At 42.7% G+C, this 119054-nt stretch overlaps 5 protein-coding genes across 10 annotated transcripts; all 5 read left to right on the plus strand.

Annotated features, from left to right (window-relative positions):
* The first annotated feature begins 2099 nt into the window (after positions 1–2099).
* On the plus strand, positions 2100–13058 carry AMPD1 (adenosine monophosphate deaminase 1). 2 transcript variants are annotated; one of them, XM_082778504.1, is made up of 16 exons: positions 2905–3079; positions 3578–3743; positions 4867–5029; positions 5258–5477; positions 5993–6122; positions 6394–6588; positions 6823–6954; positions 7052–7215; positions 7344–7470; positions 7933–8096; positions 8443–8563; positions 9015–9188; positions 9361–9471; positions 9607–9758; positions 12112–12207; positions 12919–13052. In XM_082778504.1, exons 1-15 carry the CDS (start codon positions 2907–2909, stop codon positions 12128–12130), a joined length of 2211 nt encoding a protein of 736 aa, XP_082634630.1. In that variant the 5' UTR covers positions 2905–2906; the 3' UTR covers positions 12131–12207; positions 12919–13052. The 2 variants fall into 2 exon arrangements, with proteins under 2 accessions (XP_082634629.1, XP_082634630.1); XM_082778503.1 differs by lacking the exon at positions 12112–12207 and having other exon boundaries at positions 2100–3079; positions 12919–13058.
* DENND2C (DENN domain containing 2C) lies at positions 13041–29524 on the plus strand. The gene is made up of 18 exons (XM_082778498.1): positions 13041–13881; positions 14423–14571; positions 15140–15252; positions 15621–15788; positions 18418–18511; positions 19257–19301; positions 20612–20799; positions 22855–22964; positions 23403–23472; positions 23820–23897; positions 24579–24719; positions 25094–25242; positions 25648–25825; positions 26147–26188; positions 27171–27276; positions 28007–28246; positions 28778–28864; positions 29392–29524. The coding sequence occupies exons 1-18, from the start codon at positions 13073–13075 to the stop codon at positions 29421–29423; spliced, it is 2799 nt and encodes a 932-aa protein (XP_082634624.1). The 5' UTR covers positions 13041–13072; the 3' UTR covers positions 29424–29524.
* A 113-nt stretch (positions 29525–29637) lies between these two features.
* On the plus strand, positions 29638–33335 carry BCAS2 (BCAS2 pre-mRNA processing factor). Its single transcript, XM_082778307.1, has 7 exons — positions 29638–29756; positions 29842–29934; positions 30005–30075; positions 30162–30323; positions 31375–31425; positions 32490–32570; positions 33133–33335. The coding sequence occupies exons 1-7, from the start codon at positions 29664–29666 to the stop codon at positions 33257–33259; spliced, it is 678 nt and encodes a 225-aa protein (XP_082634433.1). The 5' UTR covers positions 29638–29663; the 3' UTR covers positions 33260–33335.
* A 235-nt stretch (positions 33336–33570) lies between these two features.
* Positions 33571–69626, plus strand: TRIM33 (tripartite motif containing 33). Of its 5 annotated transcripts, XR_014319001.1 has the most exons (21): positions 33573–34114; positions 43655–43773; positions 43880–44027; positions 46174–46306; positions 49157–49273; positions 49530–49644; positions 50821–50967; positions 51474–51591; positions 53647–53891; positions 54119–54283; positions 55150–55350; positions 57167–57299; positions 58333–58396; positions 58712–58871; positions 59948–60294; positions 60817–60940; positions 61913–61987; positions 62562–62714; positions 64338–64388; positions 64471–65101; positions 66811–69626. XR_014319001.1 is itself a non-coding variant. In XM_082778273.1 (20 exons), the coding sequence occupies exons 1-20, from the start codon at positions 33658–33660 to the stop codon at positions 64681–64683; spliced, it is 3285 nt and encodes a 1094-aa protein (XP_082634399.1). In that variant the 5' UTR covers positions 33573–33657; the 3' UTR covers positions 64684–65299. The 5 variants fall into 5 exon arrangements, 4 of the variants coding, with proteins under 4 accessions (XP_082634402.1, XP_082634401.1, XP_082634399.1 ...); XM_082778273.1 differs by lacking the exon at positions 66811–69626 and having other exon boundaries at positions 64471–65299; XM_082778276.1 differs by lacking the exons at positions 54119–54283; positions 66811–69626 and having other exon boundaries at positions 33571–34114; positions 64471–65299.
* Positions 69627–79829: 10203 nt separating this feature from the next.
* On the plus strand, positions 79830–115697 carry SYT6 (synaptotagmin 6). Its single transcript, XM_082778676.1, has 7 exons — positions 79830–80078; positions 100272–100608; positions 102459–103017; positions 108136–108256; positions 109541–109712; positions 110377–110527; positions 115464–115697. The coding sequence occupies exons 1-7, from the start codon at positions 79925–79927 to the stop codon at positions 115533–115535; spliced, it is 1566 nt and encodes a 521-aa protein (XP_082634802.1). The 5' UTR covers positions 79830–79924; the 3' UTR covers positions 115536–115697.
* The last annotated feature ends 3357 nt before the right edge of the window (positions 115698–119054 follow it).

Here is a 119054-nt window from a genome sequence, read left to right on the forward strand (position 1 = left end):
TGCTGCAGTCTCCAGGGAGTGGGAAACCTCCTGGGTATCAGGAGTACAGCTGGTCAGGCCTTGCAGAGCAGCACACAAGGGCATGTGACTGCCATTACAGAGCCCTGAAGAACATAAGCATCTAGTACGTCCGATAAGAAAGAGCATGTTTAGAATTGCAGTGCTCTGTTGTGTGACAGATATGTCCTGGTAAGTGAAGCTGGTATTAAAGCCGTGCCCTGAAACATCAGTGGGAGTTTGTTGACCTTCATGAGTGTATTTTTCATCCACTAAAGAAATGAAAGGTCAAACTAGGCATTTCTGGGATACTTACTTTGCAAACGAATACATGGAGTTCAAATACCAGGACTGGATGCATTTGAACTGCAAGTGCAGGCTGGACTTCGGAAAGTCAGCAGCTGGAGGCAGTGATGCCAGAACCCAGGTCTGAATTTTCTGGGTCATATGGAAAGGGCATGAGCAGCACCCTCAAAATGTCAATGCCACCCTGTAAGACCAGGAGTGAAAAATCTATGGAGCTGCAGTGTCTCAGCTGTCTGATCCTGTTGGTGAATAAGTGGAGATGTGACTCTAAGTGACAGGAGAATGAAAGAGAAACATGTTTGAAATCATTATCCATCCTGATCTTCATAAAGGGTGGTGGGTCACTGCCAAAAAAAAAAGTAGATAGCAAAGCAACCCTGGCACTGAGTCACTAAAACATTTGCTCTTTTGTTCAGGTAGGAGAATGCTGTTTTGCCCTCTTAAGTTGTTTCTATGCTCTTCTGCATCCCTGTCCCTGAACAGAGGTGTGGGGTAGACCTTCCAGGGCAGCTGGGTCCTATTGGATGGCTAGATATCTGGTAGTTGCTTGTAATGTTGACTGAGATGATTTACGTTCTAGAAAATATTCTTCCCCTTGGACAGCTGCAGGGAAACCCAGAGCTTCCTGTAAGGCAGAAGCCAGATCTGAACTCTGTAAAGGAGCCTCAGCTGGATGGCATTCGCAGTGTGGTTCATCTATGCACAAAGTGCTGAAGCTGTTATCACAGCACAGTGAATGCTGAAATTACATCCTTGTAGTGTAAAAAGTGACAAGTACTGTTCTTTCTTTTGTAAGTGGAAGGCTTTGCCTAAACTTGCACTTCACCATTCCCTTTTAAATCACTGATTTGATGATTAGGCAAAAAGGTTTAAATTTTTAAGGGCTGATCACATCTGTTTTTGTTTTGTTTTTGTTTCGTCTCAAACAGCAGAAGAGAAAGGTGAGTATTGCTGGTTTTCTTTTTTACATGTAAATGCACTGCTGTGTTACTGTCTAGACATGATCACTGGAAACAAACAGAAGTTACATGATCATGGTGAACTTTTAGCAGTTCAAGAAGATGCTATTTCTCAGCAGTGCCTGTTGTGCCCTTCACTGTTTCATGGAATAGTTTGGAACTTCTGGTCCCTTGGTACATGAAGCTGCTTTTTGGTAAATACTGTCCTAGCACCCCCAAGCTCCTGTTTAGAGGACTGCTTTCCTCTGTGGCAGGAGGAGAAACGCTCTGCAACTTCCCTTGCGCCTATTCACACTTTTTTTTTTTTTTTTTCCTAAACAGAGATCCAGCCTAAATTAACTTTTTTTGAATGCATCCTGCTCCTAGTGGATTTGATCCATAAGGGAACAGATTCAGTGTTTCACCTCCTTTACTCAGGATGAATCCCAGAGCATGATGTCCCTACCCTTGTCTTCCTACTTTGTTTGCTAAGGCCACATGTGTCAACACCAACCATTTATTACTGAAATCTTGGTTTTGTGATGTTGCACTGCTGAGAAATGGACCTAGTGCCAAAATTTGCCCACGTGTTTACAGCTCAGCACAAACCCCTTTGCCTTAACATATAGTAGCAGGAAAGGAAGCCACTGTTACATTTCCCAACTAACCTACTGCTAGGACTTTGGACCTGTAAACTCAGGAGTATGCTGTTGTGTTCCCCCACAAGACCCTGTGGGAGCAGAAGTTGGATAGGTTCAATGCTGAAAATCTCTTTTAGGTGTAGCGTATTTCTGTCGTGCATGTCAGCCCTTTCTGCTTTGGTCCTCACCTGCTGACCATGATGTCTTGTTGGACATGTCAGTGGTGTGGTCCTGTGTGCCCTTCTTTCAGCATCGATCTTCACTGTGCTTCATGCTGAGCTGCCAGTGAAACCTGCTCAGCAGTGTCCACATGCTGCTGTGCAAGTGTGCGCTTTGAGATGTTCCCAGAAGAGCCCTTGGGTTCTTGTTTTACGGTATTTTGCTGGCAGTAGAAAGGCTTTTAACAACCCTCTTCAGCTCCCTAAAACTCCAACCAACCTGGTGTCCATGGGGACTTTTCATAGAGCCATGTTATCTGGCACCTTTGCAGGATGCTGAATGTGATGGGTTGAGAGGGGCCTAGGCCACACGTTGTTACCCTAGCTAGGAGCTATTCAGCTGCCTTGTGATGGTAGAAACTATTTTGGCTGCTAGCTTTGTCCATCTCCATGTCCACCTCTGTCTTCATCCTGCCTGGATGCCTTGTGGAACAAGTAGGCCTTCCTGGAGTTATAAGGGCTCTGCCAGCCCTTCCCTCTTCCCCCAGTGCATAGTCTCCTAAGTGGCCTTCCCAAGGGTTTGCTTCTTTCTCAGCCTTTTTGTGCTACTCTCAGACTGTGGGTTGTGTTTAGCTTTTCCGGTGTGCTGCGGATGTCTAGGTGTGTCTCTGGTCCACAATGTGTGGGACAGGCCCTGTAAGCTTGTTGAAAAGTCTGGAGGGTGCTCAGGGTCTTCCAGGTGGGGTGGAGGTGTGTTAGGGAGATGAGAACCGAGCTCTAAGCTGATGGCAAGGAGCACCCTCCTGTTCGGGTGGCTGGGAGCCAGGTGCCCGTGTGACCCTGTGTCCTGCTTTCTCCTTTCAGAGATGGATGAGGCAATGCGCTCCTTTGCAGAGAAGGTCTTTGCCTCTGAGGTGAAAGATGAGGCGATCAGGCAAGAGATCTCTCCTTTTGATGTGGAAGAGATCTGCCCCATCTCGCGCCAGGAGATGAGAACACACATGATGCTTCAGGAGAGTTCCTCCGCGCCAGAAAAACGGTGAGAGACAACCAGGGTAGTATGGGAGAGGGAGAGGAGCAGTGTCTGCTCATCCCCAGCCAGAACTGGAAGAAAGCAGGGGGATCATAAATCAAGGTCTGTGAAAACAGTTCACCACACCCAAAATGGGTTACTTCCTCGGTAATCCCAGAGCATCTGTCAGGTGCTTCAGGGTTTCCTTTCCAAGTGTTCCCACTGATGGACAGAAAGACACCCTTGGCCTGTTACCTCAGCACTAGCACCGCAATGGCCACAGCTCTGCTGGAGAGCTGGGAGACCATTCTCCGGAAAGGCGCAACCTCCAAAGACCGCGTGTGCTTTTGAAAGTCTGTGGCCACTTAGAGTGCGGTGGCTTCTAATCTTGGCAGTGTCTGTCTAAGGTGCTCAGAAAGCACCAGTGAGATGGTTGATGTGCACAGCTGGAACATGACTGGTAAGTGCCCCTGACCTGTGTGTGACCAGTCAGGGCTGATTGCCTGAGGCTTTCTTCCCTGGCAGGAGGAAGCGCATGCTCCGCCTGAAGACGATTGCACTGGCACTCCCTGTTGCTCAGAAGTCTATAACCAGGCTGTCCACTATTGATGAGGTCATCTCCACCTCCCCCCTGTACCAGACGGTGCCTGACTTCCAGAGGGTACAGATCACAGGGGATTATGCCTCTGGGGTAGGTACTTGCATGGCTATTCAACTTCCCCATGCTGGTTATCACCTCACCTAGTCCTTGCCTGGCCCTCGTGAGTGCCAATTGTCACAGGAGCCTTCACTAGGTGCAGTGGGGACAGTCTGTGTCTTCCAGCTCTATTTGTGTCTCATAGGCATCTAATGGTGTCCTGCTGCATCCCTGGAGGATCTTGAGCTGAACTTCCTAAGGAGTCTCTGGGGATGCTGCATGCTGCCCATGAGTTCCTCTGTACAGTGGGGGAGGGCACGGAAGGGTAGGAGATGCTCATTCTGCTGCAGCCTGCTCCAGCTTGCACACAGCTACGCCTCTCTGAGACCTGTGCACATAGGGCAGAATCACAGACCGGTTGAAGTTGCAAAGGATCTCCAGAGGTCATCTTGTCCAACCCTCCTGCTCAAGCAGGGTCACCTGGAACTTGTTGGACAGCACTGTTAGCACAGCTTGGCCTAATTCCCCCTTCTCCTCCTCCTTTCTTCCACAGCCTCCTATTGTGTTTGTGCTGCTTAAGAGGTGCTGATGGCAGATTGCCCCCTCTTGGGCTGGGGCAGGGTGCTCAGCTTGGAGTTGATGGCACAGGAGCCATTAGGGGAAGCTGAAACTCCATCCATGCAGAGGCACATTCCTTCTGCCATGACTGTGCCTAGCTGCAACTGCTGCTTGGTATTCTGTCTTGCTGCTCCAGTCTGACCAATCTTAAATGTCCAGAACACTTGTCTGTGCAGTAAATCACAAATTCTTGGCATATTGGCTGAGTGTAAGTTGTTGGTCATGCTTCAGTTTTCAGCCGGGGCTCCAAGAATAGCTTCCAGCGTTCTGCCCAGGCCTGGCTTCTATTTCAGTGCCAGCTAGAGCTTGAGCTGAGGAATGTAAGCGGAGATGACAGCTGAAACTCATTTGTTCTGGCATGAGGAACTTCTCTTTGCCATGTCCAAAACTTCGCCCATTATCCCTTCTTTGTCCTGCACAGGCAGAGCAGTGGGGGGGAGGGGATGATTGTAACTTGCTGTAAATGTAGCTGTGCTCATTGCATTTTGATGCTCCAGGGTCTCTCACAAGCAGCTGGGTTCCTGTTGTGTGGTTGCATTCAACAAAAGCTCTCTTGCAGGTGACAGTTGAAGATTTTGAAGTTGTCTGCAAAGGCCTGTACCGTGCCTTGTGCATTCGGGAGAAATACATGCAGAAGTCTGTGCAGAGATTCCCCAGGACCCCATCTCAGTACCTGCGTGCTATTGAAGGTGATGTCTGGAGGGCAACTGACGCGGGCCCAGGTACGTTTAGGCACCTGCAGGGTTTTGCTCTCTTGCTTCAGCTTGGGACAGACGGATGTCAGAAAAGGGTTGTGAAGTGCTCCATGGGGAGATTGCTTACCCAGGCTGCTGATTCTGTGTCACAGTACTGGGGCTATTCCTGCCCCATGCTGGGGGTGGAGGAGCGTGGCAGGATTGTGGGGTTTTGGCCAGCAGCCTGCGTCCTATGGTATTCTCCCCTCGGTCCAGTGTTCACCCCGCCAGTGAAGGATGGACAAGATCCCTTTGAAACTGGAAATCTCGGTGAGGACCTGGGATACCATGTCGAGATGAAGGATGGGGTAGTTTACATCTATGGCGACAAGGCGGCAGTTGGAAGAAAGGAGCCAAAGGACCTGCCCTACCCCTGCCTGGAGCACTTTGTTGATGACATGAACTTCCTCTTGGCTCTGATCGCACAGGGGCCTGTGTAAGTGCCTAGCCTAGCGCGGCTGCATGCAGCCAAACAGCTACTGCTCCATCAGACAGAAGGAGAACCAGGGAAAAGCTAGAGTTGCCCCTTCCTCTCCCTGAAAGGAGGGAGGAACCCACTGATGCCAGCCCAGTGGCTGGAAGCCTGAACGGGAAACTTCTGCCAGACCTAGACCTCTATGGCAGAGGCCCCAGGGGAGCAGTTGAGGGATGGCCAGCCTCAGGATCCCACCGGGCCACATGCACAGCCTGCTGGCTACCAAAGCATCTTTGGCCCTTGTCAGCAATGTTGGCTGGGGTCTTGAGCAAAGTCAGTATTCAGGGCTTGGAGATACCCACTGCGGGTGTGTTCATACCTGGCAAGACCTTCCTGCAGAGCTCTGTGGTACGGCCAGAAGCACCGCAGGGAGGCAGGCTAGAGCAACATGAGTTCATCCACGTCAGGCGAAAGCTCCGTCCCAGTGCGTTTGTCTGGCTGTGCCCAGTCACTGTTCTGCCCTTTGGTTTTACCAGGAAGACCTATGCTCATCGGCGCCTGAAATTCCTCTCATCCAAGTTCCAGGTGCACGAAATGCTAAATGAGATGGAGGAGATGAAAGAGCTGAAGAACAACCCCCACCGTGATTTCTACAACTGCCGGAAGGTAAATGGCAAGGCTCACAGCCCTAGTGACCCTGCAGCTGAGCTGTCGTGGTACCTGCCCCTCCCTGAGACATGCAGATATTAGAGTCAAGGTTTGGGACACCTGCATTGCTCCTGCTAATGGGATGGGACTGACACGGCTGCTTTTGGCCTGTGCCATGGCTGGGCTGAGCCACACAATTTGGTCTCACTTAAGGGGTTTGTTAGTCTCCCCGTGGTTGTACCCAAGAATCCCATCCTGAAGCTGGATAGCTGTCCCTCTACCTTCTCAGGTGGACACGCACATCCATGCTGCAGCCTGCATGAACCAGAAACACCTTCTGCGTTTTATCAAGAAATCTTACCGTGTGGATGCTGACCGCGTAGTTTATGATTCCAAGGGCAAACAGCTCACCCTGCAACAGCTTTTCCAGCAGCTCAATCTGCACCCGTATGACCTGACAGTGGATTCCCTGGACGTCCATGCAGTAAGTGGTTGGGCACTTATTGTAGAACTATTCTTACATCATTCTCATCCACCCCCACAGGCATAGCTTTTCCCTCTCTACGTGTACTCCCATGGCACACTGCACACATTGGTGTTTGTGGTAGGGTTTAGCAGCTCCTAGCTTTCTGGGTTCTTTAGATCAGTCCCTGCCCAGCTGGTATGCTTGGACCCAGCATGTGTTTGCAGGATGCAGCCCTAATCACCTCTACTTCAGGGGCGGCAGACATTTCAGCGCTTTGACAAGTTCAATGCCAAGTACAACCCTGTGGGTGCCAGCGAGCTGCGTGATCTCTATCTGAAGACGGAAAATGCTATCAATGGCGAGTACTTTGCTACCATCATCAAGGTAGGAATACAGGGGAGGAGAAAGCACTTCATCTGTAGGGCTGCTGTGCCTAGGGGATGGAAGATCCCCATGCACTGTCTCTTCTCTTGGTTCTCAGGAGGTTGGCTCTGACCTGGAGGATGCCAAGTACCAGTATGCAGAGCCTCGCCTCTCAATCTATGGGCGATCCGCTGAGGAGTGGCACAAGCTAGCCAGCTGGTTCAACAGGCATCGGGTCTATTCCCCCAATATGAAATGGATGATCCAAGTACCTAGGATTTAGTATGTGCTGTGGTTCTGAGAGCACTGTGCCTTATAGTGTGCTGTAACTTACTCTTTTACTTGAAGGGATTATGGGAAGAGCAGGCCATGTTCCTCTGCTAGTGGTTAATCCCTGTCTCTGTCCACAGTGATGTGTTCAGATCTCAGAAATTCCTCCCACACTTTGGGAAGATGTTGGAAAATATCTTTGTTCCTGTGTTTGAGGCAACTGTCAATCCTCAAACCCACAAGGAGCTGAGTGTCTTTCTACGCCATGTGAGTGTTACCTGATGATGTTGTCAGGGTGTGGTGAGCTGTGATGTTCCTGTTTGTGCACAAGAAATAGGGCATTGGCTTTGCCTGACATGAAACATGTCATCAGTGGGTTTGCAGCTCTTCTGCCACATTCTGGGAAAGGATGTATGCCCAGAAGTGCTGGAAGGAAGAGGTCAGGCTCCCTGGGCTGGGCTGCTGGGGGACTGTAAGAAATGCTGTCCACTTACCTCCTGGAGAAGTGGTTTAATGTGAGCTTTCTTTCTACCCCTTGATAGAGCTAAGGGGTTTATGAGGAGTAAGGTCTGCAACCTCACTCCTCAGTTCTGCTCCTGGGTAGGGCAGGGGTGTGGGTTACAGCCAAGCTATGGCAAGCTGCAGTGGGGCAGGTTGAGGCAGCCTGCCTGGGCACGATGAAGTAGGGAGCTTTGAGATACAGCTTTTTTTTGTTACTTTGCCAAGCAGATCACTGGATTTGACAGCGTGGATGATGAATCCAAGCACAGCGGACATATGTTCTCCACTAAAAGTCCAAAACCAGAGCAGTGGACTTCTGAGAAGAACCCATCCTATACCTACTATATATACTATATGTATGCCAACATCCTGGTGCTTAACAACCTACGCAGGTGAGGCCCAGGATCTGCTAAGAGACCTACCCGATGGACTGGCAGAAGGTGGCAGAGGCCCTCCTTGCTCTGCCACCAGCATAGTTTGGAGCTTCATGTCTCAGAGCAATTTCCAAACACTCCTCAGTAGCAAATGTGATGGACTAGGGTGTAAAAACATTAGGATTGCAGAGATGTGTTCATTGCATGCACAGCGAAGAAAGAACAAGTAATGTGCTGTTAGGTCAAGTTGGGTTATTGTGGGACACACTGGCAGGGGCTGAGCTGGACCTGAAGTCAAGGGATATTGCAGCACATGCCACCTAACCCTGTTTACCTGCTCTGAGTCCTCCTTCCGTGTGCTTAGGCAGCGTGGTATGAACACGTTCCTCTTCCGTCCACACTGTGGGGAAGCTGGGGCCATCACACATCTGCTTGCAGCCTTCATGACAGCAGACAACATCTCCCATGGTCTCAACCTCAAGAAGGTGAGTGGAATAGGCTGCCACAGAACAGCCCAGGAGTGGCAGAGGAGAACGTGTTCACAGCTGATCCTCTGCTTTCAACTGACAGAAGACAGCCTGGCTCCAGGCAGATATTGCACGATTCCCTGGGTTTTCCCAGGTGTGTTTGGGGGTGCGGTTGTGAAATGTATTTACATTTCCCAAGGATTCAGCATTACAGACCTATAATTGGATAAATCTGTATCTTTGGAATCAGTTGAGGTCTAAAATCATCCAGATTTCAACTCTATTGGTCTCTCATGCTCCCTGTGAGCCCTGGAGGGCTGCTAGCTTGCCTACATGTCCTTTTGCGCGACTCAAGCACCGTGCATCCAACCCTTGGCTGAGGAGCTGGGTTGATCTGAGGTGTGAGCCTGAAGAGGTGGAGGTCACAGCAGCTTTATCCATAACCTGACAACTCTGCTCTCCTTTGCAGAGCCCAGTGTTGCAGTATCTATACTTCCTTGCCCAAATTCCCATTGCTATGTCCCCGCTCAGCAACAACAGCCTCTTCCTGGAATACGCTAAGAATCCACTGCCTGACTTCCACCAGAAGGGCCTCATGGTGTCCCTTTCTACAGATGACCCCATGCAGTTTCATTTTACCAAGGTACTGTGTCAGCTCAGCACCTCTCCCTGTCTGAACAGGGGCAGGAGTGCAGGGGCCCAGCTTGTCAGTGGAGCCAGCGATGTTTGCGGAGGGCCTGGCCTCAGGGGCTCTCTGGGCCGGCCGGGCCGCGCAGGCAGAAGCAGCTGGCCTCTAACACCGCCTCTGGCTGCAGGAGCCCTTGATGGAGGAGTACGCCATCGCTGCCCAGGTCTTCAAGCTCAGCACCTGCGACATGTGCGAGATCGCCAGGAACAGCGTCCTGCAGTGCGGGCTGTCCCACCAGGTGGGTGCCCCCGGGGGGGGGGGCGGGCTGGGCCGCAGGGCGCTGGGGGCCGGGCCCCGCGGCGGCTGCCGGGGCTTCCCCCGGGGTCTGCGAGCGGGGGCCGCCGCCAGCGGTGCCCGGCCTCGTGCCCGGCAGGAGAAGGCCAAGTTCCTGGGGGAGAGCTACCAGGAGGAGGGGCCGCAAGGCAACGACATCCGGAAGACAAACGTGGCTCAGATCCGCATGGCCTACCGCTACGAGACCTGGTGCTACGAGCTCAACCTCATCGCCGAGGGCCTCAAGGCCGAGTAGGAGCACGGACGGGCGGCGGGGCCTCGGGGCCGGGCCCTTGCGGACTGCGGCGGGACCTGGGGCGGGGGGGGCTCAGCGGCAGCCGCCGGGCATTAAACGGCGTCAGCCAGAGCTGGAACGGCCTCAGGGGAGCGGGGCGGGGAGAGGGGCGGGGAGCGGGGCGGGCCGGGGCTGCCGCGCCCCTCAGCGCGGGGCTGCGGGCTCCGGACGGGCGGGTGCGTGCGGGGCCGGCGGGCGGCGCGGGGCTGGACGGGGCTCGCCCCGCACCGCGCGGGGACCCGGCCGCGGAGGCGGGCAGGGGCCGTGGTGCCCGGCCGGGGCCTCGCCGCGCTGCGCGGGGCGGGGGCGGGGGGGGGGGCAGCGAACGAGCGGGAGCCGAGCCCGGCGGGGAGGCGGCCGGGCCTGCCCCGGCACTCACAGAGCGTCCCTGCGGGGCTCGGCCGCGGCCCGAAGCGGTCGGGCGGCGCCGGCGCCTCCGCTCCTCCGCCTCGCCGAGGGACCCCAGCGGCCGTCGGGGCCCCTCTCGGCCGCGCCGTCCGCGCAGCGCCGGGCTCCGCCCGCTGCCGGGCCGCCCCCCCCCCACACACCCCGGCCGAGCGCCGCCCGAGCCGGCGCCGTGAGCGCGGCTGCGCCGGGGGGAGCGCCCGGGGGGGAGCTCGCGGAGCGCCCGGCCCCTGCCCGGAACAGGCGGGGGGCGGGGAGCAGCCGCCGGGCGAGCCGGGGCCGTGTTCGGGGGGGCCGGGAAGGGAGGGCCCCGGGGGGCCGGGCCGATGGAGGCGCGGGGCCCGCAGCCCCGCCGCGTCCCCGCGCTTCTCTGCAGCGGCCGAGCGGCCGTCCCGTCGGGGGAATTGCCCGCCGTCTGAGCCTTTAGAAAATAAAAATTCCCGCAGCGATAATCCTGTGGTGAGAGAAGAAAGGGGCCCAAAAAGGCTCCTGGGCGGCCCGTCCTAAAAAATACGTCCCTGGCTGCGTGTCCCGGTTTGTCACGGGGGGGTAAACGCAGAGAACGTGCGGGGGTGCCGGGCGTGTGCTGGGGGGCATTGATCGGGGCTGCGCCTCACACAGCGCTGCTGCCTGGGGCGGCTGGAGGAGCTGCCCCGGAGCGCGGAGCCCTGGTGCTGTGCGCGGGTCTCCGTCCCCGTCCGGACGCGGCTCCCGAGGCTCCGTGGCTCTGGTGCCCTGGGGACGCGGTGCCCGGCCGCGTGTCCGGGAGGTTTCCCCGCGCTGTCCTCAGCCCGCGCCCTCCGAGCGTCGCAGCGCAGCTGCTGCCGTGCCGCTGGGATGTTCCCAAAGCGATGAGCGGCGGCCCCGGCCCCGGGCAGCTCACCTGCGGTGGCCTTTGTAAGGCGAAGGTGTTTGTGGCTTTAGGGTGGTATCAGCGGGGGGGAGATAGGTACCCGGACCTGAGAGCCGGAGGGAGTCACTCTGCCGACAGAATCTCACTTCTGAGAGCTGCACCGAGACATTGCAGCAGGATCACTCGTGTTTGGGTTTAATTTTCTCTCTGTCCCCCCTTGGTTCTGAGTTCTTACATGAAGCTGCACTGTTTCTGGGGCACATAGGCAGTCTGTGGTGTCGTGTCCCAGACAACTCCAGTTTCCAGTATTGCGAACCTGAGTGTTTAGCTACCATGTCAGGTTAAAAAAAAAAAAGCAAGCCTTTAAAAAAGTAGTGCGGGTTGCCTGTATGTCCTCTTCCTCTGCTGCGGAAGCCTTCACAGCTTATATGTTTAAACTTTTTTTTTTTTTTTTTTTTTTTTTAGCATGGGTAGAAACTTACTTTAAAGAACTGGAATTTCATCTGTTCAGAAAAACAGTGGAAACTGAGAGTCAGGCATGTCTTTCTTGCCTATATAAAAGTCTTAGGACCCATGACAGTGGTCAGACTTAATCTCCTTTGGCCACATAGTTAAGATTAGCATCACACTTGCTGTGTTTGGCATCTGTGCTGTACATTGCCAGGTATTTGATAAGATGGGACTCCATTCCATGGCACGATATGCAGAAGCTTCAAATAAGTTAATAACTTAAGTTGCTTTGAACGGAGGTGGAAATGACTAAGCATGCCACATTCCTGAAGCATTACTTATTTTGATATGAAATCGGCTTGTTTGGTACTGCCCACATCGTTCAGGCATCAGCGTGACAGTTTTGTTCAGAAACGCTTCGGGTTTGTTCTGGAGCTGAACAGAATGAGAGTAGCTGAGAACTCTGGAAGGGATCCTTGCTGCCATGCTGACTGCCCCCTCATCCCCCCAGGACAGCTGTAGCCTTTTGAAGAGCAGAAGCTGTCTTGTGCTTGGCTACCAACACCAGAAACTTAGTGACAAGGCGATCTGTTGTCTCTTAGGTGGTTTAGAACTGCATAAAAGGTGCAGAAGATTGCTTCAGAACTTGCCAAATCAGTGATTTGCTTGTTCTCGCGCCTGTTGTACAGCAGGATAAGGTAAGGTGGTGTGTTAGTGTCTTTGTTTAGCTAATTACCTGCCAGCATAATTATAGTGAGGGGGTTTGCAGGGAACCAGTAGCACCAGCAGCTGGTGGGCTTGACTTTGGCATTTATTCTTGGACAGTGCTGGCACCATTCTTTCCTTGAACGTTTGGTTTCAGGAAACTGGATTGTCTTGAGACTGTGTGGAAAATGTGTAGCACCCTCTCTGGCTTTCTGAGTTGGAAAAAGAGTAAGGGCTGCCTATCACGTGGTGTGAATGTGCCTTTATTCCTCCGCTTTGGATAAAGAGGTGGAAGCTATCTTCAGACAGCATGGATCTGAGAGGCACTCTTGGGGAGAAATGTGTGATACTTCTGGCGTGTTTTGTTTAGAAATGATTTCATGTCCCTTTGTCCGTGGCGAAGGGACATGAAATCATTTAATTTCCTTGAGTTTGGTCCCTGGGCATCCCCAGCTGTGTTTTGTTCCTGTTGCAATGTTCTGTTTGATTTTTAAGCCACTGAGACCTCTAGTTCCTTCTGTTAGCCCTCCCTGATGTGTGCTACAGAAGCAGGCTTTGTGGGATGTGTGCTGTGAAAGTCTGTCTTGAACGTGTGTTTTGGGGAGGAATGTTTATCAGCAATTGGCCAGAGTGCAGCTGAGAGCTTCTGGTGATGTGTGTGGCTGGAGCGTAGCTGATGGTGGTTTTCTTCTTTTTGTCCTCAGGTTGTTATAACAGGCAGTCCCTGCAGCTCTGATATCGGGGTTCCTGGAGACCGCTGGGTGCTTTGGAGTCTCATGCCAGCTTGGTACATGCAGGGCACAGGTGAACCCGAGCAAGGCTGGAGATGGGGTGTTTGTAAGCAGGTCAGCACTTACCATGCACCCAACAGGGACTGCTGATGGTAGCTTCTCCCGCTCTGCTGTGCAGACCCTCTCCCGGAGCCACTGCCGCAACATCAAACAGAAGATCTCCCAGTGGGAAGGGAGGACACGAGGGTGCTCCAGCAAAGAGAAAGAGCACCTGAAGGACTTTGGAGTAAAATACGATCCAGGCTGTGATGTTCTATCCAAAGTGAAGCCAGAACATACAGAGAAGGGCAGAAAGGCTGGGTCTAAAGATCCAAAGAACTTGGGCTTGGACTTCAGGGAAAATGCGGGGAGCTGCTTGCAGACTGATGACCGTGATGACCTCAAGTCCTCTGCATGCAGCCTAGCTTCCCAAGCCCAGGAGAATGGAGAGTGGCAAGCAGGCTTCCTGGACCCGGGGGCAGTGCCTTCCCCAGGCAGCTTCTATGCCTTGCAGGGGCTGTGGAGGAGAACAGATGCCTTTCTGCCTGGCAAAGCCCCACCAGTTCCCTTGGACCTGGAGAGGAAGCAAGGGAGCTGTGGCTCCACAGGAAGAGAACTTAGAGCTGAAGAAGTGGACTTGTTCTGTAGAGCAGAGAGGAGCATGAAGGACATTTATTCAGCGGCTGTGGGGCAAGAAGAGGAGCCAGCTGCTGTCCCACCACCTAAGCCGCGTAGGACTTTCCGCTATCTTGCAGAAAAGAGTGCAAGTGGCTACAGCAATGCTAGTGCTACCAAGGAAGCTTCACTGCAAAAGAAGCATGGAGGAGACTCAGTGTCATCTTCCAACAATCTTGAGAAGACAACAGCCAGCAGGAGTATCAGAGGAAGAAGCCAGAGGTACGTTGATTCATCTCTTCTGTATGAAACGCGTTTCCTTAAATCAGTTTCTAGATGGGTGTGGTGGTTTTACTCAGGTGGGCAGCCGAGTTCTATCACGGCCGGTTTCTCTCACTCCCCCTCCTCAAAGAGGAAGGGGGAGAAAATACAACATAAAGAGCTCAAGGTTTGAGATAAGGATGATTTAATTAAAGGGAAAAGGGAGAGGGAAAAAAAAAAAAAAAGCAAAGGCTGTGTGGAAGCACAGAGAGAAGAAAAAAAAAAAAGCAGTTACTCTCTACTTCCCATCAATGGGCAATGTTCGGCCACGTCCTGGGAAGCAGGGCCTCAATACGCGTCATTGTTGTTCCTGAGGACAGATGCTTCCACTACGAGAGCCCCCTCCTACTCCTTCCCCTTTCCTACCTTTTATTGCTGAGTCCAGAGTGGAGCATCCATGTGCTTGATATCCCCAAGGAGGATCAATCTGTGCAGACTGGAGACTACAACTCACGGGTACATGCATTTGTCTTTAGAAGATGTTTTGCTGGTTTTCCTCTAGGAAATCCTTTGAGTTTGAGGATATCCACGGCTTCTGCAACTGGACAGCAGCCACCAGCTCCCACAAACTTCGAGAAGAGACAAATGGCACTGCAGGATCCAGGCTCATCTACACACAGTCAGAAGACAATATCTATGAGGACATTATCTGTATGTGCCCGTGCTTCTGGGGGATTCGCTCACCTTATTTGGGGGTAGCTAAGCAGCTGAGGAGGGAGGAATTAAGAGGAGAATGCATTGAGGACCTGTCTAGCTCTGTGACTTTTATAATCTTCCCCATCTGGATTCCTTGTTGATGTTAATAGCTATCTGCCTGTGAATAACTGTGCAGAGTAACTGTCTGTGTCTGGTTTCAGATGTCATGGAAGGTTGCTAGAAATGGCCTGTGTTAAACAGATTTCTTTATTAGCTCTTCACACCCCCTGCTTGAGCGCTGCATAGAGATCTGTGTGAACACTGGCAAAATCAGCTTCTTTGCGACAGAGCTACTTTCTCTGCAGTGTTGGAAGTGTTCCATTTTGTTGAGTCTATGTACAGCTTGCCAAGTTGATGGTAATGGGTTAGAAGGATCTTTGTGTGTTAGAAACCTAATCCATCTCAAAACACATCTCTCTTCAAACCCTGTTCAAACTTGGCAGACAACTGCACAGACTTGTCCTAATCATTTCCCTTGCAAGAAATCAGAACTTTGTCTTCCTCCATAAATCCTCTGTCCCAGGTCCTACAAAAGAGAACCCCTACGAAGATACCAGAGTGATGCCTTTACCCCTGTGGAAGATCCCATCTGTCTGGAAGTTACCACCCTCCCGAAGCACTAGGAGGGCTCCCAAGGTAGGGTGAGGGGATTAAACTGTCACATTTGGAGAGCCGTCCTCACAAGGGGCCCATTTTGTGCTCCTCCCCTGCTCTAATTCCCCAGTGATATGTAACTGTTTTTCCTATCCATTTATTTTTGTTTTTAATGTAAATGGTAATGAATAGTCATGGCAGTAACAATTGATAAAGCTGTTAAGGAGCAAAAGAATAGGAACAAGAGGGTGTTTAGGAGATATTTCAGTGTACAGGATGGGGGTGGGAGGGAGAGCTTGGTAGAGCAGGACATTGCAGAAAATTTATAATTTGTAATCTCTTATTTGACTCTGAACTTGGACCAAAGCTTAATACCATGCTTAACCATCACTTTCGATATTATTTTCTAGCTTCCCCCAAAACCTTCCTTCTTGAGTCGCAAAACTCTTGAGCTGCAGCCCTCCCTAACAAATTTGCAAGGAAAAACGGTGAAGGACACAACATTGCCTGTCACATTGACTGAGTGGAAGCTGTTCCGAGCAGCAGAGGCTGCTAGCAGGAGAAAGAACTTGCCCTGGGTAAGATTTAAACTTGAAACATTACTTCTTGCATTGCATTTGAAACTCTTGCTGCTTTGTCTAGCACCTCTACATGCTTCGTAAGCAGTCATGGAGCTGTGTGTCATGACCCCCTTGAACCATTTCCCATCCAAGTAGTAGGGCAGATACTGGGAGATCAAAAAACAGAGGTTCTAGCTAGGCCAGTGGTAGTTTTGTTGGCCAATAATTTGCAAATGGGATAATGAGTCAACGAGATCGGTGCTGTATGTGAATGTCAGCTGTCCGTAGTGCTTTGTCCTTTAAGCCTTGTTCCCAATGCTTCCATGAAGTGTGATGATGCTGGTTTTGTGGTGCAGGAATGCAGGGAAACTCTGAGCTAAAGGGCCAGCCCTGTACAATTCTGTTTGAGTGTACTTTGCTCCCCGTGACTTTGCAGACTGACCCGCAGTGTTCTCCCTGAAGGAACTGAGTTATTAGGCAGCTGGCAGTGAGGTGCTGCTGTAGGGAGATGGCTGGGTCCTTGGTTATTTGTCATACTGGCTTGTGGTTCTTGATTTCCACTGGGAACATACTTTTGTAGCCTTTTCATATTCTAAAGGTGAAGAGCAGCTTATTAGGGATAAGCCCATTTCACAAAGCCTTCCAGCAGTTCTCCCCTCTGCTGATTCTGGTTGCTCCCTTCTGCCTGCGTGCCAGAGATGGATATGCTTCTGAGGCCAGAGTGAAAAAAGCCTGTAATCCATTTTTGCACTAGAGGATTAGGATTGGTTGTAATTCTTATTTGATATGCTAGTAATCTTTCAAGATTCTGGTATTAGTTACCAGCATGTAGAACGTGCTATAGAAGGACAGCTGCAGCTACTGCTGTGTGCTATATGTGTGGCACTTGGTGCACAGGACTCAAATTCCAGTTGTGGTAATGGCAAAAACTTACTTATGTCATGGGAAAATCATTTAACTTCTGCAAATCATTATTTCTTGAGCATATACACCCAATTTGCACAAGAGTGTGAGGTAGAGTTGGACAGGTGCAAAGTACTTGTCAAATGTTAAGTGTTTTAGAATAGCAAGGAACTTTTTTGCATGTGTTTTGTAAACAAACGGTAGGCTTGGAAAGTCAGGAAGGAGTTGGCATTGGCAAGATTATAAAAATGCTGTGATGAACAGTATCTTTCTTTTGGAGGGGGAAAATATAACATTCACTAAAGCAAACCTACTTCAAAAATCTGGTAACAATTTACATGCAGGAAGCATACTTTGCTGTCAGGAAATTGAGCCAAGATTGCTCAAGAGATCGAGAAAAGGATTGGAGTCTAAAAAGAACTTTCTTATTGCTTAAGAAATGTATAGGTGCCTCAAACACACCCAGTATCTTTCTCTGATGACTCAATTGTACAAAAATCAGAAGAGAAATTGAAAATCTTTACCCCCCTTTACCACCCAGTGTAATTTAGAGGAGGCAGATTTTGGAAGAGAAGCACTGCCTCCCGCTGTGTGCTGTTTTCTTCCTTTCAGCCTCATGTCTGTCTAGTGCAGAACACTGCACTAGAACATAGATCTGAAAGAAAGAACCTAAGTATAGCTTGCTGAACTGGGGATAAAGGCTAGAGCTGAAAAACAGGTTCCTTGCTGAACATCTTCCATTTTTTATGCAGTATTTGTGGTGACAAATGACTGTACCACACCCTGCTATGTTCAGTAGGAACATTTAATGAATCCTTCATTTGGGACAAGAATGAACTTGACTTGCAGTCTACATTTTAAGTAATTCCTTCACAATGAAGTGATAGCAGTCTTTGACGTTCAGAATCGATGAGCCAAATTCAGCACTGCATAACTAGCAGGTGAGGATAGGAGTCCAGAGGAACCCATGTTACAGAAAACATTAGGACTTTGGTTTTAAGGCCTTTGTGACTAATGAAACCAGGGTTAGTAGCACTGACCTGGAGTGACAAATGCTGACACTTCCTCAGTTTCTGTAGCTTAGTCTCTTTTGGAGTGTGTTTGTTTCCCCAAATTTTTCTTCCAGTGGATTAGGTCTGTGGCATAGGCCCATTGTTCAGTCCTACTGTCTTTGTTCACCTGTGCAAAATGAAAGTACATAATCCATTCATTTTAGTAACCTACCCTAACATACAACTGCAGCAGCAAATAAACAAAACAAACAGACATTTAAAAAAGCTGCACTGGGAGAGCTTTGCTTTTCCCTGGTCTTGGAAAGAACTGGGGTGCTTGAGAGCATGTGAAGTTCAGAGTCCTTCATGATGGGGGGTTTTTAAGATACATTTGCAAGTACCTCTGCAAAAGAAACTGAGGTCTGATGCCAGACAATTTGCCACTTCTCATGTCTGTTTAGTAAGCAAAATATGACAATTTCCAGATTGTATGTACAGTTCTGTGTCCACTTTGAGTCGCGCTAACAGTAATCTCTCTCTTGCAGCAGAAACTGTGCTTGTTCATTATCCAGTAAGTTGTGCTAAAAGTACTCTAGCAAATGATCTCTGAGCCAGGGTTCCTGGCAGGACTTCAGCAGCCTTTCCTAAGTATTGTGGCGCTTCATGATAGCTCTATTGGTCTTCAGTCCTGTTGGCACCTGGACCCTTTTCTGGACCCCGATATTAACCTCTGCTTCTGCTTTGGATTTCAGTTGGTACTAAGAATACAGGAGATCTTCGATTCTAAGCGTGGAAAGAAGAGGGTGAAGTTGCTCAGTCCTGCTGGGAGAGTGACTCCAACAAAAGGTATGGGAGGTCTCCAGCACCATTCTCTTTGCTACAGACTTGTTGAGTGGCACAATTCTTGTAGGTCCTGGGGTACTCTTAACAGGCCCGGCATCACCACCTCCTGCAGCTCGTGCTGGACTGACTCAACAGTGCTGGACCCTGTGTCTTCCAACTGAAATTCCTGGACTTTCAGCACCATTAGGACTGGGAACACTTTACTAACATAAGTTTAACACTTAGGAGTGGAAGATTTTCATGTAGTCTGTGCCTGAAGAGCTGGAGTAGTGGTTAAAAGTACTTCTTCAAAGAAACAGGGAAAACAAAAAGTCCCTGCAAAACTGCTTGGCCCAAGAACTCTCTGAGAGCTCCACTCTTCTCTTTTGTGCCTCTAAATTGGTATTATTGTTGCCTTCTGAATTACTAGCAGTGGTATGATTTTTATTTATCGTATGTTCTGTTCAGCAACTCTGGTAACTTTTATAGCAGCATCAAATCACCACTTGGTTTCTGTTCTTTGCCGGTGTTTGGCTGATCTACATACAGCTTACTGGAAACAGTGACTTCAATCAACTCTACTTCCTGAAATTTACTGTTTTAGCATGTTTGTAAGTAGCAGTTGTTCTTTGCTGATGCCTTGAGCAGGATAGATGAGCAGACCTGAGTAATGTTGATCTGATGAGTCTAAAGTTTTCTCTTTCCCAGGTTAGGGTGTTGCCCATCTTCCTTCTCCATGGCTAATAAGCGAAAACTATTTGTGTTTCAGGTGAAACCAGTGGGAATGAAAGTGATACGGAAAATCAGCCAAAAAGTGAGTGAATCACAGGGGCTGGTCCTGTCCCCATAGCTCTACACATTTGGCTAAGCTTCTAATGAGATAGGCACACTGACTTATCGTGGCTTCTGCCAAGACAGAGAAAGGGCACATCTGAGAGGTAGTGTGGCCAAGGCTGGGAGCTGTTGCCTTGATAAATCAACTTCTATTTCTTCCACTTCTCCTGAGCCTTTCAGGTTTAATGCCATTAATCTGCTAATGGCTAGCAGTAGATTTATTTTTTGGGGTTGGTAGAATCACACTTATTAAAATATCTGTTGCAGTAAATTGTCTACAGATCACCGTTATTGATAACACTTGAGTTTATTTTCCCACTATTTCCTTCCCTTGGCTCTATTTTATATTTAAAGTATTGTGAAATGCACTTTTCTGTGGGAAGAAGTCACTTGGTTGTTTGTCTGGTACCTTATTCCCAAGTTTGATCATAGGCCTAAACTGCAGACTTGAAATAACTACTGGTGTGTGAGGAACCAAACTGGTTTTCTGGTTACTGGTTTCTATTGCCTGTAAGGTTTGAATGTGAAGTGGTAATGGTTTGCCAGCAGCCATGATAAGGGACTTTGTCACATCTAGTGAAAAGGGCCAGTGTAATTGTTTGGGGTGTTTCATTTACTTAGCAGAAAGCATTGAAAAGGCCTTAATGTGGAGCTGATAATGAAGTTTCACCTTTTTATGTTGAGGAGAGTAATAGAGAGTGAAAACTGTCTGCAGAAATACAGTGTCTGTCACTATCTGATACAGGAATTGCTTTAAGTGTCCATAATGTGCTAGGGTGCCAGGGCCACAGGAATTTCTTACATCAGAGTGTTACCTGTGCATGTGAGTCAGTCGAGACATCTCAGCCTGGAAGCTTGGTCTGTCTCTCTCAAATGGCCGTGCTGCTTTATGGGCTAGCTGCCTGAAGCTTGGCAACTACCGAATTGATGGTGCTGAGCTTTTCATGGCCTTTTCTTGTTGTTACTACCGTGTGATGTTCTGAGATGCATAGCCAAAAAAAAAACAAAAAAAAAACAACAAAGACAGGACAGGTGGAGAATGTTTGTTATCAGGCAGAAGAGATTTGCAGAGTTGCTGCAATGCCATTGGTCCTGTAGCTGGAACAGCTGTGCACTTGACAAGTTGACACAGGAGTCCAAGGCCAATAGCGTGTAGCAGTTCTGTGACATTAGGCGAATGCACCCATTTATTTTCCTTTTCCTAAAGGTGATGGTGATTCCTATTCTGTGAACTGTAGGTGTCTGGCAGTAATGGTCACAGAATTGTTTTGGATTTGTTCCCTTCTTCAGGTCGACACAGGGGCCAGCTACTGGTGCAATCAGCCTCCAAGAGGAACCCACACTACCAGACACTGGAGAGAGATTTGATAGAGTTTCAGGAGCAGCAGCTGTTTGAGCTGTTTGTAGTGGTGTCACTGCACAAGAAGGCATCTGAGATAAAATACACACCACAAATCATACAGCAGTTTCCCAACAAGGTAAGAGCCGAGGGGAAACCTCCTCTTGAAACACACACACCCAGCAGCTGTTTATCTTTCCTCCCAGTGTGTGTCCGTTCCTAAACTCTATACCAGTGAAGCTGGGCCGATGGTTAGGGTACAGGTTTGGGATATGAAGCACCTTGCTTTGTTGCAAATGTATTGATTATTGTTGGACATTCATTTGAGTATCTTTCTCAATTCTCTATCGATGGGGTGCTTACAAAAACACTGGCCTTTATTCTGGTATGGATACCACTATTGTGGCAGATTGCTTTGTTTCCTTGTCTGTGGGACCTTGATGTGCCTTATATCTCTTTAACAAACTTTGACAACTAATACAGATGCAACTGCTTCTTGACTGTCCGACTATGTAAAGATCAGCTTTTAGGCACTATACTATGATTAGCTACAGTATAGTGGGTAGGACTGTCTGGAAGTTGGGGCATATGGCAAATCTGTTTGAAGAGCTCAGAGCTGAGAGAATATAAAACCCGAGAGCTGGAAGACTGTTGAGAGGTCTTTTTAAACTGAAAATAATTGCCTCTGAGGCAGTTAATGAAAATAAATCTGTTCCGGCTAGCAAGTGTGCTTTTACCTGCATGCTTAATTCCCATTGGGTGTTACAGGTTTGTCTTTTGTTGGAACTAGGAAGGTTCATACTGTTTTTGTCTGGAAATACCATAAAGCCATACTATATTGTGCTACACTGCCAAGGCAGCCTGCAGGAGAGAAAAGGGAGTGCTGTGCTTTGTCCCCAAAGCTGGCATGACCTCATCCAGGTAGTTTGTGATTTATAAACAACGAGTAAAGCAGTTGGACTGATGATGTGCAGGGCTAGAAGCCCAGGGTTTTTATGCTTGCTTACACTGTTTTGGAAAACAAAATAAAACAAAACAAAAACAAACAAACATTACAAGGACATGTCTAGTAACCTCCAAAACTGGAGGTGAATTATGGAAATTAAACTATTGTGAACTAGAACTTTTGAAACAAAGTTTCCTTCTGTCTGTCATTTGGGCTTAACCAAATGGGAGACGAAGTCGGCGTGTGTGATTCTGAATTATGACTCAGTGTACACATTAGCGTGAAGTGAAGAGGATGATATGTTGATGTTTTCTTCTGTGGTTCCAGCTGGAACTGAATGTTCAGTTGTCAGAATCTAGGCTTGTATCTGCTGGCCTTCCACTGAAAAGAGATCAGAACTAGTAATTCTAGCTGTGCTACCAGGAGTAATCCAGTGATTATTAAGAAATCTGAATGTTATCCAAACCTCATTCATGTTATGTTGTCCAACAGCATAAGTGTTTTGTATGCAAATAACTTGAGTGTCGGATGTGAAAATGTTTTAAATTCACAAAATTAGTAAGGGACCATGGCCAGAAAGAGAGTACACAGTCTTAATTGATGGGTAAAACTGAATGCCCATAAACATCTGCCGAAAGTGCGAACTTCAGGGTGTTAGAAGGAAGAAAGGAATGCAACCAGATTTGGCTTTTCCCTGGTGCAACCTCTCAGACTATTCAACACTTCTGGGAAGGGCACTACATTGTTCTTTCCCTGTTGTCTTAGCAGACAAACAGACCCAACTGTACTATGTGGCTGTTTAATGGCTTTTATATATTCACTGAAAATAATAATAATGATAAAAATTAGGGTTTATGTATCTGCTGCTCAAATTTTGGTAGGTGACTTCATTGGAACAGTTTATTGTGTTGGGATTTTGCAGGACGTGTTATCCCATAGTTATGCAGCAGTGATTATGGAGGTATTTTCATTTACAGATACGTCTTCTGTAACCTTGGTCATGGCTCTAAATCTTACTCAGTTCTTACCACATCCAGCTGGATAATTTTAAAAAAGTCCAATTAGCAGTTAAGTTGCAAGAGGGAAGTAGGTACGTGTTATAGTCAGGATGTGTTCTCCTATACTTGTGGATTAGCTATCTGATGGTTCAGCATTTGGAAATGTCAGGAAGATGCTGTCCCCCGTTGTTTTAAATGCTGCAGCTGTGTACCGCACTTCAGTTACTTTAAATGTATGTTACCCCTCCAGCCTGAACATCCCTTCAGACAGTCAAAGGATACTGAAGAGAGGCTAAAGGTCATTCCCAAATTCTGCTTTCCAGATCCTAAAGACTGGTTTCCTGCATCACAACTTACAAGGTAAAGACTTGTTGCATACTGATGTCTGAAGTGGATAATGCTGAAAGCTCAGATATTTGCAAGTTCCCAGGACCAGAAGAACTGCAGACAAAGCCAGCTAAAATGGGAAAGGCTGAGTCCCTAAGTCCAGTGAAGGGGAAAAGTGAGATACAGAAGTGGACTCAGAAGTGCCATGTCTGCCTGAGCATCATCTTTTTATTATAAGAAGGAAGTTTGTAATATCTGTTTAAGGCCTAGCTTGATGAGTCCACAGTCTGCAGGTGCTTTTACAGCTGAAGAGAGCCTGGTGTAGCTTGGCTACCTGCAGCAGGGGGGTCTTTGACATGACTAGAAGGAGGGATGGCATATAGTTTGTGTGGTGCACATATGAGTTTGTTTGTCCGTCTTTTGTCTGAACTGCATAGTCAATTTAACTGTGACTGTTCTTCGTTTCCCCAGTGAAACGTTTTCTTTTGTGTTGACGGGTGAGGATGGCAGCCGCTGGTTTGGGTACTGCAAGAAGCTCCTGGTAAGCATTTGTGTATTGGATGTAGTGTAAAGAATGCACTGATAAATGCACAGTCAAGGGCAGATTGTGAATTGGCAGTAATTTCCCACGTAGGTTCTGTGGCTCCTGTGCTGCTGAGGTTACTAGTCATTTAATTGCATAAGGGATGGACCATGATGATGCCTGGTAATACAGTGAACTGGGTTCCGGGTGTGAAAGCTCCTAGAACTAGTAATTGCTCAGGAATTCCGAGTCAGAATTGTAGAGGGAATTATAGCAGAAAGAATACTGTGAATCAAATAGATTGTAGGTGTTAGGTTCTTTATTGTATCCATGTTATCAACATAGCCATTCTTATTGCCTTTCAGCCAGAAGGGAAGGGGAAGCGCCTTCCTGAGGTATACTGCATTGTCAGCCGCCTAGGCTGCTTCAACCTCTTCTCCAAGGTGAGATGGGGACTTACTTCATGTCAGACAAGAGTCTCTGACAACCTGCAAGCACCAAGAAGTAACTGGATGCTTCTGTCCAGTCTAGAATTGTTCAGTAATTGCAGTAAATCCCAGCAGTGTGGTGCTTCCTTGCCGTTTTTGTACTTTGACGGGGCAAATAAAATCATACTGGGGCTGGGACTTGTCAGCTGATATACTGACAACAACTTCTTCAGCAAATTATTGTCATGAAGTGGTTTCTAATACCTGGTATTACTGATGGTGCTTCCTTCATCCTCTTCCATGCCTTGGAAATGTAAAATCAGTTTGGGGGTGGGGGGGAAAGCTCAGCTTGTTTTTCATAGCACAAAAAGGAGAGTAGATAAAGGAGGTAAACCCTAGAGAAAGCTCTTGCAAGTAAAGAGCAGCTATTGCAGGAGTGTACAGGGGCAAGTTGATGATGAAAGCTGATTTCTAATAATTGGAGCACTTGAGATTGAGATTGGAGGTATCTGTTACTATTTGATTGTTCAAACATTTGAGAGGAGCTTACATGAGAATCATACGCAAGGGGGAAAGAGGGCTGTTAGTGTGTTGGACCCTTCAGGTGTAGCAGTGGAATGGCATACTTGAACATAGGCCTGTATCTCCGCTGGTTCACAAGCAGGCATTGAAACTGTCTGATTTATTTTCTTGCAGATTTTAGATGAAGTGGAGAAGAGGCGGGAGATGTCCCCAGCTCTAGTACACCCATTTATGCGTAGTGTAATGGAGGCACCTTTCCCTGCTCCCGGGCGCACCATTGCTGTAAAGAGCTTCCTGCCAGGAGCAGGAAACGAGGTAACTGCATTCAGGACTGCCTTTCATGTGTTGTCTGGTGTCTTGGGGCCATTGTGGAGTTTTGCAGTTTGCACTGTAGAGTGACGCTGTCTGCAAATCTTCATTCTGATGATAATTTCCTAAAATCTGACTGGAGCTTGTCACAGAAACTAGCTTCCTGTTGAACCACACTGCAATAGAAGTGATTCACTGCTTTTTTTTAAAGGAACTGATTGAGAGTCCTTTGTAATACTCTGACTTGGCTGTTGAGGTGACATGGGTTCAACCTGTGAGAATCCATCATTTCTACTTTCTGGTCAGGTCCCCCCTCATGCATTTGAACTCTGTGCTGTGGCTCTCACACCCAGCACTCTGCATCTCTGCTGTTCTCCCAGGTTATGGAACTCTGCCGTCCTTCAGATTCTCGACTTGAACATGTTGATTTTGAATGCCTGTTTAAATGCCTAAGCGTCTCTCACGTGATACGGGTCTTTGCCTCTCTCCTGCTGGAAAGGAGGGTGATCTTTGTTGCTGACAATTTAAGGTAAAATAATGAGACTGAGTAACTAGTTCTTCCTGAGAGATACTGCTTTTTCTTCTGTTTAGGTCTGTTTCATGTGCAAGGTTGTCTGACTTACTGTAAATAATTTCATTTTAAAGCTTTTTAAAAGCTTTTTTTTTTGTAGACTCTCCACAAAATGTTTGCTTAAAATTTAGAGAATGCACGAGGAAATAAGTGAACGTGTCCTTTACCTCTTAGGTCTGGGTTGATGCTATTCCTAGCTCCCCACGACTGATTTCAGAAGTGGATGCATGGGGTTTCTGTTGATGCATAAACAATATATCTAAATTACATTTTTTCTGAGCATTTCTAACCTATGTCTGTAGCTGAGCACTGAAAGACACATTGACAATACACTCTGTGCTTCTCTTACCTTTTTTTTTTTAGCACCCTGTCTAAATGTGGCCATGCTGCAGTTGCAATACTTTATCCCTTCACTTGGCAACACACGTACATACCAGTCCTACCAACTTCTATGATTGATATTGTGTGCTCTCCGACCCCATTCTTAATCGGCATTCTCTCCTGCTCGTTACCACAGCTCCAGGACCTGCCTGTAGAAGAGGTGAGAACTGGTTGAAGCACAGTGGAGGGACAATTTCAGTGGTATTAGGCTGACCTCACTGGAGGAATCTCTGTGGATTCTGTCTTTAATATATAAGTCTTAAACCTTTCTGAGACAGTTTGTGACTTGTGAGATACATGTCAGGGTGTTCCATTGCTATTAAAGATACAAAAATATTGACTATTCTTATAGGCAGGCTGGAGTTATGTGAAACTTGTGGTTTGTGTGTGACATCCCCTACCACTGGAGACAAAAAATAAAGGAAGAAATGGCAGCATATGAAGTTAAAAAAGTTAATGTGTTTTGTACATCTTTTCCCAGGTTCTGATTGTTGATCTTTGCACTGACAGGTTTTTGCAAGAGGTGAGTGAAATAACAGCACTAATCACCAATGGTTATGCGCCAAGAAAAGGCACCAACGAAAGGAGGTGTTAGCAAGACATCAACAAAAGCTGGTTTTCATATGTAGACTCCAGTGGTTGAAGAAATCTCTTGTGTTCCCTTTTGATCACTAGAGAAGGAAACAAACTTACAACATCTTTGTTGTAAGATTGAGGTTTCATGAGATACAGAGAGAGCATGGAAGCCAAAGCTGCTGCTTACCTGAGCTGGATTTAGAAACAGATACTTAGTTGGTTCATTAAGTGAAGAGGACCACCAGGATTCTTTTCTGCTTTCTGTCTGTCTTTCTGTGGACTTGTTCTCTACAGGGCTTTCTCCTCTCTCCTCTAGTTGGGGTATTTGTTTTCTTTGTTCTCCAGGAGTGATAGTCTGAGACAAATAATTACAGTTCACTTGCGATTCTCTGCTGGCCCCAAACTTTACCTAATGTGCTGGAGGTGCCTTCTACATCACTAGACAAGTCACTATAAACTTACTGGAGTATTACTAGTTCAGGAGGATATTTGCATCTCCTTTCCTTTGCCTTACTGTTCTGTTTTGCGTTGCAGCCTGCAACTGGAGAAAGGTATTAAAGGATTGTTTTCTCACTAGAATGTTGAAACTTGTCATATTTTTCAACAAACTTTTGTTGTTCTATCACAGTTTGTTTTATCGCTGGTCTAATGAGCATGACTCCATGTAGATGGTATGGTATACATTGTTCTGTATTGGTCATTTATGTATTGATTCTACATAGTCAGAAGGCACCGAGCAAATGTTTTTCGTGTCTCTGACAACAAGACAAATGTATTGTCTCCACAGAGATCTATCATAGCATATATCATAGGGCAACTTCCCTCTAATTGTTTTAGGCATGTTATGAGTATTTCTTATCAGTTCATGAAGAGAGGTTTCTGTCGAACAGATATAACAGAAAAGCTTTAATGGCCACTTTTCTGTTTAGGTATCAGATGAAGATGAGATCCTGCCTCATAAACTGCAGGCTGCACTTGTACAAATCCTGGAGGAACGAAATGAAATCTTGTCACATGAGCAGAGCTGCATACAAGGTAGGTTTATGGAAAAATGTTTTCACATCTTCAATTCTCTTCAGCTTCCATGTTGTTGCCATAAAAGTGTGCAAGTGGAAATAAGCATTAGGAAACCCATTTTATAAAGCTATTTTCCTGTGACCTTGCTGAGAACATCTTTATTTTGTATGTGTTAGAAAGAAGTCTGCTGTCCTAATTGTTCCTCTTTTTATGATCAGTATATGTAGAGCTCTTGTTTTGCTTAGGCCAAGTGCATCATTTCCCACGCAAAGTTTTCTGTAATTTTCCTGAAGTGGCAGAGAGCAAGTGTTTCTTGAACTCGGAGCAGGTTTCTGTACTTTAGAGGATAATGTGACATTATTTTCAAAGTTGATCTTTCTTATAATGCTTCAAATAAATTAATGTGTAAAATCTGTAAATCTATCTAATTTGTAAAATAATTAGATTGTTACGAGTTTACTGCTTATTAGATACTAGATACTTAACAGGGGAAAAGAAACTATGAATGCTTTCACTCTACTGATAAAGTTTCAAAATGGAACCTGTGCCAGCAGACAGTTGACATGGGAGAGAAATCTTAATATTTGAGCCAAGGGCTGCTCTGATATTGAACACTCATATGAAATTTCATAGTCTGAGACAGCCAGCCGAAAAAGCAACTGCTGCCCTTCTTTTAAAGAGGATTGTCCAAAGTGGTGAATGCAGAGTGAAATTTCTCCTCTGCTGAACTCTTTTGTCCTATTCACAGGTGACATGCCTCTTAACTCCTTGGTCTCTGAAGCTTTTGTGCAGTTCTTTGTGGAGATTGTTGGTCACTACTCCCTGCACATGAACATCACAGAAAAAGGGGAGCGGGTGTTCCAGCGGGAACTATTCCGTAAATCCCACGTGTCACGCAGTGTGCGTCATTTCCTGCACTTCTTCATGGAAACGCAGATGTTTGCAGGGTTCATACAGGATCGAGAACTAAGTAAGAATGTGGTCAAAGGTGAGGTTTGATTTTAACTTCTTGTTTTACAAACTCACTTTCAAAGTATAATGTCATGTAACAGGACGAGGCCTTGGGCAACCTAATCTGTTAAGTGGCATTCACCCCTGCCTGTGCCAGGGGGGTTGGAATGTGATGGGCTTTAAGGTCCCTTCCAATCCAAGCCATTCTATGATTTTATAACTTTTACTCTTAAAAAAGCCTTTTGTCCTTGCAGGTTTTCCCATTGGCATATGTAATAAAAGCCAATTTAGTGGCTAATGGTGGTGGTAGAGGGACAGTTGGACCAGATAGCCTTGGAGGTCTTTTCCAACCTTAACGATTATGATTCCAATAGCTCCATGCCCTTCTAATTACTCAGAGTTCATCTTCTTAAGCAAAGAATTTTTTTCTGCCTCTCTTTTGTGGTCTTGATCCTGTAACTTACATTACATGCATGATTTCCGTTTTGTAATATTGTCATTGATGATACGAGACGCCATGTGCTGAGAGACAGAATACACTGACTGGCTGCACGCTATTTTTCTTCAGGCCTTTTTGAGGTCCGTGCCTTAGAGTATTTGGAGAGTGTTACGGAGACTGAACCAACTGGAATGAACAAAATCCTTCGCAGTCTTGGTAAAGACATAGCTTTGTTTTTTGTCCTTGTTCTTTTAAATAAGTGTAGCTATTGAACAAGTCACAGAACGTTAGGGATTGGAAGGGACCTTGGAAGATCATCTAGTGCAGTCCCCCTGCCGGAGCAAGAACACGTCCAGGCGGGTTTGGGAGGTGCCCACCCGCTGGGCAGCCCGTGCCGTGTTCTGTCACCTGCAGTAACCCTATGCAGGTCGGCTGGACGCGTTGGTTACCTCCTGTCCTTGCGTTCCTCCTGTCTTTAATTGCCTCTGCAGGGGCCACAAAACACCGTTGTAAGGCTTTTATTTCTAAGCTTCGGCAGCCCTAGGTGAGGTGTGCGGACATCCTCAGCCCTCGGGGCTGTCTGACCGCGCAGCCTGGCCTTGCCTGGGGCTCCCCTCGGAGCGTGCTTTAGGCGGGCGCGTTCCTGCCGGCAGCGGCGGCCTCGCGGAGTTCGTGCCTCAGGCGGCCCCCGACGCGCCTGCAGCCCTAACAGCGGCTTCGTTCTCTTTGTGTCCCCTCTGCAGGCAGCAAAATGAAGTTTCTCCAGAAGAAATGACTTCGCGCTGCTGCGGGACAGCAGAGCGGGGCCGGACTCCTCGCGTTTGGCTCTAATAGCAGCCGTGCCGCCAGCCCGCAGTGTCCGAGCCTCTCTGCGGGAAGGGGCGGGAAGGGGCGGGAAGGGGCGGGGCGGGCGCCGTCCGGGGGCGGGGCGGGCCCGGCGCGCAGGCGCCGCGGGGCGGAGGCGCGGGGTTGGCGCAGGCGCGGGGCCGGGCCGGGCCGGGCGGGCGGGCGGGCGATGGCGGGGCCGGGGCTGGTGGCGGGCGAGGTGGTGGTGGACGCGCTGCCGTACTTCGACCAGGGCTACGAGGCGCCGGGCGTCCGCGAGGCGGTGAGTGCGGGCCGGGACGGGGCCGGGGCCGGGGCCGGGGCCGGGGCCGCGGCCGCGCTCCTGCCTGACGCCCCGCGTGCGCTAGGCTGCGGCGCTGGTGGAGGAGGAGACGCGGCGGTACCGGCCCACCAAGAACTACCTCAGCTACCTGCCGGCGCAGGACTACAGCGCCTTCGAGGTGAGCGGCCCCGGCCCCGGCCCCGGCCCGCGGCGCCGCCCCGCGCCCCTCACCGCCGCTCTCCCCGCAGACCGAGATCATGAGGAACGAGTTCGAGCGTCTGGCGGCCCGGCAGCCCCTGGAGCTGCTCAGCATGAAGAGGTGAGGGGCTGGGGGGGGGGGGGGGGGGGGGGGGCCGCGGGGGGCGGCTGGCGGCCGGGGCTGAGCGGGCGGGCGCTGTGTTCCAGGTACGAGCTGCCGGCCCCGTCCTCCGGCCAGAAGAACGACATCACGGCCTGGCAGGAGTGCGTCAACAACTCCATGGCACAGCTGGAGCACCAGGCCGTCCGCATCGAGAACCTGGAGTTGATGTCTCAGCACGGCTGCAACGCTTGGAAGGTGTACAACGAGTAAGGCGCTCCCCGACCTGCTGAGCCTGGCCGAAGGGCTGGCTCTCAGTTGTCGTGTTTTCCGTGCAAGGCCGGTGGGAATCTTTAGGATGCATCCTGGAATAACGGAGTCCCTCTGAGAGAGCTGCGTGTGGAAGAAAGGAATGCTAATCTGAAAGAAAAGGAGTTTTCTCTGTGGCCAAGAAGTACCCTGTGATTCCATAAATCTCAATCCTGATTTTTTTCAAGTTACAGTTTTGGTGGCAGACAATTGGTAATGGGCTTTAACTACGGATAACTAATGGGAATAACGAGTCCCCATGAAATGGTAATTCAGCAGCTGAAAATAAAAGTGACGTGCTGCTGATCTTCCTCACCCTGCAGCCATTTAGTAATAAAGTTGTAAAAGCTATGAAGAGTTCTAGAAAGTGTGGTTGCAGGAATCTCCAGAGCTATTTCAGGCAGAGAACGTAAATGTCTGCTTTTAAGAAGGGTTAGCTTCACTTTTAAGTAATGGTATAGACAAAAGGAATGTGAAGCTTACCTTTTGTGAGAAGGCAAAGGGTTGTTTACCTTAGGAGAAGGGCATTAGGTAGAGAATCTTTTAAGTTACGTATCAGGAAGAGAAAGGAACTGCTTCTATTCTAACAGTTTGATATGGGGGGGGGGGGAAAGCTGGTTACTGGTAAGTTTACAATGAGAATTAAAAGACAGACAATAAGTTAACGAGATGTTTCCATACAATTCTGCCGATAATAGTGCAAACTAACAGTGAAAAACATGAAAATAAAAAGTGATTGACTAATGGATGTAGTTTTATGATATTGTCTGATGGCAAGGGTTGAAAGTAGTGATTAGTGAAGGTTTACATCTTAAAACTGCACGTATTATGATTTGAATGTCTTTGTATCGTTCCCTTCAGGAGTGAAGAGCACAGACTGGTGAGGCCAAGTCTTATACTTGCCTTTAGTGACGTGCTGCCTGTTTAAAGAGTTAAATGGCAGGTTGGGTAAATGGGGCTGATCTAACAATTACATGTTTTGCTAATGCTTTGCTTGCATTCTGCTATTAGGCATCTGGTTCATATGATAGAACAAGCCCAGAAAGAGCTTCAGAAGTTGAGGTGAGTCATTGGTTTTCATAGTCTCATACTGAGGTTGGAAGGAATGTGGAACGATATCCCCCCCCCCCCCCCGTGTACTTGTGTATCAGCTGCTACAATGGTCAAGGGAAAAAAGATCCACCCCTTCCCCAGACTATGACATTTATAATACCTGTTGCACTCAAAGTAGGTATGGTTTGATTTGATTCTGTCTGAACATGTGCTCTGAAGAAAATGAATTCTGGTAGGATCCTCTTAGAAATGCAGTTGTGTTTTCGTTGCTGATATGCTTTTAACGCGCGGTTGTCTCAGGGCATGCTGGCTGATATTGAGTTAGTCCTGTCATTTTTAAAGTGAATGCTTTAACAAGTTTACAGAGGTGAAATAGTCAAAGATGGTGGTTGTATATTGAAGTGATGTACCTTCATAACTTTGTCTGGACAGGATGCGATGGACTTAGTAAGTAAAGCTTTCAGATATGCGTAAATTACCATCATTTGCAACCTGAAGATAGGGCTGTATACCGGTAGAAGGTGGGGTTGTATAGCCAAGTCTTATTTTTTATTGGTGTTTGGGTTATCTGTGATTAGTGTCTTAGAATCATCATGGAAAAGGAGCTCAAGTTGGGAAAGTTAAAGGAGCACCGTGGTGTTGTGTAAGGAGGCTAACAGCAAAAGTAACTTGGTCTCTAGGTAGTTCCAAGTATTCTTTCTGTACTTCCCCATCGATTCACTGAACAACTAAATTTTTTTAATGGTTAGCAGATCCGCTTTTCTGACTTCTTTCAGAACAAAACTGATTTTCTGTTCCCTGCATTGTGCCAATAGTGGTAGACTTGAATGTTTGAAGTTTTGGTTGTAGTGGGATGGATTTCTTTTGTGTATTTTTTTTTGTTGTTTTTTTAACTTACATCAGGGTTCTGGATGCTGGTACTGTATGGTGGTTAGGACGTTGACTGCACAAGTGCTTTCTGGTAGTACTTCTAGAGCACTGTATTTCAAGCAGCAGATATTACAAATTTTAAAGAAATGAGGCAAAAAAAAACAACAACTAACCAAAACAAAAAAATGTATTTTTTCTTCCAGGAAAAACATCCAAGATCTGAATTGGCAGCGAAAGAACATGCAGCTCACAGCTGGGGCTAAGCTACGAGAAATGGAATCTACGTGAGTATCTCGATTTTTTTCTGTTAAATCTTCCATGGATTATATCTCCTGTGTGAAATTCCTTCATGCAGAGCATCAGTTATCTTTCAGTACTATCCTAAGAAGCTATCATGTGAACAGTGTTGCTTTTCGTAAGAAGCTATCATGTGAACAGTGTTGCTTTGCACAGGGTTTTAAAAGGTGCCTAATTCAGTTACTGATTACAGTTACTGTGGCTGGGTGAAACTGTGGCAGATGCAAGGAGAGCTTATTGGCTGCTTGAAATTGTGTAAAACGTTTTTCTTAAACTTTTCCATATCTAAATATGGAAAATCTGGTTTTGAGCCTTTTTTTCTTATAATCTAGTAAATGAAATATTTTATAGTAAGGCTCAATGGGGTTGAAATCCCGCCTTTTGTCACTGTGTTTGTTCCAATGGCCGTTGATTTCTCACGTGCTGAGCAAAACGCTGCGGTATTTGGTGTCGTCCCGAGCACTTCCCGTCCTGTTCCTTTGGTTTTCAGACAGGACCGTTACACTCCACGTAGCACTGAAAGCCTTCTTCTCCTCTGCTCCCTTCCAGGTGGGTGTCTCTCGTCAGCAAAAACTACGAGATCGAACGGACGATTGTGCAGCTGGAAAACGAGATCTCGCAGATCAAGCAGCAGCAGGGGGAAGCCAACAAGGAGAACATCCAGCAGGACTTCTGAGGGCGCAGCCCGCTCCCGGGGCCGCTTCCTCTTTCTGTATTTCCCCTTCTGCCCCCAATAAACCTCCTTCTGTTCCGTTCCGTTCCGTTCCCTGCGGCCCCGGGGGGGGGGGGGGAGGCTCCGCTGGGCTCCGCCGGGCTCCGCCCCGTCCTGCCGGCGATTGGCTGAGCTCCCGCCGCTGCGGGCCAATGGCGGCTCGCTCGGCAGCGCGATGACAGGTGCGCGCGCCGCCCCGGCCGGCCCCGCGTCACGGCCCGCCTCCCCCTCACCCCCCCCCGCGGAGCCGTCTCGGCCGCGCCTGCGCCAGCCTAGGCCCCGCCTCCCCGCCGGGGAGCGCGCACGGCGCGTGGTGACGCCGCGCGTGCGCGGAGCGGGGAGCTGGGTTCAAAGGAGGAAACATGGCGGAAAACAAAGGAGGCGGCGGCGGCGGCGACGGGGCTGCCGAGGCCGGGCCGGGCGGCGGCGGCGGCCCGGAGCCCGTGGCCGCGTCCCCCTCCGGCGCCGCCCCGCCCGCGCCCGCCGCCGCGCCCCCCGAGGAGCGGGACAGCCCGGGCGCGGCGGCGGCGGCGGCGGCGGAGCGCGCTCTCGGGGAGGCCGAGGCCGAGGCGGCGGCGGGGCCCGGTGCGGTCCCGGGGCCCGGCCCCAGCCCCGTGCCCCCGCTGACGCCGGCGGCGCCCGGGCCCTTCTCGCTGCTGGACACCTGCGCCGTGTGCGCGCAGAGCCTGCAGAGCCGGCGCGAGGCCGAGCCCAAGCTGCTGCCCTGCCTGCACTCCTTCTGCCGCCGCTGCCTGCCCGAGCCCGAGCGCCAGCTCAGCGTGCCCGCGCCCGGCGGCGCCAACGGCGACATCCAGCAAGGTGAGCGCGGGGCCTCCCCCCCGCCCCCCTCCCAGGGGAGCCGCTCGCGGCCCCGGCCCCGCGCGGAGGGCGCCTTCGCCGCGGCTGCGGCTCCGGGGGCTGGGGCCCGCGGCGTCCCGGGGGCCGTGACGCCCGGGGGCCGTCCCGCGGCGCTCGTCGCGGGTGGCGGCTGAGACTTGGGAGCCGGCCTGCCCGCCCCGGCAGCGTAACGCGAATCGCGGCGCGTGTTCGTGCGCCTGGCTGCGGCTTTCGGGGCTGCTGCCGCAGAGGCGCGTCTTTGAGGAGGTGCTCAAGTGTTCGGGGCTGCAGCGCTAGAAAAAATCCGTCGGAGTGAGCTCCAGTTCGGCGTTGTCACGGTATTACGTGTGCTGCTGTCCTGCCTGCGTGCCCGGTTTCCTGTGCCGGTGGGCTCGCCGTGTGTGTGCTGTCCAGCCGTGAGTAACTTTGGCGCGGTGGAAGAAGTGTGGATTGCACCTTCCAGGTGCTTTTGTTGAAATCGTAGCTTGAATCTTGTATCGTTCTAGTTCACATGTTCAGGAATGCAGTGGAAAAGCTTCTGGAGCTTTTAGTGGAGTGACTTGTGTGCTGTGGCCTACAGACCATGCCAGAGCTCTGGCGAATGGCTTTTCAGCTCTTAACTGGGCCCTGTGGTCACTAGGACCTTGTTTGGTGACAGCTTCCTGCTTTTAGCAAGGACTGGAGTCTTTCCTGTGTTGCGCAGTGATCTGTTCACGGGAGGCTCTCAAGTAATAAACCTGGCTTTCTAGTGACTCTTTCCTCCAAGCTGTTCAGAAGCAGTTCATCTAGGATATGGGTCTGAGAAGGTCCTGTGCTTTCTCTTTTATAAGGCTTTGAGTGTAGTTTATAAATACGGTAACTAAAGCACTCAGTTGGTCTTGCGATCCTTCTTGTTAAATTCCAGAGTTTATATTCTGTGTGACATGCATTAACGAGAGGTATAGAACTTGTCAATTTAGGTTTATTATACTAGTAATTAGGAGGATGATTGGAGTACATCTGTTAGGGTACAAGTGCAGGAAGAACATGAAGTATGCATGACGTAGGATGTCAGTTCTCATTGTGTATTTTAAGAATGCTCGATTGCAATGCTTTGGTGAAATAAGGCTTAATGTCTTGGTCAAAAACTTACAGATGACGAGAGCGAGGTGTGCGTAGGATCCGTGCCAGCAGAGATGTGTATGTGCCGTCTGTTGTGGTACGTGAGCGCATGGACATACCTATTAGTGCAGCAGGTCACTAGAGAACGAAACGCTGATTAACCAGAACTGCTGAGGTGCGGTTCTGTCAACGTCTCTCTCCACATATTGTAAATGGGATCAACTGAATGGCACACAAAATGCTCATCAGTAAATCAGGTTAAAAAAAAAAAAAAGGTATTCTCAACGTACGGAGAAGTACCGTGCTGCTTAGTCATGCAGGTTCATTCCCTGTTGGCATAGATTGTGTTAGTCATGAATCCTGGTGTTACTTCCACTTCTGTAGTTTCCTTAACTGTGAGCAGATGTTTTTTCATGGAGGAAGAATTAATGGAAGGTAGTGCCCGTAGCTGTACCTGGAGTAGGTTGTATGTAACTGCAGGCTATCCCTGCTGGATTATATGCTGTACGTGCATCTACACTTTCCTGCTCTTTTTTTTTTCAGCGTGTCTACTCCTAGTTAAGAGAGCTATAAATGCAATGGAAAAGTACTGCATTTTGCTTTTGATATTTTTCTCGTGGTTTTCTTAGTTTCAGATTTTGCTCCCTAAGAATTGTCAAGCGCTTCAAATAGTAAATATGTGTATTATTGGTTAGTAACTGAGGGAGCTGCTTACTGGGAGTTGAGTGCAAGTTGGGTACCCACAGAGTAGTTCTCTGACAACAGCGTGGCACTGCTCTGAGAGAAAATTGTACGAGTGCTTGGAGGCAGTGGTTGCTGGTGGTCTGTATTGGCACCTCCTCTACCCTGTTGTCACTCCTTTGAGTCACTCTTATTCGCTAGCAAATACAGAAGAATGGTCTTAGTTCCTGAAAGTTTAGAAACGCTGACCAAACGTAAAAACAACTATCCAGAGTTGTGCCTTGCTGCGTTAATAAAGATGTAACTGGTAGGTTCGTGTCTCTTGCACTGGTAAAGGAGAATCTGTGCTGTTTATGTTGAAAGAAATCAGAAGGCTTTGTGTTTATGTATTTTTATGTTAGGTATTTAACACACAAAATTGTGTCTTGTAGTCAGTTACTTTGTAAGTTGTCAACGTGCATTTTGTTTGGTGAGTAGATGATTTCTCAATGCCTGGTGTTTCAGCTGTCCAACTGTACTGTTCTTTCAGGTTGAATAGAAGCCTACAATAAAATGCCTTGTCTTTGTGTTACAGTATTCTGAAATATGCTTATTTTTAAGATAAAGATTTCAGAGGGTTAAAGGTACTGCAAAACAGTTTATGCACCCGCAGCTGCTGCTTTTCGTGGGAATATAGGTTGTTTAGAGTTTTTACTGAGGTATTTACAATCTTTCTTAAGAAGATTATCTCACTACAGGGAATGTGTGTTTCTCCCAGTTCCTTGTGAATATCGCAATCTGGCAAGCCTGTGTTAGGCTGAAAACCTGAAATGGAGCTACAAGATGCTTTCAGAGACCCTAGGAAAACATAGAAAATGGGTAATGTGAACGTATGTATAGTTTGAGGAACAATACATTTAATTGTGCTATGGAATACATAGCACAAATTGTTCTGAGATGATGAATTCAACTCCCGTACCCAGGGTTTGTGTATTTAGAAACAGTGTATTAAATGACACCTTAAATTATGAAATAACTATTTTTTGCCTTTAGAAGGAGAAGATAAAAATGATGCTACATCCACACGAATATCACTTAAGTTTGGTAGTAATCTTGTTCTCAGTAAGGAAAGTTGAAAATCAGGACCTGAAATAGACTGTTTAAACTATGCAAACATGGGTCATCTTGGCTTCAGGGACTGTCAGTACTCATCGCCTGACCTCTCAGGGCTCTTCAGCTTTCCTGTGCTTATGAGCGAGAGCCATCAGTGTGTTCTGGAGCCCAGCGAAGGCTGAATCCTGGAAGAATTTCTATTCATGTCCTGAAAATCTTGGTATGAATTAAATTTCAATCTCAATTAGTAAAGTATTTTAAGATAAAATCTGTTGTTTGAGGACATTCTAGGGTGGTTTTTGTTTTGGTTTGTTTTTATAATATTATAGTTGTCTGCAACTCTTATAAATTTATATTCCTTATTAAATATTATGTGTTAGTTCCACGCATGTGTAGTAATGATATAAGCAAGCATTGTTTGCATTAAAAAAAAAAATAAAAAGGGAGTTAGAAGTGGAACTTGAAAGCAGTTAAACTTTTTATATTCAGACAAATGGCAGTCTGATGGTGTCTTTCGCTTTACCTGTGCGGTTATTTTCTGTGTCAAATCTGTGAAACTAGAACAGGGGCTTTGATGTGTGGCTATTCCAGAACGTGTATTTGAACATTTAAATTTCTGGCAGAAGTGAGTATTTTGCATGTGCAGTAACCACTATTGATGCTGTCAGCCAATAAATGAAACCTGGCAGCAATTCATTCCTCAGAGGACCGCGCACATGCCAAGTTTGAGCTTAAAACGGAAGTTTGAGTTGTTAGATTGCACAAGTGCTTGCAAATATTTCCTGAACTGTGAAGCTTTAACATCGCTATAACAAGGTAAATATCTGAAAGGATTTGGGAGTTACTTATAGTTACTTAATGCTTTTGTGTTGGGAACCAGCCTGATACCTGTCAACCAAAATAAAAACTGTGTTTAAAAGCAGGTGTCTGGAATGATGCTGTTCTCTCAAATAATAGTAAGGGTTGTGGAAGATTGGTGACTTGGCTGTCTGTGGATGTTTTGATAAAGCCTTAGGTTAGCTCTAACCGATGCAGTAACTATCAACAGGAAACCTAATCTGTTTGTTTCTTTAAAATTGACGTTCTTGAAGGAACAGGGAATCAGAGCAGGTGGTCAGGGATCTGCAGGTGTCTTGCTCAGCCTCTTGCCAAGCACAGGCGCAGTTAGAGGAGGGTTGGTTAGGGCCTTGTCCACGTGAACTGTGACCGTCTACGAGGACGGTGATTTTATGGCTTCTCTGATGCGTTATGGCCATCCTTGTTGTAATACGTCAAACATTAAGGTGACACACGTTCTCCCTTTCCTCACTTGTACCTGTTACTCCTTCCACTGCACGCCTCCGGGAGGAGCTTGGCTCTGCCCCTGTGAGCCCCGCTCCCTGAAGTCAGGAAGCTGCAGGCAGCGGCGAGGTCCCTGGCACGGTGTGAGCAAAGCCGTTTGCTCCAGCCGTAACCTGTACGTGCTGGGTTCCAGCCTTGATCACCTTGGCTGCCGCTGCTGGGCTTGACCCTGGTCTGTGAGTGTGTGTGCTGTACTGGGAAGTCACAAACTGGACCCAGTACCAGTTGTGGTCTCCCAAAGCGCTCAGCAGGGGAAAGGATCACTGCCTGGGCCTGTTGGCTGTATGGCTGATGCAGCCCATGATGCTCTTGGCCTCTTTTCTTGCAAGGACATGCTGTTCACTTCAGTCAACTTGTTGTCCACAGGTACTTAAAACATTATATTTTTGTGTATTAGAGTAAAATCAAACATAATTTTTATATTTAGGCTATGGATTTGCTTGAATATTGTGAAAGTACTAAAGGATTGAAAAAGATTTTCATCTTACAGACCAGAACTTATGCGGAAGGAGCTGGATGTTAATTAAAGATACGAATTTTAGTATGTAAGTAGGGATGTTTAGGAATGCAAGTGTTTAGGCTCAATTTCTGGATAATCAGGAAGAGAGATACTTTGAATTTGATTTTGAACTGCTGGAAAGACTCTGCAGGTTAGCACACCCATGGAAGGGATCCAGCAATGAATGGTGCAACTGAAGTGCAAAGTACTTCTGTAGCACCTTATCCTTTGATTGTGGATGTTTTCACTTGGGAGTTACGTTACGTCTGGTTGCATTTGTTCTGTGAGTATCTTCACAAATGCTGACTCATTAAAAGCAAAGATAGGAGGCATTTTATGTGAATATGCCATTTGTGTTTCTTCAGCATCAGTGTTATTCCTAAATGAATACACTTTGTTGGCTGTGCCATGGGGTCACTGTGGTGATCACATGTGAGTGCTGCTTTTTGTGATAAAAGTCCCCAGTTTCACCCATACCTGGGTTGACCTGAGGGGAAGCAGTTGCATCACATGCTGTTGCTGAAGTGCGTCTCAGACTCCTGACTTATGCTCTAATATTTGTCTCTTGCTCATCAGCTGCTCCCTTGGTCAAAGTTCTTGGCTCCTGAAACCGTCCCCCTTCTTGTTTTGGACGGTCTTAAACACTCGGTGAGACGTCCTGCGTGCCAGTGCTCTGTTCAGAAGCGTGTGCTGGTGGCACAGGTACGAGTGCATGGGGTTATCACACCTTCGCTGATGGGTAAAAACTGCTATCATTTACTTATCTTTCAAAAAATGACAATTAAGTACCCTTAATCAACGAGGAAAAAGAGACCTGTAAATGTCTGCCTAAGTAGGTGTCTGATGGCTTGGTGTTGGATTACTCTTACATGATTTACTTGGTATTGCATGCGTTCTTCCAGTCTTACCTGTTGTGATTTGCTGCTGTTTGGCTTCACGTGTTCATGTACAAAGTGACTAAGCTGCATCCTCTTCTGTTTGGAGGAGAAAAGGTGGGAAATCTCCTCAGGAACATGCTTAAAAGAAACAATGACATTCTGTTGAAAATAACCTGGTGGCCCTGCGCTGCACGGTGCGAGTGGTGATCTCCTTGCTGCCAGCAGTGCCCTTTGTCCTGTTGCCCGAAGGCTGTCGTGGAATTACAACTCGAGGGGTTTTGCTTCCCATTGTTGCTTCTTTTCTGTAAGGTTTACAAGGCATTTGGTTAAGCTGTTGTGTGTTCGCTTTAAGTTGATCACAGTGCATACGGATCCTTGAGTTCGGAAGCCTCTGGTAACAGTAAGCTCAGTTGCTGTAGCCAGGATCAGGTTTTCAGAGAGCAGACAAGTGGTCGTGGCTAGCTGTGGCTGTGTCCCCCCTCCTGGCTTCCCCTTTGCTGCCTGCCAGCCCCATGGTGCTGGAGGCTGCCGGCTGGCGTCCCTCCGGCCTTTGTAAAGAGACCTGGGGAGGGGGCAAGGGGAACGGGCGAGGGGAGCGCAGGGCGCAGGTCTGGCCAGGAGTCCTGAGCTGATGCTGCCAGCTCAGAGAGCCTTGCCTTGTCTGCACGTGGTCTCTGAAGCACCTAAGGAACACCCAGGAGGGAATTTCTGGAGGTGTGGGGTTAGGAGCAAACGTGATTTAGAAAATTCCATCTTTTATTCCTTCTTGTGCAAAAGCAGTAGAGCACGTACTGTTAGTGGGCAGAACAGGCCTAGCAAAGCTGTGCTGGGGACGGATCAGCCGATTTCAGCGTGTTAGAAGTGCTCAGAGTAAGAATTCCACAACATCAGGCTGGAGTGGGCATAACATCCAAAGGCTTGACATAAGCTTTCACTAGAAAAAGTTTTTTCTAGTTTGCTCCTACGAGATAGGAAGCATAGGGAATCAAGCCTTTTCACCTCCATCTCTGTGAAAATGTGTGTATTAGGACTAAAAATGTTTTTCAATATTAAATTCCTAATTTAAATTGACACAGAAAAATCAAGTAGTAAGTTCTCCTATAGTATAACTAGGAAGATATGTTAATATTATTTTTTATTTAACATAAGAATTTTCGTGGGTTGTAGCCTGGTCTATCTACTTGTTTACATAAATATTTGAGCCTTAGCTTGTCCCAAAATATATTCTCATAACATTTTTATCATTAACTTTGTTAGCTCACAAATTATCTTATGTTTTGACATAGATAAGGATTTCTCCCCATTTCTCTTTTCTGTAAATGCTGTTTCATCGTTATTTTCCCTGTTTTTCCTTCTTCCCTCAAAATTAGAGTTGTCTGTATTTTTTCAGCGGTGCAGTTTGGTTTCTAGTACTAATGATGCATTAATTTGGTTTATATTAGATTAAAAGATTGGGATACGTCAAGTGAGTATGAGTTGTACAAAAGCTCGTGTAATATTAGAAAGCTATCAATATAATAATTAATATAATGACATAATAGTAATTGAGATGTGAAAATGAAGTCATATGCTGAATGAGAATGATGAGGCCTTTTCGGAGGATTGTGATTTTCATCTCCTTTGAGAGATGGTTAATGCTGAATAAGGAACACAATCATCAAATGAACGATGTGCATTACAGGCATCCTATTGCTGCAAGGCTGCCGTGAGCTCCTCACATGCAAGTATGCCTTTACCCAAATAGGATTCTATTTACTAAGCAGTCTCTTGTGTCTAGGGATTATTGTAGTTAAGGTGAAAATAAATGTCACTGTGGGAAAGCAAGCATCTTCTTGAATACACTTCTCTAATCGTATTTCAATAGAACCTTGCACGCGACTTCTATTTAGGACTCAGATCTGCGTGCTCCAACCTCAGCAAGCAGGGGTCTTGTGGATTTGCCTCCAAACCTCTTTGTCTCCCTCTGCCAGGTGCAAAGTGCTGGCAGCACCTTGAATCAATGGGTTTGAATGTATGGGGGCAAAAAGCAGGGGTGTGGCTGTGAGTACAGCGTGTGCAAACAGCTCTTCCCCCTGTCCTTTGGGACAGAAGCAGTGGACAGGGTGGAAGTACCATGGTCAGAATCCAGCCAGTGAGTTGTCAGATGGATCTCTCACTTCTGGCAATGAAAGCCTTCAGTGATTGTCTAGTTCAAAAAAGAAAACAAAGCCCACCTTAGGGAAGTGCTTTGCATCTGTAGAACTTGACTTATGCTTCGTAGAGACTAGAGATCTTGGGCTTCATTTTTTTTTCTGCAGTATTTCCTGTGATTAAACCACAAGAACACTAAAAGTCAGCTTTAGCTGTGGTCTGGTTTAGATGGAATGGTTTTAATGGTAAATGTTTGAAAGTTTTGTTCTGTAAGTACATCTGCGTACAATCTGATAAGTGGCTTTCATACAGTGTTCACTGAAATAATCTTCTTTCAGGAGTAAGAAAATCTCAAGATTCTGCATGTGGGTGAGACTTCATTGTGTATGTGGAAGCTCTTGTACGTGGAGGGACTGATGCTGGTTTTCACATCTCGCTCTTGAAGAGTGTGTGGTTTGATGAGATAGGGAATTCTTAGTTGGATTGTTGCTCTGCAAGAAATCATTTGTGTTCTGAAGAGATCATTGTTAATTTTAACACTTGGAAAAATAATAATTAACTACTAATATAATTAATCTTCCTGAAATAAGATCCAATGTTATAACTGCATATCCACAAAGGAGTTTTACATCATTTAATTACACTTACTTTTCAAAGCATCACATGTCCCATTGTACAAAAATCCTCAAACACTTTGAAAGCATCTCCTTGAAAAAGGTATTCCCAATGAACGTGTAGGAACTTGGTTTGAGACTGGATGACGTTTCTGGGAAGGAAGAGATAACTGCCACCTTAGTGCTACGTAAGTGTTCAAACATTAAATGGAGGTGGTACCTAGAACACCTCTAAATGTTAACTTGGTTCCTGCAGTAACTTCTTTGAAGTTCAGCTGAGGATTTAGAACTGTGATTTAACAAGTATGGAGGAAAACAAAGTAGACCTTTGAAGAGTACCAGAAAGGAACTAGTTGTCTTGATACCTAGTGTTCAAACTGTGTGTGTGTGTACATTTGTATGGATATATGCAAATTGGTTGGGTGTTGCCAAAAGGCAGGTGCAGTTGGCCCAAGAAAACTTTTTGGTAGAAACTTACACGTTTATTTGCTATTATTTCTGCCTTCCCTGCAGAATGTTGCTTGAAAAAATCCTGAAACTTTCATATAGGGCATAATGCCATATCTGCCTCCCCAGCCTGGTGGAAATGGGCTGTTAGAAAATATCCTCTGGTGTATCAGGGAGACTATTGTGACACTGTAGTACTTTGTAGATGTTTTCTTGAATGTCACTGAAGTCATACCTCATGATGTGGGCACACTTCTCTTAGTGCTTATTTTGAGACAAATTGGACAATAGATGGTTACAAAAAGTAACAAAGGGATGTCTTGAGTATCACAGGAAAAAAAAAAAAAAGGTTAGGAAAAACAAATTGTTTTCCCAGAAGCAAGGTGTGGTGATTTTCTTGGTTATATTTTTTTGGTCTTGTTTGTTTGTGAAAATCTGTTGCATGATGTATAAATTATCAAAACTTAGTTTCTTCTGAACAGGTGTGTGTGTGGTGCTAGGGTTTTCTTGTTTGTTTTAGTTTTGAGATGTTTCATTTTGTTTTGATTTGTTTGTGAAATCTGTTATACATGAGTAACAACATGTTTTTTAAGGGTAAAATCAATTTTGGAATCTGTGTTTACCCAAGTGAAAGAAGCAGTCTGAGGGTGTTGTGTTCATTCTCGCCGTCTTTTAAATTTGGGCTTGATGGTTTTCCCATTCATTTTCTTAAAACTAGGAAATATTTTCTGTGTTGCAGTTGGTGTAATCAGATGTCCGATATGCCGCCAAGAATGCAGACAGATAGATCTGGTGGATAACTACTTTGTAAAAGACACATCAGAAACACCAAGCAGCTCTGATGAGAAATCAGAACAGGTATAACACTTTCCTGCTTGCCAGAATTCACGTGCTATTTTTGTTCCTGTGTTACGTTAATGCTTTATAAGAAAATTATGGTAACTGACTTTAATTCCCCTTGTAGGTGTGCACAAGCTGTGAAGATAATGCTAGTGCTGTAGGATTTTGTGTGGAATGTGGGGAATGGTTGTGCAAGACCTGCATAGAAGCTCATCAGCGAGTAAAATTTACTAAAGATCATATGATCAGAAAAAAAGAGGATGTATCTTCAGGTGAGTGTTTTGGTATCACTGTAGGAAAAATATTTTTTCTTTGGCGCATGTGAAGAAAGAGAGGGAGGATTATTTAGATACCCACCAGCTGCCTGGCTTTCCTGAAAGACTCGGGAAAAAAAGCTGCCAGTGCAAAACTAGTAGTTCTAAAAGTAAAGGAAAAATAAATTTTAAACTGAAATGGCTTATTTGCTAATACTTTATACCGTTTGATGTTCTTTATAGAAACTATGCTAAGCACAGAAGAAATGTAATAAGACTGTCATATTTAGAAAGGATTTTGATCAGGTCTTAATGATCCTTTTACTTAATAGAATAAATAACTAAACGGAGTGGTTGGAATCTGGAGAGCACTGACATCATGCTAGTCATATCCACTGGCCAAGGAAATGAAATTATCCATTTTGCTGTACTTTGTTATAAGGAGCTATTTTAATTCACCCAGCGGAAAAGTATATACAGATAAGCTTACATTCGTATTCAGTATAATGGTACGGTTACATTGATATTGCTGTGTAAATGTGGAATTTTAATTCATTTTTAGGTTTTATCTCTTGGTTAGCAGAAATTAACAGACATAGTGGGTAGGCTGCTTGTTTAAGCATGCAACTTTATTAGGAGATTTTAATTCCTAAATTATCATTTGACTATATAATTTGCAACTGACTGAAATACTGTGGAAAACATTCTCAAAACAGATGAAAGGTTGCTCCCCCTTTTTGTAAAGGGGATAGGTTCAGATTTATTCTCTCTCTTCAGCTAAAATAAATACGATCTTCATGATTGTTCTTCATGATTGGGCCATTTCAAAGGAGTAATACTGCATTGCTTTCTGTCACTGCTTTTGGGAAAATTGTATTATTAGTTAGAAATTTTTAGTTCCTGAGCTTAGTTCCTGTGGATGACAACCTTGTTTCACTCGCTCTCTCAAATAAACTTAATTTTTGGAGAGGCTTCTCTGTATGTCTTGCTGGGTATTGTTTCATATTACATTTAAATGTATTAACCCTAATAAGCAATAACCAATTAACATAAAATCAAATGACAGGGTGCTACAAAGGATTACTGACTTCTTTCATTAGGGTTGTCATATTGTGACTGTCAAGGTGATAATATAGCCCCTTTTATGCTTCTGTAACCTGAGTGAGGAGGTGCCCCAAAATAACTGTTCCAATGTAGTAAGCTTCCTACTAGAAATTCGTGTTGATGTTTATGGAGATTGAATGTGGCAAAAATGTAACCTTCCTTTAGCATACAGCCATCTCTAGAAACTGTTGGTTGTGGGGAAAGGCTATTCATTACTTGCTCAGCAAAGCTTTTTCCCTTGCTTGTCAGACTGTATGGTATGCCTTGGGGACTTCAAAATTCAGTTAAGGAGCGTCAGCTTTAGATTCATGAGCTTTCTTCCTTTACAGCAATTTGCGTGATATAACAAGCTTCAAAAATGTTTGAGACTACAAGGAAGACATTTGTGTTTACTTGTTTTAAACCTTACCTGATCTATCTTCCAAAAGCTGCTTTCATCTGGGTCAAGCTCAAAAAAGCTATAGAAAACCATGTATTTTAGTAAATTCATGACTGTTTTTTGGACAATAAGTTCTATGTGATTAAGTAGATAAGTTACTCGGTTTAGTTGGAGTTTAAGTAACTCTAAGACTGGTTAATAATGTCGCCTTGCATTTATCACTTCAGTTGCATATGACTTAATGAGCTTTATAAAGATTTTGAAGTGATAATATAGAAGACCTATGGGTGTTTGATAGTATAAAAGTTTGAGAGGTTTGGTCCATCCTTTAGAGTGTCAAAGTGGATATTGCATGCAATTTAATCTTTAAATGTGTACGCAAGCCAAATGATTGTGTACAAACAGGCCTTGTGTGCTTACAGGTGGCAGTGTCTTTTTGAATATTTTTGGTAGGGAAAGAAATTCCTTCTTCCATCTCAGTACAACAGAAGTGAGAACAGCTATAAAACACTGGCACTGTAAATATTTTAGTGAAAACATTCACAGGAACTTTAGAACAGGTCTGTCGTTGTCTTTGAATTCTTGGTTGTTACTTACTTAGCTTGGAAGTTAGTAGTTTTGCACTTCATATTGTCTTAAGTTTTGTTTTAAAATGCAAAAATGGTTTGTTTCTAAAAACAGAGGCCGTGGGAGCATCTGGTCAACGTCCTGTTTTCTGTCCTGTCCACAAACAAGAGCAGTTAAAACTTTTCTGTGAAACATGTGACAGGCTGACATGCAGAGACTGTCAGTTACTGGAACACAAAGAACACAGGTACTCACATTACCATGTCTTGTTTCCTGTGGTGTGCTTTCTTAGAGGAAGAAATGACATTGGTTTCAAACAGTGTTTCTAAATACTGTTGTATGTACTCTCTGTCAGATTGAAATGATCCCGTGCAGAGGAGAACCTGTGTGCAGTGCTGAAAACTTTTAAGTGATCGATTAGCTGAGCAATGTCAGGTGTCTTAGGACTGGACTCGAAACAACATCCTCTGAGGTGATTTGGTGTGATTAAGCTGTTACCTAGCCTGCCATTCACCAGTCACTATGTTCAGGACGCAAGTAAAACACTTAAATAGGTGTTAGAGCCCTGAACACCTGGTGCTATAAAAAAGCAAAAATGATACAGTGAGTCACAGATGTGGTAATTTTTTGAAAGGCTGTATTTTATTATGTGGTAGTCATTCAATTTAGGGTGAGTTTTGTAAAGGGAAGGAATACATTTTGCAGCATAGATTAATGTATTTTTCTAATACAGAGGGGGGAAAATGGAAGAAAAATGGCTTTAGTTGGTTTAAAGTTGCCTCATTCCAACAAAAAAGAAAGTATGGGTTTTGTCTCAGGAGCTTGCTTTTTTCTTGCTGCTAGAAAAAAGTTTGAACCTCTCTTATGATGCTTTACAATTTACTTCTCTTTAGCAACTCATATGTTTGAAAAAGCACTTGGCAGTGATATAATAGAAAACCAGGGGAGGAAGTACATATCAGCAACTTGCAGCACTGCTTTATATAGGTGCTCTACAAGTAACACTTCTCTAAAGGTGCTTGACATTATGATGCAGTACAGAATTTACCATTTTTATTTTTTTTTTTTTACTGGAGCAGTGATTAATCTCGTAGGCTGCGAGAGCAGCCTAATGGAGAATTTTCACCTTTAAAATTAGTACCATTTAGAATATTAAATTCAAATATTCCTACTATGTTCTTTCGTAGGCTTCATCATAAATATTCTGAAGGCACTCCTGTCTAGAAAGTGCGGTCTCCTAGGATTTGTTAACTAACATTTTCTAGTTTCTTTGCAACCCTGCCTTGTGCTTGATGCTAACTGATTAATAATCCATAAATGGATTTTAATTTTTTTGTACTTATTAATTCTTTCAATAAGAGAAGATAATGCTTTGCTATTAACATGCTTTGTTGTAGAAGAATATTCTTTTAAAAACTTTTATCTGAATTACAGGTAATTAGGGTGGCTGCTTCTGTCTTGAAGTAAAACCGCTTTTTATGAAGTTCACCAAATCACTGAGGGAAAACCATGCCAAGTGGAAACAATGATTGATTTTAATCTTCTATTTACTTCTTATTTGACATCCTACTAGTTTGCAACAAATGAGGATGTTGAATCACTGTTTCAGTAGCAACATGGCACAGTGATCAGAATTTCAAGTGAAAGAATTGCTGGTGATGCAGAAAGCTGACAAGCTTTCAGCAGCCTAATGGAGTGGGATTCATCTCTAGTGTAGGTAGTTTTTAGTTTGCATACTTTGGAAGCTTAGATGTAAGCTTCTAACATTGAAACTGAGGAATGTAAACTCATTGTTCAACCCTGTCCCTTGCTGCTACAAACAAAATGAACAGGAGCACAGCTGTGTCTTCTCTAAAGAGAAGTCACAAGACTTCTCTAAAGTTTCCTCTGCTTAAGGCTCTGTTATCATAACTGTGAGCTGTTTGGAACTGAGAAACAGTGTTACTAGAAATTTGATCATATATTCAGTCTTTTCCCGTTATATTAGATTGTAATGTTATAGATTTTGATACTACTTTTTAATAAATTTTGATTTAAAATAAAATTGCAACTTTCATTTCAATGGTTGTTGCAAAGAAAGCACAGGTTACTTCTGCGCAACGTATGAGATGCTTCACTTTTATTGTAGGAGTTTTCTGCCCATTTAAATGTTGAGATTTACTATAGTGAAGAAGGGAAGACATCTGTCTGTTACTAAATTATACTTGAACATGAAGTTTACTGTACAGACAAGAATTGGCAAATAACTGGTAGGAATCCTGGCTACTGGGGGGAATCTTGATAGTTACACAGTTGACAAGAAAGAATTGAAACTCTTGGAGCTGCTTAATTCCCCCCTGTCATTTTCAACCTAGCCATTTTGTTTCTGTTGCATTGTTAATTCATCTTGTGATGTGTGTTAGGAAAACGTGTTTTCATGAATTTCTCATGTTGTAGCTACTTGCACTGTTTTAAGGTAAAATAATACCTTAAAGAAGCACCCTGGAATCAGTAGCTGTTTGGTTGTGCATGGAAGTGAACAAAATGTTCCTCACTTGGAAGTACCTTTTACAAAAAAAAGATTTTAATAGGATTTTATTTTTTTTTTCAAATTAAACTACTTTAGTCAAATTTGAGCAGTATAATCTCAAGTGAAAAACCTTTCTTGGGATCGGATTTTTTTTTTGTATAAATGTACGCTTATTTTTTGGCTGTTTTTGTTTAATGAAAGAATATAACTTTAAAGCTATTACTGCATTTTCCTCATCTACTGTTTCCAAAATCATTTGTCAGACTCTAAAGATTCTGATACCTCTCTTAGCTGGTCTTCCATAGCTTGATATCTTGTGGAAATGATGCGGTGTGTTGCCTCCATGTGTAGATGAAATTAAGAAGTGACCCACAGAGATCCAGTCTTCTGGACATTAACAGAAGATTTTATTGGTACTGAAACATTTTGCAAATTGATCTGGATACATGCAATTTGCTTTTTTTCTAATTTCAGTCATATTTTTTTCAAAATTTGCATGGGAGCTAATAGCTTTACATCTAAATTAGGAATCCTTGTCTTCAGCACATTGCTCCTTGGTAACTGAGATCTTCTTTTGCATGTGAAAAGGTATCAGTTTCTAGAAGAAGCTTTCCAGAACCAGAAGGGTGCAATCGAGAACCTGTTGGCCAAACTTCTTGAGAAGAAGAATTATGTAAATTTTGCAGCTGCCCAAGTTCAGAACAGGTAAATAATCCAAAATGATTAACTGTAACTATTACATTGTAATGTTTTCTGCCTATGGCGAAGATTTTCTGGCTTCACTGAGAATTCAGTGAATTTCTGCAGAATATGATTGGATTACATAAAGGTTATGATTATCTGCTGAGCCAAGTGCAGGTGAGATGCTAGTTTTCTTTGAAACATTGTGGGAAGATGGCTGTGGTGGTTAGTAGCAGGAGGCATAGTATAAAGTGCCTGACAATGCATTTCTCTTTTTTAGGATAAAAGAAGTAAATGAAACTAACAAACGAGTAGAACAGGAAATCAAGGTGGCCATATTCACGCTCATCAATGAAATCAATAAAAAGGGAAAATCTCTCTTACAGCACCTTGAGGTACAGTCAATAATAAAAGTAATAGTGTTGATTCATTGTTCCCAATCCCCTGTTGAGAACTCTCATTCCATATTTGAAAACTGTTTGGTGTGAGCGCAGGTTTTACAATACTAATATTGCCTGTGAATGATGTGTTCTTGGAAGTTTATGGAAGTTGAACGGAAGTGAAATTCCCAGCTAGCGTATTTTGAATAAATAATGGTATTATCTGACCTATTCAAATCTCTGAAAATTTAACTTATGATTATATTTCTATGAATTTTGAAGAGAGGATGTACATCATAAGTATTTAGTTTATAGCATAATGCTTGTCTGCCATGATGTGACTGAAAAAATCTAAGATCAAATTAATGAGAATAGATTTATTTTGGTTAAGGAACTGTTATTTGGCAATGAAATTGAGTTTTCCTGGAATAAAAGAGGATTTGATCAGGAGTGAAGTAAATAATTTATACAAGTAATTATGTGAGAATTTTTGCTTTTCTTGTTTTCCTAATATTTGTTACAGCCTAGAAAAATCCCTTTGGGAACTTTATTTTTTGTGAGGTTGTAATAGCTGCTTGATCATGTACTGTTAAATCTGAAGATTTGGTGCTGCCACCCAGACTTTTTCCATGAGATTTTCAGCTGGCAGATTATCAAAGGTTGAGTATTTCTCAGAAGTGAGGCTGCTAAGTTTATCTGCTGTGTTGAGGAGGTATTAAATGGCATTCTTCTGGTTGGGATAGGGGCCTGGTGTTCAGAGTGCCTGGCCACCTCTGTTGCTGTCTCTTTCTGCAGCTCTTGTGGTGGCAACTGCAGGAATGCCAGGGCATCACCCAGTACTGAGCTGGCACTTGCTGGGTCCTAGTCTGGGTCACTCCCCTGTCATGCTGCCATGACCCTGGCGATATGAGGAAGAGGGAACTGATCTCATTTTATTAGTTGAAACTTTCTTGGGATAAAGCAGAGGTTCTTACTTGAGCCCACTCTTTTCCCTGCATTTTGATACGTATAGGAAGAATGATAGATTGAAATAATAGAGAATTATTACCTGATGGTTTTAGCTACTCTGAATATAAGCTTTAGTATAAGCTTATTTGCTTGTGACATTTTTCTGTTATGCTGGGAGGACTGTAATAGTGGTTTATCTTAATCTGGAGTCTTCATCGTAATAAAGTTTTTATCTCTTCATAGAATGTAACAAAGGAGAGGCAGATGAAGTTAATACAACAACAGAATGACATCACCGGTCTTTCGCGACAAGTGAAGCACGTGATGAACTTTACTAATTGGGCTATTGCAAGTGGCAGCAGTACTGCTTTACTGTACAGTAAACGACTGGTAAGGAAACATCCTTCAACTTGTACGGTACAGAGAATGCTTACTCAAAAGAAGTATCATGTAGCTTCACTAGATTATATCCAAGGAAGAGAAAATGACTTGTTTGAACATCATTTAAAAAAAACAAAAAGAACACTCCCATAACAATGGAATATATTTCCCCAATTGTACAACATGTTTCATGTGTAAATTAAGGACATAACAGTTTTATTGTAGGAGTGAGGTAAAGCTCTGTAAAGGCACCTCAGTGTTTCACTTGAGTCATTGCAGAAACTATGTAAAAGTACTTTTCATAATCCTTTGGATACTGTTAAAAAAAAAAAAAAATTAGTTGTATGGTTTATGGTTTTTGTGGTAAACTGAGTGTCTTTTTTAGGCTACTAACAAAACACATGACTGGTCCTTGTTGGTGACTGAGAAGTCTAAACTTGCTGGGCAAGGGCACTCTTAACATTCTCAGTCTTTATTTTGTTGTAATCAACAGTCTTGTTTTTGCTTTCCATTAGATAACGTTCCAGTTACGTCATATTTTAAAGGCACGTTGCGATCCTGTCCCAGCTGCCAATGGAGCAATACGGTTCCATTGTGACCCTACATTCTGGGCAAAGAATGTTGTCAATTTAGGTGAGAAAATTCTGACTGTTTACTCTCTGTTACTTGAAAAACTATATTGAGCTAGAGGTGCTCATCAAATATGAATGAGTTGGAGTGCAATGCATCTCTTAATGCAGAAGAGCAAAACTCTATTGATGTTATCCGTATCGTTATCCATATAGTCCTGATTACCCTCCTTGTCTTGCTCTCTCCTATTACCAAAGCTGCTTCTACAGCATTTTTGGTTCCCAATAGGAATGGTTCTAGAAATGGCCCTTTTCCATCCTCTTTTTAAGGTTGTTCTAATGGTTACAGTGCAATATGCTTGTGCTAAATGAGTGCTTCAGTTTCTGAAAGGAGCATTTTTGGAAGTAAATAGAATCAGTTTTGCCAATGTGAGCTTCATATTTATCTGCATGTGGGTTATGTACAAATGTGTTGGAAGTTGTGTGAACAAACATAATTAGAAGGACAGTTGATAGGGTCTTGAGTACCAAGCCAGTCCATGTTATTGCTGGAAAGGTAAGTGAATTCAGAAGCAATGTTTAATTAGTTTTGTGTTCTAAGATTTCTGACACAATTATAAAGGTAAAGAAAAAAAGAAAGCTTTAAAATGAGAAATGGCTTCTGTTCATGTGTGCATGCAGTGCTGTTTCTTGCAGTTCCCACAGCAGTAAGTTACAGCACCATAGCTGTAACTTTTTGTATATTTGGTAGTTTTTCTCAGTATACCTGTTTATTCCCTCTTTTCCCTAAAGCATTAGCTGCCTTGGGAATGTGTAATATTTTTGATGAGAGGGAGGAGCTTGGAGGGATTGTTCTGCACGAGCGCTTAGTGACAGCTGGGATCACTGAACATGCAGTTATGATTACTGCACATAGCTGACTGCTGTTAGATGCAGTAATACATGTGCTCTTGTGACAATGTAAGGTACTTAATATGTTAGCCTCTTTATTATTCACTTACCCTGCAGCAATTTAATATCAGTTTGTTTTTTTCATATGAATCCCACTATTATTTATACTTTTCAGAGAACAGGTTTTGAATGAAAGAAAAGGTGAACTAGAGTGGGGAGAGTACAGTGAGACAGAAGTATTTATTGGCATCTGTTTTCTGTTCCTAGTATTCTAGTAGAAAATTTGATTAAAATATCACCTTTTTGATACTTTACTGATGCTTTTGTGTGTATTCACTTTTTGCTCTAAGTCCACTAGCCAGATTTGCTGTTTCTGTCCTTAGTCGAGGAGGTTTATGTTCACAATAAACTTTTCATCATGTCAATAATGTTTTAAAATTGATGCTGTTCCTTTGTGGCCAGTTGCTCAAGCAATTTTTGAGTGTTGTTAGTCTTGGGGATTAATCAAGAAGGAAAAAGCAGTGCTTTCAAGAACAGAGCATCAAATGTTTGGCTAGAAACCAGGCAGAAAAAAAAAGCTTATATAGGAAGTAGTATAGAAACTACCTACCTTGTTAAAAAGCTACATGCGGGTTCCAATGAGTATACGTTCAAAGTCAAAAATCATAATTTTGCCCTTGCCTTTTAAAAATGGGATTAGACATATGTAGAGGCAATATGGTCCATCCAACTGTATCAAGGCAGTACCCGGTTTTAGCAGTATTTTGTGTTATGCTGGTAGTATATCCTCTTCTTAGAGTCATGCAGTGACGGGACACTCTTCTCCCTTGATATCGTTTCCCAGTCTTTGCTTCCATACTTACGGAAACTTTATGCTGAATGTGTTGCTGTTTTTTTTTTTTTTTTTAAGATTATGTCTCTTGTCTTGTGTGATTGTGGTGAACATGAAGAACAGTCATGTCTGTTTATGAAGCTTTGCAATTACAGTTCTTTCAGTCTTTCCTCACATGTCATATTTTTAGTTCTGTAACTTGTTCTCTGGGTTTTCTTTTTGCTTCTCTCTCGTGTATGGTTATGGAGACTTAATAAGAAAATTCAAACTTAAACTGCCTTGTTACTGCAGCTGTCAAAAATCATTTAGAAACTTCTGACTATTCTGCGTTTATTGACCTTTGAATGATAATGGAGATCGGACTGTTCACTACTTCTATTTTGTTTTATTCCTTAGGTAACCTTGTTATTGAAAATAAACCAACTCCTAGTTACACTCCCAATGTAGTGGTTGGACAAGCTCCTCCAGGAACAAATCATGTCAACAAAACTCCAGGACAAATTAACCTAGCACAGCTTCGACTTCAGCATATGCAGCAACAGGTGTACGCACAAAAACATCAGCAACTGCAGCAGATGAGGATGGGACAGCCATCTGGGTCAGTTCCCAGACAGACAGGTCCTCAAATCTTACAGCAGCAGGCAAGTTTCTTGTATGCTGTTATTTCACGTTAGACCATAATACCAAGACTTTCGAAACAAATCAGTTTGTAAACATGAAAATCTTTTGAAATTTGACATGCTTTAAATATGAGAGCTATTGGCTTTTCTTGGTGTTATGTATCTAGTAAACCTACTTCTGTGGAAAGAGATTGGCTTCTTTTTTCCATGTTAAAAGCAAAAATTTTAAAAAACAAAAACCCTTGCAGCCTCCCAGGTTGATCAGCATGCAGACCATGCAGAGGGGTAACATGAACTGTGGGGCTTTCCAAGCACATCAGATGAGAATGGCTCAGAATGCTGCTCGTATACCAGGAATACCACGCCACAATGGACCACAATACTCCATGATGCAACCTCACCTTCAAAGACAAGTATATCCTGTGTACACGCTTCATTTGTGCCATTGTGCCAAACTTTCATTACAATAGATGATACCTCCAGCTTTAAATGTGTTTATCTGTAACACAACTCACAGCTACACACATTTATATGCTTTGCCATGTTGCATACTGTACTGTGATGTTTTTGCTGCTGAATGTAAGAAAACGTAAACGTGAAAAAGTAAATGAATTTTCGTTCTGTCACTAAAATGTATTGCATTTTAGTTCAGGGAAACAAAACATTTCCATTTTTCGCTTTTCAGTGGCATTCAGTTTCTGGGTTTCTTAAAGAATAGTCAGCAATAGTGAAATTGAATGTGATGTAATTTAGAGTTTTTTAATGAAACCAGTATCTAAAGTGTTTTTAAATTCAAACCTGAAGCACGATGCCAAGCTCTGCATATCATTAAAAACAAAAATTATTGCCAATGTTAACATGACTGGAAAACCAAAATGACTTTTTCAAACTTGGAGCATATACTCTTTTGTACATAGACATGTGGACTCTAAAGTTGTCTTTGGATGAAGTCATTGCTTTAAGAAAATATTACTGTATATGAAAATAATTTGATATAAGATCACGAAAAATCTGTACTGTGTATTTAAATATCTAGCCATATAAAGTTTTGTGTGTGTGTTTTTTGTTTTTTTTTTTTTCCTTTCCAAGTAAATATATACAGCAGTTGCTTTGCATTCAGTGCTATCGGGTTATGTTGATAGAATGTGGATTTATATCCCTCCCCTACCCACCATTTTTGTTGAGGACTATCATATAATGTACATGTTGCAATTTTACTTGCAGAATGGCTATACAATTTGTCTTTAATGCAGTGGTGGTCTCTTCTCTTTTCCTACAGCATTCTAACCCTGGACATGCGGGGCCATTTCCAGTTGTTTCTGTGCACAACAACACTATTAATCCAACTAGTCCCACTACTGCAACAATGGCAACTGCAAACCGTGGTCCAACAAGTCCGTCTGTTACAGCAATTGAACTCATTCCTTCTGTAACAAATCCGGAGAATTTACCTTCCCTGCCAGATATCCCACCCATCCAGGTCAGTGGAGAAGACCAGGCAATTAGGCTGTAGGTGAAGCAATGACCTGCCTTACTTTCTGTATCTTTTTTATTTGTTTATCAGTATTTGTGGAATTGTTTAGTTATCATTTAGAGTAGAAGAATTAAAATCTCCAGCCCTGGCCATGGGCATGCATCTATCTTAATTATGTAGGGCTGACCTGCTTGGCCTGTGATGGGTAGTATTTAATGGCTCTTTTACAGTAAAATTGTTACTTAGATTAGTGAATTCCAAGTACTGTGTTTGCTCCCTTTCTTCCGCAGGTCTGTCATATGGGAAGATACCACTAGAATAGTTGAACAGTTTTGTATGTTGAATGCTCTGAATGGTGATTTACTCAGTATTAAAGTTGCCTGTCACTGATTTGTGATGTGGAGAGTTCCTAAATGTTACAATCAAATGCAGGAAGTACTGCAAATAGGTGTCCTACTCCTCTGCTCTCTCTTCATGTTTCCCCTGTACCCCACTAGGGTGGCTGTAATTAGTTCCTTGTATTTTTAAGAGGCCAGCATTGGCATTAACTTTGTATGCTAGAAGATGCAGTGGGACACTTAGACTGGCCTCAGTGATTGATCCTGAACTGTGGTTGTAGTGTCTGCCTGGAAATTCAGTGTGTGACAGCTGCTGCCTCTGTAGTTTTCACTTTACCAGCACAGTAGATTGGTACTCACTGACTTGGAAGTGCAGTGTGCCTCATGCTCTTTTCACAGAGAGATACTGGGTAGTACTGCACCCAAGGTGAGGTAGATGTTGATTAAGTCAAGTTAATTTGAAGAGGTCAGAAGCATAATGTTATCTACAGGTGGAGTCAGAAAGTAAAAGCAGTAAGTTTTCTGCAGGAGTGTTTTGTAGGCCAGGTGAGAGGAAGATGGCTTAATTTCGGGAATGTGATGTTTATATTGAAATTCCAAGTTCCAACACTGTCGTGCCCACATAAAACACAGGATGCTTGATCACATTACGGGGCACAATCACCTTAGAAACAAAACTAAAATTTTATCAAAGCAGCTGGTCTTCTGTAATACCAACAACAATTTTGTAACTTAATCTAAAAGAGTTGTGTTCAAGGGTTATTCTTTTTTTGATGAAGCTGCAGGTAATTTGCTAACGTAAGAAGAGCAAACAGAAAGGATCACATCTCTGAATGTGATTGATCTATAGTCCTGAAGCTCTCTTTAGTCATTAGAATAAAACACAACTATAACTGGTTATGGTTATAACACGACTGGTTATGACCAATTCATATGAAGACATTATTCAGAATTATGCTGTCATCTATTTGGTGTTTTTACGTAGTCAAAGTAACAGGGTACCTGTTTCCTTGTTTCCAGTAGATACTAAAATTGATGTAAAAAGGGAATGGTGGGGAGAGATTACACATCATGCTAAGGAAGAAAAACAAGTTTATGGTTTCCCTTAATATCTTAATTATGGAATAACTCTTGCAAAATTAGTAATCTGTTAGTTTGTGTGACTAATGCACTGAACATCTGGGAACCAAACAAGTCTGGAATAGCCCAAAGTAAGTGCAGCCTATGACCATGCTGGAATAATTCAAACAATCATAAGCTTTTCAAAATCTTACGTTAAGCTTCTGACTGGGGGGTTCTATATTTTTTGAAAGATTGATCTCTGTATAGAAATGATTAAAAAAAAAAAAAGTGTTGATACCCTGAGTCCTTGAGGAAATACTGAATAATTCTGTTGAAGATAATGATCACAGTGTAAAGATGTGAAACTATTAACAAACTTTAATTAGGCTTCTCTGACTCAGACTCTTGTTTTTGTTTTCTAGCTTGAAGATGCTGGTTCAAGTAGTTTGGATAACCTTTTAAGTAGATATATCACAGGCAGCCACCTACCCCCGCAACCTACAAGTACAATGAATCCCTCCCCAGGGCCTTCAGCTCTATCTCCAGGGTCATCAGGTAAATGCGATAGGTATTTCTAGTGATTCTAGAAAGCAATGGGTATTTCCAGAATTTAAGAAAATAAATATGAAAACAACCTACTACTTCATGCCACAAAAAAAAAGTGATATTTTGTTAGTTTAAAAAATATTTTGCTCAGAAATAAGTCCTGGAAACTTAAATTTTATGCTCCTTCAGAAATATCTTTCTAGTAACAAACTGCCAGCATATGAAGGCAGTATTCCAGGTATGCGTACAGACTGATCTATCTGTGCTATATTTTTTGTCTTACATTACTGCAATCCATTTTTTGTGCATGTAGTTCAGTTATGGATATTATGGATGTAGTTCAGTTATTGCCTCCAAGTGATGACTACTCAGACCATTTAAATAAGTTTGCTGAATATCAGCAAATAGCTTTATTAGTCACAGAAGTACCTATACTTAACAGTCATCTAAACAAGGTCATTGTAAGTACAGCTCAGTTGAGAATAGAACTCTTGTTATGCACATGAACAAGTTAAGTCACCAATACATAATGCTGAGTTACAGAAACATTGCAAATGTCCATTCCCATGAGTTAAGAGGCAGTTTTCAGTCATTTGATAGGCATGTTTCCATTAATCTTCCCTCTTCAAGATTATTGGAAGATTTTATGAATGATTGGTTGCAGCAATGGAACTTGTATTTCTCAACGCCTGCATGCAAAACTCTCTGTTTTTTGAGTTTTTCTGTTTTTTTTTGTCTGCATTTCTTGATATTATTGGTGGGTGTCAATGGATAAAATTTGAGAACTTAATCATCTGTGGCCTATAGCACTGCTTGGAATAGGTGAAATAATTAGGACAACATTAACAGTGTGTTGTCTAGCACACTGCATTAAATATAAGCACAGACCTTTGTTTTGATCAAATGACTGAGAGGGCAGCTGAGTCGTTTGAATTATTAGGATATTCCAGCAGCACTTCTGGCATTAATGAATACCAATTATTTTTTTTTATCGCAGAATGTAATTTTGTACTAAGTTAAGTTCTACATTTTTTCTTTTCAGGCTTATCCAACTCCCACACTCCTGTGAGGCCACCTAGTACCTCCAGCACAGGTAGCAGAGGAAGGTATGTCATGTCAGTGCTGTGAGGCTGAAAAATCAGACATGAAGAATTAAAAAAAAAAAAAAAAAAAAAAAAAAAAAAAAAAAAAAAAAGAAATCGGCAAGAAGTCAAATAGGGATTTGTGATCCAGTAATTGAAGAATGCTTAAAGGAAGGAGTGTTTTATTTTTTTCCTTTAATACAATTCTCTGCTGTCTCATAACATGAGCTTTTACTCTTGTAAAAGTTGCTATGTGCTTTGCCTTTGAAATCTTTTAAGAAACGTTAACTTAAATGTCTTTGTTATAATGAATTTTCCTCTTATTTATGTGCTTTCTAGCTGTGGCTCCTCGGGCAGAACAGCTGAGAAAACTAGTGTTAACTTCAAGTCTGACCAAGTGAAAGTCAAGCAAGAACCAGGGACAGAGGAAGAGATATGCAGTTTCTCAGGAACAGTAAAACAGGAGAAAACAGAGGATGGCAGAAGGAGTGCTTGCATGGTAAAGTTAGTTTTTGAAATGGTATTTTATGGTATTCCTAACAAACATGTAGAATTCTGAAATCATAAAGCAATTTTACTCTTAAGCATTGTATTCTGTTAACAGCCCAGAAGACTGAGAGGTATTTTGCTCTCTGGCAGTATGTCTGAACTTTAAGTGTGGGCAAGCTTAAGTGGTGAGCTGTTTTTGTAGCACTACTAAGGCTCTTTATTAGGGATTTTTGACTTAAGTACCAATAAGCTGGCATCAGGACTTGCATAATTGCTTGCTGGCTTATGTTGAACAGAAAAACATTAAATAATGGCAGATGATTTGGACAGGACTGGACCTAGTGATGTGGATGCAAAAGAAGCAGTCCTTCCAAGTTTCATGTAGTTTGGTAGGTAGTTCTCATTGAAAGTACTTCAGTAGAAAAGTTAGGACTTAATAGGTTTGGCGTTTGTTTATGTGTTTTTTTTTTTATCCACTGATACCATGCACTGCCAGACATGGGATAGAGTGCCATGTAAGATTTATCTTTAGCTATTGAAATGAAATACCCCCAGCAAGTGTGTAGGGTGTTTGCTGCTTTTAATCTTTAATAAAATCAGCAAGTAAGCCATTGTTAGTACAAGTTCCTGGGCATTCATATGTATGTAATTATAGAGAAGTCTTCCAATCAGTCAAGAGTTCTTATGTCAAAATAAATAAAACATTTCCGCAAATGAATATTTCAATGTTTCCCAGCTACGCTTCCTTTTAATAAGATTGTGTAGTGGCAGCAGGGTGAAGGATTTGAGGATTTTTCCTAATGAAAGTGGAGATATATATTTTTAACAATTTATTGGTATGTTAGGATTGAAAGTCTATTATGCCATATTTTAGTAGGAATAAATCTTGTCCTTGAAAGGATGGACTTAAGAAAAATTAGTTTTCAATACTGTATGCAACTCTGCTCTTCAGAATGATTTGCCACTTATTTTGGGAAATGCATATAGTACTTTTTAAATGGTGACTGATGTTTAGCTTGCAATATAAGAAGAAAGATTCCCTTGTTAAACTGACTCTTAGATTTTCATGTGCTACTTTCATTTCAGCTTAGCAGTCCTGAGAGCAGCTTGACACCACCACTATCCACTAACTTGCATCTGGAGAGTGAATTGGAAGCATTAGGAAGTTTCGAAAACCATGTAAAAACTGAACCAGGAGATTTAAGTGAAAGTTGCAAGCAGTCTGGACATAGCCTTCTAAATGGAAAATCCCCAGTGCGGAGTCTAATGCATCGATCAGCTAGAATTGGAGGAGAAGGCAATAATAAAGATGATGATCCAAATGAAGACTGGTGTGCAGTATGCCAAAATGGAGGGGATCTATTATGTTGTGAAAAGTGCCCAAAAGTGTTTCATCTAACTTGTCATGTACCAACACTCCTCAGCTTTCCAAGGTACCAGAAACAGTGTATTGGTTCCTGAGAACACCTCTGTGGTCTCATTCAAATGGTAGATTTCAACATCAGAACATCAACTGATATTTTGGTATTCCTCAAGATCTGTTAATTCTGCGAGACTTTTTGTCAGTAAAAAAACCTTGCATTTTAAAGATATGCCTGGATCGTTTTGCAAGTGACTGATTAATGTTTGTTTGATAAACATACAGTCTCTCAAAGTGTTCTGTTATGTAAAGTTGATTTTTAAAGTTATGGTGAGGAAGGTATTGTGAAGTATCTGAGCATATTTGGGAGAGGAATACGAGGGCAGGCAAAATGGCTTTGACTGTTAGATTTACCTTGAGCACTATGGGTTAACCCTTATCTTTAAATATATCCAAGTCTTTGATATTGTACAATATGAATTTGTAAGAGCTAATGAAAAAAATCTTTGTAGCTGGCACTGATGAGACCTTGTCCCTGGATGCCTGGAGTAATACTGTTTTGTGTGTTGTTTTTTTTCTTTTTTTTTCTTTTTAGTGGAGAGTGGATATGTACATTCTGCAGAGATCTAAGCAAACCAGAAGTAGAATATGACTGTGACAATTCGCAACACAGCAAGAAAGGGAAAACAGCACAAGGCCTGAGTCCTGTGGACCAAAGGGTATGTAAGTGCATTCTGACACGACCAGTCCCCCACTGTTTCTTGAAGATGTTTTTTGCTTTGGCTGCAGCAAATTAATTAGAGCTGTGGGTTTAGAGAGAAAAAAAAAAAAAAAAAAGAGTAATGAGAGTGTCTTGCTGTGGCCACGTGATTAGGCCTTGGTGACTGTGTGGAAGTGCTCCATTACGTTGGAACTGCTAAAGTTTGCATGTAAACATACATTCTGTATTTAAATGCATCCTTTAACGTGCATTAATCTCTATGATGTTCTTAAGTAGACTTTGCATTTAACATTGATACAGCCTCCGTACAAATAGCTATGTAAGTTTGATATGTTAAATTTATACTGTGAGAGGTACGTTCTTGTGGAAGGTATAATGACTTTGACAGAATTATTTTTAGATTTATCAATGAGCCTGTGCATAAAGCGTTAAGAGCATTAACAAATCAAATTAATCCAAAGGAATTATAAGCAACGGAAAGACAAGCATTTGAACAGGGAATTCATAGGAACACTGTAGTTGGTTTCAAATTATTAAATTTTATCTTGTGGGGAAAATAATAATTCTGCAACTTAGTCCCTTCTTGTAACTTCCAGTTATGCTTGGACAAATGCAATTGTGGGTTGTTCTGTTTTTTTTTTTTTTTTTAAATAAATAAAATAAAATTGACTGTTTATTAGTGTGCCTCCACATGTTTTTTTTAGCCCAAGACTTTTGTTTGTTTGTCTGGAAGAAGAAAGCAAAAAGGGAGTATATTTCTGCTATGTGAACAGTAAGGTGTTGTTCCACTCCTTCGTGCCCTACCCCTCAATGCCCTCCTAAGGACTTTCACATATTTATTTATAAACTTTTGAAGACTGTTGAAATTTTCTAGTACAAAGTACAAAAGCATTTATAATGTGGAAATATAGACCTATGGGCTGAAGATGAATTTAGGATGTTAACATGAAGCTGTTTATTTCTTTGTAAGAAATGTGAACGTCTCCTGCTTTACCTGTATTGTCATGAGCTGAGCATTGAATTTCAAGAGCCAGTCCCAGCCTCGGTGAGTCCACTGAAAAATAGTTTGTGATTTCTTTTTTTGTATAACATCTCTATAAATGCTAGAATAGAGTTTGGGAAGGAACTGGCTGCTTTTAATTGAAGCAGGTCATTCAGAATTTCATGATGCTGAAATATGCAGAAGCTGATCACACAGAAGTTCTAGTCTCAGTCTTAAGCCTATATATTGAAAACTTTCAGTTAGCAATTATTGAATTGAAAAAGGATGAGTCAGGATAGCAATGAAATTTAAAATGTCATAAGAGGCTTTTGGAGGACTTTTTTTTTTTTTTTTTTTTTTTACAGTCTTTTAAATGAAAGGATGTAAGAAACTTTTGGCTCTTCTGTTTTTAGCTGTAAGAGAAATAAGTGTACTGAAAAGCGTTGTTATGCTATGACAGTGAAATTTGTGAGGAAGTTCTTAAAAAGTACAAGGAAAGGAAATTGTTCCCACTTACTGAATGTGCATACTGTGTGTGAAAATACTAGCTGGTTGATATTTTGAGAAGTAAAGAAATTAATTGCTTCTCTGAACTATGCAGTCATTTTAGTGACAAGTCATTGTTCATTTTTTACAGATACCAAACTACTATAAAATTATAAAGAAACCAATGGATTTATCTACAGTTAAAAAGAAACTACAAAAGAAGCATTCCCAACATTACCAGACTCCTGAGGATTTTGTGGCAGATGTCCGGTTGATCTTCAAGAACTGTGAAAGGTTTAATGAAGTACGTTAACTTCCAATCTGTATACATTTTTTTCTTTAGATTAAGATTTATTTCAGCGCAGTTCTGCAGCTTCTCCAAGTAGAAGCTGTACTTCCAGTTGAAAATTTCTGCTTATAGAGCAGATGCTGAATCAGACACTTAAAAAATATAATGCAATATAGTTACAGAACTAACTCTCCTTTTCAGCTAGATGGGGAGATTGAATCCTTAAAACTGTCTCAAACTATATAGGTTATTGTTCTTAAACTCATGAAATACAGTAGATCTTATTTATTAAGGAAATTTCCCTTACTGAGGAAAACTAACTTTTTTGACAAATATTCTACTGGTTCTAATGTCTCATGTAGGCTGAATCCAGAAAAGCATTTTTTCATTATTCCTAGTGTTAAGCGTAGTGCTTTAGCTCATGGGTAGTTGGGCTCTCATAAAAATTAGTTTTCAGTAGATAACTTCTGTATGGAGTCATATTTCTGATGAATGTGAAAAGTTGACTTATTTTGCAATGAACTCATCTGATACAGAAATATTTGGACCTCACCTGTAGAATGTGAATTTTAGAGGTGCACTATGTAGGTGTTATTATTAGGTGGAGCAAAGGAAAGATACTCTGAATATCAGAAACATTTATGGTGGTGTGCTGAAACAGTAGTCACTGAGGTAAGATAGGCATTTCTGAGATGCCTTAAAGTAAGGCCACAAAAAGCCCTGCAGAGAAGACATTTTAAGGAATGGCATGGCCGGTATTTTTCTGTAAAATGTTATCTGAGTTTTACAATGTTTGGGAATATGTTTCTGGCTCTGTGAAGTGGTAAATTGAGGTATGCAAGTATACATATAAAATCTCAACTGCTTCCTGAGTACACTAGTAAAGATCGAGGTTAAATACTTAGAACTGTGATGCTGTACGCTGTAATTGTTCACAAGTGTTTGGGACTTTGACACCCCGACTCCCTTATGTCTCTGTATTAGGTGGAGGTTATTGAGCACTGTGGAAGAAGTTGCAATTATGTGAACTTCTCAATCAAGGGAATTAATGAAGCATCTACTGTAGAGGAAAACATGCTGCAGCTCTTAGGGACAAGAGTAAAACAAGGGAGCAAGGACTGATGGATGTGTTTAAAAAAGGTGTTTCAGACTTGTCTTGCTGTTTGAAATGCTGGCTAATGGCAAAAGATGAGTCACCTTGACCTCTCATAACAATATTGGGTCTAGTGCCTCTAAGCCATATTCACTTAAAAAAACAGAAATCAAAGTGGTATGCCCCCCAGGAAGGTAGTCTCGTGGAACACTTAAATGTTAAAATTGAAGTGAGGCTTTTCCACAATAATGTATGGGCAACTTTGTGATGGAGAAAACAGTCATGAGTAGAGTGCAATTTTTAAAATGACTGGGAGCCACTTATTTGTACGGAAGTTATGTGTTTTGTCAAAGGTTTGTTTACCTCATGTCGCCCTCTTAAGACTGTTTTATACCTGCTTCAACTAAGTTTGAGAACTAAAGAGGTGTAGTCCATAACAAACTGTTTTCTTGTTATGGCTGACTTTAGTCATCCAAGCCTATGCAATCTCATAACTTTAGAAAGGATTATAATTTCATTTTTTTTGACTCTGGTATCCTTTTTAGATGATGAAAGTTGTTCAAGTTTATGCAGAAACACAAGAGATTAATTTGAAGGTAAGCGTTTCAGACCATGCACACTTGGTGAAGGGATGTGCATTTCCAACAGGTGAATATTCCTGTCTTCTTTTATTTACAGGCTGATTCAGAAGTAGCACAGGCAGGGAAGGCAGTTGCATTATACTTTGAAGATAAACTTACAGAGATCTACCCAGACAGGACCTTCCAGCCTTTGCCTGAATTTGAGCAGGAAGAGGATGATGGTGAAATAACTGAGGACTCCGATGAAGATTTTATACAACCACGTAGAAAACGCCTAAAATCAGATGAGAGACCAGTGCATATAAAGTAATCTAAAGTGGACCTTAAATTTATTGTAAAAACTGTTACTTAAGTGTTCCTGGAATATTACTATGCCTACAGTGGCCATCTTGAAGAAGCTGGTAGCTTTTTAAACAGTATTAGACTACAAAAAAAAATAAAAAATAAACCACACTTGTACAGAAAGGCATCAAAAGGGGAAAAACTGTATCGTGAATTTTTGGTGTCTTTTTTTTTTTTTCCTTGATTATTTTCTGTTTCCTTTTTTTTCCCTGATGGAGGGGACATGCTCGTCCTGGTCTCAGATAGAGGTGAATGAATGTTGAAGAGAAGCAGATTTGATAAAGAGATTTTCCATGTACAGATGAGACTGCTTAGTAAAATGTTCTGCAGGACTGGACCAATACAGTTACTGTATCTTATCTTGATGCTGAACTACAGTGTAAACTGTAAGCAACGTTCCTGAAATCCCCTCTTTGTGTGAACCTAAGTGTGTGTTGGGTCATTGCTTTTATCATCTCATTTAAGCGGTATTGTGAATAACTGATCTTCTGTGTTGATCCAGTTACCTAAATTTGACTTTCTTTACTACATTTTATGTATAGCAAAAGAAAAAAAATCATTAAACTGTTCTGAATTGGCAAGTGCAGGAGTGTGAGTTCTTGACAGGTGCAAGACTAAACTGGCTGTTGCAACAATTGATTTTCAGTAGGCCTAGGTGTATTTATTACAAATCCTGTACACAGAACGTTTTAATAGCATTCGTAGCACAAGTCCTCATGTTATATCATCTGTCCGTGATCTCCCTAATAAGGCAGAATGTTATTATCTTCAGTATTTGTTACCGAATGTTCTGTACCTGAAGAGGTAATAAATAACTGTTTGGGGTGTTTTTCCAGTCTTCCTAAATATCAGTTTCTAATAGACCACTTGGCAAACAATAACCTAGTAACTACCAAATGTGTAAAATTTCCTGTATTCACTTTGTCTTATTTGTAAATAGTGAACTGAGATTTCTTACAGATCAGCAACATTTGCTGAACTGTTTTTAAGCTAATATGTATTCTTATTAATTGTTCCTAATAAGAAAAGATTTGTAATATATGCTGTTTCTAACATTGCATTAATTTTGAGGCTCTATCTTACTTTTTATTAGAGTACTACTCAGAACTTTCTTCAGAACCAACTTGTGAGCAAAATGTCTAGAAAGATTGGAATAAACCTGTTGAGATTGGGTAATTTATCCTTCTATGGAACAAAGCACTTGCACAGGCCAGGATTTGATGTTGAGTGGTTTCTGGTCAAATACTGAAAACAGGTCAATTTCCCTATTCCTCTAAACCCTGTGGCAGGCATCTCTGCTGTGCCTTCCCACTGCGCCCTGTCCTGTGTTCATTCTAGCATTTCTGGTTGGAAATTAGGTCATTACAAAGTAATTACGCTTTTAACAGTTATTTCCTTCTTTGCTGACAGAAATCAATACTAGAACTAAAATGTAATTTCTGGCCTTCGTATAGACCTTGTTAAAAGTAAAACAAAACAAAACAGAATTTGCCATTAAGATTTTGTATGAAGCATGGGCAATTCCTGTGACTGTTCATTGTCTGTATTTTACTATAATAATGGTAAAGATCAGTATTTTTAGCACAATGTATCAAACTGAGATATGCTCTCAGCAATGTTTATGCAAACCTCTTGAGATTGATTTCTTTTTATAGTAACAAAGTAGATGTACATTGTGACTATACCTCCCTTACAATAAATAAGGGGACTGAAGGTATTTGAAACTTCAATCTCACTTCTTTAAATAATATAAACAATACAGTGGAGACAAACTAATTATTATTTATTTTTTTTTTCATTTCTAAGACATTAATATAGTGTCAGCTTAATTTTAGTTTTTACTAGTTGGATGCAAAAGGAAGTTATCCTACTTAAACATGTGTTATATGAACATACAGCCCATAGAAAAGGATGTGTGAATAGGATACTAATCGTAACAAGGGATCATTTAATAGCTGTCTATTGCCTACTTACGCATTTCTAGTTTCTCATTTTCATTTTGGAAAAGAATATTATTAAAATTGAAATGAAAATAAGATACTTGTGAATTTTCTTCAGTTGGGGTTACTATTTTTATGGTGTTTATGCACTCCAGGTTCTGTACCTTCAGGCATCAGCTTCTTAACTGTTCACTTTGTGAGGCACCAGTCACGGACTGCAGATACCTACTGCCTGAACTGAAGCATAGGACAAGCATGATGGCATCCTAGACTCGGTCACAGAGTGGGAGAAGGTCCACAGCACAAAACTTGTTCAGGGGAAGCATGTGCACCTTGGCTGCTGCAAGGATGGTAGCATATGTTTTTTTCCCGAAGTACCAGACCCCAGACCAGTTGTTTAAATGTTTTTAAGATACCCTCTCCAGTAATTCTTCTGCCTTCTCATTGGGGGTGAAACAAACTTTGTAATCTTGCAGAAGTCCTGCAAAACCACATGTGATATTAAGCTTTGACTTTGATGAGAGTTGATGCTATACTCTTGCACATAACCCAGCGAACTTCCAGAACTGGTCCTTCCATTCCGCTCATTAGCCTTCGGTATGTTACGTGGAATTTTGACCTGTGTGCAAGAAACTTTAAGCATTTCTTTTATATGAAGGAACAAAACAACATTCTGAACCCCAAACACAGTAATTCAAGGTTGTTTTGAAATTAGCTACGTTCCACTCATAAATACTCAAAAATATAAATAAGCTCTGCTAGTACATCTCCTGATCCTATAAATGGTCTATAAATGGTCATCACATAACTGATCAGGGTTTGCTCAGTCAAAGCAATGTTTAGGTGCCACGTTGTATGTAACTTGTTCAAGAGCAAATTAGTGAGTTTTGTATTAACAGGCCACTGTGTTACTCTGAGCATCTTTTTTATGCCAGATGATGTGAGTGCAATACGTGCAAGTGACAGTGTTACTCTGGGAATTAGCGTAACTTCCATAACTTATTGCAGATAAAAGATATGGTGGGTGCACTGTCCTTGCCAGCTGCTTTATCTGCTTGGTTGTAGTGTTTTAACATGATAGCAAGAAGGTAGTCTGGCATATGATGTAACTGTATGCTCTCATTTAAGGCATTTCTGCAAAAAGACCATTTGTGTCTTAATTTTTGTTGCAAATGACCCTGAAGTTTAAGTTAATCCAAAGAAGTAAAAGGCAACTTGCTTTCGAAATAGGAATGAAAAGTGTACAGTATGCTACTTGTGGATTTTTCTATTACCTCAGCAGGTATCCTGCCATGTAATTACTAGTGATTAGTGCTATCTTAACCAGCTAAATAGGTTAAGGTCTTAAGTGGCCTATAGTATACCAAGGCTGAGTTACTATCCAAAAAAAGGATATTCCCCAAACTTTCAAAAATGGAAATGCTCTGTTATATGTACATAGCTTTTTTTTTTTTTTTTTGAATGTCGCTATTGCTATTACTTGTGACATTTGACCGTGTCAGCATACTCAACACTGGATCAGTGAAATGTTTTATAAACATTTCTGCAAACCACTGGAACGGAAGTCTTTAAAATTAGCTTAAATTTATCATTCTATTATATAACCTAGTTTATTGGCTGACTTCTGTAAGTTTAGGTAATGGCAACAGTGTTTTAAAGCTGTGTGTATGATGTACTGAAGTAGGCTTTTTCTTGTTTTTCCTACTCTTCCTTGGAAAAAGCAATAAAACTGCTTTATCTGTTGCCTATTAGCATGACAGGAATCCTTTCCTTTGGATAGTGATTTTATAGGAAAGTTTGTATGCATATCACCAAGCCTAGCTTTTAAAAACAAAGTGTGCAGGAGTTATTGACAATATAGTGTGGCATTTTATTTTAAAAATTGGGGAAAGTTACATATTTTTTTAAAAAGTAGGTGTTTGAGTAAATAATGAAGGTACTTTTTTAAAAATAATAAAAAAAATGTATATGCCACAGTTTACATAGACATATTTCAGATCGAACATATGCATTGTATCTTCAGATATGGCAATTTCTTTTATTTTCTCAAAACACATGTACAGTAACTCTTCCATCTAGTTCCTGTGTTAGTTTACAGGGATTCAACTTTATACGCTTTCTAATATAATTGAATTGAATTAGTTTTCAAAAATTGCAGTTAATTTGGATATCTTTATTATAAGTGAATTATTAAATGTCTGAAATGCAGTTTTGGCCTTTTCTATTGAGTGATCTAAGCAGCTCAAGGCTGCTTTCTTTAGAATTTATTGAATTTGTATAAGGGAAGGTACTAAAATAATTTTGTAAGTTTGACCTGTTGAAGCATTCACTCTAGAGTGAGTGCAACATTAAAAAATAAAAAAGTGCATGTCTGCTAATGGCCTGCAAATGGGGGAATTTCTTCAGTTCGGAACACCATATATGTATATAAATCTATGAAGATTTGTGCAGCTGAAAGCCTGTTTTTACTTGTAAATGTATTCATGGAAGGGTTAAATTCATGGCATTCTTCGATTATTTCTTGCTTCTAGTAACTAAACTGCTACTTTTTTGCACATAGTAAACTTTGCTCATCTTTTAATATGATTATCCAGAAAGTGCTGTTTCTGTGGTATTGTATTATCTAAATAATCATATTTAATTTTTTTGAACAAGCTTACAATTCCTAATTGTTCTGTTTCTGTGTTGTTTTTTTTTTTCTTTTTTTTTTTTGCAGGTGTGTAATAATAATAAAAAAGTTTTTCTTTAAATAGTTATTTAATACATTAGTTGCCTGTAAATATTTCTTGTTAAGTGCTCTGGAATGTGCTGTAGACGTTGTATTAGATCAGTTTAAGCATTGTTTGAAAACCATTTTGTTTTGGTTATTTCTATTAAATTAGAAAAATGAATATTTCAATTTGAGTTTCTTTTTTGCAAATTAGGTCATTAGGTTACTAATTCACATCTGGCAGGAGAATTTTCTGGTAACTGTAGTGAGAAAGTACAGATAAATATCTGGGTGAAATTTTAAGTGTGGCAATTAAAATAGAACCACCTGGGGCTACATTGTGTGCAGCAGCAAGCAGTTAGCAGTTCCAAGACTGAAAATACTGGTCTAAGTGGCACTCTTGTACGGTGGGAGTCAGCAGATGGTGCTCTAGCATGGCCGTTTATGCGCTGATCTCAAAGAACAAGCAATGCTCTTCATTTACTTGATGCTAAAAGTTGTGTCTTGAGTTCTTTTTATGATCAGAGCAAGCAACCCAGCTAGTAGCCGCTGCAGGTGCGTGCTGAGTGCTCCCCAAAGCAGCAAGGTCTGAACACCACCCATAGCCAGCAGCCCTGTGCCCTGGCCCTGCAGCTGATCCTGCCTCGGGCTGTTGTATTCTTGGTGCTAAGCAAAGGGTTAAGACTAGAGGGGATCTGAGCCTGTCATTCAACTTAGCCCTGGATTTTTCATGTCAAATCAGGCAGCAGATGTTGGTTAAATTCAGCCTGCTTCGAGCTCCGGCACAGCTGTACTGCAATAGCAAATGTTACCAACAATCGTGGCACTGACTGGTTTTTCCTGGGAAGCAAGACCTATACTTCCCTGAATGAGTTAAGGAACAGTACTTAATCCTAGAAGGATGGGCAGTTCCAAAGGCAGTAAGACTGAGGCATTTCATTTCTTCCTTTATCAACAACTGAAGAGCTGACTGGGGCTGTAGAAGAGCTGCATGTAGTCTGCCTCCTGCCGGTGCTGCAGTTTGTTCCTGATGTACCACCCTTGTGCAACTCTCCTTCCTTCTGAAAAACATGATTAATCAGAATGTCAAGTGTTCGATAATCTGCTTTGATATTCAGGAGATTTATCCCCCTATCTTGGTGTCTTGGATCTTTGTTAATTCTGCATTCTCTGAGTTCCCTTTCTCAGCAAGTGAGAAATACTTGGTGTGCTGCTGGTCATGGTGGGGGATTGTGGACGTGTCAAAACAATTTAAATGTTCTGCCCAATTATAATTGATCTAATCTTTCTCTAGATTGACACTATCTTTTTAATGTCTAAGCGGAACATAAATGTGTCATGCCATCTTATGTGCTGCTGGCTGTTGAAAACCAAGTTATGTAGAAAGTAATCAATAATTTTATTGCTGGGCTCTATCCTACCATCTCCTCCCAAGGAGGCCTCTCTTTCTTGCCTCTACTGCACACAGTGACTGACTTCACAGAGATGGATTTCTGGTTGCATGTGTCTGAGATAAGATTTTTGGAGGCCACACTTCAGGTAGTGTAAGATGGCAGAGCTTCACCAAAGTCAATAGAAAAACTTATACTCTTGTTCACTTGATGAATTAATTCTTCTCTCAAGATAAGCACTGTTTTTTTTCTCATTTGTTCCTGAGTTCTAGTAATAACGTACAGAATGTTTTTTTGTAGTGTGATCCCAGCCAGGACTGCTCGGGCAGAGCAACTGAGAGAGGCAGTTCTGGATCTGGGACCCCTGGTGTGCTTCTTGGGGGCCAGTGCACTGCAGGCCCCGGGCTGTCATCCTCTGCACATCTGGGCTGCCCCCAGCTGGGACTGACTTTTGCTGTGATGATATAGGGCACTTTACTGGTGAACAGTGGTGGAGAGGATGTTTGACTCTTATCCAAGAGAACATACTAAGTAACTGACCTGTCAGTGCTAATAGCTCTGTGTCCTTGCCTGATAATTTCAGAGCCTCGTAAAATGATTTTATCAGTAAGTAACTAAATAGATTTTAAAACAGACAAACAGTGAAGTCTTTTGGCCCTGAGATTTGAGATGGGCAGAAGCAGCAAGCACCCTGCAATGAGGCAGGCACGATCCTTTTCTCTGCTATCCCAGACATCTCCCCAGAATGAGCACTCAGGCACCAGTGCTGGGCTGTGATACCAAACATCTTGGGCCTGGTGCAAGCAGCCTGTTACTTTTCTTCTGTTGCATAGCCCTCCTGCTCTTTCTACGGGCAACTGGCAAGGCTTATTCCAGACTGCTGGACCTGATGCTCCTCTTGCTGGGGGATATGAAGTGGTGGGGCGGTAGATGAAACAGAAACCGACATCTTGGGAAAGTCCTGTATACTGCCTCATGGCTGATAGATGAAGCTGGTAATGTTTCTCTATGAAAATCCTTGTTACTGAAAAAATTGCCATTTTAGATTAACTCTTCTGTCTACTGTCACCTGTGGAGGGAAACTACGTAGTGAAGTGATTGGCAAGGGTTTTCTTTTTCCTTTTGCATTAATAAGAGCAAAAGCCCTGTTGTGATCCTAGGAAAGAACATTGCAGCCAGTGCTCTGAAAGTAATCTGTGCATGGAACGGAGATGCCTGGTGCAGATTTGTATGTGTCTAGCCAGAAAATCACTTGGCTTGCTGTCTGTGGGTCTTGTGGAAGGGGTTGGCATCACAGTCCAGGATGTGCTGGGATTGTCTGCGCCGTGGCAGACAGGCCTGGCAGCAGGGCCCCTGACCCTGCCATGGTGTCTCTGGGGGCATGGAGGCACCTGCAAGAGTAGGAGAGGTTTAGTGCCCAAAGCCCTGATGCTAGGCTCGAGTCAGACGGACTGGCTACCACAGAGTAAGGCAGATAAGAAGCTGTCAGTCCCTGGAGGGAAACTTTGGGAAAGACAAGTGATCTCCCACAGAGGTGCATCAGGCCCATAGGCTGTCACGGCGGCCCCATGGGTATAGGATATGCCCATCTGAAAAGCATTATTTGAGACTAGTGTGGGGCCTCTGTGAAGTGCTGAATGAGAAACACTGGAACTACAGGGGAAGTAGGTACTGTGGTCTGTTATGCTAGCTAGAGAATGAAGAGAATGATCGAGCAGGTTAATCAAGGAGCTTTCAGGTTTCTTTTCACATGTTAATTTCTCTTGTAATAAAAACATTACTACACTTTTTCTCAAAGGCACCATTGTTTCTGCTTTCTCTATTATAGAAATATTGCCGTTTTTATTACATATATTTCCACTGGGAGAGATAAAAATAATGAGAATATGGAAAAGATTTTGTAAGTGCCTTGAGAATAAACAGCTTATAACTCCTTATTTTCCATTACAGCTATCAATTTAGCCTGTTTCTTTCTGAAGGTTTAGACTATTTTTTTTCATAGTTTTTCTGTTTCCATGAAAACAGTTATGATTTAAAGTCAGTAAAACTCCAGAGAGGGCTGGGCTTGCAACCTCCTGGAGTCTCTCTTCTGCCAGTTGCTATTGCCCCCAGTGTTGGGGCATGATAGTGGCAGGTGGATGTGCTCAGTCTCTTACTGTGCCTTGCAGAAACATGGGACTTTCTGGATTCTTTTTTCCAGCTCCTCTGTGCCTAGCTATTTTATTTTTTTAATGGTAGAAATTTTGCTAGGACAAACCCGTATGTACTACAGTCCCGGGCTGTTTCAAGTCTAAAGACTACTCACCTCATAGCTGCTAGAGCTGCCTGTGTACACAGGTTTAGAAATGTCATGTAAACTGTCAGTGGAAATCCTTGATCAAAACGCTTGTTGTGGTCTGGAAACACTTTGTGCCACCAGGGAAGACCAGGAGACAACTGCGGTTATGCTTAGAAAGGCTGCCCTCTGCTTTACTGAGTTACAGTGGCTGAGGAGTGTATCAGAGCCAAGGCTTCTTGGCAATCCTTAGCACTTTATTACTGAATACAAATGTTAATCTGTTTTCTGAATTTTGACACCAGCATTTTATTGGGCTTTGAGGAAAGTGCAATCTTTCAAAAATAAATTATGCAGTAATACTGGCCATCTGTCCACTGGACAGAGGGTTGAAATGAGACCCTAAAAGCAGCAGTTCGTAATCTGTTCTCAGAAAAAGAATGTGTTAAAATCTGTTGTTAATTTTTATACAAAGGCCATCTTGATCCATCTCATAGCTGCGTATCAAGCATCAGCTACACTTGGGGCTTTCACAACATCACAGAAATATGTTTTTGACCTGGGAGGAGAGAGTGGCTAACTTGATAAATCAGGTTCGGGAACTGAAATACGTCTGATCCCAGGCTTACTCTCATTCTTATGGGGTGGTACCATGTCTGGGAAAAAGGATTTGCTGCCATAATATTCCTAAAGCTTAGGTCCTTAATAACCCTAAGTGGAAAATACCTGGCAGGCCTTTGTGGCATGATGTTGTCACCAGGAGTGTGCACACAAGCACTCTTGGCTTGGGTGCAGCCAGGAGGTCAAGTCCTTGGGCAGGTACCCCACTGTGACCCCAGGCTCTTATTTGATTCATTTTATAGAGATTGTGCATGTGTTAACTGCAGATGTTTGGAAGATGGAAGGACAGAGCTGCACAAACTATTTAGCTAATGGCTTTTGGTCATGGGTGATAACAACTGCAGTACTCAGGACCTCATCTGACCTCACAGTTGTCCAGATCCTGCCTGAGCAGAAATGGCTTTTTAGATCTTCCAGCCCTGCCAAACCATGTTGTGACTATTCACCTTGAGGATATGCAAATATTCCAGGTCATTAAAATATGTTTCAGAAATCCCATCACCAGAAAATAGTTTTTGATGCTAGTCCTGCCCCCAGAAATCTTCTTGCTAGGATGCACTTGGCTTCAAAGAAGTCTGCAGTGTCTGGGTTTTAGTGCAATAACCTGAAGTGCTTCTTAGAACCAGTGCTTTTCAGGACACTGAGCCACATTGTCTTGCCATTAAACCAATTAAGCTAGCACCAGAGAGCAATACCTCCCTGACAATATAAGGCAGAAATACTGTGTACCCCTTGTTGCTGTGGCCTTTACCACTATGTAGATTCATCATGTGCTGTGCTGAGGAAGTGAATTAATTGTGAATTAATTTGAATCTTTAAACTTCACATCTCACAGTTTGCTCATAGTGCAAGTCAGGAGAATGTCTCTTTAGGATACGACTTGAAGGAGCAAACTGAGGATTTATTTTTTATTATTATTATTTTTTTAATTATTTTTTTAACCTTCCTTCTTCCTTGTAGTGCCAGGATATTCAAGGAGAGATATGTCTAGAACTGAATAACTGCTCCCAAGAAAGCTGATATGGCTGAGCAGACACTGTGCAGCCGAGAGACTTGGTATGCAGAAGTAGGGAAGTAGTGTTTCCTTTGTTTCTTGTATTGCTTTGTGCAAGAAAAGGCACCTTCACAAGTTTTATTGCTCAGCAGCATGAAGGACCAGGGTCCTGGAGACCTTTGCTTTGCGAAATGTTCCTGCTTAAGAGGAACAGAGAAGTGATCTGAGTTTTTTTGTGCAAAGAAGTGTAAATCATTGCTCTTTGGGGAAAACACAGTTCAGACCAACTGCCCTCTCCACCATGGGAGGTGCTTCCTTTTTTGCTGTACCAGCAGAAATACAAAATCCTGGCTGCTCCACAAGCTCCCTGGGGTTGAGGCAGGAGAATGCTGCTGGCTGGCAGTTGTGTACAACATGCAGTTCTGTATGCATTTAATACTTCAAGAAGAGCTTGTTTTATTTATTTTCCACAATTAGTTTGAGCGCCAATTCTTGCTACTAGTATTGTATTTCTACTTATACTTAAAGCCCTGTTTCTGTTATGGCAAGCAATAATTTCCTCCTCTCTGTGCATAGAGATTAGGTGAAGATGTTCTTTTAGCTTGCCACTTTCATAGTCTGCCACCACAGAAAATCTGCATATCAAAGCAGTGCATGAAGGTGCACAGCAATATGTGTTATGTTTATACACAGATGGCACATTGATGTTGCCAAAGGATCCAGATTAGAGTCATTTTTCCTGGCAAGAAGCTCTGAATCTTTTACTAGCTGTTTCCAATTATCATATTAACTGGGAGAGTAAACAATGTCATACTATTAGTTATAACTGACATAAATAAATGCTGCTGCTCCCTCTCCAGTCTTGATTATCTAAAAAACAAAACAAAACAAACAAACAAAAAACACGTTTAAAAAAATGCTTCAAATATATCCTAATCCAAATTAAAAACAACGTGTTCTACTTAAATTCTCAGTTGGACAAATATATTTGCAATTCTCCCTTAGAATCACATGCTCCCATAGATGTGACCAGAGGCACTGAACAGAAAAAAAATTGTACGTATACTGAGCAAATTTCTGACTACAGACATAAATAGCCTAAGATTAGATGTGTATTGAATGTACTCTCATTAATACAATTGAAGTGTGATACAAAACTTCCCACTTCCTACTTCAAATGCTAGGTGTAATATTTTCTTTGGTGCTTGTCTTCCACTTTACGGATTGGAAAACAATTATTCTTTCTCAATCTGCTCACTCTTGGATTTTTATGACTGTTGCTGTTTTAATCTTGTTTACTGAGTAGTATGTACAGTCTTCTAACTAATGCAAACTATATTCAGTATTTTCAATCTTTCATTCTACTTTTTTTGTCTTCTCTGAGGTGATTGTTTCAAACTTAGCTGAAGAACTGCATTCTTGCTTATAATACATTTCTCTGTATAATCCAAGTATATGAAGTCATTTTCCCCTAGCATTTGCACAGTGGAATTATTCAAGGCTAAGCCCTTCTGGACTAGCTACAGATTCAGCATTTTCTATTTAACTATTAGCTCTGCCTCTTTAAACATAACATCAGGCCACTGGACAAGGAGAAGATAAATGCTACCACCTAAGAGGAAGGCATGCCACACTTTCCTAAATGCCACATGAATGCAGCTGCAGGGAAAAGCTTACTAGACATGAGAAGCCCAAATGCCAGGGTGGATGCAGGCAAGACAAAACTGCTGAACCCATTCTGAGATCATCAGCTCTGCCCAAATCCCTATGATCTGGGTGCACAGGGAGGGCACTTGCCTTTGCTTTTCATGCTGGAAGGTAGAAACATGACTTAGGGGGCAATTTGGCATCTGAGTGCAGTGCAGCCTGGAGACAGTTGCCAAAAGGATGCTATGCAGTGGTCTAGGAGCCACACTCGCAGGCCTGTTCCTTGGTTATGCCTCTCTGCTGTGCATTGACAGCGAGGGAGGGGACAGGGGGCTGGCAGCAGCAGCAGCAGCTGGAGGGTGGTGAGAGCAGCATCTGGGGAGAGGGCTCTGGCTCCTCCAGAGCTTTCTCTGTGCTGATGCTAGTGGCAAAGTGGGTGCTTAGCCAGAGATGAGGCAAAACCCCACACCTTTGTAACACATACATCTATATGAGCAAGAGGAGCTAGGAGAGGCAGGGGGTTCTTACTTGGGAAATGTTGTTTTCCAGCCTCCTAAGCCAGACAATAAAAGGTGTGAATGGCACACATGCAAAGGAGTCTGCATTTTTTGTTCTGAAGAAATAACTGTTGAGAGGATGAACACAAATACCAAGATCTCCTGTTATTGTTACCCAGCAAGCCCGGAATCCTCCTATTTGTAAATGAAAGTGAGCAATTGACCCAAGGTGACTTTAAAAAGGAAAATGTTCTTGGCATTTTCTTTGAAATAAAATTAGGTGGTTTTGTTTTGTTTTGTTTTTCCCCCAAAATAATTGAATTTTGCTATTGATCTCTGTATTACAAGCTCTCAATTGGACATTAACCTTTTTCTAAGGGTGGCTTGTGGGTTTTTATTTGTTTGTTTCATTGTTGTTGTCTGTTGAAATATCTTCAAGGTAAATTCAAATTTCAAATGCAGTACTTGACTGATGTATTCCAGGAATTCACTCTTGGTGCCAGTTTGGTGGCTTAGGAAAAAGCTGTTATTGTGCTGGGGAGAAGTAGTGATGGTAAATTAGCCTGGAGTTCATGTGGATCCCTTTGGGTCTCACTGTACTCTGGTTTTGGGAGTCTGGGCCACAAGTGCCCCAGAGGAGGCAAAGCAAGCAGGAGCAGGTAAGAGGTGCTGCTTCCTCACCAGAGCCTGGTTGGCTCCTTTCTTGCCAGGCCATGAGCACGGCAGCAGCAACTGCAGAGGTGCTGGCAGGCGTGGGCCGAGTGCCAGCAGTTGTTGTGAAGCACCCTCTGAGGCACTTGTGCAGGTGCCAAGGCTGACCACGCGTATCACTTGTTGGTTTCAGTAATGCAGGAGATGAAACTGCTCCATTTAGAAAAACCTCGGAAGGCTATGATGAGTGTTGATGTACCTATTCCTCGCTGCTTAGTGTCATTATCTTTTATTTTGGAGCTGGCTCCCAGGCCTGGGACTCTGTTGCCTCTGAACAGTGCTCACTCAGCACAGCTGCTTACCTCCTGAGAGACATTGTATGGACCTAAATGAGGGACAAAAAGGCCCTTCTCTAAGGGTTGTGTTGCCTAAGGAAAAGTACTGTGCAATGAATGAGGCAAAGAAGAAGGATGAAGGTATCAGTGAAGGGAATGCTTGGTTCAAAAACAAGTTTTGGGAATAATCTAAGTTTTGTTTGTTTGTTTTTAAAAAAAGATAAATAAGTGGGTAGATTTAGGGAGTTTGTCATAGAAATGTTATGCAAAACTGTAAGTGAGTTTGAATTCCTGTTAAGTTACTTGTTAAGTTTCCAATCTTGCAAAGATTGGAATCTCTGCTCAGTAAACACGGATCTGTGTAAGCCATGGTGCTGGCAGCAAGCAGCTGGAGATGGTGGTGTTTGTCCTTGCATATGGCAAATATTTTCAGAAATACTTCCAAATTTGCAGGTATATCTTAAACTGTTTGCTGCAAAAGGTGATATGGCTTGACCGGGAGGTGGTAGTGTCTAATTAAAAGTGTTTCTGTGACCAGCTGCAGGATATTGCTGTCTTAATAAAAGATTTCAGACGTTGTTATGGCAACAGAAGTTTTTTGAAAGAAGAATTCCTTAGTAGGTAAGTTGCTTTTGCCAGATAGAGGTTGCTGTGCTGAATAAAGCACTGTGGTGGAAACCTGCAGCCAGATAGCAATGGTGAGATGCCCAAAACACATCAGTCTGGGCAAGGAGTCAGGAAGGACTGGTGTAACCAGGACGGTCCCGTCTGCAGCTGCACATGGATGTTGGAGCCAATGCCTTTCCGTGTATGGGTGGCATGTGCACCTCAGCTGCTCCAGGTGGAAGGGGATGCTGGTCCTGCCCAGTGTGTGGGAGAGGCACGAGGCAGTGGTGGGGCAATCCTGAGGTGCTGGGCAGCACCAGCTTCCTGGTGCCCTGTGCCTGTAATGTGGTGCTTGCCCCCAGGCTGGCCACAAGAGAGTGGAAATGGGAAGGGACCTGGCAGGAGAAAGCTGCACAAGGGACAGCTGGGGTAGGTCCTGGTGTTCCCTGCCTGGAATTTCAGGACTGAGCTCCTGGAAGATTTGCTGACTTGCATGAGCCTGTGTGGCTGGGCTGGAGGATCTGTGCTCCTAGTGCTGCTTGGGTGTTTGTGTAACTCCTGGGACTCATATAGTATGATAGCTCAAAGCACTTCAGCAAGTAATTAACAGAGAAAATAAACACAATGGCATTAATCTTAAACATACCCTGTTGTGATGTGGGGCTGAGGGACCTGTGCAGCTTTAGCTCTCTCTCTCTCCAATGCTCTCATTATATCTGTACGAGCTACTCTGCTCCAGAGACTGCAAGAAATCATTCTGCTGAATATAATTGTAATTGCCTGTTATACAATTTCTTCTTTTCTCATGCCTGTCAAATGCTCTGTTGCATGGCATGACCTGTCTGCTAAGTTACAACAGAAATAATTAAAAAAAAAAAAAAAAGTTACAGAAAATAAGTTAAAGAAAAACAAACAACAAATTATGAAATGCAACAGCATTCTCAATCTTTATGGCCATCTGCAGCCTGTCATACTATGACTGGTACAAACAAATCATTAAAACCTACTGCTTTTGTTACCTTTAGCAGTTCTAATAGTTTGTGCAGTGTTCATGGGAACACTTGTTTCTCTGGCCTGACGATGTGCTGTCCTCAGAGCATTCACTCTTCAGTAAAATTGCTCTGGGGCTGGGATTTGAAACTGTGCCTCTGGAGAACTGAGAAAAAGGGAGGCCAGCAATGGAAGGGTTAAGTGGAATTATCTGGGCTGCAGCTTTAAAAACATAGTATGGAGGGGATGAAACTGAATTTAGTAGGAGGTTCTTTGTCTGGAACACGCCTTGGCAGTAAACAGAGATCTGATCTCAGAGGCAATAGACTGTCAGGAGCACGGCAGGGCTGCAGCGAGCTGAGATTTCTGGAGTCTGACCCACTGGTCTGAATGCTGAGGAGGGTTTGTAGAGCTATAGATGCACAGGGTGTCCCTTGAGGTGCTGCCATGCCAAAGGGTGGTACTGGTGTGATTAAAAATAAGCAAACCTTCTTCTCTTAGTTTGACTTTCTTAGACAGCCAGGGGGGACAGCAGAGGATGCAGTCTGGGAGATGAGCGGCACCAAGGATGACAGCCGCTGTCAGAAGGCAGTTCACATTGTCAGCGGGCTATGCCGGAAGAAAAGCCTGCCTAGCCTGGACCTGGATGCTTGCAGGGAATTCCTCCTTCTGCCTTCAGACCAGAGCCTGAGTATCACCGAGCCAGGTACAGTACTCTGGTCCTGTGTGCTTGAGCAATGCTTGTGACTGCAAACAGCCAGAGGCAGGAGGACTATTGCAAAGGGTAGGAAATGTTTGCAAGCTCATTGTTGGAACCTGGGGGGAAATGGTCTCAGCACACACATCTGTGTCATTATTTTCCTTTACATGTTCCTCATCTGAGCTTTTGGTGCGTGTACTACTTACCCTGTTGATGTGAACCAGTGTAACCTGGTGGGGATAGCTGTACTGAGAAGACAGACAGGGGAAGTGCTGGTGGAGAGATGGTTAATAATATAAAGTTCTGTGAAAGTTCCACATTTTATTAAAAACCTAGGCTCCTGTCCTGTATAAAGCAAAAAGTAATAAAAAGCCTATTTAAGAAACAGATGCCAGGAACAAATTGTTGTTTTCCCAGCTTAAGAAAAGCAAGGATTTGCATGGATTTTTATTTTTATTTTTATTTTAAAACAAATAGGGAATCTTAATGTACTTTCATGTATTTCTTTTAGTGTCCCTAAGAATCACCTGAAGGTTGTCCTCATCAGCTTGTAGAGCTAGAGAGACACACCAGCATTTCAGCAATGGACTAAGAGCAGTATAGGGCTCTAAAAGTAAAGAGGCATTTCTTTATTGGAATGTGGTTAATTTTCTGTACGCTTCTGATCACAGCTTCTTGTTCCTGAGAGGTCTGCTCCTGCCTGTAACTTAAAGACATTTGCAGAGGGAATTTACATCCCAGGGTCACACTCTGAGGAGCAAAAACCAAACAAACAAAATGCTTTTTAGCATTATTGATAACATTCTCTAAGTTGTTTGTGTATTGGATCATTTGTGCAGAGCGCTTATTCATTTATTTATTTATTTACTTTTGTAACTAGCTGACACTTATTTTAAGGTTTCTGTAGATAATAATCTACTAACCCGGCCTGGTTTCATGGCATAAGTTTTCAGAAGCTTTTCATCTCCCCACCTGAGGACACCTGTGCAGAGCCCGGGCATAGCACTGCAGCCCATCAGTTCCTGCCCAAGGCTCGTTGTGTCACCTCGCTTCAGTTCCTTCCTGCCAGTGTCTCACGCACCAGGACATGACTGGCACCAGGACACACTGACAGCTCTCTGCTTTCTCTGGGGTTCTGCCATCTGTTTGCTTGTAGCACTGCTTCTTCTACTGTTTTGCCAGTATGTTAGGCCTAACACCTTCATTTCACATTCCACTCCTCCTGTAACTTGTCATCTTAAAATGTCTTTGCTTTATATCTGCTTCTTCTGGAGGCCTCTTATCTCTGCTGGTACTACAGTTGTGCTGCATCCAGTGAAGCTGTTTTCTCTATTGCAAATAACTTTCTGCATTGTTACCTATTTTTTTTTTAACCTTGGTCCCAAATTAATGTTTTCTTGACAGTATGCAGCAGGAATACCTGTACAGCTGTTGCTCTGCCTAGACTGATAAGACAGATAGGGGCCTGCAATTGTTTATGCAGTCTGTTAAGGATCTCATTAGTCTATTTTCAGGTCACAATCACATCATCATATCCCTTTAACAGCTCCAAACATTTGCTCTGATCTCTGGTTTAAGTACCAGCCTCTGTCCCAGTGCTCTGTGCTGGGCTCTATGCTGGGCTGACTGACTGCACTGGGTGCATTAACAGCTAGTACTGCTGTCTCTGCTCTGCATGACCGGGCCCATTTTTATGTCTAGACAGCACTGAGGACACTGTTTAGGCCCAATAGGTACTAATATTTCTGAGATGCCTAGATGTAAAACTGCTCCAGCAAGGGAAACACATCTGTTTGCACTAAGCATTAACTAATGTTGTTGACTGTGGTGGTAAGATAACCTTTCCCATTAGTGTCTGTATGTGTATCTAATTATCTGCATTTGTGCTTTGTCCCTTTTCCGCTGAAGGCTTATGTTAAGCAAATTTGCTATCAGCCACCTGGACTCCTATGTTCAGATCTGGTGAGCTCTTATGCATAAAGATGTGCAAATAAAAACTGATGTTGTACAAAGATGAGCAGTGATAAGACTTTGAGATAAGGTGCTGTATCGATCCCAACAGGAAAGTCAGAGGAGGAGCAGTGCAGCACAAGTGCTGGATCCTGCTGAGGTGTTCCCAGTGTTGGACTGCACAACCATGGTAACCTGGGTGTAATGTTTTCTGGCAAAAAATTGACCCTCTCTGTCATCATTGTGTGAATTAAAGGACTTTTCCATCAGTTTGTTACCTCCTGGGTTAATCTATTAGGTGATGGATAAATCAGCTCAGGTTGGCAGCTGTCCCCATGAAGCTTGCATTGCTGGCGAGCAGGCAGATGAAAGCACTAATGCTCCCCAGTCAGGGAGACAGAGCTGCTTCTGCAAGGCTGTTTGCCATTAGACCCTGCAAGGTGATTTGCTTTTTTGATATCTTTCAAGTATTAAGAGAGAGCATTATCTTCTGGGAATGCTGTGGATTTGCAAAGAAACTAACAGAGTATCAGTAGCCTTCTTGAACTGTATCTGACTGTGGATAAGAACTGTGAATACAAAAATAATATGTAATGGTTTATGTGAGAATATGTTGAAATGTGCAACTCTGGTTTTATGTTCTGTTGAAAGCATTTTGAATTGGATCTGAAAAGTGATAGCGTGTATAAAGTAGATGCTTCCCTACTCTCTGTAGTTCAGGTTATGTAATAGCTGACTCCCCTACTTAGTCAATAACAGAAATGTAGCTGCAGTATTTCTTTAGCATGCCATATGGTATTGTATACCAACAAAGGAGCATTGCAGGCTGCTGCTGGCTAGTAACCCAGTAGCTAAGTATGTCAGAAAAATAAGGTATTTGGATGAGGAAGGTACTGGTAATGATGCATCAGTGGTATGTGAGGGTGAGTGTTTGCCTGCAGTTTGGCCAGTGGCAGTGCCAGGAATAGAACTGATCTCCTGGCTGTGGGCCCTGAGATTGAGCAAGAGGCATCATCCTTTTGTTGTGTTTATCTAAAATCTCCCCTGTAGCTCACCCCATCTGATAGCTCTCTTCCCTGCCAGTCCTCAGCTGTTGTGCATCGATGCTGTGAGTGTGACTAGCAAGCAGGCACAAGCTGTAGGCAGCGAAGATGCCTGTGATATAGAGACAACATTTACCATTGCAGTGATGTGCCTTAAAGAAATGGATACATCGGTTCTCTGCCCTGGAGCTGCAGCAAGTCCTCTAGGTTTGCAGAGCTCACCGAGATCATTCGTGGAAAAGCCCTGTTGAAGGGTGAAGTACTTGGACAGCCCTGCGGGGGAACCCATGCTCCAGACCCCAGGGCAGTGCTGTTGGGCATGGTGGGCTACTGCACGTGGCCTGATGCCCCTGCCTGTAGGAGAGGAGCTGCTTGCTGGAGTGCAGCAGATTCCAGGGGCTTTGGGGAGCAGGGTGCCAAATCCCACTCTCCAGGGCCTGCTAGGAGCCCCTGGGGCAGCAGGCAGCACATGCACTCTGCTGACTGCTCGCATCTGGGATTGCTCCTAGGGGATGGAGCCCATGGCCTCTCCTGCAAGCAGCCCTGCTCCAGCCTGCTAGTACCCCTGGGCAGTGAGCATGGCATCACTCCTTGCCATCTCTTGCCACCATGAAGGGTGCTATGGGCTCATCTGCATGGTCAGGCTGCCACTGAATTTGGGCTGAATCACGGTACTGGTTCACTCCCAGTGTTTGCTGGAATCAGATCCTGCTCCCCACAGGTGCGTGGTGCTGGGCCTGACTGCGGACAGAGGCTGCCCACCCATGCTGGGGGTCGTGCCAGGCAGGGGGCAGCACACAAGTTGGGAGCTTGAGTCCACAGAGGGATTTAGAAACAAAATGATCATTCTGAAGTGAACATGCAGAGCTGGTGGAGCATGACTGGAGTCTGTGACTTGTGATGCTTGCTGACTTTAAAGGAGGGAGTGTGGGTGTGATGTGGAAAGGAATTTACACCAGGACCTGAGCACATCCAGCACCTTTTTTTTTATTATTATTATTTTTTTTAATTTGTTTTCCCTCATTGTATCAATTTGTCAAAAGCTTCAATGTCCTGTACAATAAGTATAGGCTACACTATGTAGGTGCTGTGCAGATGTGTTGCAGTCTGTACGCAGAGTCGCTGTGGGGTTGTGTGCACTGCCCCTGTTGATGTCAGCACAGCGTGTGTAGCCTCCTCAGACCCTTCCTTATGCATTGATTCTCCTCAGCAAAATGCTTTCCTAGCACAGGGTACTAGAGATGAAGCTAGAGGAAGAAAAAGGACAACTGGGGAAAATGCAAAAACAGAGGAGTCTTTAAGATAACATTTCCCAGCACACTTTGTCAGCTATCCTTCTGAGCTCTAATCCTGCAATAATTCAGTGCATATTTAGCATTTTGCCCTTTGTGTGAACTATTCTTTTTAAACTTCATGATGTAGACAGTACATCTTGTACAGCAATGAATACCCTCCTGGCACTTTACAAATACTATTAAAATGTTAAACCCACATGTACATAAATGTTCCTGCTGCAGGCAGAAAAAGGGCTGAATTTTTGTGCAATACAGGGTTTTTCATTGCAGGAATGCTGATGGCAAATGAACATTTTTATATGGAGAAATTGCTTCTGAAATATTTTTCTTGGAAAAAATTATCTCTTGATAGGATGCTTTGACTAATGGGAAAATTGATGGCATGTCCATTCACTGATGTGGGATGCCTGTGGCCACAAGCTATAAAATATGGGCAATTTTTGAATTTACTTATTGGCTGTAATAACACACTTCTCTGAATCACTGTTAAAGTGTATTTTAAGTAAATATGGTGCCATAACAGTGAACATGTTCAAAGTCACCCAGGCAAAACTAATATTAATCACTGAAGCTTATGTTTCCAGAGGCCAAGCATGCGAGTAGAAGCACCTACAGGCAAAGATCTTTCTTATCACAGAGTAATGCACTTGCAAAATTGATTTTGCTTTCCTCTGTGAGTGCCTGGTCCACCAGCAGAAATGGAAACAGCAAGAGCTGCATGCAGCAGATTTGCTCTTTAGCTCAAGTAAAACAGCTTTGTGCTCTGATCCTGAAGGTGTCAGGTTCAAACCTTGCTACCAGTGGGAGGTTTACAACTATATTAAAATAAGGTCAAAACCTGCAGCAAAAATATAGGAAAAATGATTATATAGCCAGTCTATGAATATATGTTTATGTGCAGTGTGTATATTTATGACTTTACAGCTGGCTCTGTCTATGCACTGCGATGGTCCTGATAAATAAAATGCACCTATAGAGCTGTGTGGAGTGCGTGTGTTTAGGAGCTTTGTAAGTACATCTCTGCATAGCTGCAGGTTTGAATCTGCTTAATTGCTGTTGGTTGATTCATTCTTGAAGCAGTACAGGGAAGCTGATTATGTTTATAGGTTTTTTTGCGGACCTCAGAGCCTATTCCTGTGCAGCTGCAGTAGCCTCATGCATAGTCAGGGATCAGAATCTAAAACTCCATAGAAACAGGCAGCCAGATTGCTGCTGGTGTTAATTGTGTGTGTGAGCAGGCTGAGGACAGTGACCACGGATTGAGCTGAAGAACAGATATCTCTCTGGTAAGTCCACATTTCTGAAGTTACTTTATTATTTTTTCCCCTTTTTCATAATATGGAGCCTCTTTTCCTTAGCAAAGATTTACTACAGAGGTTTCTGCCTTTGCCATTGAAACATTTTCTTTTGCTTTCAGTGTTTTCCCTGTTTCACCAAGACCAAGCATGTGCTTTTGGCTAGTTCAAATCAGGGCATATTCTTACTCTGATCTTCTCCACTGTTTTGCAGGATGATTCTGAGAAGCTGGTATTTTTATGTTTGCAGGTGTTTGTTGCTTGACATCTTTGCTTTGCTGAAGTCGTAACAGTGCAATGTGTACAGCCTGCTGCATATACTGTGTATTCACTTACATTCACATGGTTTCACATGTTCTCATTCATTGTTCAGAGGTAAAACTAGAACCACACCTGGATCTCAGTTCTGAAATAATTTTTCATTTAAGTATAGTTTCAGCTATCCTTGTTTTTCTTACCTGTTTCTTCGTCTTACTGTTCACATTTCTAGGTATGCTCATATTCTTCTTTGACCCCATGTTTCTATCTCATGTTGGTTAAGCAGCTTTTTCTAGGTTTAATATTTGTTATTTCTTATTCAGAGGTGATAATATATGTTTTTCTTCCTCTCTGTATAATGTAGAAAGGAGAAGCTTGTCTGTAACAGCCCTTATTGTTTCACTTCAGTAGACTCACTAATATAACAGTCACTTATGATGGCAGTTGTTTGAGAAAGATGTGATTTGTCTCTCTGCCATGCATTGTCTTTAATTATACTTGTGCACAGCAAAATGGCATCCTAAAAGGACAGAGGAGGGATATTTGGAGAGTCTGTACGTTAAATTTTCTATGGGAAAAAAAAAAAAAAAAAAAAAGTTATCCTGAAGGGTGTCTTGTGCATTGTGAAACTGCAGATAATAATTAAGGCCACTTATATTTTAGTTCAGTTTGTTATGCTGTAGCAGGGTAGTGTTTGACAACATCATAGAAAAATATGTAACAAAGACTAAAGGCAGGATGCCAGAAGCTCAGTTCATAGAAGCCCTTTCAAAGACATCAAAACATCATACACTTCCAGAGTATTTGGTTCCATTGGATAATAATTGCCCAGAAATTCTAGCACACTTGTATCTTTGGTGATATAAGTATTACTCTGATTTTCTACACACGTTTGTAACTGCTGCAAAGAAATGTATGTACACTTGTAACAACACAGCATTAGATAAGTACAGAAAGCACCTCTTTAAATATATTCTTTCCACACTCACTACTTTATCTCTTGGACGTCTGCATGTATTTTCTCAGAGATATCTGAGCTCGGTTCTGAATCTGCTCTCTGGTCAAAATGATCATGCTAAAAGGATTTTATGGTGCATGGCATGGAATGAGATGAGCCGTTGGAAAAGGGAAAAAGAAGCTCAGAATCCCTTTAAAAAATCTGAGGGATCAGGCAGTCCAGCCTGCATGGTGACTGCCGTGTGGTACATTTTAGGGGTTAAAGATCGCTGTCTTTGTTACAAGCTAATGGAAGCAGCAGCAGCAGCTAATGACAGGAGCAGAGCCATTCAGGGAGGAAGTTCCCTGATCATTCAGCACAGCCAAGAGTCAGCTCCTCTGCCTCTTGAACAAAGCAGTGCTGCTTCCATCATTGCTGCATTATGAGCAGGGCAGCACAGGGTCTCTGCACAGAGCAGCTGGTCCCAGGCAGGGAGGTGACTGGGGGATCCTCTTGGCTGCTCTGTGTCCTGCAGACACTGTTCCAAACAGCTCAGTGCTCTTCTGCCATGCAGACCAGGCTGTCTGTCATCTGCCAGCTGTTAGCAGTGACAAGCTGAGAGAGGGGGAAAGAGGGAAGACATAGGCTTACATGCTCATGCTGGGTCTAGATGGATTTAACTGGCAACCTGACCTCTCAGGAGCATGGATCTGTGTATTTTCCAGTCTTTCCGGCACATGTGGCCAGGGGAGTTTGCATGAGTCCTGCATTTCTCCTGCTCTGAAGGGGTTTACTATAGGATGGGTCCAGGTAATTAAAGCTCTTCCAGGTGTGTTCAGGTAGTTGAGGAGTGCCTTTGCTCTGGAGGGGCTGGCGGAAGTGGCAGTGCTCACAGTGCTGAAGCAAAGCCTCCAGACAGCTTTCCAGGCTACCTTGTCCCAGGCTTAGGGTCAAGAGTGCTTTGTGCACCGTAGATCTCTGCTTCTTCTGATGCTTGGGCTGTGTCTCCCTGCATGGCCCCAGGTCCTGCTGGAGGGTCTGTGTTGCACTGGCGATCAGTGTTTGCTTCCTGCTGCTCAGGATTCATGTTCTGAGGCTGCAGAGTAGGATGAAGGAGACCCTGGTTCTCTTTCTGATCACACTTTTGTTGAGATGTTTCAGGACAGGCTGGGTTTGTGTTTTTTCTTTTTTGAATCAAAATGGAGTCAGAGCACGACTGCTGCTGTGAGCCTGGGCAACGAGCACAGCTGTCCCCAGCCTCTCTGATGTTACCTCACAACAGCTGTAGCTTTGACCAAGGCTTTGAAGAGTAATTTTAATGTCCAGGGTCTTTGGTAACTTATGGGAGAGAGAGTGATAGTGAAAACCTTTTGCTTGTTTTGTTTACATCACATCTTGAAATGAAGCCATATTTCTGCATCTGAGAAGGGTCCATAAGATGGTATTTTACTGTCTGCTTAGCTTTGCTGAGCTTCAGGAGGTCTGGACAAAGATGTGCCTTGTATTGAACAGCCTCCCTGGCACTTGCATGCTCAGCTTAGGTCCTCTGTAGAGAGGTCACATCGCAGGGGGAAGATGACACTCAGGGTTGGAGATGTAACCTCAGCCCAGGGGATCACGTGTGTGTTCAGCACTACTGAGTCATTTACAGATGTTGCTACAGCATATTGTGATAAAATGTCATGGGATTAGCACACAGCTATGTACTATAATTATATGCAGTGTGGCTTATAATAGTTCATTAGATTGTCATCAGTTAGGCATAAAGCAATGACAACTGTTACTATCTCATTTATAATACCCTAGAGAACAGCTGATTAAGACACAAAACGACCAAAATCACTGGGGAATGTTTCCTTCAGTTTGGAACTTTTTTTTTTTTCTATTTTTTGTCACTTTTGATAATAGAAACGAACATTGCTGACATCTCAAAGTTCCACTTCTGGTTGCACATGCCAACAAAAGTTTGAGAAACAAGCATGCCTTTGATGCAGTCTGGAGGGAAAGTCTGAATCACTTGTGAGTAAGTAACCAGAGAATACCTTTCCTCAGCAGAAAGCAAGGAGGAGGGGAGAAGAGTGGAGGCTCGTGAAAGTTTTGCAAATTGAGCCTGTGTGGTTGAATGGTTTGACAGTCCCTTTTGCATAAAACAGTCAGACTCCTGGTGCAGCTGGGGAGAGTACACAGCACTCCTGACCCATGCTGGTTCCTCTGGAAGGGATGCTATTGAGGTCTGCAGTGACTACATAGGCTGACATTGCTGGTGAGCTCAGGTCGTACTGGACTTCATGACAGGTCACACTGTGCTCTGTCTCCAGGAGATACTTCTGGTCAAGCTTGCCCTCTGCAGGGTGTGAGAAATCCTGTGGGAGAGGAGCCTGAACAAATATCTTCTGTTTCATCTAGAATCCCTTGCAATAATCACACAAAAACTGATACTATGCTGGCATTCATGGCTGTGTCTCTCCCAGTACAGGCAATAAGAACCAAGTGGCATAATGTGGTGTAAACATATGGAAAAGCTGGAGCTGTGCCCAAACCAGGGAGGGTGCTGAGAACATTGCAGATTTGTGTCCCTGACCTTTCAGCATAAAAGCAGGGACAGAGCTTCCTTGCTTTGCTTAGCTGGTTTCATTCAGAGTTTATGGGCTTCTTGTTTCTTCGGTCTTCTGGCAGTTCCTCCAAGAAGTGCCCAGGGGTGTGACAGAAGAGGTGATTGGCTCTGCTCCTATATTGTCCCCTTGCTGATGTCCTTGCTGACATGGAGTGTGGGGGATAAGGAGCCTTGTTGCTGGGGCAGGCACTCTGACAGTCTCCAAGTGGTTTGGCTGAAGTCTCCTCTTAATGTCACTGTTCCCTTATCTCCTGGGGCATCCATGTTGCAGCATCCAGATTTTCCTTTTGTTCTTGAGCAGAGTTTATTGAACATTTGTCAGCTGGTAAGAGTTACTTATCTGAAGTGATGAAAGTGCTTCAGCAGGCTTCTCTCAGCTGAAGTGTCCGTATTCTCATTATTTTGGGTATTTAGGAAGGGATGCCACTTGGAACCTGTCTGCTTTTCTTGCTATTACTGCATATTTAGGCTTTCTATTCCCTCCTCCTTATTATTATTTTTTTTTTAAACTCCAAATTTTAAAACTGCAGACTGACTGAAATAAAACACTGTATTTTTGTATTTTTAACCAAGTCCCAAAACTGGTAAAAAAAAAAAACAAAACACTGTAAATCTCTGCAAATGTGGAAAACGTGGATCTGTAGAGAGTGTAGAGAGTATCTGACCACATAACATAGCCTAAAATTCATTCTGGGTTAGAGAATGACTAGAATTTTATTCCATGTGCAAATGTATTATTCAAATATTTTCTACTTAATTATAATTGGAACTGGAATTTATAAAATTGGGGGACTTGCAAGCACTGTCACTAATAAGCTGATATCTGAATTCTAGGACAACAATATAGATTACTGGTAAAGCTGCTAATGGAACAAATCTCTGCAAGAAGTTTTCTCTCTGTTCTAGTTGTTCTCCCAGATATAGAACCACATCTCCTAAAGAATTATGGTAGACATTTAGAAAAAAGAAAAAAAAAAGGCATCGTTTAATGAAGAAAGTTTTGTCTGGACTGGAATTATGAGGTTGCTCTCTGCACTTCGACTTAGTTTTTTGAAACACTGGTTCCCTCCAAGTTTGCCTTTTGAAACAGGTTGTCTTCATACTTAACATGCAATAATGAGATATTTTGAATTTTATGATCTTATATAATTACTCTCAAAATAGCTTCTGATTCATCCTTGCCTTTGAAGCCTATAGTTTGCATTCCAATAAGCTCTTGTATGGCAGGAACCCTGTGGTAGCAGCAAATTAATTTTTAAGAAGTTTTCTCTATCTGACTGAAACTTTGGCGTAGCTAGTTAGAGCCTTCCTGTTTCTGTCTTCCTATAACCCGATAGGAAGCTGGGACATGCAGAGAAGGCAAGGAGGCTCTGTCTGGGTTCCTGTGGAGCCCATAATCGCAGGTGGAAACTGGTGAAAGCTGATAGAGCTAGACCCAGTGTCCAAGAACTGGGGAAGCACATGAACAGAATAAATGTCCTTTCAGCTGCCTGCAGGAGGACGGTTAGGTTTGCAGAGCTTCAAAGGAGGCATTTCAAAATATCTTTCAATGGTTCCTCTCATGACATCTGCAACATTCATCTCATGAGGCTTTCTGCCCCTCTGCCGGTTTGAGAGGGAAGAAATTTACTATTAAACATATAGTGAATTTTATGACGAAAAATTTCACATTAAATGATCTGAAAAGTCTTCTTGCTTTCATGTTATTTTCAATTGTGCTGTCTTTGGATTTACCCGTGATTGACTTAGAGTAACAAAACAAGATTTACGCATGGTCTGCAACAAACAGCAGCAGAAAACGCTGCTTACTTTCACTTAGCAAAGCTTTGTAAAGTGTACTCAAGGCTTGGGAATGTATATGGTGTATTAAAGATCTTCCATCCATCCTGTGAGTCTTAGCAATCAACTCTCCTGAAGAGTCTCTCAGGGGCTCTGTGGGCATTTCATAACACTGTGCTGCTTTGGAGAGACAAGAGGAATAATCAGTGAATCTTTATGTATATTGTCGAGAGACAAGGACACCCTATTTATTTTGTTCTGTATTGGTCACAGTGCCAAATATTTGTATTACTTCATGGTTCTTCCCCACATATTCTAAGGAAGTTGCACTTTCCTCAGGTGGGGCAGTGCTCTCTGTCTCTCTCTAGGGAAACCTGATAAGCAGCCAAGCTCCTGTTAGTTTCAGCAGGGTGCTAGTAGATGCAGATAGAGCAGTAGGTGACACCTGACTCTTGTTGCTGTTGCTCAGATTTGTCCCAGGATATAAACAGTTTGGAGAGCCTAAGAAAGCAACTCTCAGCATGAGATAGCGCCTGAAGGACAAGAGAAGCTCTGCTCATTCCATAATTGTTTTCTGAGCCAGTTATTTAAAATCTGCTGAGAACGCAATGAAATATTTTCCTATCGATAATGACCACACCTTTGTTCTTTGTGATCTCATTTAAGCAGGACTCCCTGCTGCAGTGCTTCACAACACATCTAGCTCCTCTGCTGTTAGGCTACCTGTGAAAAGCAAATTGATGGCAGTTAGCCTTTGAAGTGGCAGCTGTTAATGACTTCTCTAGTTCAAGAACATTTCAGGACATTCTCCTATAGCTCAAAGCTGCCTAGAGAACATAGCCAATAAATCAAGAAGAGGTGTTACCGAAATTTCAGATGACAACCAAATGTCAGTGAGTGGACCCGAAGATGTGACAATGAAGAAATCAGATAGAGCACTGGCATGTTGGACACTCTCCCAACAGAGACAATTAGTGAGCAGGTTTGCGATGACTGCCTCTCACAACTGTTTTCTGCAGACCCCAGTGCACGCTTAGCTGTAGGCTCTGTTAAAAAGAGCTGCTTGCTGCTGCAAGAACTGGAGCTGTGCTAGGTGACAGGAACAGCCTGGTCTTTATTATTTGCTCTGTCACCATTCCCACGCCTGTGGCATGCTTGCAGAGGGGATAAGGAGCTCTCTGAGAGCTACACATTGCTGCACTGCAGCTCATTTCACTCATCAAATCCATTGATTTGAAGCATTTTACAGTTCATAAGACAGCCAGTTTCCATCTCAAAATTCCTGTTACAAAGTGCTCTACTTGCTGCTTTACTCCATGGTGTCTTCTGGGTTTTGTTCTGAACTGTATTCCCGAAGGGGTTGTTCCCTTACTCTGTTGCAATTCTTGTTTTGTCTTTGGCTCTGCTTCTGCTAGATGCTGTGTAGCTGTGCTGGTTTAACATTCGGTTTCTGTTCCATCCATTCCCTGTTCCTTTGAAGCTCTGTAAAGCTTCAAAGCTGAACAGTGTTATTGAATAAACATGCCCATAGCTAGGATTTAATGTAAACCTCTTCCTTTTCTCCTGCTGTTGTCCTGTGTGCCCATCTAGCCCCCCCACCCCGGCCAGTTGTCTGAGATTCACCACAGTTTTTCATGCCCAATTTCCAGGCCTCAGCTAATCAAACTTACGTTGCTCATGCTTCTCAATGGCAAGAAAATTAGATCAGCAATTGGTGGTGCCTCATGTGGTCTGATGTAGCCCCAGAGCTTCCTGTCTTCTCTAGCAATAACTCTCATACTAATCCATCATTTGAATGCATGATTTCTAACAAAGCCCTACAGAAATAGAACAATATATACTCAAAAGCACTGTTGCAATAGAAAAATGTAGCAGAAATGGACAGAGAAGCCTGGAAATACTTCCTCACATGGTATAAGCAATGGCTGATATATTATACTGGAAAACCAGGCATGCAGTTAGCAAAAGAAAGGTTAAGGCACAACACTGTCACCCTATACCTCCAGGCTTTGTCATAGTCCTGTAGGTGCTCCTCCAGGCAGCATTTGCTGTGGCAAGAAATTGAATTCTCCAAGTCATAGTTTGGAATAGCCGAGAGCTGGGTTTTGTTTAATTGTTTTTCAGCTGAAAGAAACTTAGTGGGAAACAAACCAGTCAGAGCTCTCCCCGATGCTCAGATTTTCCATTGGCCGTTCGAAAGCTTCCCAGTAAGAAACGCTTGCAGGAAATAAGTCCATTTCCTCTTGGAAAGATAAGGCTTTGTCAGTGTCTGTGCATGGCAAAGGAGCTGTGGGACCAAAACTGTGATGACAGTGTTGCCAGGACCCAATCTCAGTAGAAAGCTGAGTTCTTCTAGCATGAGCCTGGCTCCACTCTGGGCCTCAGCCCAGAGTATTTATTTTTTCAGTCCCCTTGAACTTTCACTCATGGTATTCAAGCTTTGTTTAGATCCAATGGTTAGCTGGAGTGATTAATAGATGCTGGAGTGGTGAGAGAGCTACCAAAGGTATTTTGTTTCCTGTATGGGGAGTGGGTAGAAGGAAAGCTGAATTACATCTCCTAAGATATTAAATATAACTCTTCACATTAAACTCAGAGCTATCTGTGAATCTCTTTAATGATAGTGCAAGCTACTTCAGAGTAATAAAAGTCAATGTTGCCACAATTAGACCAGTATTGTCTTGCAGTTAATAGACTGTTGTAATCATGGCTTTGTCATATTATTAATCATTTTCTGTTTGGACTTTACTAATTATCCCCTTTGGTAACTCAGCTGGGGTAGTATGAAGTCATCAGCAACATAAAATTGATTAATGGTTCCACCATACTCTCTTAATTAGTTCCATTCCAAGATGAAACAAAACATGTAGTTTTTCCTGACGGGTTGCTTTCAGAGTGCACTAATATGAGGGGCAAGAGGAGGGGGCTGGACTAAGTGAGAAAGGATCCCCCTTTCTTAATTTTGCTTTTTGCTTCAAAATTTGAAATTAAAGTGCTGTCTCTTCAACCTGTCATGGGTTATCTCATCTTTTATTTGAAAGACATAAGGAATCCAGTAAAAAGTAGTGACCTCAGAAGTTTTGTAGTTTTGAGTCATCTCATGGACTTTGTTTGAAAGCTCAGTAGCAAGGTTTTCAGATATTACAGAGAGAGTAAAACACAGAACAAGAAGTCAAGGTAAAAGAGAAGTGAAATCATTCTGTGGTAAAGTTTAAAGGCTTCAGCATAGGAGAGGGACAGTCTTGGGCCACACAGCTCCTGAGCATCACCTAGCCAACCTCTCACATCCCTCACCCCTTTCTCCATACACACCTGCTCCTGCTGAAAGAAAATAAAAGTGCACTGTTGGTTTTGTAACAAGTTGGTCTAAGCTGTTTTGTACTGTCTCTGAAGACTTTGATTCATTGCTTTCCTTATGCCAGGCTGCAGATGTGGGAGACCAGAGTCTCAATTGACTCAGTTTTCATGTTTAACCGTACCTTCCACTGCATAAGTGGTGATAAATGATCATTTAGCATTAGCCTCCCAGGTATTGTTTTCTTTCTCCTGTAAGAGAAACCATTCTCCCGACTCAACAAAGGAAAGCTGAGAAAAGTAAGTTATCAGTGTCGGCCTTTCTGTGGATGTGCTTGCATATGTCCTGGCAGCAAATGGCTTACTGGTTTAGAAAGCTCTATTTCTGTATAAAAAATGCCATTTAACACAGATGGGATGTGCTCTTCAGCAGCAGCCTTTTCTAATCATATCCTTCAATTCAGCATTGAACTGTTCTGATGGGGAATTTGTGGCACAATTAATGCACCACTTGCTCTTGCCCAAAAGGATCCTTTTCCAAGATATTCTGGTATGGAAAAACTTGATGAAGGTCTCTGCTTTATGGTGAAGGTCCAGGACTGCTGGTTAATGATCACTTCTGGGGCACTGCTGTAAGATGCAATAGTACTTTGTCTCTGTAGGGATTCAGTCAAATTCTCAGTTCTTCTCAAAGTCCAGGTACACACAGAAATATACAGGGTCACAAATTTACAATTTCGCTTTTGCTTTATGTACCATGCTAAACCACTACCTCAAGAAGACCTTTGTGAGTGAGACAACTCCTGAAGGAGTTGTTCGTGTGTCACCGGGTAAGTAATAACTCAGTGTCTTCTCCTAAGCATATCAGCTCCTGCAGGCAAATGTTCATGTCCATGTCTTTCCTGCTGTTTGTTCCTCCTCCCCGCCTCGTTGGTCATATGAGAGCTATGTCACTAATGCTTTGTAGCAGGACCTGAAAAAAGCCAAAAGCAGCTTCCAAATGAAGGTTCCTCTGGAAAGTGGCTCCTGCTCCCAGTGGGGGACCAAGACTGGAAAATAGCCATGTTAATTTGTACTTGTCACTGCCTCCTTTTAAAGTTTATCTTTTCAGTTACGAGTTGTAATAAAATCCGTTTTTCAACATGGCAATTTCTCCCATGTCTCTCTCAAGGATCTGGGTTAAAATGAAGTAACAGCAGCCAAGTTAGGTAAGAACACAGGGAGGAATGGCTAAAGCCATGTTGCAGTTGTACAGTCCTGGTTACCTGATAACAAACCAACAAATAATTTACTGTTTTTGTTTTGTTTTAGAGGAGAATAGAATGGAAATATAGTTCTTCTTGTATTTTTCTTTAGATGGGACATTTCTCAGCAGCAACAAATTTCATCTGCCCCTTGCAGAGCATGGCAATGCAGCCAGGCTGGGGGAGGCTTCTGTGTGGAAAAGTAAGGGCTGAGCAATTCCTGTGCTGCTCTGTGTTAAACAAAGCCTTTTCTCATTGTTGCCAAATCCAGATACATCCCTCTGTATCATCTGCTCGGGTAACCTCGTCTCTGAAAGTTGCATGCAGTGGGATAATATAAACAAACAAGCTAGTCTTTGGACTGAAATGTCCTTTTGGTCTTTGGAGAAGTCTTTGGGAAAAACAGGCCTTACCTCCACTTGATGCAGGAATATCCAAGCAACCTCAGGCCCTAAGGCATTTTCTGTTAGATATGGTATTGTCTTCTTTTACAGTTGTAAAAATTGTAATATTGTAATTAGTAATAATTGTAAATTAGAGGACATCTAAGGCATAACATTTTGAATACTGGGTATTTTTTAAAGTAACTGATATTTTCACATTCACAAGAGAAAGCTCATTAACTCAATTAAGGTCAATTCTGTCCAACTCACATGTAAGTCTAATAAGTCAGGAAAAGGTCTTGGGGAAATTCAGTGTCATCTTCAGACAAACCAATATTCTTCCCAGGCAGACGCTTAAAAAATGTCCGTAAAATCTCGATTCCTTCCACTTGTATTTTATATGAGCTGTCAGAGTAGGAGGTCATGCATAAAAACATCTGTGAATCCTGTCAAATACATTATGAATGCCAGTTCAGCAGGAAGTGACATGGACTAAGATGTTTCTCAAGCTGGCAACAGGTTTTTCAGAAGGGATAAGTGATTATTTTGGATGTTTTCCATTAATGAGTTTCGAGATTCATGCATACTATATAACTCCTTGGAATGGACATAAGTATCTTTAGAGGAACTTTTCTGCCACATAACTTCCAGCAGTAATAGATTCTGCATTGCCACTATTTCCTTTGTAACAGTAAATTTCCTTGCACAGTAAATTTAAATAACTGGGAAGAATGCATATCCAAGTGAGGGCTTATGTTACTGGTTATTACTTGCTGACAAAGCAGTTAGTAAAAGTAAAATCTGCAAAGCAGCTTGGTCCTGAAAACACTCCTACTGGGCTGTTAGATATTTTTAAAACTATTTCTGTGAAAGTCTTAGAATATTCACTGAGCAAGTCTTTGAAGCTGAGCTGTGTGCCAATGACAGTCCCCAGTTTCACCTGTGTCCTTACAGGCTAGTAGAGATATCTATGATACACTTTCTAAAGCTGATGTCATTTTTAGCAGCAGTTGCCATGTATTAGTTCTCTCTTTAAAACTCATTTTTGTGACTAATCATAAGAATAATTTTAAGAATTATAAAGATGCTTTCTGGGGAAAGACTTTCAGATAGCTCTTTGTCACCAAGGATAATTGCGTGTATATGGATATCACCAAGCCTGCTGGAGTTCAAGGAGTGTTTGGACAACACTCTCAGACACAAGGTTTGATTTTTATGGGTTCTGTGTAGAGTCAGGAGTTGAATCCCTGTGGGTCCCTTCCAACCCAGGATATTCTATGGTTCCGTGATTCCGTCTGTGCTCAGGCTATGCACTTCGTACAAGGATTTGAAGAAACGGCACTTAGAAATTATTGAATTTCTAAAAGATGCTTGCAGAGGAAAGAGTTGGAACAGGAAGAACAGATGTAATTGCAAAAAGTCCAGATTCTTGATTTTTATTATGAAACTGTTTGACACTGAACAACCTGGGCACAATTCCAAGACTTAACCCCAAACATAGAAAGTGGTACCTTTGGGCTCATTGCTTTTAGCCAAATCTCTAAGGAAGCTTCACTGCTGACTTATACAATCCTATTTATTATTGAATAGCAGTATGTATTTTTATCCTGGAGTTATAGCAGAAAATAAATGGTGCAATCTGACCTGTACAGGAGGCTGTTGAGGAAGAGGAAAAGCTGCTTGCAAAAACTTCTGGACAGCATTCATTCTTTCCATCTGTACCTGCTGGTAGCTTCCATCACTTCCTTTCAACACAAAGAAACTGAGGACAGTTGGAAAGATTTGCCTCAAGCTCTTAGTGAATTTGCAAAGCTAGGTAATTCTGTGGAAAAATAGTGCATCTATCTCTTCTGGTATATCAGAAACAACGCATGGTTTCCAGGTGTTTGGTAGAACTGCCTTGTACCAGTGCAGATGTCGCACTTTGTGTACCTGACACTTCCTTGAGATTTCACTTACAGTGATTGATGGAAAAATCCTAACAGTAACTGTTGTGTTCCCAGATAGCACATTAGCAAAGTTTGATGATAAAAATGGGTTCCTTAAACAGTTTGCTTCTATGGTTCAACAACTGTTGTTTTGTTTTGTTTTTAATCATTTTTAAATTCAGCTCTTTTGTCAAGATAAAAAATTAATCTTTCCTCATATTTTATAGATTTTCTCAGCCTTAAACATTAATTGTGTAATTATGGTTGCATGAAACTAAAATATATGATCAAAGGAAACAGAAGGTCTGCTCATGACTTCTAGTTAAGGTAGAACATATTTCAGAAATGACTTTTATAGTAGATATGATGAAGCACAGATGTGAGTTTCCCAGATTATCTGCTAAAAGCTAAGCTGCTGGCAAGGATGAAGTTTGAGAGAGATTGTTTTAAATACAGTTATTGAGAGAGTCAAGTCTTAGAGCACAAGGAAGGGAGAATCTGCTTGCTTTAAGTGCTTTTAGACAAGACCCAAAGAGGGGCTGTCAGTCATGGACAAAACAGAAACACTCGGCTTGTGGCCATGCACTAGGACTTGGCCAGCTCTGACACAGGCTGGGGCCCTGTTTCCTGTGTCTTCTCCCCTCTGTCTCCTGCCAACGGCTGTGGGCTCCCCCCTCACGGCAAAGCACTGCCCACCCAGCCACCGCTCCACTCAGCTCACCCGCACACGGGGCGAGCTGCGGGGAGCGGGGGGCCCTGCACAGAGTGGGTGTCAGCAGCCACAGCCTGCCACTCACGGCAGTTTTGCTCTTTAGCAGTAGCACCCCTCTGTTCCTTCCCTCAGTTAATTTTACGGGCCCCTTGCTGTATGTGCTAAGAATAATTTTAGCTAAGACTATGGATACAGTTCACAAATAAATGCAGCTATGGGTGTGTTTCTCTGGTCTGTGGGTAGTGAATTAAGTAGGTGCTATTTCACATGTCATAGAAAAACATTTATGGTCCAAGTGTATACATAAACAAAAGCCAGCAGGAGGTAATGGTCATGATGTATAAAATTCTGGAGTGTTTGATATTATTTTGCCTGCCTGTATGTCCTGACTTGCACTTACATAAACGAGGAGCATAGCTTTACTGGTCACTGCAAGTAGCACAGCAAAGAATTTTCCTTGAATTCAAACCAGTCTGTGATTGAATTTTCCATAGTCCTGACACTGCAGACATAATTGCAGTACAAAATTTGTCTTCTTCTCCAGGAGATGGTATTTTTAGGTATTTCAAACTCTTGGAATTATGGTTTGAGCAGGGATTTGGGAATTAAAACATGGTAAGAAAGGAATTAAAAATAGCTAATATTTTCTCTCTTTGAATTGCTGTGAATCATTTCACAGCCAAGATCTGATATATATAAGGATTTCCTAATTCTTCTCCTGTAGGTATGGAAGCTCTTTCCACTCCAGAAAAGACTGAAATACTGAAATACTTATTGTAGGAGATAAAATGACTCAGAAAGTCAGAGAACATTCATAGATTCTGTGCTATTCAGAATAAGGAAGCATGTGTATTACTTTCTGTACAGTGTTCTTCTATATTTGGTTTCACTGCATCAGCAGCTTGTGTTTTTTATTTATTTATTTTTATTTACTTTTTATTCTCTTTGGGCACAGCTGGGGAAGAAGCTAGTGTTACTAGTACAACAAAAATCTGCTTCCAGGATCATGTTTTTGTTTTTGTTTTTAATGCAGTGTCTGAACACCTGTGTTATGAAGCAAAAAGGCATTTTCTGCCAGGATGGCACTGGAACTTGCTTTTCTATCATTCAGTTCTGCAATTCTGCTCAGACTGAGGCTCAGTCATTTGCCAATGCCACAAGAGAAACCCAGGATGGTATTTTATAGCCAAGCTAAGCATCACAGTATAAAAATTCCTAACTCTGGTCATCTGGAGATGCCCTTTTCTCCCCAGATGTGTTTGAGGCATGCAGTGGTCCTGGGATGCACACTTTGATTTGACTCTCACTTGCAGACCTGCTAAAAGCTCTCCATTAGGCATGATATATGTGGCTTTAGAGCAGTTCTTCGCTTTACTTATGGCTTTCTCACCATCTTTCTTTTCCTTTCTTTTCTTCTTTCCCATTCCTCCCCTCTCCCTGTCACTGTTGCCTTCTCTCCCTCTGTAGAGCTCTCCGTCAGCCTCCTCGCGGTGATAGTTGTTGTATGTGGACTGGCCCTGGTGGCAGTTTTTCTGTTTCTCTTTTGGAAGCTGTGCTGGGTTCCCTGGAGGAATAAGGCCATTTCCTCTAACCTGGCCGTCTTGCAGAGTGAGGCAGTCTGTAATAAGGAGAACATGGCAGACAAGCTGAAGGACACGGGTACCATAAGTTTCCTGGAGGCAGCTGTGAAGATCAGCCACACTTCACCAGACATCCCCGCAGAGGTCCAGATGTCCATGAAGGACCACATCATGCGGCGTACACGGATCCAGAGGCAAACAACTGAGCCTGCATCTTCTACCAGGTGCGTGGGCGCAGCGCTCTGCGGGAGGTGCTGTGCCTAGGTGAAGCTGGCTGTGGGGGGGGGGGAGAATGTTGAATTGATCCTAATGTTCAGATGTCTTCAGGGAGGCCAAAAAAACATGCCCACCCACATGCTGGATTACTTTCTAAAGATTCAGCATGAACCAATCAATGTATTAATGCTAGTTTACTGTGGGCTGTTTAAATAAATAAATAAATAAATAAAGTTTTCAAACCCTATTACCGTGACTTGACCTCATTGTGTCAAGCTGTCAGTATGCTTTGGCCACTTTAATTTTATTACAACATGAACAGCAGACTGGAGTATCAATGATGCTATGTAGTCAGACAGACTCAGACCTTTTTGCTCTCTCTTTGTGGCTCACTGCAGAAACAATTAGATAAGCAGAATCAATGTATTGCTCACTGTCGAAGCTTAGCATGAGCTGTATTCAGTGCTGGTGATCAATGTGCATCTCTGTCAGACAGGGACAGAGATTAAAGCATCATGTTTGTTAAATTTAGGATAAGACTGTGTGAACCTTGGGACACCTCTGCAAAAACACTGAGAAATACGGTACCTCTTCCTTGACACAGAAGGCTGTGAATCTAGGACAGGAAACAGTGATTGCCTGGCTGTGTCCCAACACTTCTGCTTGCTTTGTTGGCCATGACTATGATGTGTAAGAGAGTACATATAACTGTGAAGACAACCATAGCTCAGAAAAATTGTCTGCAGTACAATAAAATACCTTTTTTATTTAAATAGCACTACTTTTTGAACTGCTGATTGTCTCTCTGTCATGCACATGCTCATTCTGTTTTTTTTTTTTTTTTTTTTTTTTTTTTTTGCACCTTTCCAATTTGGGAGGAGAAAAAAAAAACACAACAACTTAGTTTGTCTGAATCATGACAAATGAAGCAGGACTTGTTTGTACATCAGAAGGTGTCAAACCCACTTTCTCACACAACTGAGCCTGGCATGAACTACAGGAGACAACCAGACCCAAGGATATTGGGGAACATCCTTGTGCAGTCTGGACTCTGACTCAGCCCAGCCCAGAATGCCTTTGAGGAACCTGCCAAAAAGGAGTGGGGTCTCTGAGCACCACATATCACCAAAAGCTAATTCTCTGGCTCTACAAGTTATTAGTATGGTTAAATAACTCCATAGATTTCTTGTAAACACCAGATAATCTGAAATATTTTAAAGTCCACATAAAGCATTTCTGCTTCACTTAGATAAAGCTTTGCTTGTGTAAAGTTTTACTTGTGCTGAAGGGGAGCTCAAGGCAAGAGACAACTTCCAGATGAGGCTGCGCATTTCTGTCTGTCAAGAGTTATCTATCATTTTTGGAGGAGAGTCTGTTAGCAAAGTTTGAAAGCAGCAACACCCAGAACAAAACCTAACTTTTTGAGCTGGTAGTGTTTTTCTCACTTTAAAAGATCTACTTTTTGTTGTTGTTTGTTTGTTTTCTTGAGAGAAACTTAGTGCCAGTGTCTTGGAATTTTAAGGACTGATGGGGAGAAAAAGTCCCCACACTGGGTTGTCTGTAGCTTGGTTAAGGAGTTGTTTGGTCTCATATATTTAGCTGTGGGCTGTTACTTGTGTAACAAGTGAAAAACTGCAGCTTGTAGCAAATACTGTGACAGGAAATTTGCTGGACTAGTTCCTCTGACCACTGGAAGTTGTCATTCAGTGTTCATTCTCCATAGCAGAGGTCAAAATCACCTCTCATTCACCTGTACTCATTCTTGTGCTCTCCCTGCTTTCCTACTTTTAGTAGTTCAGGAGAAAAGGAAAGGAAAGTCGTTGGAAAAACATGCAGCTGTCCTCTCTTCCTTCTGCAGGCACATCTCCTTCAAAAGGCACCTTCCTCGGCAAATGCATGTATCCAGCATGGACTATGGCATGGACCCACCTGCTGTCGCTGAGCAGCCAACCAGCATAGGCCGCATTAAGCCTGAACTCTATAAGCAAAAATCTGTTGACTCTGAGGACCCCAAAAAAGAGGCAGCAAAAACCTGTGGAAAAATTAACTTCACACTCAAGTACGACTATGAGAATGAGACACTGACTGTCCGAATTCTCAGGGCTTTTGATTTGCCAGCCAAAGATTTCTGTGGCAGCTCAGATCCCTATGTGAAGATCTACCTCCTGCCTGACAGAAAGCGCAAGTTCCAGACACGAGTCCACAGGAAGACTCTGAACCCCACCTTTGATGAGTCCTTCCACTTCCCTGTGCCCCATGAGGAGCTGGCAAGCAGGAAGCTCCACCTGAGTGTCTTTGACTTTGACAGGTTCTCCAGACATGACATGATAGGAGAAGTTATCTTGGAGAACCTGTTTGAGGCCTCAGACCTCTCCCGGGAGACTTCCATCTGGAAGGACATTCAGTATGCGACAGCGGTGAGTATCTGTTATGGGGGTGGTCCCTGCCCAGGCAGCGCTGCAGGGTGGGATGGGTTGGCCTGCTTCTTTTGGCTGAACTGCCTGAAGTGGTAAGTCCTGTGCAGCTGCCAGCTGACGGGTGTTTTGCAGATGCTACCGTTAGCCCTGGGAACCTACAGCAATCGCATACAGGGGTGGAAAAGAATTTTGTATGTAGAAGCTTGCCAGCATTACCAGATTCCTGGTTTGCTGGAATTTCATCCCCTTGATAGTGACTTGATGTTATCTCACCTACACTGAGTCTCATTGACACCAGGTTTGATAAAAGCTGGAATGAGGGGTTAAGTTCCCTGTTTGGCATCTGTTTGTCATGTGAAGGGTCTTGGGGTCTGGATGTCTGCCATATGCACAGGATAAAGAGCAAGAAATAGTTCTGCAGGGGCACTACTGACCTGTCAGCTGTACAGGGCTTCACTATACTGAGAACATGATTATGTGTTACTGGAACTTATGTCAGAGCTTGATGAGGGTCTTTTAGCAGTTCTGTTGAATTCTCTCTGAAAGAGAAACCAAACATCAGAGAAGGAAATGTTCTAGACACTTCCTGTGCTGCAGACTCAGGTTAGAACTGGCAGGAGAAACCACCTTCTCACCTTGGTCTCAGTGCACAAGCAATGACATTAACCTCTACATAATAGCTACTTGTACACTATCCTCCCAGGATGACTTTGCTGCTTCTGAAGGCAATGATTGACCTGCTTTGCAGTTGGACACCAAGTCAGTCATCGTCTTCATGTTGTTATTTCTCAGACTGGAATGTGAGATGTCCTCATCCATGTGCCTGAAAGCATGGGTCCTGTCGAATCTTTGCTAGTGACTGGCATGGCCACATGACTTGCAAAATCTGCACCTTTTTTCTCTGTCCCACAGTCCTCACCAGTTGTACCATGTGGCCACTGCTGTTAGTGCTTGTTCTTTCTTTGCTGGGTGTTCATAACCTTGGCTTGGATCCTTTGTTAAAGAGCTGAAAGTCTGACATGTATGCACAGCCCTGTCCTGAGCTCTGGTGCCATGGCCAAGACTCGCAGTGCTGGGGAGTGCTGGGTGTGAGCAGGGTGCAGGCCCGGTGTGCCCCTAGGGTGAGATGTCTGCCTCTGCCTGCAACCAGCTTCTAAAGGTTTCTTGAAGGCTACAAAAGGAAGAGACCTGTGGCCAGGAGTGAAACTGGGATGGAAAACACTTGGTTTCACTAGAGGAAAAACATGTAAAATATAGAATATGAAGCTTTAGGAGAAGGTTATGCAATTTTTGACCTGTGTATGTTCTGTCTTTTTCTGGGATTGTTCAGTAAGAAATAGCTGATGCTATTGGTCAAGCTGACCAAGAGAAATAATGCTATGGGGAAAAAAGCTACAAAAACCAGGTGGAGAGACACCAACAGAAGGGCTGTTGAGGGAAGAGCCTCCAAATAAGATGTATTGTATGTGAGAAGAGCAGAGCCAATACCACACCCAAGAAGCAATGTGCAGCAGTTTTGCAAAGCTTCTACAGAAACATCAGGTGTTGTTTTTGGCTCTGTCCCCTCATTCTCTCTGTGCCATTCTTTGGGAATGAATGTGCCAATATTGGTACATCTCAGCCAGTTGTAACACACTCAAGGACGTTTCTGTTTAATCAAAAATGAGAAGGGTAAATACAGTTTTTATAATATCTAAGGAAAGCTTTGGGTAGCTAATAATATATTAGATCAATCTTGAGGGTAAGAAGATAGGAACACACTTAAACTGTTCAAATAGCTAGCACTCAACTATTTAATTAATGATTGTACAGCTTGTGAATCAGTGAAACATTTTTGGTTTCAATTCTGCAAAGGTTATTGATTCAGAGCTTCCATTATTTCCTAAGAGCTGCTGATATGAATTTTGGAAATGTCCCAATATCTATAATCTGCTATAAAATAATGTACACACAGGACACGTTTTACTTGGCTGTATTTATGGTCACAAAGAAAAATCTCTTGACCTGATACAGTGAGGTCAAAGAACAATTTACGTTAGTTTTTTATTCTGAATAGATCTCTCAGCGCAAGGAGAGGAATAGAAGGTTATGTGATGCCCATAGGGTGTTCTCAAGATATAATATGGACCTCTTCTGGCAACTGTGTCCCTCCCTAGCTGCTCCCAAGCCAACACAAACCAAATAACATATGAAAGAGTAGACCCAACCCAGTGTGTTGTCTGAATGCATAATTGTTGCATTGTAGAGCAGCCAGCACAGCCGGCACACAGAGTGAGATGCAGATGCTCATTTCTTCGGTAACAGAATAATCATTTCTAACTATAGTTTCACAATATTTATTTTATTTTTTTTTCTACTATCAATAACGTCTGTATCTAAGACTGGTAGATGCAGTGTCTAATTGGAGCCAGGGGCACTTCAGTGCAGAGATGAAATCACTATCTTCAAGCTCAGTTTTGATGCACTAGCAATGTTTTCAATGCAGATTCCAGACACTCATTACTGAGTGCCTCCTCAGTGCTGTTATTTATTCAGGTTCTTTGTTATGCAATGCAATTCATCTTATAAGAGGAAGAATACCTATCAAGGTAACAAGAAGTGCTATGTTTTAAAAAACAAATGGTAATTTCGGGAACAAATTTTCTGAGTGGTCATTTTAAGACACTAAATGAATAAAGCTCAATAAAATACTGAGCTCCCTGCTCTCTGAAAATTGGCTGCACTGAAGAGCTTGTATCCATTTGCAGGCAGCCCCATGACACTGACAGTGACACCAACACCGACACCACTGACACTGACTCCTCTGTGTGCGCAGCCCCGGTCCATTGTGGCCAATGCTGGGCTCATCCAAGGGCCATGGAGAGGAGTCCTCAGGCATGGGACGGCCTGAGATGTGGGTTGGGCAGTAAGGGCAAGGGGCAGCTCAGCTCATGGGATGCAAAGGACACCAGAGGACAGCTGAAGTAAACGTGACAGCCACTTCACAGCACTTAGTGACAGCGTTTAAACATGCTCTGCCTCAAAGGCAGCTGTCCGGCTTAGAGCACACACAGTCTTCAAGCTGCCTGCCTGAGCTCATGAATAGAATTAGCTGGAATTTGGTCAAGAATAAGAAGATGCAATGGTTCTAAAAGCTGTATAGTATGTGCTGAAAAACATCCTGATACCTTAATAAGGTACTAGAGGAATAATAACTCTGTATCTGTTTTCATATATTTCATTACTGATCACAGACAATGAGATTGTGACTCAGATAATTTTGTTGTATCGAAAAGAAAGCTGTTTAGGATGCCATTGTTTCTGTTTGTTTGTTTGTTTGTTTTGAGGCAAGCAAGAGATCAGAGCAGGAACTCTGAGTGGATAAGAGTATTAAATTCATATTTACCAGCAAGCTGTAACCTTCTGGGATGTTTGTTTAGATACTTACAAGTCTAGTCATACATTTCTCTGTACAGAAAACATTTGGGTGCCACTTATTTCTTTTGTACACTCTATGCTTGAGAAGATTTTCAATTTCTTTGAAAGCCAAGTGAAGTCTCTGTCAAGAATCAAAACTTTTATATATCACTCATTAGTATTCTGAATGTCTAAGTGGAATAAATATCTGATCTTTGCCTCACCAGAGAATGAGAAGGAAATAATTTGGCAAAAATCTCATCCATCAATAAGATCTATTCTCCCAATACTTAGCAAAACTGAAAGTGCCCAATGCATTTACTTATCTTTGCAGTTCCATCTCTCTACTACTCACAGCTACAATTTATTTTCATCATATCCTTATATCATATTGAAATGATGCTCTGCTTCCAGAAATAAATAGGTGGTTTGCTCTACAGGTGTGGGATATCTATATACAAAATAAAATACTTTTAAAAACCATTTTTGGAAGGTATTTGGAAATCTTTCTGTTTACTTCAGATGCTAATGCGTTCCAGTTGCTTAAATAATACCAGTACTGTTTATAATCTTACTTTTTGGTTTACTTTTTTCCCAAATTGTCATGAGTAAGGCAATGATAGAAAGGGCTTTTAGGAGATGTAATAGAGAAGGTTGCATATACAAGAGGTGCTAAGGGCTATGTGTGCTATGTGTAGAAGTTGTCTCACAGAGCACCGAAAGAGTAAGTTAGTTGTATTGGTCTCTTCATAGTCCAGAAAGTAATGAATGTTTCTGAGTGCCATCTGCAGGTTATTTCACTATTTATACACATATTAATCCTGTTGTTTGTTAGCTCTTTGAAGGAAAGTCAAAAAGGTTGGTGCTCCAAACATGTCAAAACCCAAAAGCTCAGTTTCTGCTAAATGGGGTCCTTCACAATTCTCTTCTGAAAGAAAGTGCTGTCCCTCTGGTGTTTAACCACCCAGAAATGCATGCTCTACTTCAGAGAAAATCACCACGTTACTCAGAATTATCACTATCCTCTTCTGAAATGTTAGGCATTATCAAAGTCTGTAAATCTCTAGTACTGAGTTTCTCTGTGGTGAACCACTGGCACTGGATGCACTATAAAGTCCCTCATTGCATTTGTTGCACTGTACAAGTAGAAAATTACGGCTCTGATGCCTGGTAAGGTCTCACCTTTCTGTGATCTTGCTCTGTATTGTCCTTTGTTTGTTTTGTATTTCTCTAATTGTGGAAATAGGTGTTAGAGTCATGCATTTGACACAAAAAGATATATACTGTACATTCCAGCCAAGCTTGATACTACTGTAATTTCTTTAATGGTCTTTATTTGGTGTCAGGTGCCACTTCTGTGTAAGCAATGGAGCAGAAAAAGAGGAGTACATTAGCTGTAATGTAGTAATGGAAAATGCACACTCCACTGAGGCAGTGGAAGATTATCCTTAACTATGATTTGAAGCTGTAACATTTGGACACACTTTTTCCTGTTCCCTATATTCATTTTTAGCCAAATAATGTTGGAATATGCTGAAAAATAAATTCTATGGCACCACCATATAGTAAAGTGTAATTTGCTGAAAAATGACAGCGTAGAGAAAAGCCTGTTTTAGTGTGAATGCTACATGAATCCTGCACAAAGCATTGTGTCAGAGCGTGGAGGCAGCCTAACTGATTCTTGAACATTTCCAATATAATGTGTTCTCTGTTTTATTGAAGGAAAGCGTGGACCTGGGAGAGATCATGTTTTCCCTTTGTTATTTGCCAACTGCAGGTCGCCTCACCTTAACAGTCATTAAATGCAGGAATCTCAAAGCTATGGATATCACTGGATACTCAGGTAGGTGCCTGATCACTGAGAAGGGCCCCATTGCATCCACATTTCCCCCTCCTCCCTTGAGATAGCATCAGTGGATAGTGGGCATATGTCTCTTGGTGCTAAATGTGTCATCACTGAAATACGTGGCAAAGTTTTGTGCATGCTTTAAGTATGCACAAAATTTTAAAAGTAGAATTATCTATTCAACACATTCCCAAGGGCATAAATCCAGGGAAGATGTTTCTATATCTGAATGTGCTGTTCAAGGAGACTGCCAGTGGACTGGTGTTCTACATGAAAAGCAGTTTCTTTTCCAGAGATCAATGTCATAGTATTTGAATTTCATCAACAACTTGTGTAAAATACAGAAACAGTACAGTAAAAGATCTTTGCAGAAAACATTTCTGCTTAGCTGGAGCTTGATGCCATTTGAAAAGTCTGAGGATTAAGACTTCAGATAAAGCCAGCTCAGCATTTCTGTAATAATATGCTGCAGGTTTAGTGCCACTTCAAAATGCATTGAAATTGCCCAAGCAGCCAATATAACAAACAGAAGCTGTTTGTATCTAAAGTGCATTCTGCCATGGTCAGCCAGTAGAAAGCATGCAAGGTAGAGCTGCCCTAATACCTTCTTTTTCTGCTCTCTAACAACTGGAAAATGGTTTTTAAAATTCCTCTATTCGCTGTAACTCTGCTCCATAATTTTAACAAATGGATAGAAAAAGATGGCTGTAAAATAACCTCCTCTTCCAGTTTTGATCCTCAAAATTCTGCATTACATTTTGTTCTTAGGCAAATTTTGAAGAAGTTCCAGTTTTGCTTCACAGAAAGCAATAGGATTGCTTTCTGTGTCCATGCAATTAATGCCTGAGTGCCCAGTGCCCACTATCAACATCAGATGAATATTGGCTCTAGGTTTAAGATGTGGCCTTCGTATACTTGCAAACCCTTACCACTGATAGAAACAGCTGATTTTTTTTTCCTTCTGAGAAATCTGCAGTGATGGTTCTTCAGTGCCTGAACCTCACAGAACTGTAGAGTGCTTGGGGTTGGAAGGGACCTTTAAAGAACATCTAGTCTAGCCCCTCTGCAGGGGCGTGAGGTTGGTCAGCATTCATACCAGTACAAGGAATTGTGGATTCTACTGGTACAGAAACATCCTTTTTTTTCTAAAAATACATTTGAGGAGAGTCTTTGGCTGACAATAATTTAAAGTCTATCCTTGGAAAGTGCTGTTTCTATATAGTAAAGGTAACAAAATAAATCTCCATAAACAGAAGGCTTTCTCCTCTCTCTTCTTCTCAGATCCATATGTCAAAGTGTCTTTGCTCTGTGATGGGCGAAGACTGAAAAAGAAGAAAACCACCATAAAGAAAAACACACTTAATCCCACTTACAATGAAGCAATAATCTTTGACATTCCTCCAGAGAATATGGATCAAGTCAGTCTACTTATCTCTGTCATGGATTATGATAGGTAGGTGGGAGACTCTGGAGAACAGGAGAGGAAAAAAATCCCATTGGGCACAGGTTTTCTGCTCAATAGTAATTTTCCTTACTATCACAACCTTGATTGCATTGCTGTCTGGCATAAATCTGTCTCTAGTGACTTACTGTTAAAGAGCCATGTATACTTATGATCATGGATAATTAGCTGCTAAAATACTACCTATGGTAAAACGGATCCTTTGCTTTATGGCATTTTCTTCAGTGAGTAGTGTGTGTCCCTTTGCTATTTACTTGTCCTGCAATTCATCATCCAGTTTTAGAAAGCAAATGGCTTCACTCAGAGCAGTGATAGGTGTATGAATTATCTATTACTGAACTTGTTCTTATTCTTGGTGTACACCACTACATGACACATGCTTTCAGATTCTGTATCAGGACTGATCTATACTTCAAATCATTTTAAAGGTTTTATAACTGTTTCTGGTGGTGACAGGGACTTGCTGTTCTGAGAGCAGCATGCACAAACAGCATAAGGCCAGATCTTGCTGTTGCAGTGCAGGTATCATGCAGGTCCCATGTTCACTGGCACCATGTCTCATGGTGCTCTGATAACACGGGTCAGAAGTCTCGGTTTGATTGTGCACGGCATTCTGAGCAAGAGATAATTGTGTTGCTTTCCTATTTTTCTTCAGAGTGGGTCATAATGAGATCATTGGGGTTTGCCGTGTGGGAGTCAATGCTGAAGGACTTGGCAGAGACCACTGGAATGAGATGCTGGCATACCCACGCAAGCCCATTGCACACTGGCATCCATTAGTGGAGGTAAAGAAGTCTTTCAAAGAGGTGTGTAGCACTATTCTTTCCTTTTAATGCATATATTGTGCATGGCTGAGCTGTTTCAGGGCTTTCAGAGAGGAGTTACTCTCACCTGGGAGTTCCTGACAAAAGCTGAGGGAATGTTCTCACCAGAAATGAACTCTAGAAAATGAACACCTCTGTATCATCTTCAAATAGTTTCTTGAGCTTGCAAGCAAGAATGAAAGGGATTGTATTTACAGATGTGACAGTTTCTGTGGGGTTTTGTTTCTTTGTTTTTTTGTTTTATAGAAGACAGAGTGGTAAGGAAAGCAAAAGCTGTTCTGATTGCAGAACAAAGTGTCCAGGGATATCGAATAATTCAAGTTACAATTTTTCATCCTAAAAGATTTTTTTGTTGACTCATCTCCAAGCCTTTGAGGGAGAATAGATATAACAAATATAATTGCTGTAGGCATTTCCAGAGAAAGAGATTCATTTGATGCAGCCTCAGATGATGAAATAGGCCTGAAAAGCCTGAGTGCCATTTGGACCTCCTCTAGAATTTTCTTCCTCCTTGCACTCCATTTTCTTACACTCCTATGGAGTTGTCTGCTTTATGTCTTATTTAGCTCATAAATTCTGGAGGAGAGAAATTTGAAGAATGGCACTCATATTATTGACACTTCAGGTATGAAAATAAAGCCAGCATCTGTGACCAGCAGTGGTAAAATAAAAGCAATTAAACCTGTAACTGGGGTTAAGGAAACATGTCTTTCAAAGCCACAGACTAAATTCATAGCAAAGATTACCTTATTTTCTCTTTGAAGTTCAGATACTGAGCTCTAGCCATGGCAGTCCACTATTGTAGTCAAAACCAGTAGGCTCTATTTTTCTTAGAAATCTGGTCTTTCCTCTAACAAGAATACAGTTTGTGCTCAGTATGTTCCATCTCAACTCTTATCAGGCTAGTTTCTAAAATTTGAATTTGCCCATACCACAGGCAGGTCTGTTTCATGTGCTGGTTTCTTTCTTTCTCCAAGCACTTGTAAGCAGCTACTGTGTGAGTCAGAGGCCAGCCAGCACCTAGCAGATCTCTGCAGCAATTTTCATTCTTGCTCTTTCCCTTAGTGGCCTTTCTCTATCCCAGCTGAAACATGACTGCAGGATGCTGCCCAGAGCCATGACTAATCAGAGGAATTTCCTCTCTTCCTGGACCCAGCTCCACTTACACCTTGTAGGGGAACTTAGCAATTAAATATTTTAAGGCACAGTGGAGAATATCAGATAACAGAAATGTAACAATCCACACTCAGTTGTATGAGATCATTCATGAGCTCATATTGCACCACTGTAAATAAGGAGAAATGATCCAGGATCAGTTGTGTAGAACTGGTATAAATCAAAACAGAATTAAAGCAATGTAGAATTTGTGTATAACAATAATATTGCCTTTGGGTGGTGAGCAGTACCAGGCATTCATTAGGCTTTTCGTGCTAAAACACTAGCACCTTTCACATGAGTCATAACTATTTGGACAAGCAGCATATGCTATCTCATGCTGCCACGGAGAGCTGGGGATCAGCGACTGCTGCATTTTAGCATAAATGCTTAGTGATTTATCATTTGACTAGTTAGCTCAATTCTATATCATCAGTAGCACCTCCTTGGCACATCACCAGCTGCCGACTCTGATCCAGGGGCAGGAGATCCTTCTGCTATTTGTCATTTATATGACTTTACTACACTATTTTTCAGATGAAAACTGGAGTTTGAAAGAAAGACTCCTGTAAAATTTTTGAGAATAAATGGAAAGAAAAGGACATCATTATTATGAGAAATTTAGAGAAACTGGAAGACATAAGATGACTCACCACTTAAAATATACTTTAAAAGTCACTGCTGAGCCCCAATAAAATACAAGTGAATCATTTCACCTCTCAGTGCGCAGGTCAGGAGCTTGCCTTAAAAACAAAGAAACAAACAAAAACACAAACACTCTGATCATCTGTTGTGGTATCTCTGCCACAAGCCAGTGCACAGAGACAGCAAGCAAATGGTCCCTGTGTTTATTTGCCCTTTTCAGCTTTAGCAATGCTGTCTGCAGCTCTATACTGCAGATTAAAAAATGCTGTTTGTTGGTTACAATTAATCACATCATCTTTTCCATATATGTTTGTGAATCTTTTAAAAGTAGTTTTGGCTTTGTATCCTGTATCACGCAGCTCCAGGTTCCCAGCAGGTGGAGGCCACCCAGCCCAACCAGGCTGACCTCCGGGCAGCAGCAGGGTCTGGCACAGCCCTGGTGTGGGCCCAGCAGCCGCCATCTCCCCGTGCCTGTCCTTGGCCCTTGTGTCTTTGCGGTGGGGTGGTTCAGTCTGTGCTGGGATCCCCAGCAGCCACTGTCATCATCTCCAAGGGTGTTTGGTGCCAGGGACCAGCAAACGCAGCCTTCACTTTCTGGTTGATCCTCACTGTCTGCTCTCTGTTTGCTCCAGTGATTAGTAATAGCCTCTTCTGTGTGTCTGTTTCTTTCCTGATTGAGTGCTTGATCTTAAAGTGAAACCAAGAAAACCAGTCTTGAAGTGTCTTTATAAAGGTGTAAGTTGAGAAACAGATCACTGAAGCTATTAACCTGGAGAATACAGAGCTATTTAGTCCCCCTTTCTTCTCTCCAATGCCTCTCCACAGTCATATATACCTCATGCTCTTGATGAGAGGAGAGGCCTCTTATCACATAGCTCTAAACTGCAGACACATGTAGGAAAGAATGGGGAATCTGGAACTTGTTTTCTGATCTACACACATAGTGCCCTGACAGGTATTTCTTGGAAAAGCTCTGTCTAAAAAAGGGGCTTCCACCGTATTTTGAATACAGCTCAAAATCACACATGCTGATGAAGTTACAATTAAGAACAATGTCAACAGGGAAGTGTGTTCCATCAGTGAGGACAAACCAGCCCACTTCTTGGTCCCTACTGTTGCATGTGCCAGGATGTGCCTGAAGGACAGGGCTGCTCCGCTGCAGCCCCTTTCCTCCAGCCGCTGAGCTGTACTAATGCAGCCCCAAAACCCTGCTTCTGGGTGGCAGGAGTTGCTAGGGTCTTTTATCTGTGAGCCAGTTTTGCTTTTCTTCCATTGCAGGAGTCCTTAGGGAAGCTTTCTTTTGTCACATTTCATGTCTTTGGTTGCTCCATATTTATCAACAGTGAGTAACAAACTTTAATGACGGTGCTTCTTTAATGACCATCATCATTAAAAAGGAACATGTGCAAATGAATCATTAATTACAGGCTTCTAAGTAGTATCCTCCTCACACTGACTTTTAGAAGGAGAGTTTGTGAACAGAGATTAGAATTCTACTTGCTTTTGCCATTTGGAATTACTCTGACTGAAAGCTCGTTGCTGTTACTTTCTTCTACATTTATCAATACATCAGTCTGCCAGGTTAAGTGATGTGTTTACAAAAAATATAGAGAAAATTACAGTGTATCTTTCCAGACTATGAAGGGGACTTCTGAACATTGGAAATTTCTTTGTTGTATATGAAAGAAAAACTCCAACTTATATCACAGAGTAGCATCACCAGTGCAATGCAAAACAGGCCTTTGATGTTGCCAAGTACCTCTGACATTTGGCATGGGAGCATTTATTAGTTTAAAGCATTTCTCCAGAAAAAAAAACTGACAACTTTGCTGAGAGCTGTCATGATATAATGAAGAACAACCATTTATCTTTAAAGATATGCAAAACCGACATCTTCCAGACTTCTGGGCATGTTTGACTTCCCATGAGCTGTTCCTAGTTTCTGAGTTGTGCTGTCTGCAGCCTGGTTCATGATTGCCTCTCCCTTGGCAGAATAAGTACCTGGATTTCATGTCTAAGCTGCAGTGGTACTCTGGGAGTGTTTGAGCCCCATTTGGGCCACATGCACTGTGCATACAGTCTGTGATGTTAAATGTTTCCCCTAACAAAATGTGCATGTCACCAGAGAAACAAGTTCCCCAGAATTTATCATGAGTCTGAAAAACTTCATTTTGCACACCCTCGGGGTGTTCTTCACAGTAGTTTGGATACTCTTTCTGTAGCTCAGTGATGTGTGTGCTCAGGACTTGGCAGAAGATGCATTGCTGTGATTTCTCTTTTCCCATGACTAGTTCTACTTGAACTGGTTTGGTGCAATTTGCCTAATGAGTTTTCACCCACAGAAGTGAAATTCATATACGCTAAAGTGTGAATGTTATCTAGCAAAGAGTTTGCTTATGTAGGAGAGGAGGGAATTGATTTGGGGGATAAAGAAGCAGTGGAAGTATTATGCCTCTTGTTGTCTTTGGGAGATGTCTATCATTTGTCATTTGAATATAATAAACAAGATGGTGAGATGGGCAAGTACTCAAAAGCTTAAGTAGTAATGATTTTGAATTATAGTAATAGCCCCCAAGGCAGATGACTAATAATTTATGATCTCATAAGTATGGAAGGAAAAAAAAAAAAAAAAGTATATTCTCTCTGTCTACTCTGATCTGATTTTCATTTTGAGAAATATCTCTGGCACTGTGGACATAGCTTCTATGGAATAATACTACCATTCCAATACTTTCCAATACAGGAAAGCATTTTTTGCAATTACTCAGTATTTATTAAAAACAAACAAACAAACAAAACCCACCAACACTAAACCAGGAAACAGCGGAAAGGTAAACTAAGAGCAAACTTTGTCTACAGAATGTATATAGATACTATTTATTTTTCTTTTGGGCAGGGGATATCAGTCCTCACAATTGTGGACTGATTTACAAAGTAATAGAATAGAGCATTCAGTAATTCTTCCTGACTGGCTAAATGCAGGCATTCAATGAGTTGAAGCATGCTGTGGAGCAGATGATACTGTAAAAGAGAAGATAGGGAACAAGGTAAATGGATGTAAGAGTTTCAAATGATCTCTCCCATCTGCTTAGGCTTTCATTCTTTTTTCTTCCACCAGTGGCAAGGCCGAGCAGCAAGCTTCGACAGCCAGGGGTCTTGTCCCTCTCCTAAACCACCACCCACACCCTGATACAGCAGCGCAACAAGAAAAACAGGACTAAACCAAGTTATTTTTGCACTTGGCCTGCAGTCTCAGTAGTTTGTTGCTGAGTGACAGTGGCTGCAGCGAGACTTTCCAGCCTAGTTGTTCCTGCATAAGTAAAGGCAGAAACCCGTTTTGTGGTCAAATACGTCTTTGTCTAATATGTCTCCCAAGGTGATGTGTTTCTTTTTGTGGCTTTTACTGTACGGACCTGTTTCCAGAGGAAGAAGCTCAGTAGACAGCTGGAAATTTGGTCTGTAAAATAAGATGTAAAATATTTTTTAATGTGTATGAAGGCTGGAAAATTGCAAAGATGTTTTGAGTTTCTACAGACAGCACACTTTGCCAGGAAAGGAGACATCTGGACCAGCTGTGCTGCACTGTCTGTGCCTGCTTAGAAGAACAGAACTGGAAGACTTGAGAAGACTTCTGGTCTGTGAGCAGCTCTTTACTGTTGTGATCAGCCCAAATTCAGCAATGTGTTTACAGGTTTCCTGTTCATGTAGAGGTGTTCATGAGCTGTTAGAAGTGTGTGCAGTGTGTATCCCAAATTCCTTTTGTCATATATAAAAAGAAAAAGCTGTTGGTTCCTTGGGAGTGGGGCAGGGGTGTGGGTGGAACTGTATTTCTGTATTTCAAGTCTCCCTAGAGCTACCTGCATGAACAGTTTCTTAAGACTTCCTTTGTAGCTGCTGGTCATTACCCCCCATAACATCACCACATCACATGGAGCACTGGAGTTGTCATGAATGGAGCTCAGAAATGAAGGGGGAGAAGATGTTACAGAAATAGGTGAAATTCTTGCATGAACACTAGATCTTTATTTCTTACATCATCCTAGTAATAAAGGGTGAACAAAAGGGTAAAGGGAAATATAGAAAAACAATATAATAGTAGAAGAACTTCCACACTTTTGTCTTGAATAATCAGCACTTCCTTAATGAATAAAGTTTCTAAGGCCCAAGACCCAGAGGAAGATCAAATTGTGAAGAATGAAACTTCCCTGGCTCCTTGGCTGCAGAGACCAAAAATGAAGTTACAACACTATGTACTAGCTTTGCAAGTACAGCTAATTCAGCTGATCTTTATCAGACAGCTGCAGATTCTGGATGCTTTTACATCTTGGATTTTTCTCTGAGTTGCTAAATATGTTAGTGCTATTTGTTCCATTGTAATTAAATTAATTAAATTAATCAAAATAAATTAAAATATTTAGGTTTTGAGTCAAAATGAAATTTGCTAGAGAGACAGCCATTCCTCCTCACATCAGGTTAGCAGAAACTGCATCCATCAGCCACAATTTTCAGGTCAACTTCAGTTTTCATTTTCCTAAATGTCACAGCATCAGCCTTCACTGAACATCAGAACCGTTATGAATGCAGAGAAGGATATTCATTTGCATTGATTTTCTGGGTAAGATGAGTTCAGTGATGGACAAATACGTACCTTCTAGTCACACCTTGTGTCTTAATTCTCTTTATGTGCCACGTGCTATAGAAGCAGAAACAATAAAATCACTTTATTTGTAACTCTTGCCTTGCCTTGTGAAATGCTTCCTCTCATAAAAGCAGTAATCGCGTGCTATGTGATTTCAAATGGTTACAGTAATCATAGCAGATGTTACTGAAGGTGATGATAACACATCCTCACTTGGTAAGGGATGCTGCAAAGGCAGACCACACATTTTGAAGTAGACACTCCTTAGGCTATCAGTGCTTGATTGTCCTGGGACAGGCTGTGTACATTCTTTGGGGATCTGCTGGGGTAATAGTCACAGAAGAAAAAAAAAAAAAAAAAAAAAAAAAAGAAAGAAAAACCAAGAGCTTACAGTCCATTTAAACAGAAAAGTGGTGAAACTAGTAAAAGTAGTACCAGGAAAACTGGTGAAAGTAGTTTTCCAGCATAAAGAGAAGTACTGTGTACCTCTACCAAAGGACACCACTGAGTACTTCCAGGGCAACTCATCCTTTCTGGGAACATTCCAGTCTTATTATAGGAAAGAGTTCTTAACCATCCCAAATAATCGGTTTACAGTGGATGGTTCAAAAGCTGACTGCAGTCCCCCTGAAACTTGATCTGAGCTGGACTGAGCCTTCAGGTTTTTAGTGTCATGAATAGGAGGAGGCCTCTTACAGGTTTGTAGATCAAAGCACCTGTAACACAAGTGCAGAGTGGAAGATGTGCCCAGAGCAAGCTGCCGCAGCCCCAGCTGGATATGAAGATGGCACTCAACAGTCTCTAATTGCACTAACCCACTCAATTTTTTTTCTTCTTTAATTCTGGCTTATTGTTTTTTTTTTTTGGTGTTCTCTGTATATTCTCTGTCTTTTATCCATTCTTCTTGTTATCAAGGATTTAGTCAAAACATATGTGGGGTTTGACACAAAGCTTCTATTTTTAATCCTTGCTTCACACAGATAATCAATTTCCACTCAATACTGACTGTCACTTGCATTACTGGAAAACTGGATCTCTTGCTAGTGAGAAACACCCACTCCTCAATGTCTCAAAACCCCCTACATTTATATTTTAAATGCTGAGATTTTGCCTCATCCCTCAAAAAGGGGATAATCAAACCATTGTGTGTTTGTCATCACCTCAGCACAGCCACTCAAGAAGATTGGTCACACTAATGGAAACTAGATACCCTGTACAAGCACAAATACTTCTCTTTCATCTAAAGAAGGATTATAACTCTGAAAACAGCTGAAGCTGGCACAAGCCCCATCCCAGAATTCAATCAGACTTTATTACTCCTTCCCTCTTTCCATGCTACTCTTAATTATATAATAACTCACACAGCAGTTATATGACTATCGAGCAAAATGAGGCGGACCACCTCAGGGCTACATACCATGGAACAGCCTGCACAAGTGCTGGTTGTTGGTCTCTTTGCAAAGTCTGCAAGCAGCCACAAATGAATGGTTTATGCTGAGTAACGCAAACAAAATAAACACACGATAGCATTCCCAGACCTTCCTTTTCTTTTTGATTTTAGTCTCACAGTCTCCAGTTTCATAGAACAATGACTGACTGTAGGAAAAGCAAGAGACACTGCAGCGAGGCCTGCCACTTAATTACTGTTAGTTTAATGATGGGGACACAGGGCAACGTGAATCCTCACGGGTATGTTGGACTGCTCATTACAAGAGAACAGAGATGGGGCCAAGGAACTGTCCACAGTCAAATTCCCACCCACTGATTTGAGAGCAAAATAACTTGGTATAAGAGAAAAATGTGAAAAAACACACAGTGGAAAGTGAGGTCAGCTGCTGTGAAGCTCTGATGTCTGCACTGAGAAGAAAGCTGCGATGGAAAAGGAGCTGTGCAGGAGCTGTAGCCTGTTTTTTTTGGCCAGGATGAACATCACCCCAAAGTCAGGGCTGTCAAGAGGCCAGTGCTGCAGGTGAGACTGTGAGAAGTGGAGCTTGGCTCTTCTTTGCAGATGCACAAACCTAGAAAAAATGGATTTTGTCCAAGTGCTGGAGGCATCCCTGGTAACACTGC

The sequence above is a fragment of the Aythya marila genome (genome assembly GCF_965140915.1).
Source record: "Aythya marila genome assembly, chromosome: 24".
NCBI classification, from domain to species: Eukaryota; Metazoa; Chordata; class Aves; order Anseriformes; family Anatidae; genus Aythya; species Aythya marila.

Bases quoted from the DNA above. Each gene is read 5' to 3' on its own strand.
- AMPD1 (XM_082778503.1), top strand. From the start codon at position 2,826: ATGGCAAGGAGCACCCTCCTGTTCGGGTGGCTGGGAGCCAGGTGCCCG. The intron at 7,216-7,343 runs GTATGTGCTGTG...CTCTGTCCACAG, and splicing joins ATCCAAGTACCTAGGATTTA to TGATGTGTTCAGATCTCAGA. The intron at 9,472-9,606 runs GTGGGTGCCCCC...CGTGCCCGGCAG, and splicing joins AGTGCGGGCTGTCCCACCAG to GAGAAGGCCAAGTTCCTGGG.
- DENND2C (XM_082778498.1), top strand. From the start codon at position 13,073: ATGCACCCAACAGGGACTGCTGATGGTAGCTTCTCCCGCTCTGCTGTG. The intron at 15,253-15,620 runs GTAGGGTGAGGG...ATTATTTTCTAG, and splicing joins GCACTAGGAGGGCTCCCAAG to CTTCCCCCAAAACCTTCCTT. The intron at 15,789-18,417 runs GTAAGATTTAAA...TTTGGATTTCAG, and splicing joins GGAGAAAGAACTTGCCCTGG to TTGGTACTAAGAATACAGGA.
- BCAS2 (XM_082778307.1), top strand. From the start codon at position 29,664: ATGGCGGGGCCGGGGCTGGTGGCGGGCGAGGTGGTGGTGGACGCGCTG. The intron at 29,935-30,004 runs GTGAGCGGCCCC...CTCTCCCCGCAG, and splicing joins AGGACTACAGCGCCTTCGAG to ACCGAGATCATGAGGAACGA. The intron at 30,076-30,161 runs GTGAGGGGCTGG...GCTGTGTTCCAG, and splicing joins GAGCTGCTCAGCATGAAGAG to GTACGAGCTGCCGGCCCCGT.
- TRIM33 (XM_082778273.1), top strand. From the start codon at position 33,658: ATGGCGGAAAACAAAGGAGGCGGCGGCGGCGGCGACGGGGCTGCCGAG. The intron at 44,028-46,173 runs GTGAGTGTTTTG...TTCTAAAAACAG, and splicing joins AAAAGAGGATGTATCTTCAG to AGGCCGTGGGAGCATCTGGT. The intron at 58,872-59,947 runs GTAAAGTTAGTT...CTTTCATTTCAG, and splicing joins GCAGAAGGAGTGCTTGCATG to CTTAGCAGTCCTGAGAGCAG.
- SYT6 (XM_082778676.1), top strand. From the start codon at position 79,925: ATGAGCGGCACCAAGGATGACAGCCGCTGTCAGAAGGCAGTTCACATT. The intron at 103,018-108,135 runs GTGAGTATCTGT...GTTTTATTGAAG, and splicing joins ACATTCAGTATGCGACAGCG to GAAAGCGTGGACCTGGGAGA. The intron at 110,528-115,463 runs GTGTGTAGCACT...TTCTTCCACCAG, and splicing joins TAAAGAAGTCTTTCAAAGAG to TGGCAAGGCCGAGCAGCAAG.